The sequence below is a fragment of the Microplitis demolitor genome, chromosome 10 (assembly GCF_026212275.2).
Source record: "Microplitis demolitor isolate Queensland-Clemson2020A chromosome 10, iyMicDemo2.1a, whole genome shotgun sequence".
NCBI classification, from domain to species: domain Eukaryota; kingdom Metazoa; phylum Arthropoda; class Insecta; order Hymenoptera; family Braconidae; genus Microplitis; species Microplitis demolitor.
Genome location: NC_068554.1, coordinates 9,886,067 through 10,030,245, shown reverse-complemented (window position 1 = coordinate 10,030,245; position 144,179 = coordinate 9,886,067). Strand labels below are relative to the sequence as shown.

The 144,179-nt window shown below is 34.2% G+C and overlaps 1 protein-coding gene across 1 annotated transcript; it reads right to left on the bottom strand.

The window, feature by feature from the left end:
• Positions 1–59,538: 59,538 nt before the first annotated feature.
• LOC106694033 (uncharacterized) lies at positions 59,539–60,132 on the bottom strand. Its single transcript, XM_014443999.1, has one exon. The coding sequence runs from the start codon at positions 60,130–60,132 to the stop codon at positions 59,539–59,541; it is 594 nt and encodes a 197-aa protein (XP_014299485.1).
• Between the last annotated feature and the right edge of the window lie 84,047 nt (positions 60,133–144,179).

Genomic DNA, 144,179 nt, shown 5'->3' with positions numbered 1-144,179 from the left:
GTCCATCAGCATCCGTAGATATGCCACGATCCGGAGGATAATCTGGAGAAAAATAAAATAATCAAAATAAGAGATAAATTTTAAGGAAAATTTTAAAAGATGTTCAGATATAGGAAACTTACATATATGGACGTGCGATGTCGGCAGAACTCAGTTAATGTTACGCTCTTTTGAAACATGGTGCTGAAAAAAAAAAAGAAAAACCAAAAATATAAATAAATAAAAAAGAAATGATGAACATAGTGGTAAAAGAATAAAATGAGGATGAATGTACGAATGTGAAATAAGATAGAAGCTAGATTAGTATGTACGCAAGTATACGTATATATGTATTTAAAGTATGTAGGAAGAGGGAAATTTTGAGAATTCCTTTTATTGATATTTTCTGTCGGTTGTTAAAGGTATATATTTTTTTTTTGCTTTTTGCTTGAACTTTTATTTTGAATCAATATAAGAAAAAATAATATGCGTTTAAATTTTCCTTAAGAAAAAAAAAGGGGAATTTTATAGAAGTAAGAAATAGAATATTAAAAGCGAATCAGAAAAAAGGGAGAGATATATAAAAAAAAAAAAAAGAAATATTGTAAACTTCAACTTTCATATATAAACTGTTAGAATGAATAATTAAAGGAATTTTAGAATAAAATTTTAAAGGAAAGTAAATCAAAAAACAAAATTTTTCTTTGGAGGTTTTTGTTATGTCCGCCGCTTAAATTTAAATTGATTATCCGGGATTTCTCCCTTTGGTAGCGATAGAAAAATTTAGACGGGCGATTTTGAGGTTGCGGACAACATTAAAGAATACGAGGAAGAAGTATCTTCCTATAATTTATTATTTATGGTGGATCTTTTACTTCGAAGTAAGAACCCAAACGTCTCCGAAGAGACTGGTGATCTCGTGTTGAACCAGTTATCTTATGAAAGAATAGAATTTAAAATCTTTCACCTACCTTTCGATGTTTCTTTCTTTCTAGTCACGGCAGGTTAGATACCTCCAGAATGTTGCAGCTCACTCAGCTTCCTCCTGTAGGATTTGATTGGATGGGCGCGGCTGGGGTTGTAGGATGTAAACTTATGTGCTACTCTCGAACGAAACTCGGAAGGCTGAACTTATGGTTTTTCTGCTTTTTATTTCTGATATAGCTACAATACACTTGTACACTGAATCCTTTACACTAATTTTTAACAATTGATATTTTTAAGATTATTGATTATTCACGGAAATTTTATAAGATTTTTATTTTATATTTAATGCGTCCTTTTTACACACCCGAGAGGTGATTTTATGCGCAAAATAACTCAGACCGAGATGGAATCGCAAATACACGTGTTTTGCGTCACTATTTCAATCGGAGCGGAAGTTTCTATTAATCTGTGAGGATTTTTAATAGATAAAGAAGTCGATTATTGCTTTTTCAACGCCTAAGCGGAATCCTGCAATAATTGACTGCAAAAAGATGTCAATTTTAGAATGCCTTATTGATTATTCAACGCCGAAGCGGATTCCTGCAATAAGGTTTAAATAGAAAAATATTAAAAATCCTCTTATTGACTTTTCAGCGCCTGGGGCGGAATCCTGCAATAAGAGTGCACGAAAGTTCGACGTTCGAATATTCGCGGACCGTAAGTTAGAAGATCCGACTAGCCCTGAGCTATGGGTGCTCAGGCTTTTTATAAACTTTGATTTGGTGATTGATGGGGAATTTTTAATTATTGTCATTGGTGGAAGGTGACGACAGTTTATTAATTATTCGTTCAACTTATTGCAGTTATCCTCCCACTATTCTTTGTCGCATAAAAAGGTGGAAAAAGCTGACGCTGCGTTTTCGCGCGCTTTTGAAAAGAAGAGCTCTGTAATAATTATTTTAAATAATTATTAGAATAAAAAAAAAATTACTTGGACATAACATTTTATAAAAAAAAAAAATGGGAGCTGATACATAAACAAAAAAAAAGGGGGGGAAGAATGCATTTTCTTGCTGGAAGCCAAGATGCTTGAAAAAAAAAAAACGGACAGTTTAAAACACTTTGAATCTTAACTTGAAAATTTTGGAAATAATTGATCAGAGTGATTCAATTTTGAACCTTACCTTGTATAGAGCAAGAATTTTTTTTTCCTCACACTTGACACACCAGGATACACCAGAACACAATTCTAAGTCTACGTTAAAGCTTGTAAGGGCACAGAATTTTTTTAAATATACTTGACATCACGGTTGGGGTGAAACACAGTTCTACAACTTTCACCTTTAGTTACGCCGCGGAGCAGGAGTTTCGCAATTTCTCGAATGTGAAAAAAAAAACGGGAGGAAAAAGAGAGAATTTTTTTTTTCAATGCAACAGCAATAAGAGACAGAGCTCAAATGAAGTCATTTTTTTTTCTTTCTCTGACTTCAGAATGCGGTAATATGATACATTCTAGAGAAGATAATGGGACCATTCAACGGAGTTGGATCTCGATTGTAAGGCCTTGAACACATAAATGTAATAAAGAATTTTTTTTTCTTTTTCTTTACCCTCTCTTTTTCCTCACTCAAAAATATTCAGTTAGTGTTAGGAAACAAAAAAGTATCTCATATGAAGACCCTTAGAAATATTGAGGAAAATAAGTAAAAATTACCTTAACACCAATGATAATTTTGTGCTCAGTAATAGCGGAATTAAAATTGCTAAGAATAAATAATGGCCATGCACATTTAACAGTGGTTATAATAATACATAAAAATATATTAATACAGAACGCCCTTGAAGTTATGTAGGCATCTGATAGATAAATAGGGGTAATATATTTATTAATACTATTAGTATTACTCTTAGTTATAATAACCTTTTCATTGTGTACTATAATTACATTTAGAATCAACAAATACCGATTTCAATTCTAATTGTTTTGAGCCTTTGGGGAGCAATCCCCTTTCTTTAACTTATATTTGCGATTATTTTTTAACTTCCCGCTAAGAAAATCGACTATTTTCAAAAATTTCGGGAAGTTATTGTTTTCACCCCGATTTTCGAAAATCGAGTTTTCATCAGATGTCGACGTTTTGAGGTCCTAGGAAGCTATTCTGACTATTTTCAGAATGTCCGAGTGTGTGTATGTATGCGTGTGTGTGTGTGTGTGTGTGTGTGTGTGTGTGTGTATGTAAACTCTTTGTAACTTTTGAACTAATGAATCGATTTAGATGGTTGAGGTGGCAATCGAAAGAGCTTGTTGGCCTTCAACTTTCCTAAGAATTTCAGATTATTTGATCAAATAGACTCGAAAATATTGGCGAATTACGAAAAAAAAAAAAATTTTTTTTTTTAGTTTTTTATTGATTTCTCAAAAACGACTTATACGATCGACTTCAAAATCTAATCAGCTCTAGTACTCAATAAAATGCGTCGATTGCTACCTCAAACATCAAAATCGGATAATTCGTTCGAGAGTTATCGCGAGAGAAAAAAATGGTGAAAAACGGTTTTTTCTAAATATTTTCGAAACGACTGACGCGATCGATTTCAAATTTTAATCAGCTCTAGAATTTAATAAAACGCGCCGATTGCCACGTCAACTATCAAAATCGATTGATTAGTTCAAAAGATATCGGCGTTGAAAAGTTAAAAAAATAACATTTTATGTTATTTTTTCCGGATAAATCATAATATAACGTAACAAAATGTGCCTGATATCATACTAACTCATCTTTTTTATGGTTTCTTTTGATCATATAATGTCATCGAACTTGGTTTTGAGTTTAAATCATGTTATCAACAAAAAAATCGATAAAACGTAGTTTTTAATATTTTTATCGGATATTTCATATTTTATTGTTTCTTACATGAGTCAAAACTTATTTAAATCTTGATGTTGATCCCCGACATTGATTTCTGCCTCAATACACTTATTTTACTGAACATAATCAGGAACTAAATTTTAAAAACCGCTTCATTGATGATTTTCGATTCTTAAATTTTCAAACTTCAGCATAACAGATAACTTGTGAGAGCTTGAAAAGATCGTAAAAAAACAATTGCATGTGATAGCATTTTCGAGCTCGAAGAGCTCGAAAATATATCTACACTAATGTTTTCGAGCTCTTTGAGGTCGAAAACAGCGGGAAGTTTTGGGGCTGGCCCGCAGGGTCAACCGACAGACCGATTTTTTTTTCTTTTCTCATACATATAGAAAGAGAAAATACATAAGGGAAAGAAACGATTTTAATTTATAAAAACAGGATCTGTAGTAGATTCTTACTGGCAAAAAAAAAAAAGAAAAAAAAACCCTTGAAATAAAATTTCGACGCATTTTTTTTTTATGAGAAATAACTTTTAAAAATAATCCCATTCAAATTATTGCGATTATATTTTTTTTTCTTTCTTTCTCCTCTTCACATTTTATTTTTCAATGGACAAAAATAATACATTGTTATATTATTTATATAAAAAAGAAAGATTTCTATAAAATTTATATAAAAAGAATCGATATAGATATCCCGGTATATATGTCTCAGAGTAAACGTCATCAATATATAGAAAAAATGTAGAAACAAAATTGACAAAATACCATCAATAACGTCAATATAATCATGTATAATCCTTAAGGAATTGTTGTGTAGTTCCTTTATCTTTGTAAAATGTTGATAAATTTAAGCGTATTATATATATATATATATATATATATATATATATATATATATATATATATATATTTTCAGAATAAGTCAAATGAAAACCGTCTATAAGACCTTATAAGTATTAATGTGTAGGATGTTATCGTCGACATATTATCCTCACGCTTTTAATCCATTATATTTTAAAAAAAAAAAAAAAAAAGAAAAAAATCTGCTGTCTTTTAATTCAAATCTTTATGTCGTTTATTAAATACAAAAAATTTATTATCGAATTCAATGGATTTTTCTTCTCTTTTCCCTCTCCTTTTTTTTTCTCTTCTTAAACAAGGCTTGAGAAGAAGGAGCCCAAAAGATTTTGGACGTTATGAAATATCTCCTCAACGAGACTCAAATCTCCTGGGTAGTAACAGGGCCGGTTGTACTCCTTGAGCGTTATCCGGGCCCTGGAATATTGGTATACACGCGATTCGTGGACGCCTTCGAGGAAGGTGTAAAGGTCGCCAAAAGCAGCCGGAAAGCCGATGATGACCTCAACCTCATCCATTAACTCCAGAGCTACTAAGGGAGGATAACAGCCCTCACATAGCATCCCTAAGACTGCTACGGGCTGTCGGTTAGCCTGAAAAAGAAAAGGGGGGTGCGTCAAAGGATTGAAACAAAAATAAAAAGGGGGGGAAAGGTAAAATACTTACATCCCTCGGAAGACGGAGAACGCGGTGATTGAAATATCTCATAGATACAAAGTTCGGCATGTTGTAACGAATTGTCTGAAAAGAGAATTTTTTCGTAAAGTATGGTTATTTATTTAAAAAAAAAAAAAAAAAAAAAAAAAAAAAAAAATTTTTACCATCAGGAACGAGAGAAGAAAGGTGAAATTGGGGATATAAGAGAATAAAGAGAGGGGGAAAATTTTTTTTTTGGGAATACTGAGCAAAATAAAGAAAAGGAAGGCATTTTTTTTTCTCTTTCCTTCTCTCTCTATTCCAAACCTGAAATAAACCTTTTTTTCCCCTCCTCAAGAATAATCCTAATTTCGACCATTAAAATTTAGTTACAACGATAAACCCGAAATATTGAAAAAAAAAACTTGAACTTGAAAAAAAAAAAAAAAAATCTGGGCGTCAGTTGACCCTGCGGGCCAGCCCCAAAACTTCCCGCAGTTTTCGACCTCAAAGAGCTCGAAAACATTAGTGTAGATATATTTTCGAGCTCTTCGAGCTCGAAAATGCTATCACCTGCAATTGTTTTTTTACGATCTTTTTAAGCTATAACAAGTAACCTGTTATGCTGAAGTTTGAAAATTTAAGAATCGAAAATCATCAATGAAGCGGTTTTTAAAATTAAGTTCCTGACTATGTTCAGTAAAATAAGTGAATTAAGGCAGAAATCAATGTCAGGGATCAAAATCAAGATTTAAATGAGTTTTGACTCATGTAAGAAACAATAAAATATGAAATATCCGATAAAAATATTAAAAACTACGTTTTATCGATTTTTTTGTTGATAATATGATTTAAACTAAAAGCCAAGTTCGATGACATTATATGATCAAGAGAAACCATAAAAAAGATGAGTTAGTATGATATCAGGCACATTTTAGTACGTTATATTATGATTTATCCGGAAAAAGTAACATTAAATGTTATTTTTTTAACTTTTCAACGCCGATATCTTTTGAACTAATCAATCGATTTTGATAGTTGACGTGCCAATTGGCGCGTTTTATTGAATTATAGAGCTGTTAAAAATTTGAAATCGATCGCGTCAGTCGTTTCGAAAATATTTGGAAAAAACCGCTTTTCACCATTTCTTTCTCCCACGATAACTCTCGAACGAATTATCCGATTTTGATGTTTGAGGTGGCAATCGACGCGTTTTATTGAGTATTAAAGCTGATTCGATTTTGAAGTCGATCGTATAAGTCGTTTTTGAGAAATCAATAAAAAACTAAAAAAAAAAATTTTTTTTTTTTTCGTAATTCGCCAATATTTTCGAGTGTATTCGATCAAATAATCTGAAATTTTCAGGAAAGTTGATGGCCAACAAGCTCTTTCGATTGCTACCTCAACCATCCAAATCGATTTATCAGTTCAAAAGTTACGAAGAGTTTACATACATACACACACATACACACACACACACACACACACACACACACACACACACACACACGGACATCATTCTGAAAATAGTCAGAATAGCTTCCTAGGACCTCAAAGCGTCGACATCTGATGAAAACTCGATTTTCGAAAATCGGGGTGAAAACAATAACTTCCCGAAATTTTTGAAAATCGTCGATTTTCTTCGCGGGAAGTTAAAAAAAAAACAAAGGAGAGGAGAAAAATAATAATAAAAAAAAAAAAATCCGAGCTTTTCAAATTGCAGGCATCCGAATGTAGTCTCAGAAGTCCAAACCTTATTAAATACATATGTATAAAAAAAAAAAAAGGGGGGGAGAGGAACAAAAAAAGAAAAATGAAGGAAAGTATTACCTTGGATAATGATCTTCGGTACCTGTTCAGTCTCGAGCTTGATTAATTTAAATCAAGCTTCGTGCATTTCCGCTCGGTTCGGGAGAAGCCGAGCTCGGTACTGACTGAAGGTCAGAATAGTGCCGGGTCACTCGCTATTTGGGCCCGGCACATACAATTTCTAACTCAGGATCGTGTCAAGACGTCCTGAGAACCCGCTACAAGCTGACCAATCACAAAATTCGTTTTATATTGGTCAGCCTATGAGATAGTTCGCTATCAACTGATACCTGTTGGCGCGCTTTTAAGCCAATAGGAAAATTCGTTATATGCAGCAAAGCTGCCACGTCGACACCAAGCTTCTCGACGATTCAACGACGCTACCTTTATTTCATTCTACAACGTGTCTTTGCAACGTGCAACCTCGTTCTTGAACCGCTCCGCTTATTATCCTTGTGTAATATTAAATAAAATCGCTACGCTAAATTATCCTCAATATTTAGACAGTACATCAAGGCTGCTATTTATTGAGAATAAATAAATTGTTCTTGTGACAATAATTAATTGTTAATTAATTATCATTGAATTAACCGCTACTGTTTACGTGTTAATTTTATACGTGAATAAGATAACTGAGTTGCATTCGCTATCGCGTATAATTTATCTAGTCGCATTCGCTCGTGTATATAATTCTCATAATTTTAAGTGTAAATAAGTGTAAATAAATCTATAATTTATTTAGTGACAAATCTGTGTAATGTTTAATTGTTTAACATTCCTCGCCTAAACCCGATCCAATTAGTTTATTCGCTCATTTCACAGTACCTAACACCCAATATTGCACTAATATTAACGTCAGAGCACAGCAAGTAATTTTGCACCAGCACTACACTTTTGAAAAAAAAAAAAAAAAAAAAAAAAAAACACTTTAAAGTTTTGCACTTTTAAGGGATTTCAAAAAAAAAGGGGGGAACGTATATTACGTGAATTTTTTTTTAAATCTCGATGTAATGACAAGGATGGTCGAAGGCCGAATGAAGTCATTTTTCTGACTTCGGAATTCAGTAATGGATATGGCTATGAAGGATAAGGGGATCATGCAACGGAAGGTGAAGCTAAATACAATAATTGGAAGAAAAAATAAATTAATGAAATAAAATTTTTATTTTTAGCGAAACAAAGCATTTTTAGAAAAAAATCGATTGTTAAAATCGATTATTTTTTTTTTTTAAATAGAGTTTATAAAATCACAAATTTTATAAATTATAATTACTATTAATTAACTTGGAGACTGAGAATTTAGAGTTAAACGTTTTATGTTAAATAAATCCTTCTTCCTAATAATACATCTTGAAATACCTTATTTATAATCTTATTTATGTAAGATATAAAAAAAAAAAAAGAAAAGAGACGAACCGGGTTATTTCTAGCTGCCCAAGATAGTCATCAAATATAATTTTTTTTTAACACCATTAGTATATAAAGCTATCCAATTTATTAATTAGAAATTTTCGTTAAATAATAATTTTGTCAGTGAAAAATTTTAAATATTGTCTCTTGTAAATGTGCCCATGAAGGATATAAGAAAATTTCTTTTTAAAGGCATTTTTATCCTAGAGCAGGTACAACATTCTATTTTTTTTATTTTTATGCTGTATAAAAAAAAAGGGGGGAAGTTCTACTTACGTTTTTCCATTTCAACTATGGCTCCTTAGAATTTAAAATTTGGAAGTTAGGAAAAATAATGAGTACTTGATTTAGCTTAAGAAGCATGGAATTTCAACATACATAAAATATCTATTCAGGCAAATTATAAGTGATAGAAAAATAAGGAGAAATTATATTTACGAAGGATTGTAGATGGAAATTACGATTCAGACAGTAAAATTTTAAATTAAAAATTTATAAATCGTCGTAGAATTTTTTTTTAAATCGTAATTTTTCAGCTGAGAATAGCGAAATTACAGTCATGGAATTATAAAAAAAATGTAAATTATTTAATTATTGTAGCGCGAATAAACATGGTAGAATTGGATATTGGAACAAATTGATGAAATATTGAGGAAACCTTTTAACCGACGGAGGAAAAAGAGGGAACGTTCTATGCATGCGGGATCCAGTGATCAATAATACCATCCGATAAGTACTAGTCCTATAAGTAATTTCTCCTTCAATATACATGATAGTGTCGCCGAAATCGAGGCAACTATTCGATTGTTCACAACCGAATAGAATCGACTGAAGACAATCGATTATGTAATTAATCGCTTCTGGACAATCGATTATTGACATAATTGAAAAAAAAAACTCGAATTTTCTCTCTCCCAACTTTACAGTCGTAGAATCGTTTGAATAAAAATCGATTGTTAAAATCGATTATTTTTTTTTATTTTTTCAAATAGCGTAAAATTTTGATCTATAAAATTAGAAATAGATATCGAACTTAAATCATTTCACTTAAGTTGGTTATCATTTGTTTGCCTGTATTAGTCAAAAAAAAAAATCTCGTTATAATGTTGAGTTAATTGTTGTGTAAACTATAAAAATAAAAAAACATAAACTATCAATGACAGAAATAACTTTTAAATAAATTTTTTTTAGTTTCAAAATTATTGTCTTACAATTATAATTATAACTATTGTATTTTGGATTTTTGGTATAAAAAAAAAGAGGTTAAAAGAAATAATGAGCGGCTGTTTCCAGATTTTAAGCAGTAAGAAATTGTTCCTCAATCAATTTTTTCTAGTAAACCATTAATGATATGGTTGAATTTCTGAATGCTTGTTAACTCGCAATTAATTCTCTTATAATTATCTTATAATCATAATATTCTAGGGCTTGGAGTTAAAAAGTTAGGGGAATGATAAGAATCACCTGCTTTTAGGTTTCAGACGACGTAGGACGTAATTGAAATTTTTTTTACAAACTATGAATCTTAAGACTAATTTTTTTTTTGATAATTTCAAGTCAGTAAGTACTTACCGTTTAATTATTTTAGTAGTTATCACATCCTAAAAACCTTAGAGGAAAGTTAAGGAAAAACAGCGAGTGTCCGTGTTGGAGTCAGAAAAAAAAATTTTTTTTTTCCTCTGAAACTTATTTTCTTTTAACCTTACAGATTTTTATTTTTACAAGGAAAGTAGAAAATATGTATAAGGATCTTAACTCGTCGATTGCGTCTAATACAGCGAGACGGGAAATCGAGGCCCTGGAAAGCAAAAGAAAAAAAGAGGAGTTGAAATTTTTACTTTTGTCTTTCTCTCTATGTTATTTTTATTTTTTTTTTCTTTCGAAACTTACTGTTCGCTAAAAATCTTATTGACTGCAATAACTTCAAGGTCAGATGACAAGCGATACAAACCTTGGAACTCGGTAGTTCGACGAGGTGTAGCCCCCGGTTGTAGTGTTTGAACATTGAAAAATAACCGCGTTCGAATGACTGACCCGGACAATTCATACTGCTGACCGGGAGGAAGGCACGAACGAATAATTTGGTCGACCTGGTCACACAAGAAAACACCCCGTTGCGGAGGATGTCGATCGTAAGTTAGGGTTTGGAGATAAATAAAAACACGGAGAATGATTAGAGGTTATATAAAATAATAAATATGTAGTAGAAGCTAGGTTTCATTGTACTTAAGATAAATCACCAAGTTAGGAAAAACAGGAAAATAAAAATGTAACTTACGTCGACAGGGATGAATCGCTCGCAACATTGTTCAAGAGTAAGGGGTTGATCCATGTTAAGATTTTTGTTTAACTTTTACCAGCGTATAAGAACAATTAACTCGGTAGAACGAATGATTGCAATGGTAAAAGACATGGAGAGCAGGCAAAGATATCGCGAAAACCGCAGCATCAGCTCAGGAGACTGATAGCAACGGACGGATTGTCGAGACGCACACGTGCGAATAGAGAATTGAAAAAGAGAAATTAATATCCAGATAAAATTTTTTTTCGAAGAAAAAATATCGAGTAAAGTTACACAAAAACTCATAAAATTTTAAGAATATTAATCTAATATTAAAGATCGTATTTTATAGTTATGAAAAAAATTACGTGAAAATTCCAGAAGGAAATTAGGATTAGTTTTTATATATTTCTTTTGCCTAAATCATTTTTCCTTGAAAAAAAAAAAAAAACATAGACATTAGTAAACTGTATGAATTTTTTTCTCTCTCCTCTCCCCAGACCAGAAATAGTAATTCGAACAAGTTACTCATATAACTATTTCTTGGTTTTGGTCTAATAAAATTTTAACTTACAAATAAGTTATCAATGAAAAAGGACGAGAAGAATTGGTTGTTAGATTTCGGGAGGAATTAAAATAATTTAAAACGACTATAGAAATTTTTTTACTTAGAGCCAATTTATTTTATATTCTCACAGTTTTTATTTTTGTACGTACATTAGATGTTTCTTAGGTAGTAAATACGCATACATGTAAATTGTGGGTAGCACACTTTTTAAAAAAAAAAAAAATAAATAATATACAGTCGAGTCTCGTTATGAACCCGCAGAAAGGGGTGTAGGGGAATATAATTCTAAGAATTTGTGTACCCCCACTCTGTCAGCGCAGGGGACAGTCGTAAGTTGAACTTCCCCCACTTTTTAAGCGTGTGAGTGTGTACGTGATTGTTTCCAGTATCTCGTTATGAGTCCGTTTGACTTGAGTGTTATGTTTCTTATAGTAATACAGATATACAGTGTCTTGCTTATAAACAAATAATAGGACTAATATGATAAATAAACTCTTAATTTCTTTTCATGAATATACAGTCTCATATCGAGACTCTGAAATTAATTTTTTTTTCACGTTGTGGAGGGGGAAGGTCTTCCGTGGAAATCCTGGTTCACGGACTCATAACGAGCGGACTCATAACGAGACTCGACTGTATATAGATTTTCCTGGAAAAATGATGAAATGATGAATTTTTGGTAGAATTTTTTTTTAATTAAGAGAAACCACTATTAAATTTTAAACCGAAAGGGTTTTATTAATACTTGGGAAAACCGATTTGGCGAAAGCAATAGTTTCATTGAACTAGGTCAGGAATAACGTAAGGGGTACAACAAGAATACTTATCTGTAAAATACAATGTAAGTAGGAATAAAATAACGTCGGGCGTGGATGAAAAAAAATAGTATTTGTAACACTTAAAATCAGGACATTGAATCAGAGGATTGATTTCATTGAGTAAAGAGAAACCAGGTTCATGCGGACTTCGAATTTTGTTTCACCGTCTATTCGTTTTCCCCTCCCCTTTTTGCCCTTTCCAAAGCTATTTAAAGAGCATTTGAATGAGGAAAACGAGGTAATGAATTTTGAGATAGATAATAAAATACAATAATTTTGGGATAAATAATATAATATAACATAATAAAGTAATAAATAAATTTTAGATAATAGGATAAATCAATGGAATTATGCACGGTCGCAATTAATGACAATAATTAGCTTCGCTAGATAACAGAGGGTGAAAATTATAAGTTAATAATAAATTAATTGTGACAAGTATACAGTCCACGTCACTTGGATAGCCTCACCTATTTTTTTTCAATAACTGATTCTTTACTCGCTGATATATAAAATTATCTGTATGTTTTATATTACTTAATTAAGACAAAACAAAATATGTTGTTAGTGTTCGAAAAACAAAGCGAGAATATCATGAGGGGGACATGCCACTGGTCGGCAGTTCGTCACATGGATAACCTCAGTCAAATTTATTGCGCAAAGGAATTAATTTGTTTCATTTTCGTATTATTATGTTTCAATATTATAGCGAGGTGAATAAATTAAAATCGATTTAAAACACCAAAATTGGTGACTATATAAAATAGGGCGCAATAAAATGTTAAGTATTGAAGAAATTAATAAAATTAATTTTTTACTTAATCAAAATTTTTTCCCATCTTGAAATCGCTAGAAGAGTGAATTGAAGTGCTAAAGTCATTAATAATTTCGTGTAAAACAATGAAAACTACTGAAAAAATTATAAAGGTCGAAAGAAATTCGCAACAACGCCAAGGGAACGTCGAATGATAATTTGCGCGGCATTTAATTCCATTAAGACTGTGAGGCAAATAGCGGGAGAAGTTGGAACAGCAGCATCTGTTTCAACTGTGACAAAAGTGATAAGACGGGCAAAGCATCTAAAGAGAAAGAAATTGAAGAAAAAATCGGCTTTGAATCAAAAACACATATTAGCACGACTTTTATTTGCAAAATAACACATGGGTTGGATAGATAAATGGCTACAAGTAATTTTTTCAGATGAGATAAAATTTAATTTAGATGGGCCTGATGTATGTAACTATTACTTTTATGATCTGCGGGAGGAAGAAAAAATTTTGATTAAGAATCAGATATTGAAAAAAATAGGTGAGGATATCCAAGTGCCGCGGACTGTATTTTGCAAATAAAAGTCGTGCTAATATGTGTTTTTGATTCAAAGCCGATTTTTTCTTCAATTTCTTTCTCTTTAGATGCTTTGCCCGTCTTATTACTCTTGTCACAGTTGAAATAGATGCTGCTGTTCCAATTTCTCCCGCTATTTGCCTCACAGTCTTAATGGAATTAAATGCCGCGCAAATTATCATTCGACGTTCCCTTGGCGTTGTTGCGAATTTCTTTCGACCTTTATAATTTTTTCAGTAGTTTTCATTGTTTTACACGAAATTATTAATGACTTTAGCACTTCAATTCACTCTTCTAGCGATTTCAAGATGGGAAAAAATTTTGATTAAGTAAAAAATTAATTTTATTAATTTCTTCAATACTTAACATTTTATTGCGCCCTATTTTATATAGTCACCAATTTTGGTGTTTTAAATCGATTTTAATTTATTCACCTCGCTATAATATTGAAACATAATAATACGAAAATGAAACAAATTTATTCCTTTGCGCAATAAATTTGACTGAGGTTATCCATGTGACGAACTGCCGACCAGTGGCATGTCCCCCTCATGATATTCTCGCTTTGTTTTTCGAACACTAACAACATATTTTGTTTTGTCTTAATTAAGTAATATAAAACATACAGATAATTTTATATATCAGCGAGTAAAGAATCAGTTATTGAAAAAAAATAGGTGAGGCTATCCAAGTGACGTGGACTGTATATATTGAATCGCGAAGTGTAGAAACCTTGCTAATTTACAAAAGATTTGTTTGAATACAGGATAGGGCGCAGGAACGAAATGGTACCGCTCGCTATAATCCTGTTGGCTCAACCCCTACATTCACTATTGGGGTACGATTGCGGAGGCATATCTATGAACGTCACTACCATATCGGCAAATAAGGTAGGCGAGTGTAACATACCGTTGAAAAATCCAGAGGAAAAGGAGGTATCGCTTCAATTACTCCAGCTAGCAGAGTTCGGCAATACGGAAGTATTTGAATGTAGAGTGGAAATAATTCGAGTGGTAACATATTGTGGGAAGTGGTACCATGCATTTGTGGTGATAAACGGAAGAAGAGAATACATTTTGGAATTAGAATATAGACAATGCGAGAGGCTACATGAAACTGGCAGTCTGAAGATGGGCTATAATGCAGAATTGGAGGGATTAACAAGAAACGCAACGCAGTATAGGACGATCATGTCAGCAGGAACTACTACGGTGTATGGAAAGTGTGCAGGAACGCAATATAGTGATCCATTTGGCATTTGGGATAACGTAATTGTAGAGGCGACCGTTAGGATAACGGTCAGGAATTACTTTGCCACAGTGGAGCGTACAAGCAATAGGGTAGTTCTTAGCGGTGGAGCAAGATGCGACTGGGTTGAAGGAGGGTGCATAGATCAGACAGGAAGTAACACATTTTGGAAAGTCATAAGAGAAGAATCATGTCAAACAGCGAGTCATATAATTTTGTACGGAGGACCTGGTACGTTATTGTCCGGAGAAAAAAGAGAACCGGAAATCTATACAATCAATACAGAAGAGATAACATTCGCTCTAGCGAAAAAGATGGAAAAAAAGATATGTGGGTACACTTTGATACAAACAGAACATCCTAAATTATTAATTAAGGTACTCAAACCAGGGGAAGAAACAACGAAAGTAAAATCAATCTCGACGCAAAACCTTGATATATTTACATATATAAGTTCGAACTTCGTGTATGTAGAAAAACACATTAAACGGCAGATGAGATCTCTTTATAGAGATATATTGACGCACAATTGCGAAGTTGAACGACAGGTAATATTGAACGCACTGATGTTGTCAGGACTGAAGCCGGAGGAATTCGCTTATGCGATAATGAAAGGGTCAGGGTACTACGCAACAGTTGCAGGAGAAATCATTTACGTTATCAAGTGTATACCAGTAGATGTCCAGTTAAGGAAAGTAGAAGAATGTTATCAGGAGTTACCGGTGACTTATCAAAATCAGAGCTGGTTTGTCACAGCTAGATCAAGAATGTTGATTAAACAAGGTACTATTGTAGACTGCAACCAGTTACTATCGGTCGGATACGAGGTGGATGGGACATGGATTATTATGAGGCCCGGATTCGAAGACACGAAAGAACCACAAATTTTAAAGATAACGACCATACCAACTTGGGATTACGAGGATACAAGGTATTAAGCAACAAGTGGGATATATACGGAAAAGGATTTGGAAAAATTGCGGAATAGGATAATGTTACCAATAGAAACCCCAGTTTTGGTTAACACTATAGTAAGAGGGGCAACGGGTCGCACAATTGTCGGTAGCACAGGAATATCAATGACACAGTTTATGGATGAATCTATTATTGAAAGTTATGCAAAGAAACAATGGGATAAATTTTGGGGAGGATTTTTAATGTTCGGAACAGCAAGCGCGGGCCTGATAGGCATAATGATAAGTTTAAAAATGCTGAAAATAATAATCGACACGGTAGTACATGGGTACATTTTGCACCGAGCATACGGCTGGAGTTTGTATTGAGTGAGTGCAGTTTTATCATCAGTAACACATTTATTGTTACAGTTGGCAGAAGAACCGTTGAGAAGCAAGAAGAAGAAAAGGTCAAAGGAACGTAAAAATAGAAGGAAGACGGTTTCAGGAACCGCAAATTAAAATAAGCGGGTGAAAAAAAACGAGAGAGAAATTAATTTAGGGATCGGTTATTTTATTCGAAAATTTTTTTTCTGTCTCAAAAAAAAAAAAAAAAAAAAAAAAAAAAAAAACAAACAAACAAACAAACAAAAAAAAAGAGGGAAGGGTGATTATGATTTTAAAATTTGATGGTTACAGTGTCACGGTGAGGACGAGAGAAGGGACTACAGGAAGGATGATAAGACTGGACGATAAACGGGGATTGTATTCGGAGGATATCGGGGAGTATAGGGTCTTTTCGCACAAGTGGAAGATAATTAACATTCATAGACATTTATGAGGAAGAGGCTGAGACGGAACGGTTAGCGAAGAGATGGGACGAGTTGAAGGAACATGTAAAGAGCAAGGAGCACCTCATGGAATTAGAAACACGAGTGAAGCTAGTAAAAACCCAGGTGGAGGAGAGTAGCGATTGGTGTAAGTTGAAAACAGTGGAATCAACGCCCGAACTAATGAGTTATTATGAGGAAATATCTAAATCCGCGGGTGGTAATAGTAGTTTAGCAAAAACAAAGGCTAAAGAAGTCATACTCAAACTCCAAGAGGAATACATCATTGAAAAAGGGAATGAAGAAGCTGGGATCGACTTAGATCAATTTGAAGGAGACTTGGAAGTGCGCGAGGCTGCTAGTAGAAGAGTGTTTTTCACCTCCTTCATGGTAGCTGAAGGCCAGATTTACAATGGGATATTGCCGGTGTCAGATTTTCAGCGTGCCATCGACGTCATTTTGGAAGACAGTAAGGGGATGGAACTTTCTACTGGAACGGATTCGGACGGGATAAAAACATTGCTGGCGATTATAGATGCAGAAGTATGGGTTTATAACAAAAAAATCATATACATTTGGAGGGTGCCGTTGATGCTGAAACCAAAATATAGATTGATCAAACACTACCCATTTCCCGCCATGCTGTCAGCAGCGTCAAGGTACGGGATGATCATAATGCCAAATACACCATACACCGCTGTAAAGGAAGGCGAATACGTACCACTTACGGAGAACGACATAAGTAAAAGTAAGGTAATCGGTAATCGATTATTTGGGGTGGGAAGAATTGTCACACATGAAATGCAAGACGGAAAAGTGTGTGAAGCAAGGCTGTATGCAGGAAGGAACGTCGATATCAACGAGTGCGAATTGAGGGTGGTCAAGTTGGAAAAGACATTTTGGATGAAGTTACGCAATACAAATGCTTGGCTGTTTGTCGCAAGGGGCGATGATTTGGTAAAAGTGAGCTGTGCGAAAAATAAGACCGAGAAATTGACAGTGAACGGAACGGGAGTTATTTGGATACGGGAAGAGTGTGAGGGAGTAACGGGCGAAATATTTTTGACTCCAACTCGAGAGGTACATGCTGTAGCTAAGATTATGGATAGAGAACTCGGTTGGCCAGAGATTGGGAAAGAGTTGGAAGGGATACTGGAAGGAACTCATATTGTTCCTGACGAATTAATGGCCGCGATAGGACGATTGCAGGGTGATGGGGCCACCATGGAAAAAGTAGGTATTAAGTTCGCAGAGGTGCGGCAGGAGCTGCTTTATATGGTAGAGATTGAGGGAATACTAGCTGAAATTGTGGGGATCAAGACATGGGTCGTGTACTTCTGTGTGGGACTGGGCGTCGTAATATTTTTGATTTCATGTGGGTGGTGCTCAAGATTATACATAAAACGGAAAATTCAAGTAGAGACTAAGGAACAGGCAGAAGAAGAGAAAATTGCACCGGCAAGGGGGCCAGAGGTATTTACAAAACGAAGAGTCCGGGTGAAAAATGAAAAACGGACAGAAAAAGGGACGACATCGATAAAAGAACCTAGGATGGAACCAGTTCGGAAAAAGGATACCGAGTCGGACATTCGGAAGTTGCTGTCAAAATCGAGGAGAACAAAAAAGGGAAAAAGAGTGGATATTATCGGATTCGAAGAGAAGCCCAGCACTATTGGAAATGATGAGGCACTGGAACCATCAGGGGTATCATATACGGATCTGGAGATGTACAGCTAACATAACTTCCTCATCAGGATGACGAACCGGAAGAACTAACCAGAGCCACTACTATCCGTCGGAGCATTTGGCATTATAAGCATTTGAGACTGTAAAGGAGTTCAAACTCAACGACCTATCCGTCCCTCTCTCTCCTATTCCAACCCATTTTTGTTGCAGGTGTGCTACCAAGGAAAATGCAGTCAGCATGCTGGGTCGTCCAAGCCTATTGGGTTTACAGGATGATGAGGACTGGGGTCGATGGGGCCCCAGCTACATTGTGCAGGCAGCAGAACACAAATTATTCCTTATTTAGTAGATATCGAATATCATTATCCTTACATGCATTGTAACTTCAACAATTATTCTATTTTCTTTAGTATGTAGAGAGTCTTTTCAGGGAATTATAATCTTTATCTGTTTGTATATACTATTTGTTTTGGTTATAGGAATGCCAAATGTATACTATTGTGCAGTTGAGAATTAATATGCGTTCCAGCCGGATGAAGAGGGGGATCGTGATTCCGAGTGGTATCAGGGAGTTCACATGCGACCTACCCTGTGGATAGGATTGTCCCTTTTACCATTCGGGAGAATGGCTTCCTTTTTCGAGTCGGGGGAGCGTGTGACGGTCGGGCTGACGCCCACCCGTCTAATAGTAATTAACAAATAATAGATAGATAAATCCAAATTCAGAAGTAATATATATTACTTGTACTTGATGAAGATTGAGCGCTACACAGCTGCACATCAGTATCACATTACCTTAACCGCACTAAGTCTTACTTTTTATAATATAACACGACGAGTGGACGTTTTGAGTGGTCAGCAGTTTTGACTGTGGGAAGAAAAGAGTTCCCGTTGGAGACTGCAGAGGGATATCTCCTTATGCAGCAAGAAAAGAGCTCTCATGGGAAACGGCGGAGTGATATTTTCGAGGTAGAGGATGCAATCTCGGGAAAGAGTTAGTTACCATAGTTAAGCTGATTCGAATAGTCGTCTGCTCGCGCCTAAATATTGTATCTCCCTTATTTTACCGCTATAATCACAGATCAATATAAGAATACAATTAACCTCGCTATTGCTAAATAAAAATATTGTATTTGTATCCACACGATTTATGCCATTTTAGATTTGTAAAAGAGACTTTCAGGGCCTTTCCCGGGTACTCCTATATTTGGAGACGCCCAATAAACAAATATCCATACAATTCACATATATTCATTCCTTCACTGAGCGACCCACACCCTTTATAACATCCTATTAAATTTCTAGAGACGCTGAGCTAGGCACGGTAAGTTCGGTTACGTAGCAAGAACATTAAGGCGTAAGCTCACACGTAACACTTTTTAATTTATCATTTATTTTCTTCAAATTTTTTTATTTTATTTAAAAATTGTTTATTTATTTATTGATATTAACAATTTATACTTGTACTTTTTCTAGATATACGATACTGACTTTTTTATTGTTACAAAATGTACGATCATTAGTTTAATTTTTATTTCATAAATTAACTTAATTTATATAGTTTATGTAACTAATTCATTTATTTATTATTAATCAATAATTTAATTTATTAAAATTTGTTATAATTTATTGATTAAAAATAATTTTACTTACAATTTTTATGAGAAATCCGTGACCGACACCCAACACGTTGAGACACTTTTGAGATTTTAGTTGAGAGATTTGTATCTCCCTGAGTAAATAATTTTTGTGTCTAGTTTGGACAACCAATGAGACTGCAGAAGGCCTCAAAACTTGAGTCCTGATTGGTCCATTACACTATGACGTAGTTGTGTTGTTACCGGCAAGTTATAACATAAAAATGACAGTAAATATTTTTTTAAACACTTTATATCAAAAATACAGTTTAATGCGTATCCTGATGTCATATTGAGCATTATTTCGAAGAATCAATCATATATAGAATAAAAATTGATTGTTATTTACGCGCGGGAAAGGTTATATCTACCGAGGTGACCTCTACTGGGATAGACTAATATTACGCATCGATACTTACGATCGATAATGGCGGTAAAAATTTCAAATTTGAATAAATTAAACTTATGAAAGTAAAAATTTAATAATTATACATACCTGACAAATGTTTGTTTCAACAAATCAATTAAGCAATTTATTTTTTAAACTTAGAATATATATATATATATATGTATATATATATATATATATATATATATATATATATATATATATCTATATATAAAATTAATTAACATATTTGAAAAAATATTAATAAAGAGTTATACTCTTGGCGGTAAAAATTTTAAATTCAAATATAATACATACCTGATAAATATTTTTATTGTTTAAACTTTAAATAGATTGAAAATATATTAATAATTAAGCTAATTATTTTTATAAATTATGATTAACTTAATCTATTAATTTTAAAACGTATATTTATCCTGTGAATCCGCGACGGAGACGCGGAACAGCTCAATATATCGTATGAGGTCGCCCACGCGTAATAAATAAATAATAATATTAAATAATAAAGAAAATAAATGAGTTTAGATATTTCCCTCAGATTAAAATAAATAATAAATTTTAAACAATAATATGTAACAATCGGTACACCTGAGTCATCACGCAACTGAACCTTAAGATCAGTAATTTTTTCCGTTAATTTTATATATATATATATATTATAAGAATTAACCTGAAGAATTCGGAGCACACTCACCAAAGATACAATAATACAGGGGTATCCATACATACGTATATGTGCATGAGTTTTGTACATATGTGTGTGTTATGTATGCGTACGTTGACCATATATAGATATCTATGACGTATTTTGGGCTTGCTCTGAATTCCCACAGAAAGATATGCGAGTATGAGCGGTCAAGTTACAAGAAAGAGAGACGTAGATAAGAACAAGCAACTAGGAAATAGTACGTCTTTCTTTCTCTATGCACAGCTGCACCACTACGGCCGATCCCTTATAAAGAATCCACCGACTCAATGTCTTCCAGATGTCCCACGAAAAGATTTCTCTGAATCTTCCGCGGCTGCGAGTCCCTTGTCATCATAAAAGTCACCGAAAAGGGCTCAATAAATTTGTCAAAACATTTCTCTGTTCTAGTTCAACTCAAATTTTTACGACCTTTCTATTTTAACCATCTGTTACCAATGGGCCTTACATCTCCCGTGGATCCTTACTATTTCTTTTCCAATATAGAAATCTATCTCTAATTTTATTTTATTTTTAATTTTTAATTGCATTTCTCAGGAGTGTCCAAAATATCGATAATAAATGTCACTATATATTTTGGAGAAACATCGTTTTTACAGAATCTCACGGTCTCCCGCGGATCCTTACTTTTCCCTTTTCCACCATAGGAAGCTCTTCTATTTTAAATTTTAATTACATTTCTCGGAATCACCTAAAAAAATATTGATAATAAATGTCATCATAGACACGCAGTCTCTAAAAATTTATATGGTCCCCCACAGAACCTCTCCGTTCCTTCACCTATCACTAAAGATTTTTCATCTCAATTTTGTATTATTTTTAAAATTATATTTTCCTTGGGTATGTAATATATCGATCACAAATGTCATCATATATTCATTACTTTATTTTTAAGCAGTACACCACGGACTTATTTTTCTATTTACATCCTGTTTACTACAAAATTCCAAGAACTTCCGTAATAAAATGTCATTCTCAGCTGTCCAAAAGAAATCAAACCCTTCTATATTATTGCCTTCTTCGTCTTTAACCTATGCAAGAGGCATCTCCGGCCCCACTTTTCTTTCAAACTTTTTCATATAAAAACCCCGGAAAAATAATCAAAGTCAGTCATTACCGCCACAACTAAAACCCTTGTCGGATCTATCCGCGAGTAAGACTCACTGAGTTGATTTCGAAATTCGTTCTCGTGACACTCCACGCCTAGGCAATCGAAGGTCCTAGTTCGATAATCGAAATTCGATTCTTTTATTAAACATCAAAAAGTTATACCGCCGCAACTAAAAACCTTGTCGGATCTATCCGAATCCAAAATTCGTTCTCGTGACGCTCCACGCCTAGGCAATCGGGGGTCCTAGATCGATAATCGGATTCATTCACGAGTAAGACTCACTGAGTCGATTTCAAAATTCGTTCTCGTGACGCTCCACGCTTAGGCAATCGGGGGTCCTAGATCGATAATCGCAACTCGATTCTTTTATTTGAAATATAAATTACGCGACTTGAATTTTATCCTTAAAACCTTTCCTCGTGAGGTCCTACGCCTAGGCATCTGGACTCCTAGGTTGGATACCTGGAGTAAAATCATTTGAGTTCGCGATAAAATTAACTAAACTCTTTCACGTGACGTCCACCGCTTAAGCAATCGGAGTCCTTGTTCGGAAATAGTTAATACTTCTTTAAAAATCATTAAAAGAATATATATATCATCGTAAATTCACTAGAAAGCAAAGTCGGCCTATCAGTTCAGCGTGCATAGCATTCTCGTGAAAAGATTTAATCTGTAAATCTCGATAAAACCATAAAAACATTGTAAACTCCTGTGTACACAAGATTCAAATTGGCGAATCTGAAGTGAGTGTGTGTGCAGGCATATCAACCCATTGGGGTAAGTTTGTGACAGGGTAATTTTAATAAACAAAATAGTAAATAAATTTGAATTTGAATTTCGTTCCCGCCAATGACCGGCCGATGACCTCGTAAGTTACGAGTAGTATTGCGACTAGTCACCGGGCGTCGCATGAATCGCTAAGGCCTGTCCGTTCGTCATTTCCTTAGTCTAAGGTAGTGGGAATAAGTTTCCGGAATGGTGAACGGGAGTGAAATAATATAATGGACTGCGGAACTAGAAGAAAGCAGAAAGAGAGTTGTCGGGACGACAAGTACATCGATAGAAAACATCAGGTAAATAGTGAAGTCCGTCCACGCTTCACGTGGAACGAGGCGATTTTTTAATTCATAATTGTTCCTACTTTAAATTATTAGGCCTTTAGGCCGATAATTATCATAACTAATTATTTAATACATCACTAATACGTACTGTTCATTGACAGGTTATAAAGTAAATTTTTGAGTGGAGAGAGAGAGAGAGGCGCTAATTTTGAGAGGCCCAGAATAGCCAGCAGAACAAAGGCAGCAGCTTTTGGAAAATACGCAGCGCGTCTAAATTTCATAAGGTAAAATTTATAATTGATTAAGGCCTCTAATTTTGAGGGCCGAATTAATTATAAATTAATTACTTAGCATCTTTCTACTGGTTGCGTGAATTAGATTGGTAACTCAAGGCCGTCGGCTAGTTTAATCACGCGTCTCGCGTTCTCGAAATTTCCGTAGATTCTTTGCCGTGTACTTGTCTTTCTGTTGTAACTCTAAATTTATTTCATTCGAGGCCTCTCGGCTGGAATAAAATAAATTTTCCGCGTAAATTATCCAATAAATAAATTAAAATAAATTCAATATTTTAATAAAAGTATTCAGGCCTGTCGGCCGCTCTAGACAAAATTTGTCCGCATGTAAGATCATAAATTAAGGCCTTGCGACACCAATTGACCGGCCGAATATTCTAGTAAATTTAAGACGTAATTCTAGTCGTTAAATTAGTTATGAAAAATTTATAAAATAATGTTGAAATAATTCTAATTAAAATTATAAAATCAAAAGTAAAACGCTAGACAATTACGGTAAATTTGTGTCGTGTAAAAGTTAAGAAGGATTATTTTGTCAGTAAATTAAATTGAGTAAAAATAATTATCAGAAATAGTGAGTAAATTAATGATACCGATTTTGAAAACAAATATTAATGGGAAAATTTTCAGTGGGAAATTAATTAATTAAGAATTAAATTAAAACCTAAATTAATTAATTAATAAATATAATTGAATTAAATAAGACAGTGAAAATTAATAAATGAATTAAATAAATCAAGGAAAATAAGTAAGAATTAATAGTTGTGAAATTTTTATATTGGAGATTTTATTGGTGAAATTTTGTATTGAAAAATCAAGTTTATTAATTGAGTAAAAGGAAATGAAGTCATAAATTAAATAGAGTTCAAAGTAGAGTCAATAATTTTAAGTAAAGAAAACTGTGTCTGTGATTTAGGTCCGGTGGACATGATAAGGTTATTTTAAATAATTACACATCCAGGGGATGTTTTTAAATTAAAGTTAAGGCTTACCGTCCAGGGGACGAGATAAATTCAGTGGGTGTGTGGGTGTGGAAATCCGTCCAGGGGACGAGGAAAATTTAGTTTGTCATAAGAATCCGTCCAGGGGACGAGGAAATTTAGTTTGTCATAAGAATCCGTCCAGGGGACGAGGAAATTTAGTTTGTCATAAGAATCCGTCCAGGGGACGAGGAAAAATTAGTTTGTCATAAGAATTTTAGTTTGTCATAAGGAATTTAGTTTGTCATAAGGAAATTAGTTTGTCATAGGAAAATATTAGTTTGTCATAAGTATAAGGAAATAATTATTGTCAAAAGGTAATGAATAAAGCAAGGTGCTTAAACTAAATAAAATTTGAATTAACATTATTTCAGCCTATTCTATAGTTCCTCTTCTCACTCACAAAATATTACAAACGATCCTGAATAAATAATTAGTCTCAATTAATTAAAATAAAATCCTACAACATCCGGTTCTGGAAGGCCGAGTCCATCTTCCAGTGGCGCCCTATTATTCGACTATAATACTAGGTGCGACCAGACTTGGCAAGATTAGTCTCTCTGTCATATTTGGCGCCCAACTTATAAGTATAAAAACCCCCCGTAAAATTTTGTGAGAGTGTTGAGGAGTTGAGATTTGCTGAAGTATTGTAAAATTTTGAAAATTGTGGGACATCAAAATTTTATAATATATAAAATAAATAGTGAAAAAGTAAAATTTTGAAATTGAAATAAAGTGTGGGATTAAATATATGAAAATTTAGAAATTTTGAAAAATTATTGTGACAAATATAAAATAAATTAGAGTGATAGAAATATCGAAATATTATTTGGGGATTAAAATCAAATAAAATTACTCATACTAAATTCTCACTAATAAAAGAATTCAAGGGATTAAAACTTAAAATAAAACTATCGAAATATCAAATAAAATTTAGCTTCAGAAATATTTCAAACAGACATCAGTTGATTTTACATTATAATTACTTAATTATTTAATTCATTTATTTAATTAGATTAAATTATCCGGAAATAGATAAAATAAATTATCGATGAGTCATCAAGAAGTTTATAATAATTTAAAATAAATTAGTTTAAAACTTTACAAAATTAAATTTACTTTACAACAACAAAATAATCCGTCTACAATAGAGAAACAATAGTTCAGAATATATTTAATAGTTTTATAATCCCTATACAAAAGAAAACTGTATCACTCAATATATTTCAATCAACAAAATACGATACAAAATGGATAATCTACTACAACAACACGGACTTATCGATGAAGAAACAAGAAGATCGTCAAATGGTCGTGGTCGTGTACAACAACAATTACCAATTATCAATCCGGGTTTACCACAAATACCAACCGTTTTGTCAACAACATCAACTACGTCATCAGTAACAACGACTATGAGTACCAGAATAAGTCATCCATCTCAACTACAAAACTTAAACAATCCAAATCCATTGGATAGACAAAACACATTGCCAATACACATGGTTGATGATCGTTTTGATGATGTAGATGAAGCCGCGGGAGGTGATATACCACAAGAATTCCGAGTAATCTTTAATAGAATGGATCTAGCATCTCATCAGGTTCGACAGATGTCACTGGAACAACGGGCAATTAATGAGGACAATTCGCGGTCGATCAATCAACTGACACGCATGCTAGGTGATATGATGAATACACAGAGAGAGCTATTAGACCGTATAACCTCTCGTGATAATTCTTTCCGAGGAAGTTCCCCTGTGAATTGGCAGGCAGCTGAATTCCAATTAGGAGGTTCAACCTTTGCCCCGATGGGTCAAGGTTTGGCGGGGGGGAGAGACCATCCAGCTGCATCAAGACCTCAACCTGATAATTATCAAGAAAGAGCCGAACCTAGTCAAGATATTCCATTGGCTGAAAGAATAAATTTTCTTCAAAATCAATTACAACAGCTACGGTCAACACAACAACGTCAGTCGAGTGGTCCTCAAAATAATTTGGGATCGAGTGGAGGCCCGGTACCCCAGGCCTTTTCTAATGTAAGGCCGAGGTCGGCCGCTCCGACTCAAAATTTACAACAAAGTCCATCTGGGTTGTACACAGATGACAGAAGGTGGAAAGGAATCATGCAAAGTCTTAAAATGGGTAATTTATTTTATCCACAAGAAGGAATGTCTGTCAACGAGTTCTTGTTTGCAGTAGAGTCCAGAGCACGTAGAGAGGGTTGGACACAGGATGAATTACTGAAAGCTATGAGTTACATTTTACATGGTACTGCAGCAAGATGGTACGATGCAAATTACGAAAGTTGGACAGATTTTGAACATTTCAAGTCTGAGTTTATTAAAGCTTGTGGAACATCTACAACAGACCATCAAATCATGATGGAAATTAGTAAGCTCCGAATGAAACCTGGAGAAAGCCCAACAGAATTTGTACTAAAAATACAACAGAAATACCAGAGCATGCAGATTCCACCTCCTGTTGATGATCAAGTGGCATGTATAAGAAACCATCTTACTGATGAATTGAGATTACTTGTATTTGCGAGGTCAGTATTTACCTATGAGCACCTGTTTAACGCCTTACACGAAGCAACCAGATGCATTGACGAAGCCCAACAACCAGCTCCGACAGTAAAAACAGTAAAATTCCAAGATAAACCACGATTTGGTTTACTACAATCTACACCAGAGAATCTCAGCCATGAAGAGGATGAATACGAGCTAACAAATTGTAACGTAATGGAGTCGTCTAGTCCATCATCTTATAACAACAAATATGGCGTTCAGACTAGACCAACGAACAATAATTATTCATCATCTTACAATCAAAGACAACAGAACTATTATCGGCCACGTATGAATCAACCTACGGGTCTTGCAAGTAATTACAATCGATATCCTTCATCACCACCGAGAATTAATCGTCCATGCTTTAATTGTGGGATTCATGGACACATGTTTGAAGTGTGTGAAAACCCGAGACAAGATGTTTGTAACTACTGTTTTGAAATTGGTCATCTTAGAAATAATTGTAGTTTGTTGGCTCGAGGTAATAATAATAATTCACTACAAAATGTACAACAAGACAATCGGGATACGGGTCGTCAGGACAATATAATCAATAATGAAGATGAACGAAAAAACCAGTAAAGCCTGTCCCGAATTCCCCGTCGGTACAGGTTATCCAAGAAGTAAAGAAGGGGTTAATAAATGATTTCGGCTGTTTGGAGTTGGGTAAGGCCTTGTCCCGGCCGTCCCACTCTAGTTCAAGCCCTCCAGTTTCGATTCCATCATCAACATCAACATTGGAAACGTCAACGGACACCATAGACATAAATAAAATAATTTCTTGGAGCAAAGCTGACCAATCTAGGAATATTTAGGAATTTGTCACCCAATCAGTACGGATACTTGAAGATCCAAGTTGTATCCCAGAAGATATAAGGCATATTGAAATGAACTCCAATTGCAATTTATTAACATCAGCTATGAATTTAGAAGACGAAGAGCTTGAGATTCCATATGAAGAAGAATTTGATCCAGGTTTTGAACCAGTTGAGAGTTTACACGACACGATCCGGCCGTCTTCTTTGAAATTAGGTCCTCTCGGCCAACTTTCAGAATCCCAGGCCCATCATTCAGTCCAGTCTCGGCCGTTACCTCAAGAATTAGGCTCTTTAGGCCAATCCTTGGAGCCCAAGGCCTCTACATCTATACCATCGACGTCATCTAGAGAAGCATTCGTTCCAGAATCACTTCAGAAGAAACCATTATCCTCGGCAATTAAACATCGTCTGGCAGAAAGGAAAATCTTCATTCCAGGATCAGGTCCGAGGCCTCCTGTCATTACGGCCAGGATTCCTGTATCATTATGGATTTTTGGAGTCAAAATTAATGGAATATTGGACACAGGCAGTGAAAGGTCATACATTAACGCAAAAGTATACGAAGATATACGGGAATATGCTTCAGGAGAATTAAGATCTGATGAAACTCAGAAAAAAGGTATCTTGTTGGCTAATCATACTCAGTGCAAAAGTCTTGGTGGAGCTCCATTCATAATTCAGATTGGCTCGGTAGCTGGAGAACAGTACTTGAGTATATTAGAGAATCTAGGACATTCAGTCGTCTTGGGGATGGATTTTGCACTGCATTTTGGAGTTGTGATTGATAGCAAGCAAAGAATTTGGCATTTTAACGGAAGCACTGAAAATCATCCTTTTGAACTTATCTCCTGTAAGGATAATAATTCTGCCTGCGCCATTTTGACTTCAGAACAAGAACAGGACTTCAAAAAATTTATTGATCAGGAAATGAAGAAATTCGAGGGTCTTCCTAATCAGGGTTTAACCAATTTAATTGAACATGAGATCGTTTTGAAGCCAGAAGCTACTCCAGTGAGAATAAAACCATATCGTCGAAGTCCAGTGATAAACGAAGAATTAAACAAACAAATAGATGAATTATTAAAGAAGAATTTCATCAGACCCAGCTATAGTGTGTGGTCATGTTCACCAGTCATGGTTTCGAAACCAAATAAAACCTGGAGATTCTGCGTAGACTATCGACCGATTAATAAAGTTACTATACCACCTGCGCATCCATTACCTAATATGTTGCGAATTTTAAGTGCGTTACATGAGGCTATTTGGATTAGTACTATGGACTTGAAAGAAGCCTTTCATCAAATTCGTATGTCTCCTGCGTCGATTCCTCTTACCGCTTTTTCCGTAGAAGGACGAGGGCAGTTTGAGTGGCTGCGAATGCCCTATGGACTTGTTGGGGCTCCAAGTACGTTTCAAAAAGCAATGGATGAACTTAAGGATAAATTTCATAGAAAATTAATTGATCGGTCGTTGCCTCTGTATTGGTCAGAAAAGGTATTTGCATATTTAGATGATTGGATAGTCATCAGTACCACGCTAGATGAACATAAAGCTATACTGAGTTTAGTCTTCGAAGTATTTCGAGAAGCTGGATTATTAATCAACCCTGAAAAATGTAAATTCTGTCGTCCAGAAGTCAAATTTCTGGGATTTATTGTCAATCGAGATGGACTTCATCCTGATCCGGAAAAGATCGCGCCAATCGTCAATTATCCAAGACCTACAAATAGAAAACAACTTCGCAGTTTCTTGGGACTTGTTAACTGGTACCACCGTCATTTACAAGATGTTGCCAAAGCTCAAGGTCCTCTTAATAAATTAACTGGAATTAATACCGAATGGAAATGGGGTGAAAAAGAAGAACAGTCATTTCAACAGCTCAAGCAGGCCTTGGTGGAAGCCCGGCCGTTGGCTATCCCTCGACTGGATCTCCCATACTATTTGTACACTGATGCGTGTGACACTGGACTTGGTGCGTTCTTAGTACAAAAAGATCTGAACACTGGAAAAGAATATTTGATTATTTGTCTTAGTCGTCAACTTCGTGGTGCAGAAACAAGATATACGACCACAGAAAAGGAATGTTTGGCAGTCGTTTGGGCAGTGCGGAAGCTTCGATGCTATTTAGAAGGTACACCGTTTACAGTAATTACAGATCACGCAGCTTTAAGATGGTTACATTCTTTACGTGATCCCAATGGAAGACTTGCCCGTTGGGCAATGGAATTGCTATCTCATCAAATTACTGTGGAGCATCGTAAAGGCACTGAGAATGAGGGTCCAGACGCTTTAAGTCGAATGTATGAAGATCAAGACTCAGAAGATTGGCTAGACATTAAGGATAACCTGAAAGAAGTTGATTGTCTTCACTTGCAAGTCGCAAATTGGTATGAATTAAAATTTAATAATGTGCGTAGAAATCCTAGTAGTCACTCAGAGTGGAGAATAGTGGACGATCGACTAGAATACTATCGTCCAGACCCGTTTAAATCAATAGTCGGTGATGATACGGCATGGAAACAAGTACTCAAGGACTCAGAAGTGTTGGAAATACTTAAAAAGAATCATGAAGATCCTGATGCGGCTCATCAAGGACGAGATCGAATGTACGAGAGAATAAAAACACATTACTATTGGCCTGGAATGTTCAAAGATGTTGATAACTACGTAGAAGCCTGCGAAACCTGTAAGAAGATAAAATACAAGCAAACATCATCCAAGGCGCCTATGCAAACTAGACAACCTATTCGGCCGTGGGCAGTAGTCGCTGCTGACACTACAGGCCCATTTACGAGGTCTAAAAGAGGTCATCAATATGTGTTAGTGATACAAGATCTTTACACGAGGTTCATTGAACTGTATCCACTTCGTCGTCATACTGGGGCTGCAGTGGTCGACTCACTTAGACGCACATTTTCTTTGAGAGGATATCCATTATTCTTGGTAACTGATAATGGTCGAGAGTTTGTCAACGAAACTCTCAAGGAATTTTTGGAGAGTACTGGAGTTAAGTTCACTCCGTTAGCAGTCGCCCATCCGCAGGCCAATCCAGTTGAGCGTATCAACAGAACCTTGAAGCCGATGCTCAGAGCGTACATTGATAAAGATCAGACTAAATGGGATGAACATCTGGGTGATTTCCAACTTGCATATAACAGTTCATATCATGCTGCTTTAAAACTGTCACCTTACTACTTAGTTCATGGACAAGAACCACGATTATCGGGCAAGATCACTGAAACTGAATTAGATGATCTGGATTTTAATAATGAAGAATGGAAAAATCGTGTACAACGTCTCGATGAGTTGCGTCATAAAATCGAAGGAGTGATGCGGAAGGAAAGTGAAAGACAAGAAACATATCATAACAAAAACACACAAATTCCTACAGTTAATTTGGGTGACAAAGTTTTCTACCCAAATCGTAAACTTAGTAATAAAGGCCAAGGTTATAGCGCAACTTTAGGCAATAAATATCTTGGTCCGGCTATCGTATCAAAAATTGTTAGTCCGTTGGTAGTCGAGTTGAAAAATGATAACGGTAAAATACTCGGTAACCATTACACTCCCGATTTAAAACTCCCTCGCAGAAGCGAACGATTAATTGTTAAGACTAATAGTAAAGCTTGATTATTAATTATAATTAATTTTATTGTGGAAAGATGTTAATAAATTTATATTTCAGATGAACCGGTATCAACCAAGGGGTTGGAAGAGAGCGGATGCGGCTCGAGGTCAAACGACCCGACTTAGACGCTATCAGGCAGCTCGTGGCCGGGGTTCCTCAGGCCGTATTTCAGTATATCGGTCTGTGGCGACGCAGACTGGTATATTGGAATGGCCGTTGAATTCCGGTGACGTGGTGACCGGACAGTCGGTTTTTAGTCGACTGGGCCCAATAGTCACCCCAAGCACACCATCAGCTAATAGACAGCATACACCATCACCAGAATTGCCCACATCTGTCTCGGCAAGTGTATGCGCGGCTAAGGTACCTTCACCCAATGTCCTGTCAATCGGAGTGAAGAAGTCAAAGACCGTAAGACGACGGGAGAAACGTCTCCGCACACTTCGTCAATTAGTTGACCAGCCGGAATTAATTGACCCCGAGAGATTAGAGAAGTTGTCTAAGCACATCTCAACTAATGAAGGTAAAGCTCTCATGGCTAGAGCTCAGGGTAGTGTTGAACCAACAACAGCTGGGTCCTCTTCCATGATATCGACCGAGCCGGAAGCACTGGAAGCTTCAACCGTCCAGTGTCAAGATCCGTGGCAGGAAGAGGCCAGGGCGCTTCCTGTGTTGCAACCACTGGCAGACCAACAGCCGAAAAGCCCAGTAGTGGAGGAACAAGGGGGCCAGCAAGGCCCACCCGAGGCCGCTGGTCAACCCTCTTGTTCTGGAGCCGGCTTGAAGAAGAAGAAGAAGAAGAAGAAGAAGAACAAGGAGCCCGGACCAAATTGGGCCGAAATGGAGATGGTCGACGGGGGACCGTATTGCTCAGGCGATTCTGGGTGTGCTAGCCCTAAGTACTATGCGGACGAGGATTTCTTAATGGAAGACGTTTTGGAGATCGGAATAAGTTCTTTCGATGAGCCATTGTACACGGGCCCACCACCCCCGAAGTCAAACAAAAAAAAAAAGGAATTAACTTCTGACTTATTCTTCTCATTATTATTATTATTTTCAAGTTATGATATTTTTCTTTTATAACAATTAAATTTTCTCATTAAATTTTCTTTCATTTTTCCACAATTTTGAGATTTATTAGTTTGGAACACACGGCCGTTTCCTATCCTTAGGACGCCCAGGCCTTCGTGATCATTCGAAACCCGGGTGACAGTCTGGCAGGGGGGAGTGTGACAGGGTAATTTTAATAAACAAAATAGTAAATAAATTTGAATTTGAATTTCGTTCCCGCCAATGACCGGCCGATGACCTCGTAAGTTACGAGTAGTATTGCGACTAGTCACCGGGCGTCGCATGAATCGCTAAGGCCTGTCCGTTCGTCATTTCCTTAGTCTAAGGTAGTGGGAATAAGTTTCCGGAATGGTGAACGGGAGTGAAATAATATAATGGACTGCGGAACTAGAAGAAAGCAGAAAGAGAGTTGTCGGGACGACAAGTACATCGATAGAAAACATCAGGTAAATAGTGAAGTCCGTCCACGCTTCACGTGGAACGAGGCGATTTTTTAATTCATAATTGTTCCTACTTTAAATTATTAGGCCTTTAGGCCGATAATTATCATAACTAATTATTTAATACATCACTAATACGTACTGTTCATTGACAGGTTATAAAGTAAATTTTTGAGTGGAGAGAGAGAGAGAGGCGCTAATTTTGAGAGGCCCAGAATAGCCAGCAGAACAAAGGCAGCAGCTTTTGGAAAATACGCAGCGCGTCTAAATTTCATAAGGTAAAATTTATAATTGATTAAGGCCTCTAATTTTGAGGGCCGAATTAATTATAAATTAATTACTTAGCATCTTTCTACTGGTTGCGTGAATTAGATTGGTAACTCAAGGCCGTCGGCTAGTTTAATCACGCGTCTCGCGTTCTCGAAATTTCCGTAGATTCTTTGCCGTGTACTTGTCTTTCTGTTGTAACTCTAAATTTATTTCATTCGAGGCCTCTCGGCTGGAATAAAATAAATTTTCCGCGTAAATTATCCAATAAATAAATTAAAATAAATTCAATATTTTAATAAAAGTATTCAGGCCTGTCGGCCGCTCTAGACAAAATTTGTCCGCATGTAAGATCATAAATTAAGGCCTTGCGACACCAATTGACCGGCCGAATATTCTAGTAAATTTAAGACGTAATTCTAGTCGTTAAATTAGTTATGAAAAATTTATAAAATAATGTTGAAATAATTCTAATTAAAATTATAAAATCAAAAGTAAAACGCTAGACAATTACGGTAAATTTGTGTCGTGTAAAAGTTAAGAAGGATTATTTTGTCAGTAAATTAAATTGAGTAAAAATAATTATCAGAAATAGTGAGTAAATTAATGATACCGATTTTGAAAACAAATATTAATGGGAAAATTTTCAGTGGGAAATTAATTAATTAAGAATTAAATTAAAACCTAAATTAATTAATTAATAAATATAATTGAATTAAATAAGACAGTGAAAATTAATAAATGAATTAAATAAATCAAGGAAAATAAGTAAGAATTAATAGTTGTGAAATTTTTATATTGGAGATTTTATTGGTGAAATTTTGTATTGAAAAATCAAGTTTATTAATTGAGTAAAAGGAAATGAAGTCATAAATTAAATAGAGTTCAAAGTAGAGTCAATAATTTTAAGTAAAGAAAACTGTGTCTGTGATTTAGGTCCGGTGGACATGATAAGGTTATTTTAAATAATTACACATCCAGGGGATGTTTTTAAATTAAAGTTAAGGCTTACCGTCCAGGGGACGAGATAAATTCAGTGGGTGTGTGGGTGTGGAAATCCGTCCAGGGGACGAGGAAAATTTAGTTTGTCATAAGAATCCGTCCAGGGGACGAGGAAATTTAGTTTGTCATAAGAATCCGTCCAGGGGACGAGGAAATTTAGTTTGTCATAAGAATCCGTCCAGGGGACGAGGAAAAATTAGTTTGTCATAAGAATTTTAGTTTGTCATAAGGAATTTAGTTTGTCATAAGGAAATTAGTTTGTCATAGGAAAATATTAGTTTGTCATAAGTATAAGGAAATAATTATTGTCAAAAGGTAATGAATAAAGCAAGGTGCTTAAACTAAATAAAATTTGAATTAACATTATTTCAGCCTATTCTATAGTTCCTCTTCTCACTCACAAAATATTACAAACGATCCTGAATAAATAATTAGTCTCAATTAATTAAAATAAAATCCTACAACATCCGGTTCTGGAAGGCCGAGTCCATCTTCCAGTGGCGCCCTATTATTCGACTATAATACTAGGTGCGACCAGACTTTGCAAGATTAGTCTCTCTGTCATAAATTCATTATTATAATATTTTGTAAAATTAAATCTGTCAATATACTACACATGTTTTTCTGTATACATTTGTCTTTTCATTTACTGTCCTTTTCTCTGGCATTCGAGTGCTGGTAATTTAAGTCATAGTAACTTTAAAGTAAGACAGAGAAAGAACACGGTCTTCTCGAGGGCCCATATTCATCGACCCAATATCCCTCTCGCTTCGAAAATCCCTGACCTACCCTAACGCCACGCAGGTCATTGAACGGGACTGTCTATAGTACATCCGCTCGGTACAAATAGACAAATAAGTTGTAAAGCAACACGAAATTATAACATTCTTATATCAGACACGTGATTGTAATTCCTTGGTTGGATGACAGAATAAAAGTAATTCCATGCATTAATCTATTAATTAATAATCGGTGCTCAAATCCCTATATTCTCACACTAACCACGTGAGGTTCAATCGAACTCCTTGGCTGAGTTATAGAAAGGGGAAAATCAGCATTCTGATATTAAATAATAGATTTAAAATGACCCTTTCGCCCGTCGCCTTCACTCACTTCGATCGTGACAGTCGAAAAATTTGGTGACAGCAGTGGGATACGCTGGTGAATTGTTCTTTTCACTAAAAATTTATAATATTATTCGATTCTTGTAATTTTAACAAAAATAAACGTTCTGCCTTGTTGAAATTTCTGAGTTAGATTTCAACTTGTAATTTTAAGTATTCAATTTCCAAATCTTAATCCTCAAAATTTTTAATACAAATTTTTTTTTTTTTTAATTCCTAGATTTCAAAAATAAAAACCCTTCAAAATTGAAGATAAAAATATTCACTATTTGTTTCAAAAGGAATCTCTTTTACAAATTTTCTTCATAATTTAAAAACATTCCTATTGAATTTAAAAAAGCGAAATCTTTCTCTTAACATTTAAAAATAAAAATAACTCCGATTCAGTTTTCTTAACTCCATCATTGAAATTAATTACCGAAACAATTATCTCAAATTTTTAAATAATTTCGCTAAAAATCGCAGAAAATCAAAACGCATCGAAATCAATTTAAATAAATTAAAAATATTTGAACGTCAAAACCTATAAACTTTATCTGAAATCTTTTTCTATACTAATTTTTGTTAATCTTTTTAATAAAATCCTGGAGTAAATCTTTAAATCACTCCTAAGACTCTTACCTTAAAATTCTTGTGCAATAAATTTTTTCTTTATTCTGTTCTTAAAACTTATTTTCATTTATCTTTAAAAAAAAAAAAAAAAAATCTTTAACCTTTACTATATTTTCGAAAAGAAAAATAAAGGCTTTAGTTGAAAAGTGCTGTACTTTCAGTTTAATAAATTCAAATTTATTGTTACCTACAATTTTATTAGCTACACAAATTATCACTACTACACGTTCATGCCCAACTCATCTACACTAAAACGCACTAAACGAACTAAAATTAAATATCACATCGAAAGATAAGTTGCAATCATAGAAGACGCACCATCGTGCCCTTTTATACAAAAGTATTTACACGCAAATCGGTCACAAAGTTTTATTAATTACAAACTTACATCAATCCACATACCTAAAAGATTTTTGAAATTTAATTATAGATTATCGCCTCTAGACCCGCGTATGCAAGTATCAGACAAAAATCAATTTATTATCGATAAATTTAATTATTAAATTAGAATCAATTTCAGTGAAAATAAATTGTGATATTCTAAAGTGATTCTTCATTCTATAGTACTACTGCGTTTTACGTGCAAACAACTTGCCACCTTCTTGCGCCCGAAATCGCAAGTTATTTTTGGTACTTTGGATCAGTTATTATTCATTCATTACTCATCTCATTAATCACGGTTGTTTAGAAGACCGCAGACTTTTTGACGGATTCTATTCAATCTTTCATCGAATCAATTGGGAGACCGCAGACTTTTTGTCGGATTCCAGGCGATTCATTCATTATTCACTCATCCACTCATTTTCAAAAAACCATAAGAGCTTGTAGTGTTTCGTAAGATCAGTTATTGTAGTACGCTTACTCTTTAATTGATCATTGGAGCAATTGAGAAGGGTGACTTGCACGTACGACTTGGAAATATTTAATGAGACGCAGAAAGCGTGCTGGAAGAAAGTATCAGTTGCGAAAATTAGTTGCAATATACCATAGGGGAGAGTTATCATACACTCCCGTAACAATACCGTTATCTTTACAAAATCCAACGAACACTTTACAAAATCAGGAAATAAATCATCCAGATTTGGAGGAGAAAATAACTGTAGTTCCATAAAATAAACCTATTTCACTTTTATTTTTACTCACATTTCAAACACTCAATGAAACGCGGTAAACGCGCCGGGAGAAAATTTCAGATACGAAAGTTAATAGCGATACTGGATAAAGGATCACTGGGTCCGTATCCTGTAAAAAAAAAAGAAAATTTAACAAATACTGTAAACATTCAGGAAACAGATAATTCACCCACCAGTAGTGTCGATAAGAATCCTAAAACTAAAGATCAACAAACACAAACAGACACAACACTTCATTCAAGCAATTAACAAATCTCAAACACTACTCACTTTACAAGAGACAATTATAAATTCAATTCAATGCTATTTTTAATTTGGTAACAATTAATTGGTAAATAATTTTTGTTCTGATTAACGCAACTTTCACCTGCGTTTGACCATTGCAGATTTTCTTGCTAACTTCGTACTATTTACCAAAATTCTCATTTTTACTATCTCTATATTACTCCTAAAACCTTTTCCTAAGTAATTAATCAAAATGAATCCACCAGCCAATGATGGATTAGATCCACAGGCTAACAATAATGATTTAGACCAACAAGTCCATAATATCACCCGCCACGCGAACATTACGGATCAAATGAACACGTCCCTCGGGGAAAGTATGACATTGCATCAAGCGTTAATGCAAGTCCCGAGTTTTGACGGTAAAAACATGCCTTTACAAGCGTTCTAACAGGACGTAGAAACTGGCCTTACAATCGTACCAGAAAATCTCGTAAACACTTATTTTAACGGAGTAAAATCTAAGCTCAAGGACACGGCTAGAGACGCGATCGCGGATAAGACAATTAATACAATGAATACTCTTAGAGACGCGCTTAAAGAATATTTCGCCACTAAGAAAACGTATCCACAATATTGCGCGGATATTCAAGCCATTCGACTCAAGCAAAATAGGTCGATCCTGAGTTACTATACCCGAATAAAGAAAATTCGCGCTAATGCAATAACTGCACTAAACGAAAGCTTTAACAATGACGCTGAGGTAGCTGCGATGAAGAAAATGTTAGACGGATTAGCACTCGAGTCATTTAAACGCGGACTACTGGACAATTTAATATACGGAGTAAGTGTCCAAAATCCTGGTACTCTCGACGATGCATATAAAATTGCATTACGGCTCGAGGAAGACCTGAGAGGTAGCTCTCACCGTAATTCTAATTATTTAGCTTACGCGCAATCTGAATCCGCGAATCTTGACCTACCGCGTAGAACTCGAATGGTCAGTTTTCAAGACGAGGAGCGTCGAAACACAATACCGTTTCGATTCGCTCGCGAAGACAATACTTGATCTTCTAACTCGTATAGTAGATCTCCGGTGCGAGATACGACACCACCACGTGATAAACGTAATTATTCTGAGCGTAGTAGTTCAGAACCTTATCGTTCACGAAGTCGATCACCTGGAAGTTACTACCCATATTATCCTCCACCGGGCTACTTCCCTCCAATGCCATATATACCCCCCATGCCATACCAATATCCACCCCCTGGAGCATATCCACCTCCAGTTTCTTATAACCCACGATACTACCCAAATTATCCTCCTCAAGACAACAATCAAAGTAGTCCCAATAATAATTACAACAATAGTAACCCCAACTACTACAATAGTCGTAATAATTACGATAATAATAATAACAATAATAATCAAAGATATGGCAATAACGGTTATAATAATTACAACAGAAATAATTACGGGAATAACAATAATTCCGGTAATCCCCAAAACCAACAAAATAATTCGAGACCAAACTCCCATGCACCTCCTAAGGAGCTTTTAAACTCCAACGCGGTTCGGCGGAACGACGCGACGCCGAACAGCGCGAACCCCATGGAAGCGCGTCCCCCAACAATCAGATTCTTAACAGTCGAAAATTCATAATGTGGTCTGAAGTCCAGGGTAGAGGACCAGTCGTCACTCTAACAGCCCCTGAGTTGCGAAACGGCAGAGCTCGTTTCCTAGTTGACACAGATGCTGACATAAATGTAATTAGAAAAGACGCACTGGCCCCTCGCACGGTAATTGATACCTGGGACTCTGTTTCAATAAAAGGGATCCCTACGGAACGACTTGATACTCTGGGTACAACAGAGATCACATTCTTCTCAAATCCCGAGAAATTTCATGTTCTCGAGAATCCACTACCTATTCCAACTGACGGAATAATTGGTATTGACTTTCTAACAAATGAAAAGGTTGAAATATCTTTTCATCATAATACCATAGTCGCAGATTCCGAACCTCTACATCCGATTCCGCTCGAAAATACTAACGGTGACCCATTCGATACACCACAAATAACCACACTCCAATTAGAAGACGAACCCTCAATACTTCTATTAAAAGCACGAACTCGCACAATAGTTCCAATCAATCTCTGCAAAACAGATTTGAAAACTGGATTTTTGCCCCGCATTGAAACTCGCGAGAATATCTTTATTGGTAATGCTTTGGTTACAAATAATAATAATACTTGCTGCGTTTATGCAATTAATGCCTATGAAGATGACATAGAATTAGTTATACCTCCTCAAGAAATTATTCCCTTTGAATGTGACGGTAGCTCTGAAGATTTCTTTGATGATTCTGAAGAAAGTGATGTTCCAGAAACCGATCAAGATAGATTTGAGCGAATATGCGCCAGTCTCCGACTTGATCATTCAAACGTACTAGAAAGAGAGCATGTGCATGAACTTATCAGAGATTTTCCGCTTCTTTTTCACCTCCCTGGAGACGATCTTCCTGCTACTACGATGATGACACATTCTATTCCGACTGTTGACGAAGTTCCTATATCTGTCAGACAATATCGTTTTCCACCTGTACATAAGGAAGAAATTGCCCGACAGGTGAATAAGCTGTTAAATGACGGTGTAATAACTGAATCTGTTTCCCCATATAATTCACCACTTTGGATAGTTCCAAAGAAACCAGATTCCAAAGGTAATAAACGTTGGCGTATGGTAATCGATTTTCGTCAATTAAATGAGAAAACCATAGTCGACGCTTATCCTCTTCCAAACATAGTCGAAATTCTTGACAGACTCGGAGGAGCTAAGTATTTTTCAGTATTTGATTTAGCTAGTGGTTTCCATCAAATTAAAATGGATCCAAAAGACCAGCAGAAAACTGCATTTAGTACCCCTAATGGCCACTATGAATATACTAGAATGCCATTTGGACTGAAAAATGCTCCAGCTACCTTTCAGCGACTTATGGACAGAGTTCTTCTAGGTTTACAAGACGTCGAACTCTTTGTATATCTCGATGACGTTGTTATTTTTGCATCATCACTCGAAGAGCATGGCAAACGTGTCCGGCGACTTTTTAATAGACTAGTTCAGGCTAATCTAGTCCTACAATCTGATAAGTGTGAATTTTTGAATCTCGAAGTCGATACCTTGGTCATATTATTGGCAATGGTGGTGTGCGCCCAGATCCAAAGAAAACAGAAGCCATCGAGAAATTTCCCAGACCAAAAACCGTAACAAACATTAGACAGTTTCTCGGTCTAGCTGGATACTATCGGCGTTTTATCGAAAATTTCTTGGGGCGTGCAAAACCGTTAACAGAATTGCTGAAGAAAGATAATCCGTTCATCTGGACTACAGCTCAACAAGAGAGTTTTGATGACTTGCGTAAAGCATTATGCACATCCCCAGTCCTACAATATCCTGATTTTTCTCAACGTTTTGTACTTACTACTGACGCTTCAGATCTCGCCATCGGTGCCATACTAAGTCAAGGAAAAATTGGTGAAGATAGGCCAATAGCATATTTATCAAGACTTCTTAAACCAGCCGAAAGAAACTATACGACAACTGAGAAAGAATGTTTGGCAGTTATTTATGGTATCCTACATTTTCGACCATACTTATACGGTCGGAGATTCACTCTTGTATGTGATCACGAACCACTGAAATGGATCGACTCTGTTAAGCTACCTGTTCAACGCTTGGTTCGATGGAGAACAAGACTCAGAGAGTATGAGTATGTTTTCTATCACAAGCCAGGACGATTGAATTTAAATGCAGATGCATTGTCAAGAAATCCTGTTATTATGGTATTACCTACGACCAAGTCTGAAACAGCCGCCAGACAATCTAGCTCAATCGCCAAGCATTTAGAGCGATTGCGATCATCCGCTACAAATGCAGCAATAGCGAACGCTAGCACTATAGGTGAGAGAGTAAGGTTGCGAAGATTAGCAAGTAACCCTTCATTAGCACCTCCGCCTCCAATCCAGCGTGCAAAAACAATAGCTCGAATTCCAACATCTCAACCGGAAACACGTAAGGTTGGACGACCTTCAAAGCAATCACAGACCACTCAACCTGTAGCTCCAGCACCACCAGTGGCTCACGGTAGAAGTAGTGCTTTTCCTAGCCTCACAACTAATCGTATTCCACCTTCCAAAAGTTCTGATAAACCAGGACCATTATCCACAAAAACTCGATCGGCTGATTACCAATTGACATATGTAGATAATCGGGAAGACGAAGAAACTCCTTCATTAACTGAACCTGTCCAGGTACCGCTACCTAAAAATGTTGTCGAAATGTCACCTGGACCGTCATTAGAAAATGAACACTACTATTGGGATCGACGTGCTGAAAACCCATCATATGAATCTCCACGACCTGAGGGTCCTGGTAAGGCACCAGAACCTCAGCCCGGCAGACCATCTGGCATAACCTTTCGACATCCTGCAAGACGATCAACCCCCGCAGTAACTTCTGAAGGATCAACATCAGGATCAGAAATTGACGAAAGAATACCGCCAGGAGCAGCAAGTAGACGATGGGCTAATTTACCACCTATCAACGAAAGTTTTTCAAGTACAGATACGGATGAAGAAATTGAAGTACCCCAACCACAGCTAGAACGAAGAAAATCCGTAGCTGAAACTGTTCCTTGTGAATTGTTTTATCCTGGAATGAAAAATATTGAGAGTAAACTAACCCTGCATACATCTAATAAAAATCTGACATATTTCAGGGACAACTACTTGCACTTTATTTCCGCTGACTGCGAGTTTACAACTATTACCTCACGACTATTGATAGAGACAGACAAAATAGATCCTCAAGATCTAAAATTGAAAAAGCCAAAAGTTAATCAGGTACTTATAACACGGCATGGTAAGCATAGAATTCTTAGTGCGGTGTTGAAAAAGAACCACTTTGACTCATTTTCCATACAAGAATTGAAAGACGTATTAAAATTTGTCAAAAATGTATTAAACCATTATAACATAAAATCATTACGAATCTCAAAGCCAGGAGATATGCTGGAAGGCTTGAGCCAATCAATCGTCATTGACCTTCTCAAAGAATGCCTGAGTGACTGTGAATGTTCGCTGACTATTTGTCATGGAAGTGTAACAATGCCTGATGAAGATGTCCGTCGAGATATCATTGCAGAGTATCATGAAAGTTTGACGGGTGGTCATAAAGGCATCACCAAAACATATCGAAGAATCCGTGAACGTTTCTACTGGCCTAACATGCGAGATGACGTCACAGAATTCATCCGAACCTGCAGAAGTTGTCAAGAGCAAAAATTAGTCCGAATTAAGACTAAGGAGCCAATGATAATCACTGACACTCCAGCAGAACCCTTTGATAAAATATCAATCGATACAGTTGGTCCATTACCCTTAACACCATCAGGTAATATGCATATTTTGACGGTACAAGACAATCTCACAAAATATTGTATAGCTGTACCGATTCCTAACATAAAAGCCGAAACCATTGCAGATGCACTTGCACGAAATGTAATAATCCAGTTCGGATCACCTCGTGTAATATTGAGCGACCAAGGTCGATCATTCGTTGGTAAAATATTTCATCATTTGGCTAAAATCTTTAAAATTAAACAGGTTACTACCTCAGGGTATCATCCACAAACTAATGGAGCCCTAGAGCGTAGTCACATCGTGTTGGCAGAATTTATTAAACATTATGTAAATAAATATGATGACTGGGACAAACTCGTTCCTTTTGCAATGTTTTCATATAACACTTCTGTACACGAATCCACAAATTTCACTCCTTTCGAACTTATATACGGTAAAACAGCTTGTATACCTAGTTCCTTTCCACCACCTGATAAAACCGAAACTTATGGTTCGTATTTACATGATCTAGTCAACCGTATGGATGACATGAGACAATTCGCGGCTTCTAGTTTAATTAAATCTAAACACCGATCTAAACGTTACTATGACGCTCACCTGAACCCCAGTACCTTGAATGTTGGAGATCAGGTTTATGCTATGAAAGAACCACGAAAAGGTAAATTTGATTCACACTATAAAGGCCCTTATGTTATAGTTGAACTATTAGACAATAATACAGCTATAATAGAGGATGAAAGGGGTAAATGATCACTTAAGCATGTGGAGAAGTTAAAAATATGTAACACTAGAAATTCAACTAACTCTAACACTGATACCCAATCTGACTAACGCAATTACTACTTCCTATTTGTTCTATTAATCATCACGTTTTAGTTAAATAAATCACTACAGGTAAACATTATGGAGCTTGCAAAGATTATTCTCTGGTTAACATCTGCAATCCAACTGGCACGCGGATTCATCGCTTGTGATTGCGGGACTCCGTCGATAAATGTCACTTCGCTATCCTTGCTAGATATTAAGGATTGCAACATACCTACTGGGAAGCCTACAATAAGAGACACCCGAGTCCAGTTACTGCAATCCACTAGTTTTTCGAACATTAAAATCATTCAATGCAAACTTACTATTCAACGCACTATTTATCATTGCGGGAAGCTTGATCATCTATTTGGAGAAGTAAACAATAACATGGAATTTGTTCATGAATTGAGCCACGAAACTTGTAAGACCATCCATGAAACCGGACTTTTTATGTATCGCGATGCAACACATGCAGGGATACAAAAGAACGCAACGAGCAGATTCCCAATTACCCTAGCAGGCTCATTTACGGCCGGTGGTTGGTGTAATAGGGGAACATACTCCGACGCTTACGGTAACTGGGAAGATATTACTGTAACCGGGTATGCTACCTTCACTTTACAAGACTACTATACTCTAATTAATTTGGATCAAAACGAAGTAATATTAAGATCTGGAGTTCGCTGCAAATATCAACGCGGTAAGTGCATGGATATCGAAGGAGGAAATACCTTCTGGGATTTATTGCCTCCAGATCAATGTAATTCACGGAAGTTCTCCATACTCTATGAAGGATCTGCAAATAAGATACAAGATCGTACCAACCGGAAGTTTGGGGAGGAAGTATATTCAGTCACTACTGGAGGTGTAACATTCGCACTAACAGCTAAAGGTCATATTTCCAACTGTGCAACTAAATTAATCAAGACAGAACACCCAAGACTCTTTATACTTGACTCTGACAATAGTGAATTCTTCCACGACGCCAATCGCATAGACACCAAATCAATGGATCTCTTCGCATACGTAAATACGAAGTTTGTCTACCTCGAACGACATGTGCAGAGTCAAGTTATGATGCTTTACCATGACATGATCAGACAAGAATGTGAACTCGAAAAGAAGGTCCTACAGAATGCACTCATCCTAGCCACTCTGGCACCTGACGAATTCGCATTCCAGTTTATGAAGAAGCCTGGATACATAGCGCACGTGTCAGGCGAAGTAATAAGATTCGCTAAATGTATAGCTGTTGATGTAAGACGACGGGACACGAAAGAATGCTATCAAGAATTGCCGGTACTTCGAGGCAATGATACATACTATATGTTGCCACGAACGCACATATTAGTCAAAACTGGAACGCAAATAGACTGTAATCCTTTATTAGCGCCAATGTATCGACTAGAAGACTCATGGTATGAGTTGAATCCGAAACTGTCATCAGTCCCCAATTCGGAACAGCTCACTGCTTCAACGAATCATTCCTGGAAGTATATTCCCGCCCAAGGATTGGCAACAGGCAATATCTATTCAGACAACGACATTGTAAAGCTCAAGGACTACATGATGTTCCCATTGGAACGAACTGCGGTACTAAACACTATTGCCAGAGGTGCGACTGGCCAATACGTGGCTGACGACAATATCAAGATTAATAATCTACTGGATGAAGAAGCCATTAGGCTGTCTCTCGCGAAAGCCTGGGGAAAGGTGTATAATTTCTTCAACACCTTAGGCACATTCAGCGTAACACTCTTTGGAGTCTACCTTACGTTCAAAGAGATAAAGTTCGCAATGGACACTTTAATCCACGGCTATGCGCTGCATACTGTCTGCGGATGGAGCGTGTGGTTAATAGGAGCATTATGGGACTCTGTAACCAACCTTCTTCTACATCTACCAAAGACTGGAAAAGGTTATATACCTGAGGACGAAGAGTCATCACAAAAGAAGGAAGGAAGTCAAGATGCAAACCATGCTCGACCTATCTATCCGTACTTGCCATATGCACCGCCAGATCACACTAAGGAAGTTATCTATGCTGCCCCTAGAACTCGAACAGTGAACACTCAGTCTAACATTACTGGAGTAGCTGACCCTAATGAACTCCAGGTTCCAAATGAAAATCCACGACAACCTCCAAACTAATCCCATGCATGCCGCATGCCGATCTTCTTTAATTTAATTTTAAGATTAGTGTAAGCTCTCTCAACGTCAAAAATACAGTAAGAATTTAAAATAACTACTTTTAGCAAACAACATGGCGGCATTACAATGGATTCTCATAAATGTCATCGTCATTGTGTCCAACGTAAGGGGAAGTGCAGTCCACTTAAGACCCATGGAACCCAGCGCAGGACTCTATTATGAGCATTTGAAGGATGTTTACCTTGCTCCAGAAGAATGGAAACTAACTACTGTAATGAACTTGGACTTTCTGGAACAACGAATTCCCTCTATAACAGACATGGAAATTCTTGGACTTTATCAGCATTGCCTGACATCAATTGCAGAATCGGAATGCCGATACTACATAAGGCTCGAAGACTACAAGCGCATGTCTCGAAAATTATTCAAGCAGATGGAAGTAATAAGACAATTGGTTGATCCAGACCAAGCACAAAACCGTTCTTCGCCAAAAGACCCAAGCGTGAAATCCCTCCTCCAAGACTTTCTCCGAAAATTCGATGAAATTATTTCCGCCTCTCAATCAGATGATGCGTTGATGACTGAAAATAAAGGGCAAATCATTTATTCTGACATATACGAGGACCTGATACGGCTAGCATTTCGACACAAGACTTACTACAAATTTTCGGAGCCTATAAAGAATATGACTGGTCCATTGACTGAACAAAATATATCACACTCAAGGTATATTGAACACCTAAGTGCTTGGAGCGTATATACTCAAGCTTATTTCGAAGAATATCTTAATCTCATGAAAAATGTCATCGAAGCAATAAACCTCGTTCTGGTTGGAAAATTCCCACCACAGCTTCTTAGCCCAAAAAGAATCTTTGAAGCTATGGAAACGTTTCTCAATAAAAATCCGCAGTACCGGATCCGAATAGAAACAGAAGATCTGTATAATGAGGAAGCCTCCAAATTAATGAAGTTCGAGCATAAGTTTTACAAGAATAACCTAATTCTGACACTTCGCCTACCTTTAGTGCAGTTACTTGAATACAATTTGTACAAACTTCATCCTTATCCGGTTCGTCAAATTTTTGGAAATAATTCTAAAGGATCCGCCTATATACAACCCCGATCCGATTATCTGATGATGTCCTCAAATCATGAATGGTACACGTTAGTTCAAGAGGACGAACTTAAGCAATGTCAAGAATTAAGGAATCTCTATATATGCAAAACCCAACTTTGTAATATACGAAACAGCTATCCATCCTTCATGTGAAGCTGATTTGTTCGCAAATTCAAGACTCGATTCGTTCAGCAGGTGTGACATCAGATTGAGTAAAACTCATTATCTGTTCTGGAAATCCTTAAAAGAAATTAAGGGATGGATATACTCCATACCTCATCTAAGCTTGCTTCAAGTCTCACGTCATGGAAGTTCCACTGAATACATAAAAATATCCGGTATGGGAACTCTCACCCTTAGCCCTGGCTATTCTGCAAGAATCGGTTTTACTACCCTGTATGGGTCAGAAGACTCAACGGCCCTACTACAACCTCAACCGAAGATCGGGCTTAATATTACACAATTATTTCCTGAAATTCACAAATATCGACCTCTCAGCTCGGTCAATTACAACGACGACAGTCCAACGCCCGTATCACTCATCGATTCCTATGGATTTCTTTCCTACTACTACACCTTAAAACAAATAGAACAAGAATTACAACTTATCGAACCAATCCAAATGCATGAAGATTTACAACTTTATCTCTTGCATGGAATATTAATTACTACCTTAGTCTTAACGGTGTATTTAATCTTTCTAACACGAAAACTAACTTACAAACTATTTCTTTGTTATACTAGGAACGATTCTCCTGTTATAAGCACTAAATCGACTTATCGAAGAACCATCATAGTCGACGACGGGGTCGACCAAAATCTTGCAGCAATAATCGAAGCTTTACCTTTGACGTCTCCGACACATAATAATGAATTATGTGTAAAGGTCTTATCGAAAACAGACTCGACACTGACCAAGAGCGAGACGCTCGTATAAACGAACGTCAAATACAATCTGAATATCAAAGAGGTTTCGAAGATTTCCATCGACTAACTGCTCACCTCATCCTTCGAAATTTCTGGAGAACAGCACAACTTAAGCGAGCATTCAGACAACATCTAAGATCCAGAAACGATTTAATACAGCAGGACTTTTTCAACGACGAGGCCCATGACTTCGATCCAGTAACAGATTTTAAACTTTACGACAAATATTTGCAACCATTCAAAATAAGAAAATCTTCTTCATTAAGTCGCGAAGACCTCGAAAACGCCTGCCTATTCAGCGAATACAAGGCTCTCAGAAATAGTTATCTGCGAGTTTATGGGTCAGAAAATTTACTATATCGTTGTACACGTGTTAGTTATCAAAGAAGTTCAGCTTACAACCAGTTCGACGAATTACGAGACACGTTCTTCTTCTTTCTTTGAAGAGTAAATAAAATAAAAACTACTGTAAAGTGATATGGATATAGTTATTGATATCCAAGGATTCTGGAATAACAAGGAAGAATTTATCCCAAAGGAAGTTGCCCTGGTTGCTACTACCGAAGACATTTTAGGCCACTGGATAATAGAACAGCCTTTTCCATATCATAAACTGACACCACGAAATCAGCAAAGAAACGACTGGGTAACGGAAAAACATCACGGTATTCATTGGGAAGACGGTGATACCCAACTCCAAGAAGTAATAAATATCCTTAAAAATTACGCTAAGAACGCAAAGAAAGTCTACACTAAAGGATCAATTAAAGCTACTTATCTACAAAAGATCCTGAATCGTGACATTGTAAACTTAGAGATTAAAAAATATAATTGTCCTAAGTTTGACGTAATTCGCACCTCGTCAACTACCTGCACGACCCACGGACTCAGGAAAAATTACTACTGTGCTTTAACTAACGCCATCTGCATAAGACAGTGGGTACGAGATCATCAGTTAAAATCTTTTCCTTTATAAAACAAGCAATATGTCTCTCGAAACAACAGACGAATACTCTTCTAGAAGTCGTCCCCTTGGTATAGACACCTTGTTCATCTATCTCGTCTCCTTAATTGTAATACGAGAACATTGGCATCGACGTATATGTCTAAGAGCCTTAAGACGTTTACATCGCAGTGACCTACATAAGAATCATCCGAATCCATGGACTCTAGAAGCCGATCGCTGCACCCCTTGTGGATCCCTACTCATAAAAACTACTGATAATATCGAACCTAGCCGTAAAGAAATACAAGCTGCATGGATCATAGCCCAGGATAAGGATATCAGAACTCAAGTCATGAGGAATTACTGGATTAGTCATCGTTATTTAAAAACACAACGCAAGTATAGGAAAATCCGAGCCCAGTACGTGCATCCCCTTTCCAATCTCGACCTACCACGGCTGTTTGGGGAAATACCATGGGCAACCGACAACATAGACCTACCTGATAACTATCCGATAAATTGCGCTTACAGATTGATAAATTTATTGATGGTGGGACACTTCTACCAGCGAGAAAGCACTCAGATTTATTCAGATGCGATAATTGATAATTATAAGCAACCTTTTAAATCCTTAACCACCGACTTACAGGAAACATTTTCTCTTCCTCAACTGTTGGATGATCTCATATCTTGGAGTAATGAAAGAGAAAATCGTGCAAGTCCTACGTCCATCAATCTGCAATATTCATCACCATCAACCTCTTCAATTCGTAAAGACCAGAGACTCCGTTACCATCCATACTTGATACCTCAAAATCACGTAGAACTGCTAGAGAATCTTGACGTTATAGAACTAAGTTCACCAAATTCAACTACGAACGGGAATCACAGCAACAAGAGAAGGAAAATACAACGTTGGCATCGACCAGTCAAAAGGCAGACCCATATACACCGAGTTACAAGAAGGTATTCTCGAATTAGAATAATCCAAAAGAAATGATGTATCAATAACAACCACCCGACTGTAAGTTAACTGGAAAAGTAAGATACCAGCGTATATAATTACATAATATCATATATCCAAGAACTAACAAAATAAAATCATTACTAACACAATGAATACACATGTACTAAACCATGTAAACACTCTTATCAACAGGATCATAATTTTTCCTCTGGATACGAGTGGGTACAAATAAATAAAAAAAAAAAAAAAAAAAAAAAAAAAATTATATATATAACTCTTCGACTTCTTAATTTACTAACATATACTAAGAAAACACATACATTAACCCATACACTGATAACCTAATATACATCTATTTGACTCAGCTAACCATAGTTTAAGTAAAAACATTAACCCTTTAGCGAGAAGACGGAAAACTCTAATACAAAAAAAAATATATATATATACATATATTTCTATGCATTTTCCTTCTTCACGCTAATACGACTCTAACAATGCTCGTTACAAATTAACACTAACCCATATGCATGCTAATATATGCAACTATTCCTATTCATGATGATGATTAACTAATTCTTAAAATCATGGGTACGAATAGACGCATTAACAAATATTTAATCTATACGTAATTTGAAAACGGTATACGAAAAAGATAAAAAAAAAAAAAAAAATTTCCCAAAATTTGAAACAAAACAAAAATATATATATTTCTATCTCATTATTACACATAAATATATATACTAATTAGATATAAAATTTATTTGGCCTGGTAATCATCGCATCATTAGTTATATTTTCTACTATTACATAGGTCGGAATAAGTTTTATCATAAAAACAATAATATAACAAGAAGATAAAGAATATTTTAGAAATATAAACTATAATAATCAAATCAATAGATGTATACATATATATATATATAAGCAAAAGATAGAACCATCAACAATAGCCATCAACGGTACTAGGGTTAATAATCAGGCTTAAAAGAATATTTGTTTGTTTGTTAATAATAAAATCTAACCGAATAAAGTAAGGTACTAAGATAGCGCATACTACATATAATAAATATTGTGTATATTAAGTAAAATAACAAAAAGAAAATATAAAAAGAAGAAAAAAAAAAAAAATATGTATCTACTCTGTTACTCTGTCTACGAAACGCCATAAGAATATTATAAGGAAAACAGTGACTAAGTATAATAATAAGTTAAAATACCTAAATTTAAAAATACATGGGCACTCAGACAATATAAGTAATTCAGCTAAATTAAGTATGACGCTACAATAACTATGTAAACATATAAATTAAAACAAAAAAAAAAAAAAAAAAAAAAAAAAAAAAAAAATTATATATATATAAAAAGAATGAATAAACAAAAAAATATTACAAAAAGAATACTCAAAAAAGGAAAAAAAAATATTCTAATTTCGTATAAATTAATAATAACAATAATTATATTAATAACAATATACATAATTCTTAAGCCTTGCAATAAAGCAGCTAAATTATATTATAATTCTTTTTACAAATTGCATGTTAGAATAAGGGATAGTATTAGGCTTAACTTGCATTGATTGTTAATTAGATTTACTTTAAGTAATTTAAAATAAATATCCAAAATATCTGTACGAATATATGTATATATGCGTAAATTATTAAAGATTTTTACTATATTTGGAGCTTCCCGGCACCAATTACAAAATAAGTTAAGAAGTATAATGACGTATATTTATATATATCCGTGAATAAAAATAGTACTAAGAGAAAAAGGAAAAAAAAATTTTTTTTTTGATAAAATTTAATAATCATAATCATTAGATTGTAACGAAAATTTCTTTTTCATATATATATATATATATATATATATATATATATATATATATATATATATATATATATATGATCTTAGCAATAAGTTAAAATAACCATGAGAAGTGAACATGGGTTAAGGGATAAACACGACCTCAGTCGTTCCCCCGTACCCCTCTCCACTCCGGAAAACCCCATGGGCAGTCAACGAACCTACCAGATGCACCGACACACGACTCAGTCCCAGACATCAACAACAACGAGGAAAGATTCATTGGGGCCACTTGAAGCAAGCGTGCTTGCCTCAACGTCCCATCCTTTTTCCAAAGGGAAACATCTATAGGAGAAATAAGGAAGGAAACCCTAGAACGAAACTAACAAATCTTAATGCTGAAACTAAAAGATAAATGTCTTTCTCTACAAGGATATAATGTATAAGAACAAAGAATATCAACCAACGATGACCAGCAGCATAAAACAGCAGAACAGAGAGCGCAAAGACATTAAGATCTGAACAAACTTACTAACTACATGAAGAAGAGGAAAAGGAAGTCTAGGAAAATCTTATGACTACAAGTAATTACGCAGATATTTAAAGAAAATTTTCTTTCTTTTATTAATATAAAACAAAAAGTCAGTTTACAGTGACGTACATAAAATTTATTATATATATATGTATATATTTTAATTATTGCTGCGCTCGACGACCATTGCCGCAGTACACACAGCGAGCCACCCGTGAAGAACATTTGTCCCACAGCTCCTCGATTATTATCCTTATGCGAGGAGGTGATCCTTCCGCCAGATCCCACAGGTGCATAGGACACATCGCAACGATCAGCTGTAACAAGAATTATGATATTAAATACATATGCATATGAATGTACATATATATGTATATGTGTATATATATGTATATAGAAATAGAAAAGGAAACTTACTGCCAAAAGGGACTCGAAGACGAAATGGTCCATTAAGGGCCAAGGCATGGTTGCCACCAGCCAGCTCGCCTCTAGAGACGTCATCGGCGCCAACAAACCCACCAGTGGATCCGTGAATGGGATTGGAAAGGTGTGTCCGTCCACAAACGTCACCCGGAAGGGCACTCTCACGGCCATGGTATCCCCACACATGACCCGGACCCTGGAATGCTCCAAAAACTTGAAGACTGGAGGACGAATCCTCGGTTCAGGGGCCCCTTGGCTTCCACCGGCTACCGGCTCGGGCCGCTTTCTTTTTATGGAACGTTTCTAAAACAAACAAACACAAATTGAAAACTTCTTTAAAATAAAAGAATATTGATGAGAAGGAAAATAGTAAAAGTAATAACGATGTACATACCTGAGGAATCCGAGGAGTTGCCTGTATCCCTTCAGGAGCTGGGCAGCGCACCCAACGACTGTACGTCGACTTGGGACGAGCCGGCTGGGTCAACAATCGTCGCAATTCGACGTCCCCCGATGACGTCGAAGGGACCGGCTCTTCAATCGCCTGGTCCCCTGACGCCGATAAGTCGATCGGCTGCTGTTGTTGTTGTTGCTGTAATTGCATCAACCGCTGATTTTGAACCAGCAACTCCTGTAAAAGAACAACATGAACATATAATTAAACAAATAAGGAAAGGGAAGAAAAAGAATTTGTAATTATATTTATACGTAATGCACTCACCTCCACTATGGATTGAACCTCTGGATTCACCCCAGTGGGTTCAGGACAGCATGACCATTGATCTTCTTTAAATACGACTGATGGGACCCCTAACGGATCCACCTCGACGGATAACGGATCCGCAAGAGTTTCCTCCAATGGAACAGCCTGTTCCCCAGATGAAGCGTCCTCCTGGACAATGACCTCCTCGATAAGTTTGACTTCTTCATCTTTGACAACGAAAGCCATTTTCTTTCTTCACTTTCACTTTCACTTGTCGCGACAAGAAGAAAACCAGAGAATGATGATCACGAGAAAATCACGGGTATTTAAATCCACGAAGGATACAAAGATCCACAAGGGTAGGATTCGAGGAGAACCAATCAAGTTTCAAAATTCTTCCCACTACCCCAAAAATTTAAGAAAACAAAACGCCTAAGACAACGCCTACAAGGACAACGCTAAGAAATTTAGAATTAACTGAAATATGTCACCATCACCCTTAGACGCACTGTCCCTTTAAGGAGAGAGAGAAGAAGCCAACACATGTGCCAAGCCATCAAACAACTACCACTCGAAGTCCAGGGATTCCTCTAATCATCAAGCATAATTGTAACAAATATTTTAATTAGTTGATTGATGATTCAGGTTGACCTATCCTCATTAATTTACATTTAAGCAAAGAAATTTCCTTGCATAAATTAATGTCATCGAGGGCGATGACGACTCTGGGGGTAGAGATGTAACAATCGGTACACCTGAGTCACCACTCAACTGAACCTTAAGATCAGTAATTTTTTCCGTTAATTATTTATATATATATATATTATAAGAATTAACCTGAAGAATTCGGAGCACACTCACCAAAGATACAATAATACAGGGGTATCCGTACATACGTATATGTGCATGAGTTTTGTACATATGTGTGTGTTATGTATGCGTACGTTGACCATATATAGATATCTATGACGTATTTTGGGCTTGCTCTGAATTCCCACAGAAAGATATGCGAGTATGAGCGGTCAAGTTACAAGAAAGAGAGACGTAGATAAGAACAAGCAACTAGGAAATAGTACGTCTTTCTTTCTCTATGCACAGCTGCACCACTACGGCCGATCCCTTATAAAGAATCCACCGACTCAATGTCTTCCAGATGTCCCACGAAAAGATTTCTCTGAATCTTCCGCGGCTGCGAGTCCCTTGTCATCATAAAAGTCACCGAAAAGGGCTCAATAAATTTGTCAAAACATTTCTCTGTTCTAGTTCAACTCAAATTTTTACGACCTTTCTATTTTAACCATCTGTTACCAATGGGCCTTACATCTCCCGTGGATCCTTACTATTTCTTTTCCAATATAGAAATCTATCTCTAATTTTATTTTATTTTTAATTTTTAATTGCATTTCTCAGGAGTGTCCAAAATATCGATAATAAATGTCACTATATATTTTGGAGAAACATCGTTTTTACAGAATCTCACGGTCTCCCGCGGATCCTTACTTTTCCCTTTTCCACCATAGGAAGCTCTTCTATTTTAAATTTTAATTACATTTCTCGGAATCACCTAAAAAAATATTGATAATAAATGTCATCATAGACACGCAGTCTCTAAAAATTTATATGGTCCCCCACAGAACCTCTCCGTTCCTTCACCTATCACTAAAGATTTTTCATCTCAATTTTGTATTATTTTTAAAATTATATTTTCCTTGGGTATGTAATATATCGATCACAAATGTCATCATATATTCATTACTTTATTTTTAAGCAGTACACCACGGACTTATTTTTCTATTTACATCCTGTTTACTACAAAATTCCAAGAACTTCCGTAATAAAATGTCATTCTCAGCTGTCCAAAAGAAATCAAACCCTTCTATATTATTGCCTTCTTCGTCTTTAACCTATGCAAGAGGCATCTCCGGCCCCACTTTTCTTTCAAACTTTTTCATATAAAAACCCCGGAAAAATAATCAAAGTCAGTCATTACCGCCGCAACTAAAACCCTTGTCGGATCTATCCGCGAGTAAGACTCACTGAGTCGATTTCAAAATTCGTTCTCGTGACGCTCCACGCTTAGGCAATCGGGGGTCCTAGATCGATAATCGCAACTCGATTCTTTTATTTGAAATATAAATTACGCGACTTGAATTTTATTCTTAAAACCTTTCCTCGTGAGGTCCTACGCCTAGGCATCTGGACTCCTAGGTTGGATACCTGGAGTAAAATCATTTAAGTTCGCGATAAAATTAACTAAACTCTTTCACGTGACGTCCACCGCTTAAGCAATCGGAGTCCTTGTTCGGAAATAGTTAATACTTCTTTAAAAATCGTTTAAAGAATATATATATCATCGTAAATTCACTAGAAAGCAAAGCCGGCCTATCAGTTCAGCGTGCATAGCATTCTCGTGAAAAGATTTAATCTGTAAATCTCGATAAAACCATAAAAACATTGTAAACTCCTGTGTACACAAGATTCAAATTGGCGAATCTGAAGTGAGTGTGTGTGCAGGCATATCAACCCATTGGGGTAAGTTCATTATTATAATATTTTGTAAAATTAAATCTGTCAATATACTACACATGTTTTTTTGTATACATTTGTCTTTTCATTTACTGTCCTTTTCTCTGGCATTCGAGTGCTGGTAATTTAAGTCATAGTAACTTTAAAGTAAGACAGAATCGGCCAGAACGATTCACTGGGCCGTGCACGATTGTTGGGATCATGTGTTCTTGTGGAGGACCGCGGCTATGTTCAAAAAACTCACGGAGACCCTCATCTTCGGTCTCGCTGATCGGTGTACCCCGGTGTTCAATATTATTCGCGAATTCAACCGCGCTCGCATTTTCGTTCGCGTTATTATCCTCACCCGGAGTGACTTCATCATCCGTAGCGCCACCTCGTATGCGTATCAAGGACGCCCGAGCGATCAGCTGATCGGTTTCAGCGAGAATCTATTCCCACGCGTTCATTTTGTTATATTTGTAAGTATGTAAATTAAATGCAATAAATGTATATAAAAATTAAATATTCGAGAAATCTTCAGATTTATTTTTATCCGCCAATCAAATTTTTATTTTCGGTTTTGCTCCTCCGTGAAACCTCGTAGATTTGATTTTTATTCGAAAATTTATGAATTTAAAAATTATTGACCCCCTGGCCCTACGTTGGGCGCCATATAACGTATATTTATCCTGTAAATCCGCGACGGAGACGCGGAACAGCTCAATATATCGTATGAGGTCGCCCACGCGTAATAAATAGATAATAATATTAAATAATAAAGAAAATAAATGAGTTTAAATATTTCCCTCAGATTAAAATAAATAATAAATTTTAAACAATAATAAAACTATGAATAATATTTAAATGTCGTGCCTGGACCAGCTCCTCAGGCTGGGTTAGTGCACGCAGGCGCCAGACCGTTTATCCTAAAACGGACAAAATTTAATTCAGGGGTAAATATACGAGGGAAAATCCGAGCAAGTGATTTGCGAAAAAGCGGACAAACAATCGAGAAAATTAAAATAAATAATAAGAAAAAGAAAAATAGTAAATATATATTACAAATGATTATATCCAAATAATAAATAAGATCAGAAAAATGAAATTTAGTCGTAGGAAAAGATCCAGGGAAAAGAAATATTAAATTTTCCCCGATAGCTGATGGTTTCCGAGTTCCATTTTATATAAACAATATAAAATTATAATGTTACACAATATTCAATTTCTGGTAAATTTGGAACAATAATAACACTCGGTGCTTATCAACAAAAAAAAATATAATTACATAAATTCAGTAACCCAGATAAATAATATTTAAATATAATTTAAATTAATTAATAATATTAATTTTAATACCAAATAAAAGAAATAATTATTTCACTCAGTTTCGTTCAATATAATAAATAATAATAATTCTCTTATTTCATTTTACTCTCTCAACACGGGTGAGAGGGAGAAAGACACGGAATTTATTCTCACTCTCACTCAAAACTAATAAATTCCTTAGTATAAATTTAATTTATAAATTCTTAAATAAAACTATCAATAATAATTTTCAGACCGCTGGGGTAAACAGATAATCAAAAATAAAAGAAAATAATGTCACGCAATTATTTTAAATAATAACAAACATAAATAATAATTAATAATATCGTATAGATATTTCTAATAATACAAAGAATAATAATTATAAAGACTCTGGAATTCTCACCCAAGTGGTGATGTCAGTACTTGAGGAATTTTTCTCAAGTACTGTATGCGCTCTATAGCTATATATACTATAGTTGTAGATATAGGTATACCGGCAACGCTTCACCGCGCTGCACTCAACTCAAATATACCTATATATATGCGCAACAATACAACCACCAATGGTTACTGATAATTATTAACTATAATTATAAACAATAGGAATCATGTATCATCCAGTATCAATTTATTTAATAATTAATTTTCACCACCGCGGCGACCAACAACTACCGGGGGAGGTTATCACGTGAAAAATATTATCCAGCGAACAGAAATATAAAGTACTTACTCAAATCAGCAAAAATCAGCAAAAATAATAAATTACGAAAAACGATCACTATATCTCTCTCTTCAAAATTATCTTTTTATTTTTAGTAACCGAACAACAATGTCGAGCAAATTACGTCCGTGCACACGGCTATCCCGTATCTTTCTAACTTAATTGTCTCAACCTCCACCTGTTGGTCGTCGCACACATGACACTACTGTCCTCTTTATTTTTATTATAATTACATTTGTCAGCCCTGGGCCTTACTTAAATTAAAAAATATAAAATATAAAACATAATCCTCAGACAACTGAATGGTACATAATTAATCAATTAAATATATGAACTATTACTCTATATCCTTCATATCGGATAATAAATTAATTAATCATAACCCAAATAATAATCATCACTGGACGTCATCAGTTGGATGACAAGTTCCAATGAAACAATATGATAACAATTGTTGGGGCATAATATAACGCTGGATTATGCATCCCAACTAATTCAAAATTATAAATACGTACTTAAACTAAACAAAAGTCACGCATTCGTGTTTTAAATCATAAATTATAAAAATAAATTAAATCACACATGTGCTCTCTCATACCCTTCGCGCATGCGCGAGCACCGTGTACGGACTGCCGTCTCATCGGCGAAATGGCGGAATGCCCGCGCAACGATTCAAATTCAAATTTATAATTAAAATAATTAACTTAAAACTAAATAAAATCAAACAATTTGAATCGTTACGTGACACCCCCCCCCCCACCAGGCCGTGTTTTGCCCCGAAAAATGCGGGCGAGACTTTGCATTACATTTCGCCGGCACGATCACCTGAAAACCTTAAATCCAATACTTATACCTGGATCTTTTGTACCGGATGTACAAACAAAAGAATCAAATCAAAATCAAAAGAAACAATTTTACCAAAAAGGAAAATCAAACGGGTTGTTCACCAACCTGGCCGCCGTCACTTGCCCGAACCGTCGATGGGAGAGGGGAGTGAAAAGGGAAAGAAAGTATGATTCTAAACATCAAATATTCTCTCCTTCGTTGGCTTTACTGTCAGCTATAGAGTACATTATACACCGGGCATTAGACCGTATCCTGACAGAATCCCAATAGTTGGTTACATAATATTTTATAAAGGTGAGAAAAAGAATTCATAAGTTATAAATAATCAACAAAAATAAATAAATAATAAATGATGAGATTATATAGGGCCTGCGTCCTTGGCGAGTTCATTGGGCCCCCTCACCCTCCGGGAGACAACATACGGGTAAAGTTTCCAAATTCATTTTATTCCGATAATAGAACTCCTCCTCCTCCGGATACAAAGTCATCTCCGGAAAGGACGGGAAGGACCATAACTGCTCTTCATAGGTGGTCTCGCACTTTGGGCATCGCGTCTGCTCTATTCGTGTAGTGCACACCATACAGCGTCCCCGGAACGCCAGGCGCGCACGTCCATGTGGGCCGTAACACTTCACTCCATCCACGAAGTGTAAACACTCGTCACAAAAGGGTTTTATCTCCCGAGGGAAGTTCTCACATTTGCGAGCAGGATGTCCCTGTTGGCCGCACCGCACACATCCTGGAGGTTGTCGCGCTGGCATTTAGGCCAGTCGGCGCCATTCCTCAAGCCTTTTATTGAATAGCCCGACGATCCTAGCCTTCCACGTTGGCGTGCCCCATTTCAGCCCCAATATCCATATCTTCCCCGGCTCGTGTAAGTGGTAGGTATCCACGGCCAGATTTGGGTTCTGGATCCACTCGTGGTACAGCATTCCTATAGAGACGTATTAACAATGACATTGATTCCTTTGGGGTAATAATACAGTGCAGAACAGTCTAGCGACAGTAGTAATTGTAGATAGCAGTAGAACAGTAATAGTCAGCGACAGAATGGTAGTAGACAGTAATAGAGATAGATAGTACTCATAGACAAGCATAGGTAGATCAAGTAGTAGTAATAGATAAAGCATTTATCCATGCGATTGCGTCAGCTTGCCTCTGACGGACATTTTCAGCTCGCTTAACTAATTTTAAAAATTTAACATGGCTACGACCAATATATTTGCCCTCGGGGGTCTCCATTTCAACGATAACTGGAGTTACCACTTTCGAGATGACAAATGGGCCCGCATAGCGTGGTGCTAGCTTACCCACAACCTGCTCACTCTTTTTCGACAAGACGTGAGTAGGTTTATATACCTGATCACCTACTTCAAACAAAATATTACGTCTTTTATCGTTATAATAAGCCGCATATCGTTCAGAGGATCGTCGAATACGTTGATTGACGATATCACGTAATTCTACCATACGATCCATCCGTTGAATCCAACCACTGCGGTCCGCATGATCATCGACCACAATATTATTATCATCAGTAGTTCGATGATTACGAATTGGGCAGGGATCACGGCCCAAATTCAAATAGGCGGGACTCACACCGAGTGACTCATGTACTGCAGTATTATACGCGAACTGGAATGCATGAATATTTAAATCCCAGTCACGGTGATCATCACCCAAGTAACTCATGATCATGGTTTTTAAATTACGGTTGACCCTTTCAACCGGGTTAGCTTGGGCATGATACGGTGGTGTGGTAGTATGCTGGATACCACACTCTTGAATGAGATCAACGACATCTCGATTCAAATATTCACTGCCATTATCGGTCCAAAATACGCGTGGAACGCCCTAACAATTAATTACGAACTGTAGAAAACTTTTAGCAACAGTTTTCCCGTTTGCAGCTCGAACTGGAACGCACTCGATCCACCGCATGTATAAGTCTTCAAACACGAGTAAATACGAATAACCCGCACGAGAACGCGTAAACGACATCGTATCCGCTGCTACGACTTCCCAAGGCTCACTGGGTATCTTTGGGGTCATTAAACCAATTGGTTTGCGCTGAATTGGCTTTGACTCAAGACATCGTTCACAACTGTTGACATATCGCTGTATATCTCGAAACATTCCGGGCCAATAATACCTCAATATCGCCCGAGCGTATGTCTTCTGGACACCCAGGTGACCAGATTGCGGATGATCGTGGACTTCCTGGAGTAAACGCTCTCGTTGGTCAGCTGGTACGACTAACTTCCAGTCGTTATCTTCTTCACCGAGGATCTGTCTCATCGAGTCAGGCCGACGTCGATACAGTCTACCATTCTCGTAATGGTAGTCGGGTAATGCCTCTGGATCAGAAGTCAACAAACGACATTTTTCCTTATACCATTCGTCATTTCCAGCTTCACCCAGGGCATTGACATGACTCTCGGTAGGCTCTTGGTCCTCGTAGATACGCGAGAGGGCATCCGGGGCCTCATTTTCCGCCCCTTTTCGATACTCGATTTTCATATCGTACTCGGAGAGCTCCATAGCCCACCGGGCTAATTTTCCCGTCGGATCCCGAGCGTTCATAAGCCATCGGAGACTGGCATGGTCAGTCACGACTGTAAATTTGAAACCTTCCAACTAATGTCTAAATTTACGCACGGCCCAAACTACCGCAAGACATTCGTTTTCAGTCGTATTGTAATTTGCTTCAGCACTGTTCAGTGCCTTACTCGCACACGCAATTAGATACTCACGATCGCCGTTACGTTGAACTAAGACTGCACCGAGCCCACACTGACTAGCATCCGTGTATAATGTGAACGGTAGCGTGTATTCAGGCGTTGACAAGACTGGGGCTTCCGCGAGTGCTTTCTTAAGGGACTGGAAAGACTCTTCCTCAGCCTCAGTCCGTCTCCAGGGTACATCTTTGCGAGTCAAACGATACAGTGGACTGGCTACACACGCGACGTTTTTCAAATGGCGATGATACCAGTTTATCATACCATTGAAACGACGTATCTGTTTGACGTTTTCCGGCCGCGGGTAATTCAATATCGGCTCAGTTTTCTCAGGGTCTGGCCTGAGTCCCTCTTTATCCAGTAAAAAGCCCAAAAATCGTACCTGTTGCTGGCAAAATTTACTTTTGTCGAAGTTCAAAGTAAACCCAGCGCCTCGTAACCGACTCAACACGACTTCTAACATCTCCAGATGTTTCTTGAAAGTCGGGGTTACGATGATTATATCATCCAGGTACGCGAATACAAACGGAGATAAATCAGGTGAATTATTTTATCCATTACACGCTGAAAACTCGCCGGGGCATTACATAATCCCATAGGCATACGTTTGTATTGAAAAAGACCGCGACCGTGTCACGTAACGATTAAAATTATTTGATTTTATTTAGTTTTAAGCTAATTATTTTAATTATAAATTTGAATTTGAATCGTTGCGCGGGCATTCCGCCATTTCGCCGATGAGACGGCAGTCCGTACACGGTGCTCGCGCATGCGCGAAGGGTATGAGAGAGCACATGTGTGATTTAATTTATTTTTATTTTTATAATTTATGATTTAAGCACAATCGCGTGACTTTTGTTTGTTTTAATTATGTATTTATAATTTTGAATTAATTGGGATGCATAATCCAGCATTATATTATGCCCCAAAAATTGAGAACACATTACTTTGTTTAAACTTGTCATCCCACTGATGACGTGAATTGATGTTTATTATTGGGGTTACTATTATTAGGTGTACAAAAAAGTTCTACCCGTTTTTTGTCAAAAAAAAATATATTTAAAAATTTTAAATAAAATACATATTTTAATCAAAATAACCACCATCAGCATCTACTACCCTTTGCCAACGCTCAGGCAACTGATGGATCCCACGGCGATAAAAGGCTTGATCTTTTGTCGAAATGAAATCATCTATTGTTTTTTGCATTTCGTTTTCATTTTGTAAGTGTTTGTCAGCCAAGTAATTTTGCAATGAACGGAATAGGTGAAAATCACACGGTGCAAGGTCTGGTGAATACGCCGGGTGCGGTAAAACTTCCCACTGTAAATCATTTATAGTGTGGTGGACGATTGAACTTCTATGAGGCCTGGCGTTATCATGCTGCAGTATCACTGGTCGAGGTTTTTGTCCCGCAAATCGTCTTTTACTGTTGATTTCATCTGCTAATTTTTTTAATTGACAACTGTAGCGTTCTCCAGTAACGGTTTCTCCTGGTTTGAGTAACTCATAATATAGCACGCCCCACTCATCCCACCAAATACAAAGCAATATTTTTTTCCCAAAAACATTACGTTTTGGTGTTGATGTCGTTGGTTGTCCTGGGTCTACCCAATGTTTTCGACGTTTAGGATTCTCATAGTAAACCCACTTTTCGTCCCCTGTTACAAGTTTCCACAAAAAACTTTTTTTTTATGTCGTGAAAGCAACGACAGGCAGGTGTCAACTCGTCTCTCTCGTTGTTCTGGAGTTAATTCATGAGGTACCCATTTTCCTTCTTTTTGAATCTTCCCTAAAGCATGTAATCTTTCAGAAATAGCTTGTTGAGTAACGTTTAACTTTTTCGCAAGTTCTTGTTGTGTTTGTGCAGAATCTTGATTCAGTAATTCTTCCAATTTCTCGTCACTGATTGTTGAAGGTCTTCCAGAGCGTGGTTTATCATTTAAATTAAAATCTCCGTTTGTGAATTTCCGAAACCATCTTCGACAAGTACTGTCATCAATAACACTGTCACCATAAGTTGCACAGATTATTCTTTGAGCTTCAGCAGCACTTTTTCCTTGATGAAATTCATATAAAAGACAATGGCGGATATGCTCATTACTTACTTCCATTTTTAACTTAATAAAAAAATATATATATCGAAGATTAATATATTAAAAGTTTGATGAATTTAAAGAGTACGAACAGCTGTGCATGTACATATACGTATTCATAGCTAACCTATAAATAGCTGTTAGATAACTCCATCTTTGAAAAACGGGTAGAACTTTTTTGTACACCTAATATTTAATTCATTATCCGATGTGAAGGATATAGAGTAATAGTTCATATATTTAATTAATTAATTATGTACCATTCAGTTGTCTGTGGATTTATGGTTTATATTTTATATTTATATTTTTAATTTGAGTAAGGCCCAGGGCTGACAAATGTAATTATAATAAAAATTAAGGGGACAGTAGTGTCATGTGTGCGACGACCAACAGGTGGAGGTTGAGACAATGAAGTTACAAAGATACGGACAAGCATTGTGGACGGACGTGCTTATTTGGCTGATTAGAAAAATTGTGTTTTTTATTGTTAAAAATAAATAATTTCACTGGGTGAATTAATTGATAGTAGTATTTCATCATTAAAAAGTTTATTGTTATTTTGCTGATTTGCTGTTTTGAGTAAGTACTTTGTATTTATTTCGCTGGATAAAATAGTTTCACGTGCTAGCCTCCCCCGGTAGTTGTTGGTCGCCGCGGTGAATTATTTATCTATCTTTATTGATTATTCATCGAATGATACAGGATAGAATTATTATTAATTATCATTAAATATTATTTGATAGGTTGGTGAAAATTTTTGGTAATTAAATATATATTCATATTAAAAGCGTACGCAACGTCGTGAAACGTTGCCGGTATATATATATATATATATATACCCATACCCATTGGTAGTGTATATAGCTTTACAATACACGCTGTACTTATAAATTCCTCAGACACTGATGTCAGCACTCGGATGAAAAATTCCCGAGTTAATATAATTATTATTTTTCTATTTTATTTAGAATATTTGTATAAGATCATTAATTATTATTTACGTCTATTATTATTTAACATAATTGCAAAGCATTGTACTATTTTATTTTGATTATCTAGTACCCCAGCGGTCATAAAAATTATCATTGAGATTTTTAGTTTAAAATTTATAAATTTGTTTCATATAGACGAATTTATTTCTCTTTGAGTGTGAGTGAGGAAAAATTCCGTGTCTTTCTCTCTCTCAAGCGTGTTGGGAGATAAAACAAAGTAAGATTATTATTATTATTTCTTATTTGTCTGGAAAAATTTAAGTACAATAATTGGTTTCTTTTATTTAATAATAAACTTAAGAGTGTTCATTTAATTAAATTATATTTATTTTGGATGGAATTTATGTAATGTTATTTTTTTTTTTATAACCACCGAGTGTTATTATTGTGGTTAATTTAACAAAATTATTGATAGTAAAGTATTATTAATTATATTGAGTATTGTTTCAATTAAAATACGGAAACCAACAGCTGTCGGGGAAAATTTAATATTTATTTTCCCTGGATCTTTTCCTGCAACTTAATTTCATTTTTCTTATATTACTTATTATTTGTAATATAATTATTTATTATATATTTACTATTTTTCTTTTTCTTATTATTATTCATTTTATTTTTATTTTCCCCAATTATTTGTCCGCTTTGTCGTGTGTCACTTGCTCGGATTTTCCTTGCAGATTTTCCCCCTGAATTAAATTTTGTCCGTTTTGGGATAAACGGTCTGGCGCCTGCGTGCACTAACCCAGCCTGAGGAGCTGGTTCAGGCACTCCAAGAGTTCATTATTTATAATTTCATTATTGTTTATAACTTAGTATTTATTTTAATTTGGAGGAAACATTTAAAATCATTTATTTATTATTATTTATTATTTTTATTTTCACACGTGGGTGACCGCATACGGTTTACCGGTTAATCCGCGTCTCCGTCGCGGAAATTAATTACGGTATACGTTATAACCGGGAACCCAAAAAGCAGTGTATTTACGACTATTTGGACTCATAAGAATTTGCCAAAACGCGGAGTTCATATCGAGAGTCGTAATATAATGAGCATCGCGACATTTTTCGAGAATCTCAATCATATCCGGCGGTCGATACGTGTCTTTTTCAGTGACATTATTCACGTCGCGGAAGTCAACGCACATGCGATATGATCCATCAGGCTTTTTAACCATGATAGGCTGACTGGACCATTCCGATGCTGGCGCAGGCTCGACGATGTCATCTTCGAGCATCTTGTCGATTGCCTCGTGTAGTGCCTGAAGAACCACTGGTGATCGACGATAAACCCGCTGTTTAATAGGTCGCTCGTCTTTGAGCCTAATCTCATGCTCAACCAACGAGGTCAAACCCAAACCTGGTGGCATTAATTTCCGTTGATGGTCCAAGAACTCACGTAACTGTTTGGTTTCATCTCCAGTGAGTTCATGTACGGCTGCAACGTCTTCAGGTCGCGAATTAATTTCAGGTTCGAACATTAATTTATGCCAGGGACCACCGCGTATACGCCAAGATCGGTTTCTCAGGTCTAACTCCATATTGACATGATTCATGAAGTTAGTACCGATTAAATTCGAACTTCCCAACCGAGGAATATAATGGACTGGAAATATGACCTCTTCAACACTATCGAGAGTCATTTTCAGGTTCACCACGCCTCCACTCACGTCAGTCGTTCTGTTTGCCATGCCAAAACGCGTCGGTCGAGCTTCAAACATGCATGAAAAACCGTCAGCCATTAATTCTCTCGCGAAGTCTCCAAAAGCGGTCGTTTTGGCCCCAGTATCGATTATCGCGACTCGTTGACGATTACCCGCGCGAATGACAACCTGCGGTCGGGGTTTACCATGACGGAGACGCCAAAAATCGTCATTTTCCTCACCAGGTTGATTCATAAGAGACACTGAGACAGCTGTTCGATCTTCTACCGCGGTAAATTTATCAAGCGTGGCATCTTCTTCACGCTTGGCCTCGCACGGTGGATCAGAAACAGCGTGTATATCAGCCTGGACAACAATACGACGTAGACTCATCGAATCCTGCTCCCTGGTGACTGTTTCTGGAGGGATTAATGAACGTCCAGCACCGCCACCCTCTACTGGCGGGCTGCTTCGCCGTTTTTTGGCAGTTGGAAGGCGTTGGGGCGACTGTCGACATGACACACGTAACAGCTGTCTTTCCCACTTTTCCGCATCTCATGCAGACGTCCCGGCGTGGTTCTTGGCAAAAATAGCCCAAATGTTCCAATGAGCCACAATTATAACAGAATCTTGGGCGATTGATTCTGTTTTGTCCCATTTGACCTGAATTCCGGACAAACGGCTGATTATTGGCATTGTTGTATCCAGGAGGTGGTCGATTACCACCTTGTGAATTCACTTGACCTCTCAGAGGGTTATTCATAGGTGGATTGGACACCCTCGGAGGTTGTTGCGGCTGTACTGGCGGATTTTTCGGGATCGCGCCGCGATTCTGAGCATTAAGGTTCTGCTGCTGGTTCACTGGCAGGTTTTGTGAATTCCCACGCCGATTGGCAACCTTAATGTTTTCACCAGTGACCTGTTTTGTCGTCTGGTCAGGCCCACCAGGTGTTATCGGTGCCAAGTTACGCTTAGCAGCCCTCTGTTGGCGAGATCTACGAGATCTTCGCTTCTTCTTCGTCCCTGGGCTGGACTGCGAACCGCTGGTTGAGTCCGAGTGTTCAACAGCTGTGTCCACCGCGTGCATGACGGCTTGGTGATCCCTGGGTGGTCGAATACCGGCAGAGTACGAACATTCCTTGATGTTCGCTTCTTCCCCCGGCGGTGGTTGGCGATGGTTCCTTGCAGCTTTCCATCTTTCTTCGACCTAAGTGGCTTTTATTAACAACGAGTGATACGTGTCAAAGTCACCGCGTGGACAGTGGTCCCAGTACGCGGGTAACAATCCCTTTGTTGCCTGTCTGACTTGTGTGCGCTCTGATGGTGGGTGTCTCAAGCAAGAATATAGATTCTGGAGGCAGATCAAGTAATCACGGGCATTCTCCTTCAGGCCCTGATTACGTGCGCGAATATCAGCGCGAATTTCGCGCTGACGACCACCACTCTTGAACCAAGTCAGAAATTCCGACCTGAACGACTCCCGATTTGACCATCGGTGGCAATTTGCGCTAAACCAGACTTCAGCTTTGCCTTTGAAGACCTCTGGTAATACTGCGAGGCGATCAGCTCGACGAATCCCAGCGCTGCGCATTAACACGACCAGGCGTCTCAGGAACTCATCGCTGGTCATGGAACCATCACCAGAAAACGATAACTTCCAATTCCTGGCAATGGCACCATGGTCATGGGCGAACACACGGGGTGAATGGCGTTTCTCGCTACCCGAACTCCGATGGGAGTGATACTCAGATGACGATGACGTATAACTATCGTCTGAATCTGAGTCACCAGACGAACTGCGGTGGTTTCGGTCGGAATCGCGACCTCTGTGGGAATCCTTGGGTGTCTGGAACTGGACCCTGGATGGTGTGGGATTAAGAGGGCCTCCAGATCCAGTATTTTGCCGTCGTTGGTCATTTGTATTGTCATCAGGAAGTGAAGCCAACGGATTGGTCGCGGGATCGCTCACACGAGCGCCTCGAGTAGTGGTAGGTCTCGGGTTTTGTCTAGAACTCGCGGTAGTCGTAACAGTAGGGATAACACTGATTTCCGGGAGCGTTGCAGGTACAATGGGGCCACCATGTGGGAAAGATGCGCGAATTGGATTATTCCCAGACGATCGCTCCATCATCTCAAATAGTCTCTGTTGCCCACGCTCCATCTTCTCTTCTAACATACGCAACGCCTGGACAAACGTCGTCCCTGTGACATATGCATCCATGCCATCAGGGATCTCAGGCATCTCTGGGCCAACTGGAACCAACTCATCTTTCCACAGGTTCCAGGGTGCGTCAAAATCCCCGTCCTCGCGTCTCAGCAGCCGCCGAAAACGGTCCTGAATTACCTCGCTGGTACCTGAGGGGTTAACTTGCTGAGATAGCAAGTATCGACGGATCTCCCGCGGTCGATAACCCCAAACTAAATAAAATCATCCTGATTTCATCATCAGGTCGCGTCAGCATCCAAGTGAGCTCGGTTTCTGGTACTGGAGTAGAGGTGTCATGTGATTCGACATCCCTAGCCGTCCGTGACGCTCGTCCGCGCCCCCGGCCCCTATGCCCAGGGTCAGTCGCATGGGCAAGGTGGGAGTCTTCACCCACGATCTCTACCTCTCGGCCAGAACGATTCACTGGGCCGTGCACGATCGTTGGGATCATGTGTTGTTGTGGAGGACCGCGGCTATGTTCAAAAAACTCACGGAGACCCTCATCTTCGGTCTCGCTGATCGGTGTACCCCGGTGTTCAATATTATTCGCGAATTCAACCGCGCTCGCATTTTCGTTCGCGTTATTATCCTCACCCGGCGTGACTTCATCATCCGTAGCGCCACCTCGTATGCGTATCAAGGACGCCCGAGCGATCAGCTGATCGGTTTCAGCGAGAATCTTTTCCCACGCGTTCATTTTGTTATATTTGTAAGTATGTAAATTAAATGATATAAATGTATATAAAAATTAAATATTCGAGAAATCTTCAGATTTATTTTTATCCGCCAATCAAATTTTTATTTTCGGTTTTGCTCCTCCGTGAAACCTCGTAGATTTGATTTTTATTCGAAAATTTATGAATTTAAAAATTATTGACCCCCTGGCCCTACGTTGGGCGCCATATAACGTATATTTATCCTGTAAATCCGCGACGGAGACGCGGAACAGCTCAATATATCGTATGAGGTCGCCCACGCGTAATAAATAGAAAATAATATTAAATAATAAAGAAAATAAATGAGTTTAAATATTTCCCTCAGATTAAAATAAATAATAAATTTTAAACAATAATAAAACTATGAATAATATTTAAATGTCGTGCCTGGACCAGCTCCTCAGGCTGGGTTAGTGCACGCAGGCGCCAGACCTTTTATCCTAAAACGGACAAAATTTAATTCAGGGGTAAATATACGAGGGAAAATCCGAGCAAGTGATTTGCGAAAAAGCGGACAAACAATCGAGAAAATTAAAATAAATAATAAGAAAAAGAAAAATAGTAAATATATATTACAAATGATTATATCCAAATAATAAATAAGATCAGAAAAATGAAATTTAGTCGTAAGAAAAGATCCAAGGAAAAGAAATATTAAATTTTCCACGATAGCTGATGGTTTCCGAGTTCCATTTTATATAAACAATATAAAATTATAATGTTACACAATATTCAATTTCTGGTAAATTTGGAACAATAATAACACTCGGTGCTTATCAACAAAAAAAAAATATAATTACATAAATTCAGTAACCCAGATAAATAATATTTAAATATAATTTAAATTAATTAATAATATTAATTTTAATACCAAATAAAAGAAATAATTATTTCACTCAGTTTCGTTCAATATAATAAATAATAATAATTCTCTTATTTCATTTTACTCTCTCAGCACGGGTGAGAGGGAGAAAGACACGGAATTTATTCTCACTCTCACTCAAAACTAATAAATTCCTTAGTATAAATTTAATTTATAAATTCTTAAATAAAACTATCAATAATAATTTTCAGACCGCTGGGGTAAACAGATAATCAAAAATAAAAGAAAATAATGTCACGCAATTATTTTAAATAATAACAAACATAAATAATAATTAATAATATCGTATAGATATTTCTAATAATACAAAGAATAATAATTATAAAGACTCTGGAATTCTCACCCAAGTGGTGATGTCAGTACTTGAGGAATTTTTCTCAAGTACTGTATGCGCTCTATAGCTATATATACTATAGTTGTAGATATAGGTATACCGGCAACGCTTCACCGCGCTGCACTCAACTCAAATATACCTATATATATGCGCAACAATACAACCACCAATGGTTACTGATAATTATTAACTATAATTATAAACAATAGGAATCATGTATCATCCAGTATCAATTTATTTAATAATTAATTTTCACCACCGCGGCGACCAACAACTACCGGGGGAGGTTATCACGTGAAAAATATTATCCAGCGAACAGAAATATAAAGTACTTACTCAAATCAGCAAAAATCAGCAAAAATAATAAATTACGAAAAACGATCACTATATCTCTCTCTTCAAAATTATCTTTTTATTTTTAGTAACCGAACAACAATGTCGAGCAAATTACGTCCGTGCACACGGCTATCCCGTATCTTTCTAACTTAATTGTCTCAACCTCCACCTGTTGGTCGTCGCACACATGACACTACTGTCCTCTTTATTTTTATTATAATTACATTTGTCAGCCCTGGGCCTTACTTAAATTAAAAAATATAAAATATAAAACATAATCCTCAGACAACTGAATGGTACATAATTAATCAATTAAATATATGAACTATTACTCTATATCCTTCATATCGGATAATAAATTAATTAATCATAACCCAAATAATAATCATCACTGGACGTCATCAGTTGGATGACAAGTTCCAATGAAACAATATGATAACAATTGTTGGGGCATAATATAACGCTGGATTATGCATCCCAACTAATTCAAAATTATAAATACGTACTTAAACTAAACAAAAGTCACGCATTCGTGTTTTAAATCATAAATTATAAAAATAAATTAAATCACACATGTGCTCTCTCATACCCTTCGCGCATGCGCGAGCACCGTGTACGGACTGCCGTCTCATCGGCGAAATGGCGGAATGCCCGCGCAACGATTCAAATTCAAATTTATAATTAAAATAATTAACTTAAAACTAAATAAAATCAAATAATTTGAATCGTTACGTGACAATTTTATTAAAGGTTAAAAAATAAAAAATTCAAATATTATTATTTCAAATTAAAGTTTTTATTGAGTGTTCATAAATCAATCTTTTAACATTTTTACATTTTCAAGTGCACTTGAATAATGATTATTATTATTATTTAATTGGAAATGATATTTACAAAAATCATTGTTGAATAATTTTAAATTATTTAGCGCGGGACATTTGAAGTCATCTTAATCAATTGCAATTTTATCATATTCAATTAAATCTTGTATCCATAACTTTTTTTCATAACCCTTCACGTGAATATATTTATAATTACGTGTTACATAATTAATTACTTCATTCAGATAATAATATGATGTATTTCGAGCATTCCAGTTAATTCCATGATAATAATGTGTTACCCATGTATTTAGGCGTTGATATTGATGTGATAATGATTTCCAGTGATAAGGTGGCTTGAATAATGTACATGATAACTCATCAATATCATAAATTACATGTTGAATTCTAATTGTAGCAAGTTCTTTCACGATAAACTGATTATCGGGGCCTCTGAATCCCTGTACATCCAGTATCATTTCCATTTTTATAGCTTGTATCTCGGCAATAGTCAACGATGAACTGAAGTATTAAAAAATTCAGCTCAACTATTGTTTTATTATTTCCCCACCACTCTATTTTTTAATTAATTTGATTGGCTGAAAAAATTCCTTTGTTCTATTTTTTAACTGCGCAGTTAGAATGTTCTAGAATATTTATTTTTAGATGGTGACTCATCCAGTTCCGAGAAAAAAACTTTCCATTGTTATTTTAACTGCGCAGTAGAATATTTATTTTTAGATGATGACTCTCTCGATTCTATTTTTAGATCATGACTCATTCAGTTAAATTTTTAACTGCGTAATAGATGACGTCAAACTTTTCGTCGCGCCATCTAGATCTTAGGTTATGTTGATGCAACCTAGTGAATTTTTGTTCTTTTCTAGGGAATTGTCATTTTCTAGGGGGTTTTTTCAAGTTTCTGGTGATTTCATTTTATAAGGTTGGTACTTTTGAGAACTAGAAACTTTCTACTGCGCAATTGATGAGTCATCCCCCACCTATAAAAGCACCGCGCAAGAACATACTTCACAAAAAAGAAGTACGAGTTCCATCAATGAAGTATGAATCTCTGCTCAAAATATCTCCAACGATTTGAAGTTCTTTGTGTGTGCGTTTTGAAATTTTTTTATAATAAAAAAATTTCAATAAACAATTTATTAAGCGACTATTTGAACAATATATAAATAATTTTAGTGATAAATTTTCAAATGAACAATCGTAGTGATTTTTTAAAAAATTTAACCAATACTAGTGTAGTGATAAACAATTTTTTAAGTGGTTATTTGAACAATATATAAATAATGTAAGCGTTCTAGTGATAAATTTTTAAATGAACAATCTCAGTGATTTTTAAACAATTTATTTTTTAATAAACTAATCAATTTATATAAAAAAACTACTTAATAAACAATACTAGCGATAAACTTTCAAGTGTAATTATAAGCAGTGACGTTTTGATGAACTTTAGTGATGAACTTTTAAAAAATGGCACAAAATGATTTTATTGCGGCGCTTCAGCGTCCAGTAGATTCAATAATTAAATCATTTAATGATTTCTGTGATAAGCCATTAGCTGAAGAACATTGTCAGAAGTGTTATCAAGTGTGCGCTGATACAATTAATTGCTTCAATGAGATCTTGCTAGATCCTCAAATAAATGTTCAAGTCAGGAGAAGTGTACGTGCAAATATTGTACTTTTATACTGGTATGCAGATCAATTTGCAAAATTGAGTGGAGAAATAACTGGTGGTGACTTGCGTGCAAACCGACGTCTCATCAAGTGGCAAGATCTTGAAAACACATTCTCAAATAATATTAGATCAGGATGCGTGGTGAATCGAGCTCATACTGATCTTCGTGCTTTTCTTGATGATGCTCAAGACGTTGCCATTGAAAAAATTGAGAATATGCTCAGAGATGTTGCTGGGCTTAAAGTAAATGTTGAATTAATTTGTAAATTCAGAAATGTAAAAGCTGAAAATGTGATTGAAGAAACAAAGTCATTCAACACAAAGAGCCGAGACATTTTACCCGCAACATCTTTCGCTATTTGGTATAAAGATCATGTCCACGATAAATTGCTGAAGAAAGTCGAGGAATTCAATCAAGAGGATTCTGAGTGGAGTTTAACTGAAATCCACAATTTGATAATTACAATGTCAAAATATGCGCCTCTTCAAGCTGGAGATTCAACGTTTGTGGAGCTACCCAAGGACATCCAAACGAAAAAAGCAGTTTTGAATATTCAAAATTTTGATGAACACTGTTTTTTATGGAGCGTTGTTGCAGCATTATATCCTGCTACTAATGGTCATCCTGAGAGAAAAACATCATATCCTCACTTCAGCTCTATATTAAAATATGAAGGTATAAAATTTCCAATCACTTTAAATGATATCCCAAAATTTGAAAAATTAAATAATTTACCGATTAATGTCTACGGTATCGAGTCAGAATTTTGTAATAAAAAAACGATAAAAGTACAATAATTCCTTTATATCTAAGTAAACTCATAAAGTCTGATAAAAAAGTTATTCATCTCTTAATGGTACAGCAAAATATTAAATTAAATGAATCAGATTTTGATACTAAAAATTTTCAACCTAAATTTCACTTTGCTTTGATCAAAGATCTTTCACGACTAGTTCGATCTCAAATTTCCAAGTCAATCTGCAAATTATTTTTTTGTGATAGATGCTTGAATCATTTTAGATATGATTATTCGTATGAAAATCACAAAGCTGATTGTTTTAAGATGAATAAAGTCCATATGACATTTCCAAAAGATCAAATTTTAAAATTCAAAAACTACTGATATAAAGACACGGTACCGTTTGTTGTATGTGCGGACTTGGAATGTACACTAGAAAAAACCCAAGGAGATGATGAAACTCAGAAGCATGTTCCACATAGTGTAGCATTCTATCAACATTGCAGATATGACAATAAATTATCTAAATTTGAATTAAATCGTTCAAAATTTTGTATTGATTGGTTTATTTTAAAATTAGAAAAATTAGCTATCGAGTATGAAGGATATTTAAAAAATCCTATACCAATGAAACCACTCACCAAACAGCAGCAAGAGACTCATGATCAGGTAACTGTTTGTCATATTTGTGAAAAAATAATTACAACAAATACAGATAAGTGTTATGATCACTGTCATTTCACTGGTCATTATCGCGGTGCAGCTTATATATTTTGTAATGTCAATTATCCAAAATCTCATGTTATACCCATAGTTTTTCACAATTTATCCGGTTATGATTCACATTTTTTAATTAAAAGTTTAGCTACATTAATTAACGGTGATGTAACTTTACTACCAATTAATAAAGAAAAATATATATCTTTTATAAAATCGATTGAAAATACTTTAGTGACATTACGATTTATAGACTCCTTCAGATTTATGGCATCCAGCCTTGAAAAATTAGCTTCATATCTTGGTGATGATGAAAAGCTTATAACGAAACTTCACTATCCTGATCCAGATGAATTTAAATTAGTTACGCGCAAAGGCATATTTCTATATGAATATATTTCAAGTATTGATAAACTTGAAGACAAACAATTGCGTGATCAAGTATCATTTTTTTCAAAGCTAACAAATGAAAGTGTCTCTCATGAGGATTATTTTTTTGCTCAGCTAGTCTGGAACAAATTTACCACCAAAACACTGGGAGAGTACTCAGATTTATATTTTAAAACTGATGTACTTCTTCTAGCAGATGTGTTTGAAAATTTTAGACGTAGCTGCTTCAAAACTTATAATCTAGATTCATTACATTACTATACAGCTCCTGGTCTGTCCAATGATGCTATGCTAAAATACACTTGTGTCGAACTTCAGCTTTTAACTGATCCTGAAATGATACTTTTTATTGAGAAAGGAATCAGAGGTGGGGTATCTCAGTGTACAAACCGATATGCTGCTGCTAATAATCGGTACATGGGTGAAGACTTTGATCAAGCAAAGCTGAATCATATTTAATGTACTATGATGTAAATAACTTGTATGGTGCAGCTATGAGCATGCCACTGCCGACTGTTTTATTTGAGTGGGTGGAAAATGTTGATGATGATGATGTAAATTAATTTTTAAATGATAATGATGATGTAGGATATATATTAGAAGTAGATTTAGAGTATCCTGAGGAATTACATGAACTCCATAAAGATTTACCGCTGTGCCCAGAACACTTTGTACCACCTGGATCTAAGCACTCGAAATTATCAACTACTCTGTATGATAAAAATGATTATATAATACATTGTAAAAATTTAAAACAATGTCTAGAGTTAGGATTAAAGTTAATAAAAATCCTCAAAGTATTACAATTTGAACAATCACCTTGGCTGATAAGTTATATCGATAAAAACACTGACTGTAGAAAATTAGCAAAAAATGAGTTTGAAAAAATTTTTATAAACTAATAAACAAAGCTGTATTTGGTAAGACTATGGAAAACGTTAGAAAGCATAAAGATGTACAATTAAAAACTGAATGGGATGGTAGATATGGAGTCAAAGAAATGATATATAAGCCAAATTTCCATAGTCTTACCATGTTTGATAAAGATATGGTAATTATTGAGATGAGAAAAGTTAAAGTCTGTTTCAAAAAACCTATTTATGTAGGCTTTTGTATTTTAGATTTATCTAAAACATTTATTTATGATTTTCATTATAATTATGTAAAAAAGAACTTTAAAAACGATTAATCCAAATTAATGTATACTGACACAGACAGTCTCATCTACCATTTTACTGTGCCAGATATCTATAAAATCATCAAACGTGATATCTCAAAGTTCGACACTCCTGACTACCGTGAAGATAATGTATATAATATGCCATTAGCTAATAAAAAAGTCCTGGGTCTAATGAAGGATGAGAGTAATGGTGAAATCATGAATAAATTTACTGGACTCAGGGCTAAATTATATGCATTTAAAACATACAAGAACGAAAAAGCTAAAAAACGTGCAAAGGGAGTCAAGGGTCCTACTTTGAGGACAATCACGTTTGATGATTTTATGCAATGTCTTGAAAATCATGTCACATTAACAAAAAAACAATACCTAATAAAATCGAACAAACATAATGTAAATACAATTATGCAAAATAAAATTGCATTAAGCTGGGCTGATGATAAGCGCCAGCTCATTGACGGCAGCCACGATACCCTACCATGGGGTTATAAAAACAAGAAAATAATTGTAGGTGATGATGATGATGATGATGATGATGATGATGATAATGATGATGAGATAATAATTAAAAAAAGAAAACTTATGTAAATTAGTTTTAAGGTTTGAAAATAAAAGAGAACTTATTTAAATAAAAAATGTAAATAATTATATATATTCATTATCTAATTTGTAAAATTAGTTTTAAGGTTTGAAAATAAAAAAATGCATATATACAATTAAAAATTTTGTTTTTATTTATTAGAATATAAGTTTAATAGGTCTGATTTATCAATCCAGGTATTGTGAGAGCTGTCGAAGCCAAGCCACTTTACATATAATTTATATCCACGTTTTTTTATAATTTTTTCTATTAGATAGACATCTGGATGCTTGACTTTGCTGAGTTCTTCAACATAAAATCCACCTTGAATTGGCTTATCCTGATAGTCTACAAGTTTGTATGTTGTTGGATTTGTATTCTGCACTGTCTTGATTGTAAAAATTTCAGTGGATCAGTTGGGTGTGTAGCCTTTTCCAAACACATGTTTGTACTTGCTGATTCGAACTTTGTCTCCAACATTGAATTCATTTTTTCGTGCTTGTTGCTGAGCTTGAAGAGTTTTGTATATTTTTTCAAATATCTGCTTCTCATTTTTAGCAGTTACATCAATAGGTTCCAGTTGAATAGTACGATGTTTTCTAGTATTATATTTGTGTACTAAATCTTCCAATATATCAATCCACTCATAATTTCCACGAGCGGTGAATTGACGCCACATTTTAGTCTTAAGTGTTCGATTAAAACGTTCACATATTGATGCCTTCAAGTTGCTGAATGTTGAGTACATGTTGACGTTTTTACATTTTATAAGTTCTTGAAATTCTTTATTACAAAATTCTTTGCCTTGGTCAACATGCAGTTTTTTCGATACACGTCCTTGTTGAAACATAGATTTCATTGCACTAGTGACATCACTGCCACTTTTACTTTTAATCGGTACAGCTCAAGCATACTTTAAAAATAAATCTATGACTGTTAGCAGATATTTGTTTTCTTTATTTACTGTTGCATAAGGAATCATTTTAACTAGATCAGCTTGCCAAGTTTCATCAAGTGCTCGTATGTCAACATGACGACGTTGGTGATTTCTGCGTGCTGGTCTGTGCAGTTCATATGATATTACTGATTTTTGTCCTCCATTGTCAAGAAAAATTCTAGCTTCCAATTCTTCTATTCACTGTGTATTTCTAATAATTAATTTTTTTCGTGACTTTATACGTTTTATTAAATTTTTTAATTCTTGATTTTCTTTTTTTAAAAGCGTCACAGCAGAATCCAGTGTTACCACTTGAGAGCGCAAGTGTGATATGATCTCTGACTGATCATTCCTCATACTATCGTACAATAGAGACAGCTCTTTGTGTACAAGATCACATGTAAATTTTAAAGTTGCTGCTGGTGGTCCACTGATTGCAGCACCAGTTGGTAGTGACCGTCAAAAAATATCGACACTCATTTTTACTCTTTTTACTTCAACAGTCGGCGAGTAAATGACATAAATTTGATGCAGTGGTTGCTAATAAATTATTCCTGCTTCTCGTAGCTCTTCGATACTTAATATGATTTCATTGGTGTGACTTGGATTTCCAGCTGCTTGAGATGCCATGAGTAAACGAAGACGGTCGGCTAGCTCATTTGGATCATCCCAAAAGACATAATCCATACGTGCTTTTTCCTTTTTCGCAATCATAAAATCAGGTAATCCTTTATCTTTTGATAACTTTGCATTTTTAGCAAGAAAATCAGCAATATAATTATTGTACTTGATTGTCGAGTCTTCATAAAAACTGCCATCTGGCTTATAATTTTTTCTATGAGCATTTGTCATCTTTATAATTTCGAGATATTTATTTTTATCATTTTATGTGACTTTCGAATCATCAGGTGATTTTTCAAATAATAATTCCAATAAACCAGGAGTCACTGAGTTTTTTTTTTTTTTTTTTTTATATTAATCTCAGTATCATTAAAAGTTATTTCAGAATCACCAATGTAAAAATCATGGTAACATCGACGGACACCATATCTCAGATCTATATCTCTACTTTTTTTATACACTTTAGATAAATAAGACTTTATTTCACTGCTAGCTGACTTAGCAGGGGTACTTGATGCAGCAGGGAATATTTGTGTTTCTTCGAGAGTTCTGCTTCTATCTTCAGAGATAATACTATCATAATTACTTGCATCATCAAGTTCTATATCATTATTCACTGTTGAATTATTTTTTTTTTAACTTCTCCTTTAACTTCTTGTTTGATTTTAGATGATTCGACTAGACTCCGCAGAGGTGTAACAATAAGCTTGAACATTTCACCCATTGTCTTCTCAGCTGTGTCTTCACCCAACTTGAGCATTCTGTGTTTCCGTCGGATAGCATCACTATCCTGAGATATCTAAAGTAAGACATCTCGTTGCTTTGAAAGTTCCTCAGTCTTCATGTTGATGCGTCAGAGTTCACTTAATCTCTGATGACTATTTATCAAGTTAATTTATACTGATAAAGCAGTCGAATCCTTTTATATATCTTCCGCTATTTAGCTCACTGTCTTTGTCAATTACTACAAAACCATATTTACCATCAACATCATTCCTTTCTGAGAAAGACTAGTAAAAGAAAGACTAGCAAGAGAAAGACTAGTGTAAAGAAACAAGTAGCACTAAGACAAGTTGTCACAGCTGCCAAAAAGTCCATGAATCCTGGTGGTGGAATCCAATCAAAACAGCGTTGAAAGGAGCTCGTCAGGCAGTTAAAAAATCTGGTGGGAAAAAAAATATCCGGCTGCCACGAATTTTACCAGTTCCATCTCAAGTTGGTGGTATACTACCATTTTTAATACCACTTTTTGCTGGCTTGAGTGCCACAGGAGCTTTAGCTGGAGGTGCTGCTGGTATAGCTAAAGCTGTAAATGATGCAAGTGCTGCTAAAAATCGATTGGATGAGAGCAAGCGTCATAATTTGAAAATGGAACAAATATCCATGGTTAAAGGTTTATACTTGAAGCCTTACAGACGTAGTATGGGTTTATATTTGAGACCATATCCAGCAGGTAGAGGATGCGTCAAAAAACAAGTAGAGCTACCACATCGAGCACTCACAAACATCGACTTACTGAAGTACGCTAAAGCTCTAAAAATTCCAAACTGTCGTGGTGTTTTTATGAGAAATGATTTACCTGAAACTGGACCAAGAAAAAATGAATCAGCTATTGTTAATCGTGATGATAAACTCGGACCTGGTACTCATTGGGTTGCATACAAGAAAAATAATGATAAAGTTATTTATTTTGACAGTTTTGGTAATTTACAACCACCACAAGATCTTATAGAATATCCTGATGTTGGTAGCGTAAAAGATAATCACAAAAGATATTAGGATTTTGATACAATTATATGTGGACATTTGTGTCTCAAATTTCTCACTGGACAACTATAAATTGATGTGACACTGTCTACAACACATCAGTCATGGCTGAGTCATTCACATTAATGCTGACGGGATCCACATCCGTGTTTGAGGCCAACTACTTCCCTCCAATTGAATTATCATGAACTACAAATTATGTTCTGGGACTTATAGAGTTATTAACATTTAACTCAATACCAAATATGAATGTTGGCGCTAATAAATTCTATGTCTCTTATCCTGTGGATAATATTTATATCGAAAAAATTGATACTGTAACGGGGTAAAATTTAATTTATCATCAAGGAAAATCGTGGTTTCCCACGGCTGGTCAGTTACCCGAGCCGAAACCCCAAATAAGTACCCGTTAGAGTTTTTCGACTTGTCGCCGGGTGCGCTAATTAAAGATGCTCGGACTTCTGTCCCAAAATTAATTAAGTGGGGAGGCCATTTTCCGGAAGTTTCCGAAAATGGCCGAGCTGAAAATATATAACAACAGGACAGCCGCAAAATCGAGAGAGAGTCGATCGAGCCGACAAGCCTAACGGACGTCCATCTGCCGTGAGCCTTCTCCAGGAGACCAGAAACCAAGGAAAGACCAAGGGAAGCTAGAGAGACACCAACAGTATCATCCGGTGAATAAGTGTTAAGTTTAATGTTAATATCGAAGGGCTGTGCATATATTAATTCTCGGCAGTAAGCCAGAATTATTAAATTAACTTACATTGAGAGTAAAATTATTAGAAGTATTAACAACTTTGTGTCTTGAATAGAGTAAATCCTCGGCGAGGAAGCCAGAATTTATTGTAAAGAAATAAAATAATAATTAACCAGGTGTTTGGTAAAATAATTCTCGGCAGCGAGGCCAGAATTTTGAATTATTCTTATTATTTAAAATATTTATTATTATTTAATAATTAAAAACGACGGGATAAATTAATTAATTACAATTAACTAATAACAGCCCAAAATCAATAATTTTATAATTAATTTATAATTACTAATAATTAAGATTGGAAAAATTTCTCGGCGTGGAGCCAGAAATCAAATTGGTTATAAGCCAAAATTTATTATAGTTTAATTAATAATAATTAATAAGAAAATATATACATAAGAATTAGTGAGACTAAGAAAATTCAATAATCAAGTGCTGTGAAAAGTAGTGAGAAAATATTGAGAATTTAAATAAACAAAAGTTGAAGAGAATAAATTGGTGTCAGTAAAATCAGTAAAATTTTGTAATGAAAAATCTAAAGTTTAACGCAAAGAAAAGACGCGAAATAGAGAGAGGTAGCGTCAGTTACTCGAGTTAGAAAATTTACGGGAAATTATTAAAAATTAATTAAATGATTATATATAAGAGAAAAATAAAAAGTAATTAAATTAAGTAACCTAAAATGTTAGTGAGAAAAGAAATAAATTAAATTCTGTGTGTGTGAGAATTAAGTCCAGTGGACAGAAACAAGAGAAAGATAAGCTCAACGTGTGTGTGTGTGTGAAATGAAATAATTCCAGGGGAATTTTTAATTAAATATTTTGGGAAATAATTAGATCCAGGGGATCTGGCAAGTTGCCTAGTTGTTTAATATAAAGTCCAGGGGACAAGATTTAATTAAGATCCAGGGGATCAGGCCGGTGGCCAAAGTTAGTATAATAAGTCCAGGGGACTAAATTTAATTAGATCCAGGGGATCAGGCCAGGGGCCAATTTTTATATAAAGTCCAGGGGACTAAAGTTTAATTAGAACCAGGGGATCAGGCCAGGGGCCGATTTTATATAAAGTCCAGGGGACTAAAGTTAATTAGATCCAGGGGATCAGGCCAGGGGCCAATTTTATAATTTAATTTATAAAGTCCAGGGGACTAAGTATTGTAATAAAGTAAATATAAGTGAAATAAAACCCGGTGGGTAAAATTGTTTTGAGATAAATAAAATTTGTAAATTATATTAACAAAATATTGTGTGATAAATTTAATTCCTCATCCTATCTTACTCTCATAAAATTCAACGACCCTGAAATTAATTTAATATAACATCTCCGGTTCTGGAAGGCCGAGTCTTATCTTCCAGTGGCGCCCTTATTAACAACTATTAATAAAGGGGCCAAACTTGGCAAGGTTGAAAATTACCCTGTTACAATACAAATAATATTGATGAGAAAAAAAGTAGTCAAGAAAAAAAGAGTTAAAAGAAATGCCACAATAATTACAAAGTTTGATGACAATGTCTCAGTAACTGAAAATGACTCAGTGAGTGAAAATATAGAAGCTAGAAAATATGAAACTATTGAAGAGAGAGTCTTGACAATACTAACAGGAAGTAACGAAATCACTGACATTGAAAAATATATTCAAAAGAAATTACAAAGACTGAGCATCAGCATAAGAGCCAATAATAATGAATTGAGAAGTCAAGTTAAGTGTGATAAATTTGTAAATTTTACACCTCAAGATTCTATTGGTAGACTAGTGGGATTTACAAACCGAAAGCTGACACCACATAAAACTCACTCATCAGATTTACCAGTGAAGATATTAAAACAATGCTCTGAGGGTTCAGTGCAACATCACATCAGGCGCTTACATAAATGAACACAAAGTTCACACTATTCATGAATTTTTTCCAAGTGTATCACCAGGATATAAGATTGTTGAATTACCATCTCACGTCATTTATCTGCCGATCGCCGTACAAGCAATACAAAATCTCAGACTGAGAATTGTTGATCAAGACGGAAAACTGGCTAATTTTAGAGGTCAGACGATAACGATAGACTGCATATAAAGTCTATAAAATAATGGGTATCGTGTATGAAACAAAAAGTGGTGCTGGGTATAAAACGACAGCAACATGGTCGAGCAACATCAGTCACCGAGTACCTCACAAGGTGTTAACACATTAGAACGCTCAGTTTCTTCAGAGCCTAGGACTAAAATTACGTGGAAAATTAAGAAAATAAAAATTCATTTTTGTTGTTTGACGTGTACACGACCATGGCGGCAGAAATCTTAAATATTCAACGACAAATCATTTTTGATGAGTCAATTGCACACTATGAAGCTCATGCTCATCTCCCGTATGCTTCATCGACATTCAACAACAGCGATGAAATAAGAATTGCAGTTCAACATCAAGATTTGTGTCTACTTCCAAGTAAAAGTACATTACATGTGTACGGAAAATTCACAAAGTCCGATGGTACAGCTATGAGTGCAACGACTCACATGGTTAACCTGACAGTTTGTCATATGTTTGAAGACATACGTTACGAACTCAATGGTGTTGAGATTGATCGTAACAAAAATGTTGGCATCACAAGTCTCATGAAAGGATACACATCACTGAGTCCTGCTCAAGAAAATATACTTGAAAATTCAGGCTGGATTATGGATGAAGCTGCGAACAAATTGCACAATGACAATGGTTACTTTGACATATATATACCACTGAGTCTTCTGCTTGGATTTGCTGAAGATTACCATAAGTTCGTCATCAATGCAAAACATGAATTAATTTTGATAAGATCAAATTCCGATTTGAATACATACATTGTAGCTGCACCTGCTGCTGGAGCTCGTGCTGAAGCTAATAAGATTACACTGCAAAATATCGAGTGGATTTACCATATGTGACTATGGCTGATAAACAAAAAATTGAAGCTTTGAATTATATATCAAGTGATCCTACTATCTCAATCAGTTTCCGTGCTTGGGAGCTGTACGAGTATCCACTATTACCTAATACTTCGAAGCACATTTGGGCTGTCAAAACATCTACGCAGCTCGAGAAACCACGTTTTGTAATCCTTGGATTTCAAACAGCAAGAAAAAATGATTCAACAAAAAATGCCAGCGTATTTGATCACTGCAACATCAGAGACATAAAATTATTTTTAAACTCTCAGAGTTATCTTTATGGAAATTTAAACTTCAACATTACAAACAATCGATATGCTCTGTTGTATGATATGTATATTAATTTCCAAATTTCATACTACAACAAAGAACCTGAGCCACTGCTAACAAAGAAGAAATTTTTGGAACAAGCACCACTGTATGTTATCGATTGCTCAAAACAAAACGAATCAATAAAATCTGGACCAGTGGACATTCATCTGGAATTTGAATCTACAAATCAATTTCCTGCGCAGACATCAGCTTATTGTCTCATTATACATGATCGCATAATCGAATATAATCCTATAAGCAGCATCGTACGAAAACTAATATGAAGACTGTTAAATTTAATCCAACGCCAACCATACATTACATGTATGTATGGAGATTTGCACACGAGCAAGCAAGAAGAGGCGAATGGAAACAAGCAGCAAGAGATTGAGAACGATTTAAACAAAGAATTAATAAATTATATATAATTATTGAACCTGTATTAATTAAAAAACTTACATTTATAAATAAATAAACTTTTTCTAATATTGATTTATATTGTTTTTATTACTTATAACCTAAAAATACATTTAAGTCTTACATAACCTTAAATATTTTTTTATTTCACATAATTTCATATACATTATAGATTTTTTTCTTAACCTCAAATATTCATTTTAGTCTTACATAAAATATAGTCTTTTTTCTAAACCTAAAGATACACAGTTAGAGCAATCTTTTCGAAATGGATATGCAAAGCTATTAGGAATATCATCACAAAAAATATAATGATCCCGACACCTTTGATAGCCAATCAATTTTTCATTATTTTTCAATTCTTCTGGTAGTTTGTGGCAAACGAAATCAATCTGCTTGGTTGCATTTTCAAGGATAAATGTATCGTCAAAGCATGCAATATCTCGATCATCTATACAAAGTAGATTCCTCAATCGATTGAGGATCTGAACTGACTTCTTTTAAGTTGGTTGAATTCCATAAAAATGCCAGAACCATCTCTTGAACTCTTGGACATTTTGAAATGCACATGAAGTATCCAATTTCTTCAAGTGATAGACATAGTATGGACATTGATATTTCAAGAAATCGTTCTTTTGATAGAGTGAGAAAAATTCCATTTTTTCTAAATCGATAATTGGTACACTCTGGTCAATTAGATCTTCAAGCCATTTCTTTTTCTGTTCACCTTGTACGTAAAAGTATCGTGTATGTTTGACCATAATTTCAAGAATTTCTTTCAATAATTCATATAGTAGCAAACTGGCTATCCATGATATTGAATGGTGATGCTTATGGTGATCAACACTATTCTACATTACAGCAACATCAGCTTAATCCAAAAGTGGTTCGAACAACCAATGTTCACATCGCGCAAGTCCATATGTACCCACTTTATCACAAATATCAATAGCGCAAAGTTCTTTTATCACAAATCTGCCATTAGGCATCTCGAAACCCACAAAATCAATTATTAATTTCATTATTGCGGTTCGTTAGCTTTAAACAATAACTTAGTTAATATGAATGTGATTTCGTGGCAGGCTTGTTCATAATCTTTGCGATCTTTGAAGTTTAATAATATTTCCTTCCAATGAGATAGTTGTAAGTGGATTTCTTTTCTTCGGGTAGCTAATTCTTTGTTTCTTTCTTCATTGGCTTTCCTAAAATAACAGGAATCTGGGATACACGCTTCCCCGTCGAAAATATCACTTTCGCTGCTTATATCCTCGAATTCGATTTAGGCATCGTGGTTACACTCATCAATGCATACGTGAAGTCTATAAAAGTAAATAATTAAATATTTATAGTTAAATTAATTGAAAAACAATAATTTTTTTGTTCATTTAAATAATAATTCTTACATACTTTGAACCTTGAGGACCCATTTTTATGATTTTCTAAGTATACGTAATTGTAGTTTTTCCGTTTTTTCACTGATTTCAAACAGATTCTTTGCGAACTACCTTTTTTCAACACAGCCTGAACACGATACTTTTCGCACACTTTCAATAATTTTAAGATTTTTAGCAAACGCAATTACATCACTGATAAATTTTCCAATATCCTCAGGAGGCACGTCACCAAATAATGATTCAATAATATCGTCGAGGTTATCGGTGTGTGGCCGGTTATATAAGAGTAAAATTCTTTCACTTTCACTGAATTTTTTATCCATTAGCACAAGCTGTTAACTAGAACGTTTCTCGATATAGACTGACTATTGCGAGCTGTCGAGCTCAGCGTTCAGCTCATTTCCCCCACTCTAGCTAAAAAATAAGTTCAGACTTGTCTGACGACGTCATCATCTAGAACATTCTACTGCACAGTTACAAAAATGTTACTACACGGTTAGAAATAGGAAAAACCAGTTCAGCATGTCGGATGACGTCATCGATGACGCATCATTAAAAAAAAGAGGGGAGAGAAGCTATACTACTAGATGGCATGTCTTCTCGCAAGTACTCATACTACCCCTAGTTTGAATGTATCAATTGTCAAATATTACATTTACGTGTACATATTGCATTAATCAGATTAGGCAACGCTAGTGTCAGCTCTGGGGTTAAGCACAAACATGATGCCAGAACCTGTAACCTGATAGGCATTCCGAGAACTCATTCTAGTCATTAATGAAATTGTACATGAAATGACGTCAATTAGCACCCAAATGACGTCAAAAGCATCCAAGGTAAGATCACCTACAGTCGACACATTATCATCAATCGTTAACTTACCGTCCATCGGTACAACAGATCATGACCATCTTGCCCCTGGTGGGCCAGAACCTTCCTTGTCTATCTACTTTCGAAAAAGTTCTAAAAAAGTAGAAGATGAGCATAAGCATTAATTGATCAATGTTGAAGAAAGTAATAAAGCACGCATTGAAAAATACGTGGATTATGTATTTAACAGTTTTATCAAGAAACAACGTGTTCCTTCTGTTAAAAAATGTGAAGAAGCACGCAATAATAATAAATTGTTGAAAAGTGTCACATGTGAGTGTATTCAAAACATTATCCAGAAGCAGATCAATTTGAAGCTTATTAAATCTGTCAATAAATAACCACATTTCTTGAATAGAAAAAGAACCAACTATCTATTTTTAATGACAAGAGAAACACATGAATGTATTATCCAAAATTTTATTTTCAATGAATTTTTCAATTTTTCTCTTTTCATCACTATTCATTCAATTTTTACATATCCGATTACAAAAAAAATCTCCTTTCTAGAGGAAATTCAAGTTTAAGTTTTTATTTCTTAATTACATATTCTATTCCAATATTGTTTTCAAACTTCAATATTATTTGTCAACAAATTTTAACGATTACTTTTTATTAAATATCGTCACAATTACTAAAAAGTTTATATTTTAATAAAAAAAACACCAAATAATCTGTTAATTAATTATTAGATATTTTAGTTAATACAATTACGTTAATCGTTAGATTGATCCTGAGCTAAAAATTGTCGCTAAAAAAAAGTGAGGTTTTTTTTCTCCAATTTACATTTTCTCATTTTACATAAAATTTGTATTGGGTGAGAATTAAAAGGAATTGTTTAATGTTTTTGTTCTTCTATGATATCATTGACATGAATTTATGGATTTTTAATAATAAATTTTATTAATTCAATTAAATATTTGTTCTTTACAGAATCATAATTTTTCATGCTTTCTAGAATAAATAGAGCAAATGCTTTTTTTTTCAGTAATTTAAATAAATCTTCTAATAAATTGTCTACAAAAACTGTATTAATATCCTGATGACGGCGGGCCAAAAAAAGAGTTATTTTTTTTTCTTTAGTTATGGTGAAAATATCGTTAAAGATGATGAAAGAAAAATTCTGGTAAAGTTTAAGCTCTTAATATTAATATTAGCAGGTGGCGCATCATGATTTTTGATTTTCTATTCAAATAATATGGAAAAAAAAAATTTTTTAGTTTGAAATTTTTGCCTCGGCAACGGCTTATTGTACGAATAAGCTGGGCATACATTTTTGTAGGGAATCTAACGCTCTATAAGAAAACTCTCTTATCATTTTTTTGAAAATCCATCTGTTCAAAAGTTATTGGAGCTCGAAATCAAGTGAGAGTAAATTTCTAGATCTTTTACATTTCCGGCGAAACTATCGGACTTATCAAAAAATTTTATAAAATCTTCTTTGTAGACAATTTTATTTTCGACAAATTATCATTGAATCATTTTTTCTAAATTCTGCGTTGTTATTTATTTATTTTCATTTTAATGCCAAGCTCCTGAAAAAATAGTGTTCTGATCGATTTTAAGAGCTTAGCATTAAAATGGAAATAACTAGAAAGCAATGCAGAATTTAGAAAAAATCAATCAATGATAATTTGTAGAAAGACCGACAGTTTCGCCAGAAAAGTAAAAAGATCTAAAAATTTACTCTCACTTGATTTCGAGCTTTTTTTTTATGACTTCTGCTCGAAATTTTCAATCAACGGTTTTTGAGGTTTAGACCAGCTTTTGAAGTTCACTTTCAACTTTCAATGCTGAAAAGTATTTCTAATTATTCAGTTTTGCAATTTTTAAGTTTATAAGAAAAAAAAGCTTTTTTGACATTATTTCAACATTAACATCTCATTGATGATTAGTCTGGGTTTGCTGATTAAGACGGGATTCTATATAGCTTACGGAGGTTGGGAGGTGAGAATATTTTGGTTTCGATTGATTTGATAGTTTTCGAAATATCTAAGAAAAACAAAAAAAATAGTTTTTTTCGCTCTGTCGTCTACGATATCTTTCGAACAGATTATCAGATTGAGCCGTCTTTGATGGCACTCGAAAGCTTCAATCAAGTTCTAGAAGTGATTGGATTTTAGAATTGTTCGATTTAACAGTTTCCGAAATATCAGAAAAAAAACGACTTTTTTTTCGAATTTCTGAAATTTATCAGAATTGTTTTAACTAAATAATTTTAAATTCTTTCGAAATCTAACTCCAAAAGATCTCTTTTGAATGGCGTAAGAACTATCTGGATCGGTTCATCAATTAGAATGATATGAGAGAAACACACACACACACACACACACACACATTCAAACGTATGGCCATGGATATAAGGCTAATGTCGTAAAAATATTTAGAATAGCTTGCAAGTACTAAAACAGATCAAGGCCTACTAAATATGTGACGATATAAAACTAGAAGAAAAGCAAAACATTCTGACTTTTTCAAAAATTTTTAATTACATTTGCAAAAAGTTAAAAATCCAAAAACTGTCCTGAAATATGCCACAAATTTTTTGTATGTACATCTGATGTATATACAATTTTTTTTATGTATATAATAATTTGCCCTGAAACCTGCCAATGAGCAGTTTCCAGGACGTTCTGAAAACTGCCATGAATTGGAATTGTTTTCGGGGACGGTTCTGAAATGCCACAAATGTCCTGAAACCTGCCATTGATAAGAAAAAATGTCCTGACATATGCCGCTGTGCATATATATAAATATAAATATATATTTATATATATACACATATATATCAGCGCAAAGGTAAGGCCTTTACAATTGACCTCTTTTTCTCTTCAACTTTAACATATTTTCCAATCAGCCTCAAAAATTTAAGAGGAAATAGGACACTATAACGCTAAAATCGTATGAATTGACTAGCGCACTTTACATTCATCTACTAATAAAGATAACTCTATTTTAATTGAACTAGAAATAAAAGAAAGTCCACATAGAAATGTATCCCAAAATAAATAAATTAAGGCTTGAATAAGATATTTGAGCCGAAAATTGCATTGGTTAGTCCGAACGCCTAATCCACGCAACCAAATATTGATTAAACAAAAAGTCGGACATAACACTAGTCTTTCTCTTGCTAGTCTTCCTCTTGCCAGTCTTTTTCTTAGTAGGCTCCCTCTTACTAGGCTTTTTTTTGCCAGCTGTTCTCTTCTTCAACCCCGTACCGAATCTTGTTTTCAGCTTCATGATTTTATTTACACTCCACGCAGCAGCTTTTTCACCAATACCAGCGTCTTTTGCTTGATAACGTTGCCACGCCTTCTCAGCAAGTATTTGATCAGCCTCGTGACGTGCCGCCAAATTCTCGCGACTATACGAGTACCACGAGCTAATCTTTTGGCTAGCTTGGTACCTGGTCCGCAGCACTGGTATCCAGATATGTGTAGTTCAACTAGTAGGTTATTCATTAGACTGTTTATAAAACCTCTACCACTGGTCTTTACACATGTACTCTCCATAGTAGCAGCATCATGACTGACTTAAAATGATATAAAACGTGGGACTTATAGCTCACTGAGTGAGTTATTGTTGTGATCGCAAACTGGCAACATGGAGCTTAAAAGTCAATCGGCCAAGTTACCAGTAATAAATTTTGATTAAATTGTTCAAGGCACCGGAGTGAAAAAGTTAAGAGACACGACGCTTTATTGCCAAACAGTGTACGCGCTATATTTTGTGGTCCATCAAATTGTGAAAAAACAAATGCTCTGCTCTCACTCATCATACATCCCAATTGCTTGAGATTTGATAATATTTATCTCTACTCAAAATCTCTGAACCAACCGAAATATGAATTTTTAGAATCACTACTTAAACCAATAGAAGGTATTGAATTTTTTACATTCGACGAGCATGAAGAAGTACCGAAACCTGAAGATGCAAAACCAAACTCATTGATGATATTCGATAATGTCGCTTGTGAAAAACAAAATCTCTGTCAAGACTTATACACGTATTCCTAAACAACTGATACGTGACAATGCAGATTTCATAGTTCTCTTTCGACGAGATGAAATGAACTTAAATCTTATGTATGATGATCATGTAAATACTGACATGTCATATAATTTATTCAAAGACTTGTGTTCAGGATATTGGAATGATGATGGCAAATATGGTTTTGTAGAGATTGACAAAGACAGTGAGCTAAATAGTGGACGAAATAGAAAAGGGTGTGACTGTTTTATTAGTATAAATTAGTGCTGTACAATTTGGCCGACTAAACCGGCCAGAAAGTTTAACCAGGTTAATTAGTTCATCAGCCAGCTAGCTAATTTACATTAATCGGTTAACTCAGTTAACCGGTTAATTGGTTAAATTAGTTAACTGGTTAAACGATGAACTAGTTTACTGGTTCATCGGTCAAACAGTGAAATTGATATTTTGATATTTACAAGCTCATAATTACGATAAAATCACATATCATTAACGTATGTTGAAAAAGAAAATATTTATCAAGTTATAACGTATATCTATCCTGCAAATCCGCGACGGAGACGCGGAACAGCTCAATATATCGTATGCAGTCACCCACGTGTTATAATAATAATTATAATAAATAATAATAAACGATATTAAATAATAAATATCGAGACCAGATTAAAATAAAATACAAAAATTTAAATAATATTTAAATTATAAATGATAGTTAAATGTCGTGCCTGGACCAGCTCCTCAGGCTGGGTTAGTGCACGCAGGCGCCAGACCGTTTATCCTAAAACGGACAAAATTTAATTCAGGGGAAAATCTGCGAGGGAAAATCCGAGCAAGTGACTCGCGACAAAGCGGACAAACAATTAAAAGAAATAAAACGAATAATAAAAAAAAGAAAAATAGTAAATATATAATAAATAATTACATATAAATAATAAATAAAGTCAGAAAAATGAAATAAAGCAGTAGGAAAAGATCCAGGGAAAATAAATATTAAATTTTCCCCGACAGCTGTTGGTTTCCGAGTATTTAATTTGTAAACAATATAAAATTTAATAATATTTTACACAATATTTAATTTCAGGTAAATTTAGAACAATAATAACACTCGGTGATTATGGAAAAAATAACATTACATAAACTCAACCCAAAATAAGTATAATTCAATTTAATTCACAATATTAATTTTAATATTAAATAAAAAAAATTAATTATTTCATCCGAATGTATCCAATATAATACATAATACTAATACTCTTATTTTATTTACTCTCTCAGCACTTGTGAGAGGGAGAAAGACACGAAATTTATCCTCACTCACACTCAAAATGATAAATTCCTCGGTATTAAACAAATTTATAAATTTATAAAATATAAAGTTAAATTATAATTTTAGTATAAGAATCTCATTAATAATTTTTACCGCTGGGGTACGTAAATAAACCAAAATGAGAAGTATATAAAGTTACTCAATTGTTTTAAATACTAATAAATATAAATTATAATAAATGCATATAATAATGCTGGATATTTTTCTTACAAATATTCCGAGTGAGAATTTTTCTCACCCAGGCGATGATGTCAGTACTTGAGCAATTTACTCAAGTACTGTATGCGCTCTATAGCTATATATACTATAGGTGTATATATAGGTATACCGGCAACGCTTCACCACGTTGAACTCAACTCGTGTATACACATATATATACGTCGAAATTATCAGAATACAACCATCAATAATAAATAATAATGATAATTAACGATAATTATAAGCAATGCAAGTCATATATCATCCAGTGTCAATTATTAATTAATTAATTTCCCTCACCGCGGCGACCAACAACTACCGGGGGAGGTTATCACGTGAAAAATAAATGCCGTGAAAGAAATTCAAAGTACTTACTCAAAATTTTCTCCAATGACTCAAAAAAATAAAAATTGAATTAAAGGTCTTTGGGAAGTAGGGGGTCACTGTACGTAAATGAACGTTGCTCAAGTTTAACAAAGATTTATTTAATATTAAAGTTACACGCGTGAACTAAGAAAATAGACGAGGAATTGACCGGCGAGGCTTATAGGTCGAAAGGTCGAAAGGAACTGTCTTTTTCAAATATAATCCCTCGGGTCCTTCACTCTTTTAGAGAGGGGGGGTACCGAGGGATAGTCTTCGTAGCAAAAAAAAATAGAGAAAATAGAAAATAGTATGTGCATCTAGTTGCCTGCACATAGGTAGTGGTCGTAGTCATAGGGGCTTACCTAGGTGCAGGTATAGGGATGCAAGCTGAGTACCAAAAGAGTTAGAGATAGAGAAAAAAAAAACAAGGAGACAAACAATTTTATTGAGATATTGGGTCCGGGTCGCTGGCCAGCCGACGACGGGCCCTAATCCTTTAATTGCTCTCAGTAAAAAATAGGTCGTAAATATTGAGGATGTGAAAAGAAGATTTGGAAAAACCCATAAGTCTCAGCCGACAACACTTACAAAATATTTATCTTAATCTTATAACAATTGCACACTTAAGTTTATGATATTCTTGCCAGCTGAAGATGCGAATTTTATTATATTGTCGGAATATTACAATAAACTAAAATTTCCCAAAATATTCTGCAGCGGACAAAAATATTCCCATATTGTTCAGCGTCACCGCTTAAATTATAATCCCGTATAACTTATGGTGTTGCTTCACAGTTAGGCTAAAGTAAAAAGCTTTAAGTAATAAATGCTACCAATTACCAATCATAATAATTAATCCTAATGTTACTTAAATCTCTAAGTAAATAAATGTGAATGCTAACAATAATTTATCGATTCAATAATAATAATTAAAATATATTCAACTACCAGGAGTGGGTGGGAGGAATGACCCCAACAGGTCAATTAAATTCACCCGGTGAATCTACTTGAATAATTATCTTTAACTTTATCAATAACTAAATATTTAATACACAATAGTATGGATCAGTTTTCGCGTCTATGCACAATGCTAGTCCGTATCTTTCTAAATTAATTATCTAAACCTCCACCTGTTGGTCGTCGCACACGTAGCACCACCGTCGCCCTTAATTTCTATTATAATTACTTTTGTCAGCCCTGGGCCTTACTTAAATTAAAAATATAAAATATAAAAACAATTCCTCGACATCTGAATGATACATAATTAATTAATTAAATATATGAACTATTTATATATAACTTATTCCTATTTTTATTGTACCCGGTAACTGAAATAATAATTATTTAAAACTTATTAACTTGACGTCGGAATTTTAGCCGAGGTATCGATTTACCGTTACCCGGCGGTCAATTTTTCGACTAAACTGACATCCTTAGTCGGATGACAAGTTTCAATAAAACAATACATTAAACAATCGTTGGGGCATAATGCTACGCTGGATTATGCATCCCAACTGTCTCAAATTCATAAATAAAAGCTTAAATTATACAAAAATCAATTACTTGTATTTTTAAATTATAAATTAAAATTCATTCGCACATGTGCTCACTATCACGCAGCGCGCATGCGCTAGCACCGTGCACGGACCGCTGTCTCCATCGGCGAAATGGCGGAATGCCCGCGTAACGGTTCAAATTCAAATATATAATTAAAATATTCAACTGATAACTAACTAAAATTAAATAATTTGAATCGTTACGTGACAAAGTGATTAAATTTACTTAAATTATTAAATTAAAACTTCTTATTATAGATAAATACTTTAACAACAGGTAACAATTCTATTGATTACTTACTGCTAAAAAATGTTGTTCTTAAGTCATTATACTTAAGAGTTAACTATTATATTTTGCGGTTATTGTTCGATTCTGATATAAAAATATAAGTAAATTAGCTGAATTCGATGAGAGACAGCTTCTTTTTGCTGTAATAATGTTTCCTGCCGTAGAGAAGACGCGCTCAGGCGGAGTACTTGATGAGGGCATACATAAATATTTTTTTGCCAATCTCGCCAGTGATGGAAATTGATGTTTTTTTGAATCCCACCAAACAAGAGGATTATCATTTCTGGAAATATCATGCAGTAATCATGTCGGATTTCGGATTCTACAAAAAATTTATTTTATTAAAATGAAAATTTCATATTTCAAATATAAACTAATGTGAAAAATTCTATAAAATATTAAAACTAGACAAGTTTTTAAAAGTTAGTGAATTAAAAAAATATAATGAGTGTGTAAACTTTATTTAAAGTATACTCTTTTTTTACTCTCATTAAATATAGACTTTAATTTATTTAATGAATTTTAGCGGTAAAAAAAAAATTTATTAATGTTACGTCTGGCGAAATTTAAACAATTAATTTTTTTTTAATGTTATAATTTTAAATAGAGTAACGAGAGAATACGTTAAGTGCCTCGGTGGTCATTTAGAAACATACCTTCGTGCGTCACAGCTTTTAACGGCTTAAGACCCAAACAAACAAACATTTAGAAACTTATTTAGTTTATGAATTATCGATAAGATTCAAAACCTTTTAAACTCATTACAAAATAATTTTTTACTAAACAAATGACTCATTCTAGTGTTTTTAGGTTCTAGACAAGAGGCCAGGCAATGATAAATAATAAATAATATTTTATAAATTATAATAAATAATTAAAGGTTCTAGGTGGGTACACCAGGCCTGATAAACAACATTCAATAATAAATAATTATAACAAGAAATAGTAAATAATATTTTTATATTCTATAAGAAATACGTAAGGTTCTAGGCAAGAGGCCAGGTCTGATAAGTAGTAAATAATATTAATAAATAATAAATAATATTCATAAATAATATCTCATAAATAATATTCAAAGATAATATCCGATAATAAGTAATAATAATTTTGAATAACTAATAAAAATAATCAATAAAAATTAAACGTGGACAGGGAAATGCTCGTGCCTGTGTGTGCGTGTGTGTGTTTTGCCACGCGTAAATGTGCTTGCGTGTGGGTGAGCACATACACACACACGCCCACACACTTATGCGAATAGACAATAGATATAATAGAGAAGCTCCAATCATAGAGCGAGTTCAGGCGACGCTCTCCGGAAAATCAAGGAGTGAGGGTAAGGGCCAGGAGCCGGACCTCTAATTGGTCACGGTTTTCCCCCCAATTGAGGACTATTGGGACGCCCTGAAATTCGAGACCCAAAAAATTGGTCGTGAGAACTCTCTCTCTTGACCAGGATCTCCCAGGGTGCAGATCGGAAACGTTTAATTAAGTTCAGTGGCCGGCTTTCTCCACGTAGAACTTTAAGTTATTTTAAAATTAGAGTCAGTGACCATCTATATTCAACGTTCAAGTATTTTGTATCATTGTTATCTCCGTTTAATTTGTGTTACAATGAAACTACTGTGACCAGGTATGTCAATGAATATTGCAAAATAAATAGGTTCAGATAAAATATTGTAGGAGCGTTAAGGAATAATATTGAATAATTTTACAGCAGAATATTAGAATTTTGTAAGAGACTTTAGAAAATAGTCTAGTCACGAATTTTTATTTCTGGAACTGTATTTGAATAATTAATTTTATTTAAGTGTTGTTTGGCGTTTAATTTTGCGTTTAGAACTTATATTAGAATCATTAAATTTTGTGGTTGAAAATTGTGTTTGAATAATTAAATCTTTGTAATAGCTAAGTAACAAACCATAACATTTGTAAGGTTTTTTTTTGAATATATATTCATTAAATTTTAACCCGAGAATTTATCATTTAAATATAACCTTCACCAACAATATTATTTAAGCAAAAACCTCTGGAGTTCCCGGTCTATAGGCTTCGGCTTGGACCTAATACTTACTAATTTAAAAATAATTACGTACCAAATTTGGACGTAACATTAATTAAATTACGTATTCACTAATATTCACTTTCTAAAATTTTTGTCTTACATAAACTTTATAGTCAGTTTCCATTGAGGATTTTGAGTAGGATTAATTCTATTTTTAATATTATTTGACATTATTTGTTTTATATTTTGTACTTAAAACCGATGTTTTTGTATTTTTTCTGGTTTTGATCACAAGGAGCGTTGCTCCATGATCGAATAATAAATAAATAAATGAACAAAAATAAATAAATATTTATAACAAAAAATTCAAAAATTGCGTGTTCTTTTGCTGTAAGATGGCTTTTTGGACACTCGGGCTTGTTTTCTTCGAATCGGAGAAGAATCTGAATTTGAATCGTCTCCACTTCTTGAGATAAATGTCCAAATAATTAACACAATATTTTAATAATATTAAATGATAAATCGAAAAGTATCATCCGAACTGATTTCAATAATTTTAGCGTATTCAATTTAAACAATGTAAACAACTATACCTAGAATCAGAATCACCGGAGTCGAGGTGTTCAGTTTGATTACTTGATTCTAATTTATCTGCATGTTTATTTTTTAGATGGTATCGCAATGCTGAAGTTGTTTTTCTTGTATTATAACGATTTGGACAGTATTTACATTCAGCTTCAAAACTACTAATCGGGGTAAAATGATTCCAAACATATGACATATTTTTTTGATTTATAATATTAACAAAAATAATTATGAACTATCTACTTCAAATATGTACATGTAATGTTCATTTTTTTATTTAAAAAAATCGCCCGTAGTTTAAAACAAGAAAATTGAAATATTTGAATACCGCTTTTAGATTAATGAATTTATTAAAACTATATAATTATTTTCATTGTGATAAAATATTCTAAAGAGAAAATTTTAATTTAATAATTTAAGTAAATTTAATCAATTGATAAATATTTTCCTTTTCAACATACATTTAGGATACGTGATTTTATCATAATTCCTAGCTTGTAAATATCAAAACATCAATTTCACTGTTTGACCGATTAACCAGTTAACTGGTTAATTGGTTAACCACTTAACTAATTTAACGGATTAACCGGTTTCCTAAGGTAACTGATTAATTTAAATTAGCTAGCTGACTGCTGAACTAATTAACCTGGTTGAACTTTTTGGCCGGTTTAGTTCGCCAAATTGTACAGCACTAGTATAAATAATGTTGTACTTAATAAATGATCATCAGAGATTATGTAAACTTTTTAACGCATAAACATGAATACTGAGAAGCTTTCAAAGTGGAGAGATGTCTCACATCAGAAATCTCCAGCTAGTGATGCTATCCGACGGAAGCACAGAATGCTTAAGTTGGGTAAAGACACAGCTGAGAAAGCTATGGGTGAAATGTTAAAAAAAACATATATATATATATATACATAAATATATATATATATACATATATATATATATATATATATATATATATATATATATATTATTTATGAAATTGAACCTGTATTTGTCATAGAATACGACTTCATAATTTTTTAAGTGAAATCGAAGTCATATAATATAATGGACATCGTGGAACATTGCCAAATTCAAACTAGATAGACAATTTCCCATGATGGGAAATAATAGTAAACCCACGAAAAGTGGGTTTACTATGAGAATCCTAAACGTCGAAAACATTGGGTAGACCCAGGACAACCAACGACATCAACACCAAAACGTAATGTTTTTGGGAAAAAAATATTGCTTTGTATTTGGTGGGATGAGTGGGGCGTGCTATATTATGAGTTACTCAAACCAGGAGAAACCGTTACTGGAGAACGCTACAGTTGTCAATTAAAAAAATTAGCAGATGAAATCAACAGTAAAAGACGATTTGCGGGACAAAAACCTCGACCAGTGATACTGCAGCATGATAACGCCAGGCCTCATAGAAGTTCAATCGTCCACCACACTATAAATGATTTACAGTGGGAAGTTTTACCGCACCCGGCGTATTCACCAGACCTTGCACCGTGTGATTTTCACCTATTCCGTTCATTGCAAAATTACTTGGCTGACAAACACAAAATAAAAACGAAATGCAAAAAACAATAGATGATTTCATTTCGACAAAAGATCAAGCCTTTTATCGCCGTGGGATCCATCAGTTGCCTGAGCGTTGGCAAAGGGTAGTAGATGCTGATGGTGGTTATTTTGATTAAAATTTGTATTTTATTTAAAATTTTTAAATATATTTTTTTTTGACAAAAAACGGGTAGAACTTTTTTGTACACTTAATACACAGCGAATAAAAGAATTGGAGGCTAGAATTTTTGTCGACAATGGAGGACAAGAAATCAGTAATAGCGTATGAGCTGCACAGACCAGCACGCAGAAATTATCAACGTCGTCATGTTGACATACGAGCACTTGATGAAACTTGGCAGGCTGACTTAGTTGAAATGATTCCTTATGCAACAGTAAACAAATATCTGCTAAATGTCATAAATATTTTTTCAAAGTCTGCCTGAACTGTACCGATTAAGAGTAAAAGTGGCAGTGATGTCACTAGTGCAATGAAATCTATATTTCAACTAGGACGTGTTCTAAAAAATCTGCACGTTGACCAAAGCAAAAAATTTTACAATAAAGAATTTCAAGAACTTATGCAACGTTAAAACATCAACATGTACTCGACATTCAGCAACTTGAAGGCATCCATATGTGAACGATTTAATAGGAAACTTAAAAATAAAATGTGGCGTAAATTCTCTGCACGTGGTACCTATAAATGGATTGATATACTAGAAGACTTATTAAATGCTTACAATAATACCAAACATCGAACAATTAAAATGAACCTGCTGATGTAACTACTGCTAATGAAAAAGAACTGCTGGAAAAAATATGCAAACCTCTTCAAGCTCAGCAACAAGCACGAAAAAATGAATTTAATGTTGGAGACAAAGTTCGAATCAGCAAGTATAAACATGTGTTTGAAAAAGGTTATACACCCAACTGGACGACTAGAATTTTTACAATTAAGACAGTGCAGAAAACAAATCCGACAACGTATAAGCTCGTAGACTATCAGGATAAGCCAATTGATGGTGATTTTATGCAGAAGTACTCAGCAAAGTCAAATATTCAGATGTATATCTAGTGGAAAAAATTATAAAAAAACGCAAAAATTAATTGTATGTAAAGTGGCTCGGCTTCGATAACTCCCACAACAGCTGTGTTGTAATAATAATTAAATAAATACATGCCAGGACTGGTTGGTGGTTGGGATGTTGGAAAAATACGCAAATTAAAAAATATAACAATATTTTTATTTGTCACAGCACATAATATCACTGGGTTACAAAATTAGATCGTTGATTTAATTTATTAATACTGTTAAGTTGTCTGAGCTCATGAATCCGTAAATAATTGATTGCAAATTATAAAAATGAGCTCGAGTAAATAATTGAAATAATTAATTTAAATATATTCGAACTCTGTGTTGATTAAAAATGTCATGATAATAAGTAACATCAATTCAGAGGTTACCAAGCGAAGTTAATAATTGAACACTTAATGATTATTTAATAATATTACAAAATGCGTAAATAATTGAGTTCATTGAGTTATAATATTATTGATCACTTAATTTAATATTGTTGTATGATCTCGTAATAAATTACACTGGAATGAGTTTATTCGCTGAGCACGTGGTAGCATGATTGCAGAAGCTACCGAGCGAAAATTTACTTTGATTTTAATTAAAGTATTGAGCCTAATGATAATTAATTAATTATAAATTGAATTCGTTATATTTTTTACGAATACTGGATATAATTATTTATTAAATACAAAGTCACATGTGATGTCTCCCGTTCGAATAACCTTCTGAGAAATGTGGTCGATGATCACTGGGAGTCTTGAGTTTTTTATTGACTTATTTATGAGTTCTGGTGCCCACAATGACAAAAATAATTATATTTTTGATGAGCTTATTGATTACTTAATTGATTTTAATAATTATTTTTAATTAATTACTCGAGATAAGCGCGAAATAATACAATTTAATGTAACACGTGTTATCACTTGAATGTCTATACGCGAAAGATAATGGCAGCCGTCTTCTCGACACGAGGCAGGAAAAAGTAGATCCGCATGCACCGAGCTGCGCATGATCAAGTTCGAATTTATAGACGAGGTCCCAGTAGGTGCTGCCTTTACCTGCTGGAAGTGCAACTATATTTGAATTTAAATATAGTTTAATTTCGCAACAAGCTGGATTGAAAAATCTGATCTGTAAATAAACTTATAAAATACACATATCTGTAAAATAAAAAACAATTTTTTTATTTGTATATAAATGTTTTATTCATTTATTTACACACATATCCTTAAAACTAATTTTTACATGCTTAAAAAACTAATTTTTTACAAAATTTTTCATTTTTTGTTACAAAAGCTTTCTTTCTTTTAACAGCTGTAATATTTTCGTCTCTATCATCATCATTTGATTTGAATCCCCATGGCAATGTGTCAGTTGAAGTGTACAAAAGTTGTCGTTTGTCATCTGTCCAGCTTAAGGCAATTTTGTGCTGTGCTACTGTCGTCACGTCATGTTTTGAACTGTTGATTAAGAACTGTTTTTTGTCAAGATAATGTGATCGTGAAGACATCTCTCGAAATCATCAAACGTGATATTTCGCAACGTCGGACCTTTGATTTCCTTTGCTCGTTTTTTAGAGTTGTTATCATTCATAATTTTATAAGTATATAGTTTAGCCCTAATTCCACCGAAATGAGTCATAATTTCCCCATTATTCTCATCTTTCATCAGACCTGGGACCTTTTTGTTTGCGATCGGCATATTGTACGAATTTTGAGGAAGGTAGTCCGATGTATCAAATTTTGAAATATCACATTTCATGATTTCATAGATGTCTTGTACTGTAAAGTGGTAAATTAAACTGTCAGAGTCCGTGTATATCAACTTAGATTGTTGGTTTGTGAAATTCTGTTTGACAGTCAACAGTTCCAGTTCTACATTGGTGTATTTCAGCATTGCATCAAAAGCTAATCCGGGCGCTGTATAATAGTGCAGCGGATCAAGTTACGATTATTTAGACAACTTTGTCTGAAATTTTTAAATACATCGGCCAAGAGTAGTACATCAATCTTAAGATACAGATCAGAGTACTCGCCTAATGTACTGATGTTAAATTTATTTCAGACAAGTTCAGCAAATGAATAATTATCGTCAGATATACCAGTATTCGATAATTTTGAAAAAAAATGAGTTTTGATCAGGCAACTGTTTGTCATTAAGCTTATCAATGTTTGTAATGTATTCATACGGGAATACGTCCTTGCGAGTAACTAATTGAAATTTTTCCAGATCTGGGTAATGAAGTTTTGTGATTTGTTTATTGTCATCACTAAGATAGGATGCTAATTTTTCTAAATTTGATGCCATGAATCTAAATGAATCTATAAAGCGTAAAGACACAGATATATTATCAATAGACTTTGTAAATGAGATATATCGCTCTTTATTAATTGGCAATAATGTAATTTTACCTTCAAAAACTGTTGCTAGTGATTTAATTAAAAAATAAGAATTATATCCAGATAAATTATGAAATACTACCGGTATTACATGAAATTTCAGATAATTTAAATTGCATGAGATTTGTGCAGGTCCGCGATAGTTATCCGTAAAATGGCAATGATCATAGCATTTCTCTTTATCAGAGGCTATTTTTTTTCGCGAATATGACAAACAGTTGACTGATCGTGATTCTTTTGTTGCTGTTTATCAAGTGGTTTCATAGGTATAAGATTTTTTCAATACTGCTTAACTTCAAATGCAAAATTTTCAAGTTTATCGATCAACCACTTTACGCAATCAGATGATCGATTAATTTCAAATTTTGACTAATTATTGTCATAATTACAGTGACGATAAAATGCAATGCTGTGTGCAATACTGTGTGTTTTTGAATATCATTGTTCTCCTGAGGCTCTGGTGTACACTCTAAGTCTGCGTAGACAACAAACGGTACCGAGTCTTTATAACGATTATTTTTAAATTTTAATATTTCGTTTTCATTAGTAGGAAATTTCATACAGACTTTATTTAATTTGAAACAGTCATCATTGTGATTATTGATAGATGTTTCTGTTTTAAAGTGACTTCAACATCTATCACAGAAATATAATTTACGATGTGCCTTAGAAATTTGATTTTTTACTAACCGCGATAGATTTTTAATTAAGGCAAAATGATAAACAGGCTTATAATTTTCAAAACATTCTCAATAGACATATTCGAATTTACGTTCGCCTGCAGCATTAAAAGATTAGTTTTTCTTACATCAGACTTATAATTTTTACTTAAATATAATGGTATAACGGTACTTTTTTGATTCCCGAAACCGATACATTCTGACTTAATCCCGTATACATTGATGGAAAAATTATTCATAGTTTTAAATTTCGGAATATCTTTCGGGGTAATTGGAAAATCAATACCTTCATACTGAAGTACGCTTCTGTGATGAGGGTACGACGTTGTCCTCTCCGGATGTCCAGTGTGAGCTTCGTGTGTTGCTGCCACAACACACCAGAGAAAACAGTACTCGTCGTGGTTCTCGATGTTTAAGACTGCACGTTTCATCTGGATATCTTTGGGCAGTCTAACAAAAGTTGATGCTCCAGCGTGTAGAGGCACATATCTGGACATTGTGATGACCAAGCTATGAATCTCAAGTAATCTCCACCCCGAGTCCTTTTCATTGAACTCCAACCTTTTTTAATAAGTTCTCGTTGACATAGTCAGCATACCAATCAGCGAGATGTTGTGGGCGTAATTTCAAGGCTTGTGGTGTTGAAAGATTTGGTTTCATCAACAACGTCATTAATTTTTTTATTTCTAAATTTACATTCAAATTCAACGTCGGATTTGTAACACATCCAGTTCAAATGTTGTTAAAGAAAGTGTTATCCAGATCTTGCCACTTGATGAGTCGATGACGCATTTTTAAATCACCACCTGTAGCCGAGCCGCTGAGTTAAGCGGATTGATCGCCATAGCAGCACAAAAGCACTATACTTGCTTGAACGCTTCTTTTAATTTGAACACTTGATTGTGAATCTGCCAAAATATTCTCGAAATATTCAATTGTCTCAGCACACACCTGATAGCACCTCTGGCAATGTTCTTTATGTACTGACTCTAACTGTAAATCATTCAAACAGAATTCACCAAACCGTGAAGTGCATCAACTAAACGCACCATTTTGAATAATGTTTTTTTATCAATAGTTCACAAAAAAAATGTGTCTTTTGCACTAAAAAAAACTATTTAATAAGTGTCAGTTGCACAAAAATTAAAATTTGGATGTGTCAGTTGCATAAAAATTGAAACTAATAAGTGTCAGTTACACTAAAAATAATGTCTATGTACTTCACTTAAACTAAAAATTGTTTATAATTTTTTATAAAAAAAATTATTCAAAAAACCGTTGAAAACTTTACAGAGAACTTCACAAAGAACTTTAACACACAGTGAATGTCAGAGAATATTTGAGCTGAGATTCGTACTTCATTCAGAGACTCGTACTTTTTTTTTTTGGAGTATGGTCTCACGCGCCTCTTTTTATTGGCGAAAGATGACTCATCATTTGCGCAGTAAAAAGTTCTAGAACAATCTGTGACGAAATAAATGACGCCGTAAAAAATAGATGTCACCCCAAAAGTACCAACATTATCAAACAAAAAGCAGTGAAATCTCCTAGAATAACGTGTCGACATAACCTAAAACACTAGATAGCGTAACAAATGCTGTAATGTCACCTACTACTCAGTTTGAAAATCAAACAAAGTAAACGAGTTTTTTTCTGCAGATAAATGAGTCATGAGTCTAAAAATAAATTTTCTGGAACTTTTTACTGCGCAGTATTAAAATTAACCTATGAAATTAAAATATAATTAGGGCCAGGAGGTTCTTAGGGAAGGGGAAATCTTAAAACAAGTAAAAAAAAGCCATTCGGCAGCCCAAATGGAAGGTACATCTTCCAATTAATCGATATAAAAAGTTAGTTTTATACATACATATCTTGTGATATATGTTAGTGTATGGTCATAATATGGAATTAAATTCATTTTCTAAGAGTAAAGGTAAAAAAGGACAACGATTATTTTCGATAGAGAACTTCAGATAGTTGATTTGACATAACATTAAATAAGTAATGTACCAAACTCACCTTCACATAAATAAAGTATTGAAAATTAAAACAGTATGAGATCATAATTGTAATTGCTGTGACAATGGCAAGACCACTTATAATTATAAGACGTACAGGTACGATTGAAATACCATAAATAATAAGAGAAATACTTATAAATTATAACATAGCTGTGAAATTTACAGGTTATTTTGTTCACAATGAAATACAAATGACAAAATCGTATTATAATGGGAAATGCATAAGTTATGTAGTATGAAAACCATATTTTCAACATTTTTTGATTGCATTGAAATTTTCAAGGCTATCAAATTATTGGAAGAAATAGTCAAAACATGAAGCTTAAGGTCATAAATTGAAGATTATTAGACAAGCTTTCAGAAATTTTTTACGGAAATGGTCTATGAATGTTAGTTTTTAAGTTATATAATCTTTAACAGTGAGTAAAAACTGATTTTTACGAAAAATTATGAATATTTCAAACAGCCATAATTTAAAAACTATTCGAACGATTCAGCCTATCGTTGAACTTGATCAAGGTAATCGCCTATAGAATAAGTGTGAAAAATTTTATTAAGATCCGATAAGAATTGTGGGCGCTATCGTTATGACGAGTCCAGTGATAATCATCGGGATGAGAGGTACATTCAACACATCAAAAATAATAAAAGAAATACTTTTCAAATATAAAATTGCAGTGAAATTTACAGGTTATTTTATGCACAATGAAATACAACTGACGAAACTGGATTATAATGGGACAAGCATAAGTTATGTGGAATGAATACCACATTTTCAACAATTTTTGATTCTATTAAAATTTTCAAGGCTATCAAATTATTGGAAGAAACAGTCAAAACATAACGTTTAAGGTCACAAATTGAAGCTTATTAGACAAGCTTTAAAGTACTTTTTACAGAAATTATCTATGGGTTTCAGTTTCAAAGTTATATGGACTTTAAAAGTGATTAAAATTGATTTTTTCGAAAATTCGTTAAAATTTCAAACAGCCATAACTCTAAAACTAATCGACCGATTCAGCCCATCTTCGAATTCAACCGTGGTAATTACACATAAAATAAGTGTATAAAGTTTTATTAAGATCGGATAAGAATTGTAGATGCAATCGTGTCCTTAAAAGTCCGTTCTATTACATATATATATATATATATATATATATATATATATATATATATATATATATAAATTTTTTAACGAATGATATTTTTGAACTCTACTCAACTTATTATGATAGTTTATGACAAAATTCCTTGAAAAATCGACCATAAGGACAAATACAATGGTTAGATTTTTAAAAAAATCTACCCAAAAAGAGAAAATACATCTGAACTTGAATATTAAGTTATTGGCAATGTTTAGGTTTAGTAGCAACTAAGTTCAGAACTGTCAGAATAAAAAAAGTAATTAACCTGACAAATAATGAATTGATATAATGAGAGTGTACTCGATATTGTTTCATTCGGGAAAGCTTGTGTGACTGTATATTCTGAAAAAAAAAAAAAAAAAAAAGAAATTAAAAGATACTTGACACTTGGTCTAGGTAAATATTCCATATAATAGTAATGAAGAAGAAAAATTACTTTTGATGTATTTTACGACATTGTCCAGTATAGCTTCGTTCCCCGTTTTGCCATTCAAGAACATGTCTTTTAGGTTCTCGCGACCAACTAATTTCAATAACAATAAAGTTTTCATTTTCTTTGGTTTATTTTTGGATTTTTTATGGATAGAGTCGAGAAATTTTTTACAGCGCTTTTTTGTGTCCTTCAATGCAATGACGCTCACAGATTTATCCTTCCACATAGCTAAATAGTGCATTGTGAATTGAGGAAAATGCATTTGACTATTTCAATTCAATGGACTTTAAAATCGTGTTAAGTTGATAGTTATCTTGAGCTTAAAAACAGTATGAATATATATTTAAAAAAAAAAGACGATGTTCAATCGTTATAGCATGCCATATTACTATTTAATGGTAACAAATTTTTGAACTGAATAATAAATAATTCTATGTTTGAAATTTGAAATGATAAAAAAAATTATATTTTTTTTCATAAAGGGACACAATAAAATTTATATATCTTTATGTCCCGACATAAAATTAAATCAAAGTACGTAGTAAGAGATACAAAATATTCCAAATTATCATTGTGTTCAGTAAGAAATTTAATTATTTATTATTATGCCATGAAATAATAAAAAACATTTTTATTATCTTGTTACATAACAGTAAAACATTGTATTATAATTATGTATAGACATAATATCTATTCGGTTCACTAAACTTTTCAACAATAGAAATATTGAAAATTATCCTAGTACATAATAATAACTCGACCATTTCAATTTTTTTCCTACAAAAATGAAATGGATTAATTTTATTATCCATTGATATGACAAAAAATTCATGAAAAAAATTTATGTTACGGCTCATAATTCCAATTTAAAATAATATTATGTACATTCATAATTGAAATTAAAAAATTTTTATTATGTACTAACATGATATTTATTGTCAAGGACGAATTTTTATTATTTTTCCACATAAATTTAATTCCGACTAAAAATTAGCCAGTGGCAGAGAAAGAACTAAGGTAATAAAAATTATTGTACTACATAACAATAATTAGATATATAAACATTATGATAGCATATAAATATAATTGTTGCATTTTCTATTATGTATATAATTTTAATTCTAGCATTTTCATTATGTACATAATTTTAATTCTCGCACTTTTATTGAGCACATAATTTTAATTCCGAATTTTTATATAATTTTAGTTCGCGCATTTTTATTATGTACATAATTTTAATTCAGAATACCTGAATATCTAAAAAATTAATACGTTATGATGGTATTATTAGCTCTAATAACTAAAAATTTAGCATTTATTTTTATGGGATAGTATAGTTTGAATTCAACATATTATTAGTATGAAGACTATAATTTTGATAGAATTCATTATAATTATGTCAGTACATAATAATAAATCCTGATTGAAATTATCTGTACACATAATAATAATGTCAGAACATAATTATAAATCACCATATTATTATTATATCAGTAGATAATAATTACTTTCAATAAAAATTATGCGTGAACATAAAATTAATGTTTGGGTCGCATTTCAATTCTGCCTCGATAAAAATTATTTCAATTTTTTTCATGACAATTAAATTGTACTATAATTTATTTGGTACCATTAAATAGTAAAACGGCGTGCCATAATCTGTTGAGCGCCATGGGGCTCAAATACCGCTATTAAGTTAGCGTGGAAATTGAAAGAAATTTACTCAAAGAAAGTGTAATAATTGCTCCAAAAATGCTGTATAAGAATTCGCAATTGCTCCAGTAGTTAGATAATCATGATCGATTTATTGAATCCAAGAAATATAGAAAAAGAACATCAATTCGCTGAGATATAGAAAAAACAATTTTTGTACTTTTTTTGCATATAATTAATCAAATATTCATCTATTCACTGCAGCAATCACGGAATCTGATAAAGCATTTTGAGGGCAGTTTCGTGAAACTTGATTGAGGTGATTTTATTAAATTTCAATGCTAACTTAATTGAAGTGACTCATCTCACCGCAATTAAGTTAGCAAAGAAATTTAATAAAACACAGTAAAAAATATTGAGTTAAAATCAACACAATCTGTGTGTTAGATACGGCCCACACAATGTTTGTGTTATTTTTCAACATGAAATTTGTGTTAAAACTTCAACACGAAATTCGAGTAATATGAGAAGTAACCAACACTTTTTCAATTTTAATGCTGACACAAAAAAAGAGCCATCCGGCCTTATTTGAAATGGAAGGGTAGATTTCTTATATATTTAAATACAATGAAGCTACAATAGTGTAATTAGAACTTACTTTGTAAGCTTAAACATGAATTTCAAGGAAATAGGTTACGCTTTATTTTCTAGAAAGTATTAGAAGACTGAGCTGCAAAAATAAGCTTTTTTTATTTTTTGTAAAATTTCGATATCATTAAATTATCAGAAAAGATGTTCCAAAAAATAAAATATTACAGTGAAAATTGAAGCTAATCGTTCAAATTTTGAGATAGTTTTTACAAAATTGAGTTATCATTTTCGGTTCAAAAGTTATTCTAGGATAAAGCCAGAAAATTCATTTTTACGGAAATCAGAGAAAATTTTAAACACTTACATCTTCCAAAATAATCGACTGATTGGGCTCATCTTCGAACTTGATCAAGGTAATCGTCCAATAAATAAGTGTATAAAATTTCATTAAGATCCGTTAAAAATTGCAGGCGCTATCATGATGACAAGGCGCGTTATATTGTATGTATATATACATATATTGTGACGTTATTTTTCGTATAGGGGTCAAATCAAAGTGAACGTCACAAGCACCAACTGATTTTATTGTAGTTACCAGCATGGTAACTCAAGACTTAGAATTTAGCGTACAGGTATTAACGATTTAGATACAGATTTTTGATTTAAGTTATAGTTTAAGAATTAAATATGGAGTAACGTTTAGCTACAGTTATGGGTTTTGTTAAGAGAAAATTAAAGTAAAGAATTAAAATCAGAATTATGGGAATTTAATATGGAATAAGGGTTGAGTTTAAATTTTGAGATAATGATAAAGTTTGAGTTTTATTTTACAGTTTTGGAATTTTGAGTATGTGGAGAAGTCAGTGTTATCGTGGAGCGGTACTTGCATTAGTCACCCGGTATCATCTGATGATAGAACCTAGTTCTATCCTTATGAGACTTCTTGGTAGATTACAGAGATCTAGCTAAAATGCTAACGATCCAGTATATAAGGAATCTGATGGATACGGTATGGGACCAGTTTTGAGTTTTGGTTTGGCATGCTTCAACAGTAATTTTGTGACCGTTGCTGTTGTGGAAGCCGTTTGGTCATTTTTAATTATTTTAGTCTGACAGGCCTCAGAGGACAAGCAATGACCACTTGTACCGCTGAGGAAGTCATAGGCCACTTAGTTTAAGTTTTACGATCCCAGCTGAAGTCTGTTCCAGGAGAGCGACTACCAAGGATATTCATACTCAAAGTCAGGTTTCGTGAGTACGTCTGGTGAGGTACAAGCCTCCAGTTACCGATATAGTAGAGTTTGGGAATTGATTCATGGATTCAAAATATAGAGGTCAGTTATAGATAATGATAAGATTTAGTTTGAGGTTTTGGATTTTGATGATCGACAAAAGGGAAGTCGAAGGGAGACCTTCGAAAAGTATGGACGTAAGCATCGAGCTCTGGTCGCTCGAAGCGAGCAGACGTGACCAGTAATGGCGCTACAGTATCATGGCATTGCAGAAAGCTACCGATTCAGATTATTGTTACAGAAGTATTATTTAAAAACAGTGTAAGATGTTGCTCGATATTTTATTCATCAGTAATCAGGTATGAACTAATTATTATAATTATTAATAATTAATTGAGTTTGAGTCAGAGTCTTGAGATATCATACTACTGTTTTAATTAAAGATAGATTTAAGGATTGAGAGAATTATGAGAATATTGTTACAGTTAGAGTCATGTTCCCGATTTATTGTTACTATTATTTTATAAAATAATTATAAGAAATAGGTTCAATTATTCAACCAATTGTCGTCTAATTAACATCGATATAAGATCCATGTACGTTAGTTTTACTAGTTTGTTAAAGAAAATGTTCTAGAATATCGGTTTTATAATTTATTGTTCTAGTTTACTGAATATGAGTTGATTGTTATCTAGCTCTAGTAATTAATTAATTTACTTATAATGTATTGATACGTATCATTTAGATGTCGATTTACTTTTTGTTAAGACTACATTTTATTATTATTAGATTCAGTATTTTGGTACAAAGAAAAATTATTTGTACGATGCTACAGTATTTTGCTAATTGTTAAATAGAGATTTGAGTTGATTGTTGTTTAATAAAAATTGCAATTTCACTAATAATCTACATGGATTTGGAATGATGTAACCCGGAACACCCCCTCTCTCCATAAACCTACACACTGAGCGACATCATGGCATACCGTAACTCTGTTTTTAGTTTTTCCAATCTCTGTTTTGTTTTTGCTTATAAGTTCTGAGCATTTTGTCAAGTTTTAGTTATAGTTTTTTATTTAGTTTGCGTGGTTTTGGTGGTGATTTCACAAATCAATGATCAATAGTTATCCAGTTTTTATTTATACATGGTTTTGAGATAGTTCCACAAATCAATGATTTATCTAATTCTTGAGATTTACTGGTTTGGTGGTTCCAATGATAAAAGTTACCTGGCGCCCTGTTAGTATTGAGACTGGAGGCTAAACGAAGTTGTAGCGCAAAGTTTAGCGTATTAACGTCTGCATAGACTTTGAATTTTTAGCGTTATAATATATATATATGTATACATACATACATACATACAGACATATATAAACTTTTGAGTGGATGATATTTTTTGACTCTACTAGGTGAAATATGATATATGGCAAAATCCGTTGATAATGCAATCATGAGACACATTGCAATAGGCCGATTTCTAAAGAAATCTACCTAAAAAAGGTTAACTTGTACATTTTATTTTCGTACCATGAATTATTTTTAGGTAATCAAAAGTGTTATTATTCAACATTAAAACATTTTGTGATAGTTAATATGATCCTAAAGTTAGCAGACAGTTAACAATTTTCTATTTTTTTTTATCAACAAGTTAATTATAAAAAAAAAACAAAATCAAAATACGCGCATGTAGAAAAGTAAAAAAACAACAGAGACAATTTTATAAATATTTTTTTTTTTTGAACTATACGAATCATAAACTTTGTCAACTTAGTTATTTTATGTCCAATTGAAAATAAATAAAATCAAAAATAATAACTAACCAAGCAGAACTAATGCTTAATGGTGCTTCCCGCGTAAATAAAAGGAAGACATTTTTTTTAAAACAATTCAACTGTCGCTTCAACACTTTTTTTGTATTGATTTTAAAGTAACACTTAATAAATGTTGACAATATTGATTTTCGAACTAGGTCACACTTTGAAAGTGTTGAATACTGAATCGATTAAAAATTTTAAAGTAACATAGAAAATTGTGTTGATTTGATACAAAATAATCAACATTAAAAATTTAACACGGACCGATTTTAACACAGATACACAATATTTTTTACTGTGAATAGACTCATCAAAATTTAAAGGAATTGCTCCCAAAATGTTCTATTAGGTGGGCTCACTTTTGGTTTGCTTATATTCTTGCTCGTGGTCTAGCTGACAGTCTAGCTCGTGGTCTTGATCATGAACTCGCTAACAATCTAGCTTCTGATCCCGCTGGGAGATTCGTTTGTTGTCTTACTCTCGGTTTCAGTGACAGTTTAGCTCGTGGTTTTGCTCATGGCCTTGCTAATGGTCTCGCTTGTGATTTTGATCGTGGTCTTACTCGTGGCTCTCTCACAGTCTTACTGGCAATGAGAAAGACTTTCAACGCAGTTTAAGGTCTTATTATAATGAACAGAGACACATTTTTCCAAATATTTACACGTGAAACTTCTTCGATTTGGGCGGAAAATATTCTTATAATGATTGAACGAGCGTTCAACATCACATAATGTGAGTGGCGCAAATGTCATATGTCTCACGTCGTTCGCGTTCCAACCTTGCGGAAGGATCTGGAAGTTGTTGTTTACTAAACATGCTTCAGCTACAAAACTCGCACTGTAAAAATCGGTATTATTTCTCAAAACGTCGAGTAATTTCTGTTTTACACGATTTGAAACAGCTTGATTCCCTAACAAATTGTTAGCTGCGTCACATACAATTCGGCAGGATGTGTGTAAATCAAGACCTTGTGCTTCGAACCTGACGATGGAACTGGCAATGATCAAGTAATTTGTATGGATGTTGGTAAAGTCACGATGATTTGCGATTCTCTCAAAATAATCTTGTACATTGCGTAAAGCTTGAAAGTCCGGTTGAAGAGCTGCTATTACCCCTCTCATGGCATTGTAGTAATTGTGGTAATAAGAAGCCGCTTTCAACCACGTACTTCAACGAGTAATGATCGGAGCTGAAAGTAACGGCACTTGTGGACACATTTGATTGAACAATTGAACCCTTAATTGCGATTTACTGAACGCTGATTTCGTATTTGCGATGATACTATTAGCATCAGGGAAACACTTGCGCACAGTTTCAGCAACCCGATGCAGCCCGTGTGCAAGACATGTTACATGCTTAAGCTTCGGATACGTAGTTTGTAACAAATTTCTAGCCCGCACCATATAAGGTTCTGACGAAAAGAAGTACTTTATTGTACTGAATTCCATTCGGCCACAAAATTCTCAAACTATTGTTCAAGAACTCAACCACATTTTTACCATTACCGACCTGATAACAATCTTTATTCAGTAATCGCGGTGTACCTGTTTCATGTAAATACAGCGGCAAAACAATCGCATGAAAGACACATCGCATCTGTGCATCTGTCGTTTCGTCGATGGAAACGTACAGTAGACTGTCATCTACTTCATCCCGGATTTGTTCGACAATGCGGTTGTGCACTTTCGAAATGTAAATTGTGCAGAGCGTTCGAGCGTCGAAAAGAGGACGGCGAACATACCGTTTCATAAATTGGACAAAAGCTGGATTGTTGAGTTTGTCAATTGGAATGTCGGTGGCCATGAAGAACTCCGTGAGTTCTTTGAAGAATGGATTTTCACGATCAGAATAGGACTGCCAAGATTCTTCAGACGGACCTTCTGGGCTGTTACGAAGTTCAACTGCTCTTTGATGTTTGATCGTATCAAAATGACGTTCAATACTGTCGATAGACACCGTGCGGAGAACAGAACAACACAATAAGCAGTGAACATGAATATAGCAATCCTAAAGAATATTGAAATTGAATGGAATAGAAGATAGGAGCAAGTATGAAATATAAGTACATGAATTTCGCATTTGTTTCAAAATAAATGTAAACTTGAAAAAAAAAAATTAGGAAAACAGTTAACCCTAAAGGCCATCCCTGCTACGTCCCGCTAATTCCATACCCAGGCGCTTAAAATTGCACTTATATGACGTTTTTGAGCTCTTCAAGCTCAAAAATACAACGTATGTGTTATTTTGAGTTCTCCGAGCTCAAAGAGATAGGTTTTCTATACTTTTGAGCTCTTCGAGCTCAAAAGTTTGATAGAAAACTCATAGAAACCTTTTTTTTGAATTGTCAAACCGCAATAATTTTTGAATGAATGAATCGATTTTTATGCGGTTGGCAGCATTCAATGCAGTTCTTTAAGCCCCATAAAGAATCTAAGTTCGAATTGATCAAACTAGGAAATTTGGAGTAATTCCGAAAAAAACATTTTTTTTTTTGGTTTTCTTTCGTTCACGATATCTTTCGAATGCATCAACCGATTTTGACCGGAATAGTGGTGATCGACGTTGTTTTTCGAGGTTAAGAGCTGATTAGTTTTCGGAGTTGATCAAGCCGTTTAGAAGTTATGCCAAGAAAACCACCGCTTTGAACTCTACCGGCTCGAATCAGTCCAAATTGTATTTAAAATCTAAGCTCGGTCAAGCCCTTTCGAATGGCGGCAACCGCGCCGAAATCAGTCAAGCTGTTCAAAAGTTATAAGAGGGTTATATACATACGTACATACGTACAAACTCACACACACACACACACACAGACATACAGGCATAGTGAAAACATCGCAGAGGTAGAAGGAAGCTTCCTGCGACCTTAAAACGTCTAGATCTGATGAAACCCCTATTTTTCCAAAATATTGTAAAATTAATAACTTTCCGATTTTCGAAAATTTTTTATTTTCTTAGCGGGAACTTAAAAATATATATGAATTAATTATAAATTATATTAATAATTATAATATTATAATATAATAATATTAATAATAATAATTAATATAATATTAATAACAATAATAATAATAATATATAATAATATTGATAATAATAATAATAATATTAATATAATATTAATAATTATAATTAATTATCATTATATTAATTAATTATAAATTTTTCTTAAAAAATGTATTGCATAAAATTCCGTGTCTGAAATATTCCGAGTTCAGGGAGTCTCTGTCGGGTTCGTTTCCATACTTCTAAAAATTCCGCGTCATGATTGGGATTCATATTGATCAATATGAATTGAAAAAACCATAATATTGAAACAAAAATTAAAACATCATGAATCAAATTAGGAACAAAAATAAAGCAACTACTGATTAAACGAAAATGTTAACTAAGTTAACGGTATAGAATATTAGAGAAAATCTGAATCGGAAAACTGTCAGTCTTCAAAAACAAATATTCACATAATGACAGCAAAAAACAAGTGAAAAATATACGTACAATCCAACACAATCAAAGATATACAAATTAAATGCAAAGCTGCACGTTGTTGTTATAACTTTAAATAAATTGAACCACATTGAATAGAACTAGTGTTAAATTGTCATAAATTGACACAATTTTTTTGAACACAGTGTCTATTTCAGCAAGATATTCAGAAAGGTATCAAGCAAGGTATTCCGCAAAATATTAATAAATGAATCCCTTAATGAATAAATAATTTAAAAAATATATATTTAAAAAAGTTGCGTACCCAATTTTTAAAATAGTTTAAATATGCTTTTTTTACGTTTCTTATAAATAGATGATAAAAAAAATTACTTTCAACAGAAAGCAGTTTTTAAATTATTCATGAGTCATCTATTGATAATGAAACAAATGATTTTTGGGCGTCAATATTTTTTTTTACAATAAGATTTTTGTGTAATTCCTAAAATGTTAAACAAATTACTCAAAATATGTTCTTGTTAATAACTTACGATTTAATCATTATACTACGGTGAAAATAAATTTGGTTAATGAAAATATATTCATTTATTAAACTTATACCCGATAGTCGCGCTTTATCATGCTTGCGAAGCAAACCCTAAGTGGCTGTTTATCGACCGGCATTCAATTTATTCTAAAAAATCGAAGTAAATCTCATCGTTTTCTACCAGCGTGCTATAATGGCACCTTTATAAGGGATTTAGGATCTACTTTGAATTCACACGCGTCAAATCGAAACTGGTTAGCTGAATGCGCTCTTCTATTATCATACGAGCGGGTTAAGTCCTTCAAGATTTTTAACCAAAAATTTGTTGAACGGACAATATCGTTTGTGCCGTGTTGATAAACAGCCAAAGTCTTTACTATGCAAATTATAAGAAATCACGAAAATCGAGCATCTGTTGAATAAAATACGGCTCATAGTAGTACACTTAGGTAGTCGTTATACGGCAAGGACAATTATTTTAGCACTTGCCTTTAGCCCGTGATGTGCCCCTATGACTCGTGCTAAAAATATTGCCCCCACCACATGACGGTTACCTTAGTGTCCTTACTTTGGAATATACTATTAAATATTTAACGCCTCTGCAATTGTCCTTTTGGGATTCAAATTTAAAAATGTGATTTTAATTGATTATGGCCCGAAAATCCCCCTACTAAGTTTTGGATCGTTAGAAGGTGTAATTTGAAAATGACAAATTTTTATAAAATTTAACGCCTCCGTAATATCCTTCGGGAGAAAAGATTTGGTAAAATTTGTTATTGATTAATTTAAATATGACGAAAAAAAATATGATCTACACATAGATTAAAAGTTAAAATTTTTTTTAATTTAACGTCCCTGCACTGCCGTCCGCCAGTGTAATTTTATGAAAACCGGTCGAGTACACATAATTAAAAACATATTCTTACTGAGTTTAAAACTTGTGTGAGCTATAGTTCAAACATATTTTATTTTCTGAATATTTAACAGCCCCACACTGCTTTTGGGGGTGAAATGTCATAAAACTCGTTCTTAATAAATTTAAAGATATAAAAAAATACATTTTGGATTAGTTTCTAAGTTATTGGAGCTATTGATTAAAAGATAGAAATTTTTCAACATCTAACGCCCCCACCCTGTCCTGATTGAAAATACTGATCAAAAAAGATTGAAAAAAATTTGAAAAGCGGTTGACCTTATAGGCCATTCCTAAAACTACCCACTAATTCTACCCTGGTAAGATTCGCCAAGGCTGACTATAGGCCGAGCCTTGGTCCTGTTATCACTTGCCAAACTTCGGCAGCTGACTATTGGCTTAAGCCTCGGCCAGGGCTTAGCCCAATGGTTTAATTACGTTAAGCCAAGTCTCGGCAGCTAACTATTAGCCCAAGTCTAGACCGAGTATACGATTAATATCAATAATTTTTATTTAATGAGTTATTGCTATGTACAAAGTTTTAGTTAACAAGAAATTTTTATTTTTGGAGGGGAAAATGGGGTACCCTTTGAAAAAGTTGGAAAAAAATTCTGAAAGTTGATCGAATTTCATTAAATTCAAATTTTTTATATGTAATATACATAAAGAAAAATTACATTTCACATCATTGGGTTAATAAATCGTTCCCCCTTAATTAGCTTACTTACTAATTGTTATTTAATAAAAAAAAATAATTCTATATTTGTTATTTCTCATTATTTTTATACCAAGAAACGTATTTTTTTATTTTTTAAATTACATGCTATTTTGCATTATTTAAGAAATTTTATTAATTAAAAAATATAATATTATTTTCAAACATTTTTAGTGGTCAAATTTGCCCCAGATATAGAAAATCAGCTGAAAAATGGATAAATATAATAAATTTGTTTTAATTTGACGATAAAAATAAGACAGAATCGTTTTTTTACAGTTTTCGGCTGCTCCATTTTGTCCCAGGTGTCATGCGTAAGGCTAAAAATGCGCAAATATATCGGATTTATAGCAATTATAAGAAAAAAATAATGTTTTATTTTTTGGGGGTACTCCGTTTTGCGTACTCTACCCCCTTTTGCCCCCCCACCCCTTCCCTAGTAGTGCTAATGGATCTTATTCTTAAGTTATTCATTTATATCAAATCATAAAATTACAAATTAATAAATGTATGTCATTACTCATTAGACAATTTTAAGGTTATTAAATAAAACTACATTTCATCTCATCATTACAATCTAATGTTTCTGAATTGAATTGTATTCAAATAATTTAACAAGCTAAAAAATCATGATTATCTGGACATTAGATTTAGCACAGTGGATAGCGTCCTGGCCTAGTAATCAGAAGGATCGCAGTTCGAACCCCGGTAGCCCCCAAATAATTTTATTTGTTATTTCCCATTAATTCAGTAATTAGTTAATTACACTCCAATGCAATTAATTACACTCCAATAATATTTTAGATCGAGCATTAGGTGAGCCTTAGATTTTTTGCTTCCCGAGGTTTGGCCGAGGCTCGATATTTTGTTCCCCAAGGCTTGAGACATGGGTATCATCCAAGGCTTGGATCAATTTTCATCCAATGTTTCAGCCAAGGCTTGACCAAGGCTCGAGACGCTGGCATGATGGCTTCCTGGTCCGAGGCCTCGGCCAATGGACCCTCCCTACCAGGGTATGCTTTTGCACTCAATATTCCACTCAATACAACGTTTTTAAGCTTTTCGAGTTCAAAAATATAAGTTCTTTGTTATTTTGAGCTCTCCGAGCTCGAAAAGTGGCTGTTTCATGCTTTTGAACTCTTTGAGGTCAAAAGTCTTATAAAAGTTTGATGAAATACATTGTTTTAATTTTTAAACTGATATAACTTTTGAATGAATCAACCGATTTTTGCGCGGTTAAAGGCGATTGATGTAGTTTTTCAAGCTTTATAACAATATTTAGAACAGAAAAAATTGATCTGATAAAACATTTTAGAGTTATTACAAAAAAACACCTTTTCGATTTTTTTACTATAATATTTCTCGAACAAAACAACCGATTTTGACCAGACTGGTGGCGATTGATGCATTTTTCCAAGGTCAAGAGCTTATTAGTTTTTGGAGTCGATCGGTTATGCCGATTAGAAGTTATTTCAAAAAACCCTATTTGAAAAAATAATTTTTCATAGTTTTTTTCAATTTTTTCGGAATCTTCTGTTCTGGATCGGTTTGAAATAGTCAGAAAATCAAAGTTTAATGAAACTCTTTAGAATGCTACTAGTTTGGTTCGATTTGGCGAAGCCGTTCATTCAAAAGTTAGAAAAGATTTGCATACATCTGCACACAAAACACACACAAACACAGTTAACTTCGTTAAAATAGTCAAGGAGGATTTCTTGGGCATCAGAATGTCGAGATCTGATGAAAACTCCATTTTGGAAAAACGAGGTAAAATCAATAACTTCCTGAATTTACGAAAATTTTCAATTTACTCAGCTGAAAGTTAACAAATTTTTTAAATCACGAATTTTTTTAATAACTTTTGAATGGATCTGCCGATCGATGCCGAGAACCAATCAGCTCTTAATATCGAAAACCTCCGTCGATCGCTGCAGATCCGGTCAAAATTGACATCAGTTGTGACGAGAAAAATCGAAAAAATTGATTTAAGAAAAAACTTCTGAGTTTTCTATGTGATCAATTTGGGTTGGAAAATTCGTGATTGCAATTAAAAAATGCATCGATTGCTGTTAACCGCATGTAAACTTATCAATTCATTCAAGAGTAATAGCAGATTGGAAATTTAAAAAATTATGTTTCATTAACTAACAAAGCTCCGAAAGCTCAAAATAAACTATTCATTTTTTCCAAATAATAAATATATTATAATGGATTTAAGACGAAAACGATGAAAAAAATGTAAATTATCAATAGAAAAAAAAATCCTAAGAAATATCAATTCATTATTTTTTTTCAAAATTTTCGTTTTGATCGAGGAATTGATACTTGGTATTGCTTTTTATTTTTGTTTCTTTAAAATTTTCGATTTTATAACAACTGAAAAATTAAAAAAAAATATATTATTTGTAATTTATCTTACATTTTGTCATTAAATTTGTCTTAAATTTTATCTTTAAATTTGTCTTCAATTTGGTCTTAATGTGTGTTCGAATTTGTCTCCAAATTCGTTTGCAAATTTGTCTTTAAATTTTGTCTTGAAATGTGTGTTCGAATTCGTCTTAAATTTTGTAATTTGTCTTTAATTTATTTTAGTTTTCGAAATCAATCGATACAGCCTTTTAAAAGATATATGTAAAAAATAAAATGTTAACACACACACACTCACACCCACCCACACACATACCCACACACACACACACACATACACTCGCACGCACATGCACACATGCGCGTGTGCACACGCACGCACAGACTGTTTAGCATTAAGAAAAAATATTTTTCTTGGGATCCACTTTACCCCTAGGGATCCACCCCCTCCTCCTCTTTCCCCTGCCCACCCCACCCCTGCATACAGTCATATGTTTTCATTTTTCAGTTTTCATTGTTCAGTTTTCATTTTTATTTAGCGGGAATTTAAAATTTTTTTCAAAATTTTTATATGTTCTTATGGCTCCCGAATCGTAATTTGGATGCCGTGCGGGCATATAACAAAATTTTTTTCTAAAAATCGCCACATTTTTGTCTGAAACGCCTAGAAATGAATAAGAATTTTTTTTTTTTAAATTAAAGAAAAAAAGAAATCGAAATTTTTAGAATAATTTTTTTCTGCATTTCTCCATGTGTACACAAACATGTACACACACACAACTGACAATTAAATGCATTGAGTACACTCTCATTATATCAATTCATTATTTGTCAGTTTTAATACTTTTTTTATTCTGACAGTTCTAAACTTAGTTGCTACTAAACCTAAACATTGCTAATAATTTAATATTTGAGTTCACACGTATTTACTCTTTTTATTTTATATGTATTAGTATTGTCCCTTCCCTACGAACCTTCTTGCCCTACTTAGAATTAATTATTATTTTAATTGAATTATCAAATAATTTAAATGCATCCTGGCAGACAAAACTGATCATAAGTTGACATCAACCTACGAAAATAACTTGTTATCACACTTTGATGGCAACCAGTTGATAGATTGAATTAACCGCCACCATTAACGATTACATGTATTGATTTTAAATTTCTCAGGTTTGGAAACAAATAATTATTTGAATGCTTTTGGAAAATGTACGAATTGGTATTTAAAAATAATTAATAAAATTGATTTTGATGCAACTCAACTTTTTTTTTCTTACGATTACTTTTTTCTAAAGTTATCAAATAATTTTTAACATTTTTTTATAACCTAGAAAATAAGTTTTTACGATTTTATGATTAATTATTAATTTTAACTGAACTATCAAATAATTTTAATACATTCTGGTAGTCAAAATTGATGATAAGTTGTCATCAATCTAATGCTCCCACCATGCTGAATGGAATAAGTTGATGACAATTTTAACGTTAACTTACATACAACGATCAACTTTCAGTCATTTATGCCAACGCCAACTTGTTGACTACCAGAATTTGTAACCTAAAGTTAAGTATATATTTTGATGGATTTGGTTTTACTACCACTAACGATTAGATTTATTGATTATTACTTCAATGTTTCACCGTCAGATGGCGGAGTTTATTTATATCCGAATTTTTTTTTATTAATAAATTTTTAATTTTTAATTGTTGAATTGGAAATAATATTGTCTGATACAAATTTTCTAATAAAATTTTTTCAAAATTATCGTATTAAAAATATTTGTGATAAAACATAATCTAAATAAATTTTTTATTTTTTTAACTAGTTCACTTGTTTTTTGAACTTTTTCCGCGTATAATTTTTGTGCATCAATTTTATATTAATTAAAGTGATGACTATCGTCAGAACTGATCAATGTGATGATTAAATATGTCAGTGATCACTTTTTTTATATGATGGACGTGAATCATTATTTAATTACATTTCTTATAAAATGAATACAAAGCGGTGTGTTCATGCACATGGTAACCTAACTGACCACAATCAACGCCTCTGACGTCACAATTCCGATAGTTTTTAAAATTTTTCTCTCTCACACTCATAAGTGTTATATGAGGGTGTATGCTTTTTAGAAAGTTGGACAAAAAATCGTCTTTCCTTATAACGTATTAATTCACAAAAAACACCAGGTTTGTACGTGCTGGGAAAAAAAGTTTGTTCTATAAATCGTAAGTACGTTTTTGAATGAATAATTAATGTTGTTGTCACGGCTGATACGTTCAACTCGTATCCTTACAAGTCGTAAAAATATAAAAGAATTTTTTTTTTATATATATATATTATTTTTCTCTCTTGAGAAAAAAAAGTACATGAGAAACCTATTTTTCTCAAGAACTATGGCGACATAGTCAGAAACAGTGAGACACAGGCGGCAACACAAAACGATGCGTTCCGAATAGAACTTCAGTCCTGTTTTTTTTCATATATAATAATTAACAGAGTGAACATCAGTAGTGTAGATCGCATAACGGTTCACCCTATACGTGAGAACCCAAAAACCTCATGCACTTAGACCTTTTTTTTTTATGACGCCGACTTACTGACGCCAGAAAGTCGTACCGGACAAAAATACCTATTTGAGCATTGTTAACGCTTTACAATTAAGTCGCATTGTACTAATAGACCATGCGTATTTTATATCTTCTCTTTCTGGAAATTTCATCATTTTTACTTAACGTACTTTTAAAATGTATGTATCCGTTCCCATTTAACTAATCTAAGCATAGAAGCGGTGGTAATCTTTGATTTTTCATCTTAAAATTATAGACCACCCAACTGATGCGCACCTGCATGTGATTCTTGGAAATTAGAGAAAGCTAATGGAAACCTCCAAATTTATGGTTTCCTACACGGGCATGCTCAGCGACACAGTGTCGCCAGCCTACTTAATAGTCAAAATCTGTTTCCCAGGGATCACACGTGTGCATGGGCCTAGAACTTTCGAGCGAGTCCGCGTCCTCTCATATGGGAAACTGGTTACCACCACTTTTCATACGTGAGGATCATATAAAAAGACCATGGACTTTAGCTCATCAGTTCTTTTGGGAATCAAACTCTGAACCTTACCGAACTCCGGACACTTGACGGTGTTCGTGGCTAGAGGATTGATATCCCGATTGAGCATTCGGTCACGTGAGCCCAGATCATTGGATCGGTCCTTGATCGTCGTAAGCACTCGTATAATCGGTATATTATTTTCTACTAGCTTCAGAAGCATAATCAACGCGATATTAGCGTATAGCATCCGATCACGTGAGCCCAGATCGTACGATTGGTCCTTGATCGTTGTAAGTCGTGAACTAATATCAACCGTTTAGCACCGGTACAGCGTTGATTATCTTCATCTTATTATAATCCATTTAATTTCATTCATTTTATTATTTTTATATTGAAATATACCACGAGAAACGTGAAGAATCAAAGAATATTTTACCGCGATAAATGCGAAGATTTTGAATAATATTTTGCCGCGAAAAGGCGAAGAATTTGAATAATATTTAGAAATATTTTTACCGCGAAAATACGCGAAGATTTTATAAATTTATATTACCGCGAAGACGCGAAGAATTTGAATACATTGAAATTATTTTACCGCAAAAAGCGCGAAGACCTTCATTTTCATTTAACCTACAGAGATTTAAAAACGCATAACCATTGAAGCTTATACAACAAGTAGACTAAATAAATAAATAATTCGATAAATTTAAAATCACATTAATTGAATGCAAGAACGCGTCGTGAATAAGTGTCCTGTGTAACTGCTGACAGTCTTGACACCTCACCAAAACCTGTTTAGGGTAAGTTTTTAAATATTGCAACCATTGTTTGGTATTTTTATTTTTATATACTCTGAAATAATTGTAACCCACATGCATGAAACATTTGCTTTTATATTTACTATTCTAAATATTGCCATTTGTAACCCTTTTGTATTTTGAGAATATTGAGTCATTTAATAAATAAATACTCGTTAACATAAAACATTTGAAAACATTATTTAACAGACAATTTTACTTTAACAATGAGATACTAGCTTCACGAGGCTTTTCGGCAACCCACCTTCCTTTATCTCTTATTTTACTACCTGTCTAGCCGCTCAGACCGATAGTTCACAGAAGGGGGTACACAATCTTACGTTTACCGCTCGATGTTTGATTGTAAAATTAGATCAGTCACATAATAAATTGGAAATCGTTTTGGGTTTTATCAATATTGTCTTCAACAATATTGTGTGGGCGCGAATTAAAAATAAAATAGAATAAACGGAGCATTTGGTCACGTGAGCCCAGGTCATAGGATCGGTCCTTGATCAATGTAAGTACCTTTTTATTCACTATACTTTATACGAATATCGTACCTACGCCCATCACGATCTTCAATCGTGACATTGTTTATTATTATTATTATCAAAAAAATTTAAATATATTTTATTGAAAAGTTAATGAATGACATGAGTTCACGTATAGTAAAATAACATTTACACTTATATATATATATATATATATTTTTTTTTTTTTAATCGAGCTAATAATTTTAAAAATTTTTCTAATATTTTACGGAAATATTTAATGATTGAAATATGTATATTTTTTCTTTAGAATACAAAAATGGCATTAGTTTAACATCTGCATGCATTTTTTTTTAATAATAATAATCAGGAGCTAATTCGAACGGATTATCTTATCAGCCCAAAACTTCATTTCAATTATTTATGTCACGCTCAGTGCTGCACACTATCAGCGTGATCGAAATGTTGTAGCAGTTGATCCGCAGCAACAAGAACAACAAGAATATGATGAATTAAATTTATCGAATTATAATGATGATACGATTACAGATATCGATAATAATGATGACACATTGATATTAACAGATGAGGAGGAGTAGGGAGTGCTGTATAATTCGAGTGGTGAGTGGAGTGTGAATGAGAGAAGTGCTGGTGATGATTATAGTGAACGAAAAAAAAATGTTCATCATGTTTTTGTTGTTATTATTATTATTATTATTTTTTTATTCTTAATTTTCATTATTTCTTCTTTTTCAAAAATAGTACACTAAAATATTGAAGTTTTTAAAGTACATCGATGTATGTTTTTTTTTGTGTTATAACCTTACTGTCCACTTTACCTCCCCCACCGTAAAAGACATCCTCGTGATTCTAATATCCATAAGTACCACATGCTGTACAAAGCCAACTTTGTTTTAAATTCTCCCCGCGTAAATGACACTTTCACTCAACCTGCTGCAAACTTCTGTTCAGCGTTAACTTCATCAAAACCATAATACTTTCTACAGCATATTCTCAGTCGAACATTTTTTTTTCTAATTGCCCTGTGTATACAATAATTATTCAAATTTAACTATAATCATAAGATAACTGAGCTAAGAATTATGAAATAATCACTAAATGAATAATTACATTTTCTAATTTTATTTTTTATGAAATGAAATGAAAGTACATTTTTGGTGACCAGAAAGCAAATTCAAACTGACTGTATTTACTTCCATAAAATCCCAAATAAAGATGATGTTCTTCGACAGTGTTGACAAGGTTTTGGAATATGTCTTCATTGTCAATTAATTGGTTGTTCGTCCGTGTTGAAAAAAAGACTGTGAATTTACCATCAAGAGCAGCATCCACTCTGGTTCCAACTGTGTTGGAATTTTTCTGAATTCAGTAATCTTGTACATTTTGCCAACTTTTAATTTTTTAAATTTTCTGGTTGGCAAAATGTTTTTTAAATTACTAATTTCATAAAGTTTCTTCAGATCCATCTTACAAAGATGATATTTAATTAATAAGTTAATTAATTCATTGATAAGCCATCAAATATTTATCCAAATTTGCAAGTAAAATGGCTTACGTGATTTATCAAAAACGAACACAATAAATATTATAAAAAACTTCATTTTAAACTTTCCACTGTCTGTTCACTTAAATGTTTCAGCATAGACTGAGTGCTGAGAGCTCGAAAGCTCAGAATTTATTTGTCTACCCCTACTACAGCTTGGAAACAAGCACAATCTTGTCGGATGACGCAATCGATGACGTCATCTAGCAAAAAAGAGTGGGGGGTTAAGCCGATAGATGGCATCCTCTCCGCATGCTTCTCGCATGTACTTGTCCATACCTCCGTTTCAATATATAAGACTTGAAATAACTACACTTGTAAGTACACACACACCAGCACAACCTGTAGATGGTAGGCAGCTAGTGCCAGCTCTGGGGGTGATGCGAATTACTTAGCCAAGCCAAGTCGATCGACGGACAATATCAGTACAGACGATAAAACAGTGCTTACCAACTGCTAAATCAGAGCTTACCGACTGCCTGGTTACCCTCTATCAGTAACTTAGCACGGACTAGAATCCACAATCTGTTTTATCAGGGAGGGGGGTGAACTTCCCCAGCTCAAATACTTGAGTAACATCAGTACACAAAAAGGATTGATAAATGGAGTAACAGGCACATTGAGACATGTAACGAGAGATTAACACTCGAAAAATGTCAAAATATTTTGTTTAGGGTTTCATGACAATAATATAGGACGAAAAACTCGATGCTGCAATTTGAAACTGTTGAAAGAAAATAATTCGAATAGAAATTCAAATTTCGTTCCGATTTTCCCAGTCGTAATTACAGATATTTCAGTTGGAAAGAAAATGGATATACGAAAGCAATTTCCTTAAATTTCTGCAGAAAATGTAACAGTTCATAAAAGCAAAGGTTAAATTTATCTATCTTGCTGTGTTCATACTAAAGGGATGTCAAGAATGATGAAATATGTTGCCTGTAGTCGTAATACAAATCCTGACACTCTTTTGATTGAGGGCCGTTCAAACCACCATCCCCTTTAGATAATAATAGTGATTTGAAAGTAGAATTGGATCATCTGAAAAATTAAACAGGATTATTGACTTTTGAGAAGCCATTAAACCAATGACGTAGAATAAAAATTATTTTTCATAATGCGTTATCACTTCACAAATACATAGGCTATGTTAGAAACGATCAATGGTTTCATGGAGTAGATATAATGATTTTCGCTGAAGCACGAACTTTGCCTACGGATGATATTAGTATAAATGGCTACGAAATTATTTACATATCTGATGGCAAAAATGCAGGTAAGAAATTTCTTAGCGGAGTACTTATCTATAAAAAGTATCATCTTAATGTTTCTATAATCAATAATTTGACTCATGACTCTCAGTCTACAGACAAAGTTGAACATGTGGATTTAGTTGTCACGATATTTGGATATCGTGGCAGTCTCGCATGAGGTCGGTGAACAACAGAGGGCAGCACACGCTGCTCACACGTCTCAACTTATATATCATTATAATTATTTTGTTTATATGTACGACTTTGTTTTAATTATCGTGTCTTTATTATATAATAATTATATATTATTATATATTTCAAAGGTATAAATTACTGCAGAATCAGGAAAATTAGCTGATTAATTTAAGCATATAATTTGATTTTCTTAGTGCTGGAAAGAATAGTTGCGCATTTGATTTATATGCATATGATCATTTTGGTTGGTTGACGCATGCGCGTCAAAGCAACAGTTGGCAACAGTAATTTTATTTAATATAAATAAATTTACTAGTTTTGGTAAATAAATCATTGATTGATTTATCTTCAAATCATATTAACAATTAATTATGAAAGAGACAATTGGCTGTTTAACGTTGGGAACGGGCTAAATTACACGGGCTAAATCATGTGTCATGATGGTGATTCTGTTATAAATAACATGCAACAGATATATATCTCCACTGGTCGAAGTAAGAGATACGACAAAATGGCGCCGGCCGAGGTGCCGGCATGAGATTCACGTGCTGCCATGGTCAGACGTGGGGTAGTCTCTGTAAGAGTAGCGTGTGTGCTCTGTTTGTTAAGAAATACTATAAATTGGACGCCATTTGGTATTTTAGTATTGTTTTCGCACCATTTGGCATTTTGACTATTATGGTAAAGAGCATTAAGGAAAATACAATTATCGTATTAACGTGCAACCAACGGAGTTGATTAATTACGTAAACTGTTAGTACTTTTGAGCTAATACATTGGCGTGTAATTTTGTTCCTGCGTTGTTTGCCATTTGTTTATCTCATAAGAGTAAGAGAGATAGAAAATTTGAGTATTAATATTTTTCATAAGCATATGATGGAATGCGTGATTGCTGATCCCTGTGGATAGTAAATCAATAACATAAAGTATTCGGTATTGTTGTTCCATTGCCAAATATTACTTATGATAAATATTGGGTTATTTTATTATTATTTATACGCAGTAATTATTATTTCAAAATTATAACTAGGTATATGCGATAGCTAGTTGACTGGGTTTCAAGAACTACTTATGATTTTATGAATCATTTCTTAGTATTGATTATGATATGCGTTAAATATTTAATTGAGTAGTATTAATTCCTGATTATTATTTCTCATGGTTTACAAGTTATTATTATTATTGTAACGGGGTAAAATTAAATAAATTCAAACATTTTGAATTTAAATTGTCTTTTAATTCCCCGCGGTTGGTTAGTTATCAAAAATCGATTAACCCTGTGATCTAGTTTATCAACTGGTCTCCGGGAGTGCCAATTTTGGGGTCTCGTCCTCCCGCCTCAATTTGAAATTAATGAGAGTGGGAAAACTCACGAAAATTGCCGAGGGGTTGCGAACTTAGGTTTGATTAGTGAGTGCACGAGGAGAATCTACACAGAGTCAGACGGACCGGCGAGCGCAACAGATGGGTGACCGCACATCAGATCAACAGGTAATTATTTAAGCCCTGGAGAGGTTAAACGTGGATCCTTCCAGCAGCTGTAGAGTTGCGATATTTATAATAATTTTGTATCCGGCAGGTAGCCGATACACCCAATGGCATATATTTATTTGTACTGAATTGTTCATAGATTAAATTAATTGAAAAATTTTTGAGAAGAACTGGGTGAAGAAAATTGAGAACAAGAGGAAAAGGAAACGGGCAGGAGGACTAGTTAGAGAAAGAAGGACGCCACGAGACTTGGAAAACAAGAAAGAGAAGAGAGAGGTAAATAAATTATCGGCAGTGGCCATAATTTATTTATAATTAAAATTGTAATCTAAAAATTAAGTAATTCGTGGGCAGTCGTCATTTCCGGGTCGAGTTAAGAAGTTCTCGGCAGAAGCCAAAATGTATTTAATATTAACTATAAATTAAAGAAAAATTTCTCGGCAGGAGGCCAGAAATTACAATAGTTATTAAGTTATTGTTATATGATAATTTGAGCTCTGTGAACCTGGCAATTGACCCATAAATTTTTGACCCAAAATTCTTGGAATCGATTGTACTATATAGGTACCAAATCGTATCACCCATATTTCCATTTGTACCATAATTACTATTGAGATACAGTAAGCCCTTGAAAGGGCTAAAAAAAAAAATTTTTTTTTTTGAAAAACGAACGTTTACAATCATTGATTAGTATTTGTACTCGATTGTACCGCTTTCAACTTATCGTAAAATTACAATTATCGAGAACGTTTTAGGGCTGCTGAAGAGATTTTCTTGCATTCCATCTAGATCACTAGAAATTTGCAACAATCTATTAAACTTTGTTAGTACTCAATTGAACCAGTCGTAAATGCTAACAGGACCCCATTCTAGAAAGCAAAAACACAAGGCTGACTACAGATATTCTATTGCGATTTGACTGAGACTTTGTATTCGCCACCAATCGATTGTACTCTGTTAGAACCCAATCGTACCACGTTTAATTGCCTTTTAAAGCACGTTTTCATAGGTGAGCGACATAAGGGGCATGGTAAATATTCAACTGCTTTTCGTCGGGAACCATGAACTTGCCACCAATCAATTGTACTCCGTTAGTACCCAATTGTATTACTCTCAATTGCGAATAATAGCCCGTTTAATTATGTAAACGATATGAGGACCATGATCACGATTCTACTACTATTTGTCTGGAACTTTGTACTTATCAACAATCGCTTTTACTTTATTAGTAACTAATTGTACTACTTTTAAATGCCATTTAAAGCACGTTCTCATACGTAACTGCCATAAGGGCCATAGTGAAAATTCTACTGCTATTCGTCTGGAACTTTGCACATGTCAACAATTAACTGTACTTCAGTAGTGCTCAATTTTACTACCAATTATTGAGAATAAAAGCACGTTTAAATGGGTAAATGGCATGCGGGCGATACTGAAAATTCTACTGCTATTCTTCTTGAACTTTATACTTGCCACCGATTAATTGTACTCCAGTTGTACTCAATTTTACCATACGGAAAATAAATTGTAGTAATGGCAACAACAACTGGAGTTCCATTTACCACAGGCTGTAGTATGACATGAGACAACTCCAAATTGTGGTTAGATTTGCTACAATATTTTAGTTAAGCGCTAACTATCAAAAAAAGTAAGATATGCCACAGCATGCGGTATTTGTAAGTCCAATTGTAGTTCAATTTACTCGATAGGTGGTTACGTAAAAATAAACGGTATATGACTTAAAATTTTTATAAATTATTTTTAAAAATCACTTATTAAGTTATTTGTATATACTAAACATGGTAATTATTTACAAATAGGGTTCACACATGTTGGGTCACGTTAAATTTTTTTTTTTTTCAAATTGATCAATTTTTTTTTTATTGTCCATTGTTTTATGTACTTTGAAAAAAAAAAATACATCAATATTATCAAAAAAGATTTCGAACTTCTAAAGGCAAAAAAGCTATCGAAATCTTTATTTTTTTTTTCACGAAATTTTTTATCATAAATTCGCTGTAAGAACTAGCAGAATAAAACAAAAATTGAAAATTGATAATTTTTGGGTTTTAAAAAGTCAGATGATTATTTATAAGACGCTTTAATAATTGAATATACACAACAGATTAACCTCAACATGGCGAAATAGTGGAAAGTGCTCCTTCTGTCGTACTCTCAACTCCCGCCTGGAGTATTTGTTACTGCAGTGTGCAGTAGAATTAACCGCAAGATAGGAGTAAATTTAACTTATTAACTTAGTAAAATTTGTTGCATATTTAGTAACTTTTATCATTCATGTGGTATTTTTAACTACAAACCCATTTACTGCAACATTGAAGTAAATGATACTACATATTATTTTCCGTGCACCATTAATTGAGAATAAAAGCAGGTTCAAATGGCGATACTGAAAATTCTACTGCTATTCATCTGGAACTTTGTACTCGATATGAATTGATTGTACTTCGTAAGAACCCAATTGTACAACTCTCAATTGAAAATATAAACACGTTTCTATGTGTCTAGGATACCATGGTTCTAGCAGAAGTTCTAATGCTATTTGTCTGGGAATTTGTTCTCGTTCTTAATCAGTTTTATGTCGTGAGAACAGCATTGTGCCACTCTTTATCGCAAATAAAAGCACGATCAATTGAAATGACTAGATAATACCTATCTTCCGTGAAGGATTGAGCTTAATCAGCGCAGTGTGTTCGAATTTATTCGAAATATAAAATTTAAAAAAAAATTTTGTGTTTTGAATATCTTTGAACTTATTCATTGGATCGATTCTAAAGTCTAATCAGCTTCTAAACTCTATAAGTTACGTTGAATACCACCTTGATCTCTAAAATTGAACAATTTTTTCAAGAGATATCGAAGCACGGTCTTTCGTGCGATCTTACACTGTTCAATACATGCTTGGTGCGAAACACAACCGCGTATCGTAATTATAAAACGAATATTTGGGCAATAAAGTATTATTTTAATACAAAGCCAAATATTATTAAAACAGTTGGAAATTGTATTGTTAATAATTGAGGTTGATTATTGCCATAGTAATGATAGTTTATTACATTAATTACTTAATGCTACTATTTGCTATAAAAATAATTTATATATGCAGTAAAACTTCTTCAGTCACCCTTATGTCGTTTACCCATTTAAACATAATTTTATTCGCAATTGAAAGTGGTAAGATTTGGTACTAACAGTGTACAATCGACTGGTGGCAAGTACAAAGTTCCAGACGAATAGCAGTAGAATTTTCACTATGGCCTTAATAGCGTTTGTGTATGAGAACGTATTTTAAATGGCAATGAATAGTGGTACCATTGGGTGCTAACGGATTACAATTGATTATTGGCAAATACAAAGTACCAGAAGAATAGCAGTAGACTTTCCACTATGGCCCTTATGGCATTTACGTATAAGAACGTGCTTTGAATAGCAATTAGAAGTGGTACAATTAGGTACTAACGGATGACAATTGATTGTTGACCAGTACCAAGTTCCAGACGAACAGTAAAATTTTTACTATGGTCCTTATGGCATTTACGTATGAGAACGTGCTTTGAATGGCAATTAAAAAAAGTACGATTGGGAACTAACGGAATACAATTGATTAGTGGCAAGTTCCTGGTTCCCAACGAATAGTAGTAGAATCTTTACTGCTGAAATTTCGCGACGGAGACACGGAACAGCCTAATATAGCGTATGCGGTCGCCCACGCGTGTTCCTAAATAATAATAAATAATAATAAACGATATTAAGTACCGAGATCGAATCAAAATGAAATAATAAATTTAAACAATGATTAAATTATAAATAATAAATATTTGTCGTGCCTGGACCAGCTCCTCAGGCTGGGTGAGTGTACACAGGCGCCAGACCGTTTATCCCAAAACGGACAAAATTTATTCAGGGGGAATTTACGAGGAAAAATCCGAGCAAGTGACTCACGACAAAGCGGATAAACATTCGAAAGAAATAAAATAAATAATGAAAACAAAGATCAGTAAATATATGATAACTAATTACATACAAGTAATAAATAAAATCAGGAAAAATGAAATTAAGCGGTAGGAAAAGATCCAGAGAAATAAATATTAAACTTTCCCCAACAGCTGTTGGTTTCCGAGTTTTAATTTTCATAAGCAATATAAACAATATTTCACAATATTTAGTTTCGTCAAATCAATAACAATAATACCTGGTTATTTCGCCAAAAATAATATCGCAATATCAAAATCAATTATATAAACTGAGTTGACCAAAACAAATATGATTTAATTATAAATTTACAAATTACAAATTTAATTTAATATAAATTTTTGATATTAATTAAAAGAAAAAATTATTTCATTAAAATTTTCCCAAAATCCTATATAATAACAATATTTTCATTTCCTATTATCTCTCAGCACCTGTGAGAGAGAAAGATACAGAATTTATCCTCACTCACACTCAAAATTATAAATTCCTCGGTTTTAAACTAATTTATAATTTTAAAATAAAAATTTCAATAATAATTCTTAGACCGCTGGGGTACACAAATAAATCAAAAGTAACAAAAAAAAAGTAAAGTCACTCAATTATTTTAAATAATAATAAATATATATAATAATGCTTAATATTTTTCTGCAAATATTTCGAGTGAGCACAAAAAAAGAAATAATTTTAAATACTTCGGGAATTTTCACCCAAGTGATGATGTCAGTACTTGAGAAATTTACTTAAGTACTGTATGCGCTCTATAGATATATATACTATAGGCATATGTATATGTATACCGGCAACGTTTCACTACGTTGTACCTAACTTATATATACATATATATATGTATATATAGAAATATCCGAATATTTTTAACAATAATAAACGAAATATCTAACAATAATTAACGACAATTATTAATAATATTAATCATGTATCACTCAGTAATCAATTATGAACAAATTAATTTCCCTCGCCGCGGCGACCAACAACTACCGGGGGAGGTTATCACGTGAAAAATATATGCCGTGAAGGAAATTCAGAGTACTTACTCAAAATTAATAATCTCCAGGAACCAAAATAAAATGGGTTGAAACAAATATTTTAACTAATTCACCCGGTGAACTTTATTAATTATCCTTTTTTTTTCAAAATAAATAATAAATGCGCGGTTGTACTAATAAAACAGCGTCTTTACACAATGCTAGCCCGTCTCTTTCTAATTTAATTTTCCCGACCTCCACCTGTTGGTCGTCGCCCACCGGGCGCCACCGTCGCCCTTAATTACTATTCTAATTATTTTTACTAGCCCTGGGCCTAGTTTTAAATTGAAAATATAAAATACAAAGACAATCCTTCAATACCGGAATGATACATGAATAATTATTTAATGTATGAACTATCTATTTATAACTTAAACCTATTTTTATTTTATCCAGTAACTGAAATAATAATTATTTAAAAATTATAAAATTGACGTTGGGAACATAGCCAAGGTATTGATTTACCGTTACCCGGCGGTCAATATTTTCCAACCAAACTGACATCCTTAGTCGGATGACAAGTTTAAATAAAATAATATATTAGATAATCATTGGGGCACGACGCTACGCTGGATTATGCATCCCAACTGTTCCAAAATCATAAACAATAACTTAAAATTTACAAGACCAATCGTTTGTATTCTTAAATTATAAAATAAAATTACTTCACACACGTGCTCTCTCATACTCAGCGCGCATGCGCTAGCACCGTGCACGGACTGCCGTCTCCATCGGTGAAATGGCGAATGCCCGCGTAACGACTCAAATTCAAATATATAATCTAAATATTTAACTTATAATTAACTAAAAATTAAATAATTTGAATCGTTACGTGACAACCCTCATGTCAATCACATAGTAAAGCGGGCTTTCATTCGCAATTGAAAACAATACAATTATGTACCAATGGAGTACGATTGATTGTTGACAAGTACAAAGTTCCAGACAAATAGTAGTAGATTCTTTATTATGGCCTTCACGTCGCTCCTTTTTAAAAACGTGCTTTAGGGGGCAATTGAAAGTAGTACGATGGGGTTCTAACAGAGTATAATTGATTTGTGGTGAGTACAAAGTTTCAGTCAAATCACAATAGAATATCTATAGTCATCCTTGTGTTATTTGCTTTCTAGCACGGCATCCTGTTAGCATTTACGCCTGGTACAATTGAGTATTAACAAAGTATAATGGATTGTTGCAAATTTCTAGTGATCTAGATGAAATGTAAGAAAATTCCTTCAACAGCCCTTAAAATTTCTCAATAATTGTAATTTTGTGATAAAATTCAGAGCGGTACATTCGAGTACAAATACTAATTAATGATCGTAAACGATATTTTTTCTTGTCGTCTATTCCACAAATTTTACTTAATATAACTAGAAGTTTGTCTTTGGAGGAAATGTCAGTGATTATAGAACGAAATCGTGAAACTCTTTCCAATCTTTTTATTGAAATTGATTCTAACATTAAAGCAAATAACACAAAAAAATCATCGAGTTATCATTTTGATAATTTAGATTCGAATAAAAAAATTTATGGTTCATGAAAATCTTTTGTCAAGCTATGATGCTGAAATAAAACGCACTCTCAATGATGTATATTCTTTTGTTAATGTAAAAGGTGATGTTAATTATTTATTCCGTGCATTAGCTAAATTAATTTATTATTATGAAAAAAAATATTATTTTTATCATTAATAATAATATTTTCATCATTAATAGTATTGTTTGTAATGAACTCATTTATGGGTTATTGCTTTCCCGTGGTGCTATTTTAGTTCAAGATAAGTATGAATATAATATACACTTCTGGAAAAAATTAAAGGATCAAAAAAAAAATTCCAAATTTTTGGGTGATTTTCAATAGGCCGTAACTTCGAGAGAAATGGTCGTAAAAGGAAGAAAAAGGAGGAAATTGTAGCTTCAAGTGTCTACTTTTTGGATTAGAACTTTAAAGATTTTTAGCGTCAGCGGTTTTTGAGTAATCTTAGAAAAACCAGCGACAAAAAAATTTTCAAATTTTTTCTACTTTTTTTTTTTTTGGTCTACGGGCGTAGGAAAATTTTTTTTTGCTTAACCACTATAAGAATCAAATACCTTTATTTTTTAGCTTTAATTTTATTTTTTATAGACCTTGATACGTCCACTTGTCGCCGAGATATCGGTCTTTAAATGGAAAAGGGTTCGTTTGTATTTGATTATCGATATCTCAGCAACTAATGATCGCACAGAAAGTTAATGGTCGATTTCAACAACTTCAATAAATTCTCTTAAATGATTAGCTATTGTTTTTGAAAAAAAAAATTTTTTTCTTTCGTCACATCAAATTGAAAATGCAACAAAAAACGGGCTTTTGCTGGTTTTTTGGAAAACCAAGCTCTGGATCGAAAATATTGTGGAAATCAATAATGCTGAGAGTGTATTTTACAGTTTAATATGCCCACGAAAACCCTACAAAGAGTCAAATTAATCCAACCAGCCGTTTTTTTGTTTCATTCGATCGAATTTTTGAGAAAATTAAAGGATTACGTTTTTCGCTCTGAAAAGCTCATAATCTTTAACCAATGAAAAAAAAAATTTTTTTTTTAACTTCGTCCACATTTTCGTTTCAAACAGTGCTCAAATTTTCAAAAAATTAAAAAATTAAAAAAAAAAAAATTTTCAAAAAAAAAAAAAAATTTCAAGAGAAAAAAAATTTTTTTTGAAAAATTTTTTTTTTTGAACGACTTTAAGAAATTTAAGAGACCACGAAATGCAGCGAAGGAAACGTGTTAAAAATGGTTGGACGTTGATCTCTTAAATTTCTTAAAGTTGTTCAAAAAAAAAATTTTCAAAAAAAAAAAAATTATTTTTGAAAATTTTTTTTTTGAACGACTTTAAGAATTTGAAGAGACCACGAAAAGCAGTGAAGAAAACGGGTTAAAAATGATTGGGCGTTGGTCTCTTAAATTTCTTAAAGTTGTACAAAATAAAAAATTAAAAAAAAAAAATTATTCCAAAAAATAAAAAAAATAAACGTTTTTTGTAAATTTTTTTTGGAACGACTTTAAGAAATTTAAGAGACCACGAAATCCGGCGAACAAGACGTGTTAAAAATGATTGGGCGTTAGTCTCTTAAATTTCTTCAAGTTGTTCAATGAAAAAAATTCTCAAAAAAAAATTTTTTTTTTTTTAATTTTTTAATTTTTTGAAAGTTTGAGCACGGTTTGAAACGAAAATGTGGACGAAGCTTAAAAAAAAATTTTTTTTTTCATTGGTTAAAGATTATGAGCTTTTCAGAGCGAAAAACGTAATCCTTTAATTTTCTCAAAAATTCGATCGAGTGAAACAAAAAAACGGCTGGTTGGATTAATTTGACTCTTTGTAGGGTTTTCGTGGGCATATTAAACTGTAAAATACACTCTCAGCATTATTGATTTCCACAATATTTTCGATCCAGAGCTTGGTTTTCCAAAAAACCAGCAAAAGCCCGTTTTTTGTTGCATTTTCAATTTGATGTGACGAAAGAAAAAAATTTTTTTTTTCAAAAACAATAGCTAATCATTTAAGAGAATTTATTGAAGTTATTGAAATCGACCATTAACTTTCTGTGCGATCATTAGTTGCTGAGATATCGATAATCAAATACAAACGAACCCTTTTCCATTTGAAGACCGATATCTCGGCGACAAGTGGACGTATCAAGGTCTATAAAAAATAAAATTAAAGCTAAATAATAAAGGTATCTGATTCTTATAGTGGTTAAGCAAAAAAAAAATTTTCCTACGCCCGTAGACCAAAAAAAAAAAAAGTAGAAAAAATTTGAAAATTTTTTTGTCGCTGGTTTTTCTAAGATTACTCAAAAACCGCTGACGCTAAAAATCTTTAAAGTTCTAATCCAAAAAGTAGACACTTGAAGCTACAATTTCCTCTTTTTTCTTCCTTTTACGACCATTTCTCTCGAAGTTACGGCCTATTGAAAATCACCCAAAAATTTGGAATTTTTTTTTGATCCTTTAATTTTTTCCAGTCGTGTAGAATACCCTAGATTAGATGATTTTTATATGAATGGTTGCTTGGGACAATACATGGGGAAACGAAGGTTCCCTTTATGTCATCAGCAATACATTGAATGTAACAGTTATCGCTATTTGTGTCGACAAGGACACACATACAAAAAGTCACATTAATAAAATTATTTCACCTGTTACACAATCAGTCATACCTCAAACGATAATTAATGAGATTAATTATCACTTCGTCACAGCTCACAGAAAATCAAGCTCTCCTGAATTTAATATTGATGTATGAAAAAATATCCTTGTCATTGAAATTAATTTCAATTCATTTTTTAACCGTGAATTCAATCGTGTTAGTACAAATATTACAAGAAATAAAAATAATCTCATAGAAAATAAGAATATTGATGGGTTCGATGTGCATGATATTCATAAAATTTTAAATGGAATACATCAAAGTAAATCTCTTTCAGAAGTAAAGCAAATCCAAAATGACAACGAAAAGTTTATATTAGAAGTATGCTTTACCATCAGATGTAAAATCGATAATAAACCATCAATTAAAAATGACGTTATAAAGAAAATCATACCAATAAAACGGTTTCCTGAAATACTTTTCAATTATTTTGAAATTGATAGCGTAGAATGTAATGATAATTGCTTTTTTCGGGTTACTGCTGAACTTTTGTTGAATGATGAAGAAAAATATCCTGTCATTAAACTTTTTGTCATTCATCATATTCTTTCTAAGCTTGATTATTATGAAGTATTTTGTAAGACAAGCTTCATAAATTTATATTCTGAGAATGAGGAGAGTAGTCTTTTAGTAGATCCTAGTGTCGATGATTTTATGAGAATGATAGCTGCTTATAAAATTTGGGGTAACGAAAGTTCGATAATTGCGATAAGTCATGCTCTAGAAGTAAAAGTAGTTATTTTTTTTTGTCGATGGTCTACAATCTCAACTATTATCAATTGTTAACTCTCGTTCTAAAAATCCATGCTCATCAAAAATAATAACTATAATTAACACAGACAACACTCATTTCTATATCGCCCGTCTCAATAATGGTGAAGTTATCAATAATATCATAAATCTTGAGAGCGGAATATGAAGAAACATTTATCGGATTGATCATAATATAAATTCTTTACATGAAGATTACTACACAAAGTATAAAAAAAAGCCGTGAAGAAAATTTCACAAAATCAAACGCTTAAAAATTTTGTTGTCCATAATGGTAATAAAAAAAAAAAAAAAAAAAAAAAGTATGTAGAAATTATTTAAAGAAGTGCTTGCGTAAAATATTGTGATACAAATGGGAGAAATTTTCTCTATGTTAGTAGTAATAAAGGATATCGAAATTAATAATGAAGATATATTTCAACAATAAAATCATGAAAGAAAAAGTTTTACCTACAGTACGAAATAAGGTTAAATCTTAGTGGTGGAATGAAAGTGGAGGTAGGTTATTTTAAAAAATGAAATTTCTTTGTTTGAATATTTCTTGATATATATTTTGAGTGGATTTCATAGAAATTTATCTTTTTTCGTCATGGTGAAAAAATACCATTGGTTATATAACTTTGAGTAGATTTTATAAAAATCTAACTGTTGTATTTGTCCTCATGACGCAACTTTTCAAAAATTTTAACATTTTCTATTTATTTAAGTTAAGTAGTTTTCAAAAAATACTATTGGTGAAAAAGTTTGTATATGTATTCATATATATTGTAACACATAGAAGATCAGACGCCGACACGTGGTTACCAATGTCTTATCATAATAAAATTTCTTGATTTAACTACTTCATAATTGGTTTTGTTGTTGTTGTTGTTGTTTTTTTTTTTTTTTTTTTTTTTTTTTTTTTTTTATTATCATACCTTATTGACAGCTCACTCGGCAGGTTTCGATGTTTACTAGTAAGTAACTTTTGAAAGTAAATTAGGCTGGTACTACGGGACGAGAAGGATCCAAGACTCAACTCCTTAATGCTTCTTAATTAAAATACAGCTAGTAATAAGTTAACCGTAAGTAGGATAAGTCGTTAATTTGAAGATTTAGATGTTAAGTGGCGTAGAGGAAAAAAAACTCGGGTTCGAATAACGGGGGAGCCATTGTGATCGACGGAGCCGAGACGCCAAGCGATGTCAACTGCTGAGCCTGCGAAGTGACTGCCGGAGCGATTAGTCAAGCTGCCAATTAACGCCAAGTGCCGAGATGGAGGCAAGCTAACTGAAAGTCGAGACGAGACAGTGACGTTCAGTAGAGGGTCCAGTGACGGGTAACTGGCAGATGTTAAGTGCGGAGGGGGCAGTAGAAGAACCGTAAGATCCAGATTTCGCTCCATGGTAGCATTATTGAACGAGTTTACAGCAGTGAACAAAAGGCTGTTAAGTGGTACCGTAGCTGGGCCTAGCGGGATGTCTCAAAGAGTCCGTAGTGCCGCCATCTGACACTTGGGAACGTTACTAGAGCAAAGCCCGGTTTGAATGGAGACATCGTCAAGTGATCAAAAATGCCGCCATCTGATGCCTGGGAAAGTTACTAGAGCAAAGCCCGGTTTGGATGGAGACATCGTCGAATAACCAAGAGTGTCGCCACCTGATAGCCCGTTGAGGGACTAAAAAAGGAACTTGAAAAAAAGATAACGACTGGCCGCCATTCTGGATCGTACTACTGGTGTGCCAACACGTGCTGGAAATACGTTTGTTTTTTTTGTTATTGCTGAGCTGTTGGTGTTAATTAATTAAATAATTCAATAGCCTAACTTAACAGTATATTCAACGGAATAATTTTGCGAGTCGTCTGTCATATAAGCAGAGTGTGTGGTGCCGTGAGCGATTAGGATCTGTTGGGTGATTACGACGAGAGGTTGCTGACCACGTGGAACCGAGACGACGCGAGATTGGGATTGGAGACGCAACGACGAGGGTGAGCGAGTTGTTGTTTCTCTTCCTCGTAAATAAATTGAGCCGAGTTCGTTGCGTAGGTTCCAAGAAAACACATTAATTGTGGTTGATCAATTGATCGGTTCTTGTATTCCGCGAATAGCTGTCACGGAAGTCTGTGGGTGAGACTGGCTCGATTCATTCGGCTGATGCGCGTTCATTAAATTCTTTTTGTTATTTTGTTTGTTTTAAATTTATTTTTGTTATTTTTTTCTATTATCCAAGCAAGATGTTTTTTTTTGTATTTTGGTGACTGTTGTCGTTACCTGATACAACAATACCCGTGGAAATGAATTATTCGAGTTATTACTAGGGTTATTGTTGTTGTATTGCGAGATTGATTCTCATTATCATTACCTGGGTTGTTGTCACCCGGACTTGAGCTTCGTTAATTTTTGCCGGAGTCGGATAACTTGCGATAACGAGACTTGACTGCGAAGTGACGTCAAGAGTGCTGCCGATTGAGGAGCGGAGCTCGGCATCGAGGTATTCAAGCTCATTAATTAATGGGACGACTCCCAACTCAACGTGTCACTCTAGTGCCACCATTTTCTCACACTGGATTCGATTATACTGGTCCAGTATCAATTAAATCATGGAAAGGTTGAGAATTCAGAATATACAAGAGCTGGATCTGTGTGATTGTCTGCTTAACTACATCAGCAGTCCATACCAACCTTGTCAGTGATTATGCATTACAAGGATTTATCGCAGCTCTCTGAAGGTTTATTCATCATCGAGGTGTATGTACAGCACTCTACAGCGACTGTGGAACGACATTTCAAGGCTCATACTCCAAACTCAAGCGGCTCTTCACTCAAGGTACTCAGGAATCGAGTGCTTTATTCGACTGTGCCACTGCACACCAAATAACATGGCACTTCAATTCTCCTGCTGCTCCCCATATGGGTGGCAAATGGGAAGCCGCAGTGAAATCGATCAAACATTACCTGACTCGCCCAATCGGAGAATCAGCCTTTACGTTTAAAGAACTTACGACTGTTTTGACGCAAGTGGAGGGGATTTTGGACTTGAGACCAATGAAGGCTCTGTCAAACTATCCTCACGATCTCTCATAACCCACTCCAGGTCATTTTCTTATTGGAAGACCACTTAATGCCATTCCAGAACCCTCACTTATGGATACGAATGGATCGAGACTCTCTCGATGACAATTCATTCAACAACGGGTCCAGCATTTCTGTAAGTGCTGGTCCACCAGTTATATTCAGCGTCATCTGGCTCGTACCGAGTGGCATCAAGTTCACAATGACATAAAACTCGGCTCACTCGTCCTTCTAATTGATGAACGAACTCCATCGACTCACTGGCCACTGGCTAAAGTGACTGTACTCCATCCTGGGTAGGACAATCTCACTTAAGTGGTGACCATACAAACAGCCACTGGCACTCTCACTCGTCCAATCTCAAAACTCGCACTCTTGCCACTTGCTCCAGAACCAGATGCCTAGATCAACGACAACCCACTCATCAGTCATCCAAGCTTTTAATCAGCAACTCTGTTCCTGATGGTGGGAGGGATGTTGCGTAATTACCAAATGCTCGCGACAGAACATTTGATATCTCCGAGCTCTACTCTACCAGAGATGCTGCTATCGACGTGCCCTCTGATACTCGGAATTTCAACTCGATAGCCAGCTACGTGGCAACTACCACTATTCTACAACACACGTTATAGGACACTACGTGTTATTTAATAATAACACAATCTTATTATTAATCATGCTACATCTCGCTAGTAATTATTCGACGTCATATTTAATATCAACGTAATTCATACTCGCTGAATTATCAGGTATTTCTTGTCATTTATATTTTATCAACTTTTTCTTTTATTTCTTTTATATTAACTCGGTGATTATTTTGTGTTGACCGCGTGCTAAACTAGCCTGCCGGTATATCGATAAATATATGGGGTTTGACAGTAAAACACGTGGAATTGAAGTAACCTATCGCGATTTCGAATAAACAAATTACTGAATGAGATTTTAAAATACTGGCCACTAGAAGAAATTTGCGGAGTGGACTAAATTGTCTTCGGAGTGAAATTTACTCTGAAAGTGAGTTTATTTTAATATAAAAACTCCGAATCAGAGGAAATTCTGATTTGAATAAAATCCACTCCAAAATCAGTCGGCAGAAAATGCAAACTTCCTATTCAAACCGTATGCAGAGTGATTTTTTTTCAACTCTGAACTCCAAGTGACGGAGTGGATACGGGTCTTAATAAAATCCGTAATCACTTCAAACTCATTTTTAATTTTCAACAGTGTGACATCGTAATAAAATCGCAAATAAATAGAAGGCTAGAATGTTTTTATAAAATTTCAGATACTTTTGGTGTAGCATAGTAATCTCCATGATGGTCTCGCTTGTCGTCTGGCTGACGGTCTTGCTCAACATCTCGCTGACGATCTTGGTCGTCATCATGCGGATGATCTTGCTCGACATCGTGCTGACGATCATGATCGTCATCGTGCTGACGATCATGATCGTCATCGTGCTGACGATTTTGCTCATCATCGTGCTGATGGTCTTGCTCGTTATCTTGCTGACGGTCTTGATCATCATCATGCTGATCATCATGATCGATATCTTGCTGATGGTATTACTACCACACTCGATTATTAAGTGAGTGTGGTGGTTTCGTCCGCAACGAATCGGAGACAGATATCACCAGTAACCCACATACAACCAGACTTTTCTCTCTTCAACGTAGTATTTAATTTTGACTGATTATTGATTTTGTTCCCCACGTCCAATAATTCCTTGTGCATTTTAATAATAAATTAATTTAATCCTAATTAATAAAGCATAAAATAAAATTAATAAAAGGGGAAACTATTGTGTACATAAAATTTGGGTCTTGGTTAAATAAAACTAAATCTTATACATAATTGAATTGAGTCTCTAAATAAAATTTCTTTTATCCCCAGCGTCGTCTAGAATGAGTTTTAATTTCAGCCGTGTGTCCGGTCAGAACGAGTCGACCTACTCCTGAGATCTTTTCCCGTCTTTCAGAACCAGCAACATAATACTCATAATTTATATTTATATTTAATAATTTATTATTAATTAATTAATTTATTCGGGAAAATAATTTAACTGTGGTTCGTGGCTACTGGACACGAAGTAGCCAGGGCCCACCGTCATAATGAATTTTGCCGTTGTTAAATCATATTAGTCGACTGATGACTAATTTGATTCAAATTATAGAGGAAAAAATTGCAACAAACAAGTACTTCGATATTTTTTACGTTAGTCTAGCCTGGACAAAGTTACACGCGGCATTTTTGACTTCGATTTAAGAAATTAGAAATATTGTAAATTTTTTATCAGAATTTTAGCTAAGAATAAAATCACCCCGCGAATGAATGGAAATTATAGTGAATAATAATTAAAAAAAAAGTACTGAGACGTTTTCTATCTCAATCTAGCCAGGACAAAGTCATGCAGCTTCATTGACCAAAAATATAGATAAAAATGATTAATTTTCTTTTAAATTTCTAGTTAATAATCAAACTGCTTCGCGAATGAATGGAAATGATACAGATAAATTATTCCGATAAAAAAGTACCGAATTGTTTCTTTACCGCAGTGTAGCCTATCCAAGAAAAAATATTTCTGATATCCACAGATCTCAACGTGCCAATTTTTAAATCTACGTGAATGTGCAGAGATATGAAGAGATCGAAACTGTAATGTACGTATATATTAAACTGTTTCAAATGAGGGGACTACTTTTTTTTTTTTTTTTTTTTTTTTTTTTTTTTTTTATGAACATTGAAAAACGAAAGGGTATCTTAAAATATAGTTACAGTGAAAATTTGAGATCTTAATATTGATATTTAGAGGTAACTGTTGATAGTTTTCGATTTTTTATTTAGTAATATGGTGAAAAATACATAACTTCTGAAAAAATCGAGATAGAAAAAATCT

Bases quoted from the DNA above. Each gene is read 5' to 3' on its own strand.
- LOC106694033 (XM_014443999.1), bottom strand. From the start codon at position 60,132: ATGATCATGAGTTACTTGGGTGATGATCACCGTGACTGGGATTTAAAT.